Source organism: Hemitrygon akajei, chromosome 24 (assembly GCF_048418815.1).
Source record: "Hemitrygon akajei chromosome 24, sHemAka1.3, whole genome shotgun sequence".
Lineage (NCBI taxonomy): Eukaryota > Metazoa > Chordata > Chondrichthyes > Myliobatiformes > Dasyatidae > Hemitrygon > Hemitrygon akajei.
The window spans coordinates 19,609,210-19,753,388 of record NC_133147.1 but is presented as its reverse complement, the minus strand read 5'-3'; the positions used below and the strand labels follow the sequence as shown (position 1 = coordinate 19,753,388).

The window sequence follows — 144,179 nt, the reverse complement described above, 5'->3', positions numbered from 1 at the left end:
GATTTCCTTCTCCTGCTTCTGGTCCCTTTGCTCTATTTCCCCACGTTCAACTTTGCCCTGGCGTCTGAAAATCTCTGCCCAGACTGCTTATCTTCAGTTTCCTCCGGTTTTTCGCTCTGTAATATCTGCTGCCCGCCCTGTGATCTCCCGGCGTGACTCAGAGTGCCTGTGCTGAGCACTCCTCCTGATGGTGTTCGACTGTATTACCAGCTCTGCACAAGGGAGCGTGCTTTTGCTGGAACTGAGTGTTGGTAGTTGGTTCAAAGTGGTGTCTTTGAACCTCTTTGTGGTTTTGATGTGTTGAGTTTGCAGCTTTAGGAGAGGTTTGAGGGTGTAGAGCTCTAACATCTGAAGTTTAAAGACTGCTGAAGTGCAGATGGCTGGAATTGGTAGAGCAGAGAGATTTCATAGAGTTACAAGCTTGGAGAATGTTACAGGTTCGGGATGTGATGTGAAGACTAAGTGAGTAATTCCATTGGTGTTGGGCGAATAGGACTTGGTGGGAAGGTCATTTCAAGTCCTTCTCCCACTTAAACATGAATTGACTTGACTTAACTTTATTTCTTACATCCTTCACACACAAGAAGAGTAAAATTCTTTATACTTTAGGTCTCCATCTAAAAGTGCAATGAGCAAATGATAATAACTTGTAATAAATAGTATGTACAGTAAGATATACAACAGGACAGTCAATATAGCTTAGAAATACAGTTGTGTCAGCATGAATTAATCAGTCTGATGGCCTGGTTGAAGAAGCTGTCCCGGAGCCTGTTGGTCCTGGCTTTTATGCTGCGGTACCGTTTCCTGGATGGTGGTGGCTGGAACAGTTTGTGGTTGGGGTGACTCGGATCCTTCGGGCCCTTTTTACGCACCTGTCACTATAAATGTCCTGAATAGTGGGAATTTTACGTCTACAGATGTGCTGGGCTGTCCACACCACTCTCTGCAGAATCCTGCGATTGAGGGAAGTACAGTTCCCATACCAGGCAGTGATGCAGCCAGTCAGGATGCTCTCAATTGTGCCCCTGTAGAAAGTCCTTAGGATGTGGGGACTCGTGCCAAACTTCTTCAATCGTCTGATGTGGAAGAGGCGCTGTTGTGCTTTTTCCGCCACACAGCTGGTATGTAAAGACCACGTGAAGAACTAGGCTGGCAGTCCAGTGTAATAGTGAGAGAGTGCAGAAGCGATGGACGTATAGTCACCTGGATGAGATATTAAGCTTACTTTAGCCACCTCCTGGAGGCAGTAGTTGACCGCATAGCAGGCCATTTTGAAGTCAGATAGTGGGCGTGACCCATTATTCTGGTCAATATTTATCCTTAAGCGGATATCACCAATTCAATTCAAGTTTAATTGTCATTCAACCATACGTGAATACCAATGAATACAGCCAAACGAGACAGCGTTTCCCCGGGGTCAGGGTACAAAACACAGTACCCATAGTCACACACAGCACAAAGCACATATAGCATTGACAAGATAGCAAGCACATAAAGGTATCAGTAAGACACAGCCCACACAATAAAAAAAAAGGCCACACACACACACACACACACACACACACACACACACACGTATGTGCATGTATACATATGTGTGTGTATGTGTGTATGTGTGTGTATATATATATATACATACACACACACGTATAGCCAAAATTATTAAAATTGAATTGATTACCTGATTATGATCAGATTTTGCACAGCAAGATCCCACAGGTTGCATTGTGATAATTGTGGTATCCACATTACAGGAGCAGCAATACTTTCCTAAAGTGCTGCCCTCTGGATATTCTGAAATGGACGTGAACGCCCATGTGTAAATGCAAGCCTTTCGCGTCCCAATGATCAGGCGTGTTTTACAATTCCGTCTAATCTCCCCTCAAATGCTACTGTTTTTAGTTTGTGTCTTCCGGAGAGAGTTTCCTTTTAGGAATGTGCAGGCCATCATTTGTGCCCTCGGCTCCTCCTACACCTCAGTTCAGTCACAAGCTAGAAAATCTGCAGATGCCAGAAGTGAAAGCAACACTCACTAAATGCCGGAGGAACTCAGCAGGCCAGCCAGTATCTGTGGAAAAGAGTAAACAGTCGACTCTTCTCCATTCATGCTGCCTGTCCTGCTGAGCTCCTCCATCGTTTTGTGCGTACTACCTCAGTTCAGTGCCTGTTTGAAATTTGTTGGTCAATGTGGAAATGCAAATGAGCTTAATTGTGTCGTTTAGACCACTGTTGTTAGAAGTATTTGCATCAATAGAGAGAGATTCGGAGCAGATTACAGTTAGTCCTCCTTATCCGCGGGGGATTGGTTCCCGGACCCCCCCACCGATACCAAAATTCGCGGATGCTCAGGTCCCTTATTTAACCTGGCTCAGTGCGGTGTTCTTTAGGACCCAGTGGAACCCTGGACTTTATTTAACAGGTCTCCGTCTGAAGGACATTAGGACCTGGCAGTGCAGCTCTGAATCCACAGTCTTTCTGTTCACGAAAATAATCATGATTGCGATTGAAAATAAGGTGGAAGTAATGAAACGATCGGAAAGAGGTGAAACGTCATCTGTCATTGGAAAAGCGTTAGGCTACAGTCGGTCAACGATCAGAACAGTTTTAATGGAGAATGTGAAAGGCCCTGCCCCGATGAAAGCTACAATTATTACTAAGCAACGCAGAGGTTTAATTATTGAAATACATATGTTTCTTAAGTGTTTTATATGCATAGAAAGATAAAATATGTACTATATACTAAGAAAAACATTTGACTAACTGACGCTAAATAATACCGGATGTACTTGTTCCGACTTCAAATCCGACTTAAAGACGGACTCAGGATTTTCCGGGTTTTCCCGATCCGCAGTTGGTTGAATTCGCGCATGCGGAATCTGCAGATAAGGAGGGCCGACTGTATATCCAGGGAGCAGAGAAAGGATTGGAACAATAGGGCTGCTTTCATTAAAAAAATCTATGATAACAGGGTGTGTGGCTCAGAGATTTGAAGGATAGCGCAGAAGAGATAAACAGAGATTACAGACGCAGATGAGATTCTGCAGATGCTGGAAATCTTGAGCAACCCACACAAAACGCTGAGGAACTCAGCAGGTCAGGCATTTGTCATGATGAAGGGTCTCAGCCTGAAATGTCAGCTGTTTATTTAATTATATATACCAGACCCTGGTCAGACCCCACTTGGGTACTCTCCTCAGTTCTGGTCGCCTCACTACAGGAAGGATGTGGAAACCATAGAAAGGGTGCAGAGGAGATTAACAAGGATGTTGCCTGGATTGGGGAGCATGCCTTATGAGAATAGGTTGAATTAACTCGGCCTTTTCTCCTTGGAGCGACGGAGGATGAGAGGTGACCTGATAGAGGTGTATAAGATGATGAGAGGCATTGATCATGTGGATAGTGAGAGGCTTTTTCCCAGGGCTGAAATGACTTAACACATGGGGGTACAGTGTTAAGGTGCTTGGAAGTAGGTACAGAGGGGATGTCAGGGGTAAGTTTTTCACACAGAGAGTGGGTGTGTGGAGTGCACGTCCAGCGATGGTGGTGGAGGCGGATACGATAGGGTCTTTAAGAGGCTCTTAGATAGGTACATGGAGCTTAGAAAAATAGAGGGATATGCGGGAGGGAGATTCTAGGTAGTTTCTGGAGTAGGTTACGTAGTCAGTACAACATTGTGGGCCGAAGGGCCTGTAATGTGCTGTAGATTTCTGTGTTTCTATATTTAGAGATACAGTGTAGAACAGGCCCTTCCAGCCCAACGAGCCACACTCCCCAGCATCACACCTATTTAACCCTACACTAATCACTGCACCAACTAATTTTCTAATCTCCTGTGGGTGGAAACCGGAGCACCCAGGGGAAAACCCACACACGGTCCGCAGGAGAACGTGCAAACTCCGCGCAGACAGCGCCGGAACTGAACTCCGAACTCCGACACACTCCGAGCTGTAATAGCGTTGCGCTAACCGCTGTGCTTCCATGGCGCCTCGCAGCCTTTCGGCTCACGTCAAGCATCGTCTGTTCCTCTCCATAGACGCTGCCTGACTTGCCGTGTGCGTGTGCGTGCGTGCGTGTGCGCGTGTGTGAGAGTGTACACTAGAGTGATGAGAGTGTACAAGTGGCTGAGGAAACGTGGATATTGGATTAAGTAGCTGAATCTTAAAATGAACATGGTTTTACGTTGTAGGTCACCTACCCGCAGGAAAGATGTCAATAACGTTGAAAGAGTACAGAGAAAATCTGCAAGGAAGTTGCCGGTTCTGGAAGACCTGAGTGATAAGGAAAGATTGAATACGTTTGGACTTTATTCCTCAGAATGTAGAAGATCGAGAGGAGATTTGATAGAGGTATGAGGGGTGTAGATAGGGTGGTACCTTACAGTTGTTATAGCCGGGGTTAGTATTGGGGACAAGCTCCTGCTGCCTATTAAATGCACCTCAAATAGCCCCTGACAACTAAGTCCAGAGGCCAAGAGCATTCTGTCCTTCACGTGTGGCTTAGCTACTAAGCCCGGCAGAATCGTTTCTACTGACAGGAGAAGGGGCAGAGGTGGGTTGCTGGCACCTTAAAACCAGTGGCTTTGGGCAGATGGGGCTTGTCAGCCGTGGTTGGCAGCTCATCTAGGAGAAGGAAAACTTGATCCCAAACCTCCGCTGCCTTGCGGCCATACCCGCTCATGGGGAAGGCTTCGGGAGTAAATCCCGAGGGAAAAATCCGGAGCTGGAGTCCCTGAGGCAGTCCGACGTTGAGTTCAATGCTGACTGGCGATTCCTGTGATACTTCTGGTACCAAGCTGTATCGGTCTCTGCTGATCAGTTGTGTGGAGAGGTGGAACTTGCTACCTGGGCAACAGCTTGCTCTCCATATCGTACTGCCCAGGCTTGTGTATCTAGACAGCTGGGACACAATATCCATAGTCGACTCTGACCGACAAAGGCCCTGAGCTCACCTCACCTCATAGGTAGGGTAAGTACAAGCAGGTTGGGTGGGACTACACCCAGAGGTCATGGGTTAAGGGTGAAAGGTGAAAAGGGCAAGCTTCTTTACTCAGTGGGTGGTGAGAGTATGGAACGAGCTGCCAGCGTAAGTGGTGTATGCGAGCTCACTGTCAGCATTTAAGAGAAGTTTGGCGCATGGCCAAGTGGTTAAGGTGTCAGTCTAGTGATCTGAAGGTTGCTAGTTCGAGCCTCAGCTGAGGCAGCGTGTTACATCCCTGAGCAAGGCACTTAACCACACATTGCTCTGCGACGACACCGGTGCCAAGCTGCTTGGGTCCTAGTGCCCTTCCCTTGGACAACATCGGTGGTGTGGAGAGGGGAGACTTGCAGCTTGGGCAACTGCCGGTCTCCCATACAACCCTGCCCAGGCCTGCGCCCTGGAAACTTTCCAAGGCACAAATCCATGGTCTCACGAGACTAACGGATGCCTATAGGTGGGGGTATGGAGGGCTATGGTTGATGGGAGTAGGCAGTTTTGGCATGGACCGATGGGCTGAAGGGCCTGATTCTGTGCCGTACTTTTCTATGACTCTACTCTAAATGCACCAATTATTGACCGAAGCAAAGTCTGTGACAGACATCGAGACCAGATTAAAGGAGAATAAAGAGATAAAGGAGAAGAGGAGACCAATGAGATTAGGACTTTCGTCACTTTGAGGATTAACACAAATGTGTGCTGGCCCTAGGACATCAGTTGTCCATTTATTCTCGTGGCAGCGGTTGTAAGACTATTCTTGTGCCCAGTGATACTGTGCTTTGTAACTTGACTCTGTGTAGACTGACCTTGCCCCGTACCTTTAGTTAGCAAAATGCTGCTGAGCTCAGATTTAAAGTCACAGATTTCCAATTTGCAAAAGGAGTCCTAATCTTTGACTTCACTCTGTGTGTAGATACAGCACCAAAGTTCACACTGAATGGATAGTTCCTGACCTCTGGGCTGAGGTTGCTATTCCCACTTTCTGCAGCAGCCAGATGTGTGTTGCTAATGTTTCCAAAACTTCCCCTCATCACTCTTTGACCTTGTGAGCTTCAGGGATTACAGCCTAAAGTTTATAAAATCTGGCCTTGTGATTTGAGTTTTGGAGTTTTGGTTATCATACTGGTAAATTTGCTGCTCTTTAAAGCAAGTTGACCCAAAACTGCCACTGTGGCATCAGGTGAAGCTGAACTAGGCTTTTATAACAGCAGCATATTGCAGCCCTGTGAAGTTCTGTAATTCTCTGGCTTACTTGATCTACTTCCAAAGCTCTCCACATCATGTTGCCTCCCGCTCTGGGTCACCACTGCATTTTAAACGAGCTTATGCAGAAATTATAAGATAGAAGTGATCAGGTACAGGAATCGTTGTTGTTATATGACGTGGCCAATCATGGTCTTTCCATGACCATGATTGTTCTTGGCAAGTTTTTCTACAGAAGTGGTGTGCCATTGCCTTCTTCTGGGCAGTGCCTTTACAAGATGGGTGACCCCGGCTGTTATCAATACTCTTCAGAGGTTTGACGGGCGTCAGTGGTCACGTAACCGGGACTTGTGATGTGCACCGGCTGCTCATACGACCATCCGCCACCTGCTCCCATGGCTTCGCGTGACCCTGATTGCGGTGGGATGGGGGGGCTAAGCAGGTCCCACCCCTTGCCCAAGGGTGACCTGCAGACTAGCAGAGGTAAGGAGTGCCTTACACCTCCTTTGGTAGAGACGTATCTCCGCCCACCACCCAACAGGATTAATACCAGATTAATGGTTTTTGGTCTTTTTTAAATTGGGTTATTCAAGTTTCTTGCTTTGTGGCTGCCTGTAAGCAGACAAAATTCCAGGTGTATAATTTATACGTTCTCAGATAATAAGTGTGCTTTGAATCTTTGAATATATTCTACCTTTACATTATTTTTGTTTTTGCACGATTTAAATCTATTCAATAAATATATTGTGTAATTTGATTCACTTATTTATTATTATTATTATTTCTTCTTCTAGATTATCTATTGCATTGAACTGCTGCTAAGTTAACAAATTTCACGACGCACGCCGGTGATAATAAACCTGATTCGGATTCTGGCTTTTCCCTGCTGCTGAGGTAAGGATTGTGGAATCTGGTATTTCAAAAGCCTGAGGACACCAGGGAGAAAATGGTTATGTTTAGGAATGAGAGATGAAATCTATGTGTGGAGCCTGGGGATGTGGGAGAGGTCTTAATGAATATTTCCCATCTGTGCAGACAAGGAAGATGCTGAGATGAGAAAGGATGGGCTGATGATCTGTAGCACGTCGGTGTTACGAAGGATAAGGTGTTAGATGCATTCTGAACATTCTGAATTCGATTCATTTATTTATCACACGTACCCTGGGACGTACAGCGAAGTGCATTGATTGTGATGACAACCTGCGGCTGTGCTCGAGGCAGCGCACAAGACACAGCACACGTTCTGGCGCCAACATAGCATGACCACCTTGTTCAGTAGAATAACACAAGCAACAACAGTAACAAAACACCATCGAAACAAGCTCTCGCTTTCTCCATCCCCTCCTCCATCTCCCCTCCATACCCCCTCTCCCCCTCCCCCTCCTCCACCCCCTCTCTCCCCCTCCCTCCCCCTCTCCCCCCTCCCCCTCCTCCACCCCTCTCCTCCACCCCTCTCCCCTCTCCCCCATCCTTCTCCCCTCTCCCCCACCCCTCTCCTTCACCCCTTCTCCACTCTCCCTCTTCCACCCCACCGCCCTCTCTCCCTCTCTCCCCCTCCCTCCCCCTCTCCCCCTCTCTCTTCCCCCTTCTCTCTCCCCCTCCCTCACCCCCATCTTTCACTCTTATCCCCTCAAAGTTAATCAGTAAGCTTCAAGACCTTGTCCTCAGTACCTCCGTGTGCAATCGGATCCTCGGTTTCCTGACCTGCAGAGCCCCAGTCAGTTTGGATTGGCAACAACATCTGCACAGTCTGCGTCAGCACAGGTGCATCAAGGCTGTGAGCTTCTCACCTGCTCTACTCACTTTGTATTTATGACCGTCAGGCTCAGCACAGCTCCAAAGCCACGTTCAAGTTTGCTGATGACACCATTGCCATAGGCTGAATCAAACATGGTGACGATTTAGCATAGATAGATAGATAGATAGATACTTTATTCATCCCCATGGGGAAATTCAACATTTTTTCCAATGTCCCATACACTTGTTGTAGCAAAAACTCATTACATACAATACTTAACTCAGTAATAATATGATATGCATCTAAATCACTAACTCAAAAAGCATTAATAATAGCTTTAAAAAAAGTTCTTAAGTCCTGGCAGTTGAATTGTAAAGCCTAATGGCATTGGGGAGTATTGACCTCTTCATCCTGTCTGTGGAGCATTGCATCGACAGTAACCTGTCGCTGAAACTGCTTCTCTGTCTCTGGATGGTGCTATGTAGAGGATGTTCAGGGTTTTCCATAATTGACCGTAGCCTACTCAGCGCCCTTCGCTCAGCTACCGATGTTAAACTCTCCAGTACTTTGCCCACGACAGAGCCCGCCTTCCTTATCAGCTTATTAAGACGTGAGGCATCCTTCTTCTTAATGCTTCCTCCCCAACACGCCACCACAAAGAAGAGGGCGCTCTCAACAACTGACCTATAGAACATCTTCAGCATCTCACTGCAGACATTGAATGACGCCAACCTTCTAAGGAAGTACAGTCGACTGTATGCAGGCAGGAGATTGAAAATCTGGCTGAGTGGTGCCACAACAACAACCTCTCACTCAGAACCAAGGAGCTGATTGTCGACTTCAGGAGAAGGAATCCATAGGTCTGTGAGCCATTCCTCATTGGGGGATCAGAGGTAGAGAGGGTCATAAACTTTAAATTCCTCAGTGTTATCATTTCACAGGACCTGGCCTGGACCCAGCATGTAAGCACAGTTACGAAGAAAGCACAACAGTGCCTCGACTTCCTTAGGAATTTCTGAAGATTTGGCATGACATCTAACACTTTGACAAACTTCTATAGATGTGCAGTGGAGGGTATATTGACTGGCTGCATCACAAACTGGTATGGAAGCACCAATGTCCTTGGACAGAAGGTCCTACAAAGAGTAGTGGATACAGCCCAGTCCATCGTGAGTAAAGACCTTCCCACCAATGAGCACATCTGCACAAAATGTTATTGCAGGAAAGCAGCATCCATCATCAGGGATCCTTGTCACCCAGGCCACGCTCTCTTCTCGCTGCTGTCATCAGGAAGAAGATACAGGAGCCTCAGGTCTCACACCACCACGTTCAGGAAGAGTTATTACCCCTCAACCAAAGGGGATAACTTCACTCAATATCACTTGCCTCATCGTTGACGTGTTCCCACAATGGCGTCAAATGAAAGAACCATCCACATACTAGCTGTAACAGTGAACCAGAACTCTGCACGATGCTCCAAATGTGGCCAAACCAAAGTTTTATATCGCTGCAGTGTGGCTTCTCAACACCATAACCAATGAAGGCAAATAATCCAAGTGCCTTCAATCACACCCTATTTATACGTGTTGCCACTCTGCAGGAACTATGGACTTGGATCTCAAAGTCCCTCTGTACACCCATGGTCTTCCTCTTGCAACCTGGCCTTGGAAAAATGCAACACCTTACACTTCCCTGAATTAAACTGCATCTGCCACTTTTTGGCCCATATCGGCAGTTCATCTATATCCTGCCACACTCCTGAGGGTGGAGGCCTGTGTGTTTGTGTGTGGGAGGGCACCTAGGTGCATGAGACTGAGGAAAGAAAAGGGGCTTGTTTTGCTTTTATGATGGTGTTTGTGTTTTTGTTGTGTTGTTGCTTGTGTCGTATTGTTGCTGTTTGTGTTGTGTTGCTGTTGCTTTTGCTGTGTTCCTGTTTGTGTTGTTAAGTTGTGGGTGCTTGTGTTGTGCTGTTGTTATGATGTTTTTGTTGCTTGTGTTGTTCTGACCATTGTGGGTATGCTCTGCTGATGCCAGAATGTGTGGCGACACTCAGCACATCCTCAACTTGTGTTGGTTGTAACACAAACGACACGATTCACTGTATGCTTCGATGTACATGTGCTAAATAAATGAATCTGAATCTGAATTATGTAGTATTTAGCCGGGACATACTGATTCAGTGAAATCAGAAATGTACTGACAAGGTGAGAACAACTGCTGACTGAAAATCTATAGATGTCATACATCTGAAATAAAAAAGACACAGAAACACTAGGCAGGGCAGGCAGCATCAGTGGAAAGAGAAACTGAGTTAACAGTTAAAATTTCAGCTTAAAGTCCTTATTAAAACCCAGAACTAAACTGGGCTGGCTGTGATCTGGCATGCTGGCCTTCACTATTGGTTGAGGCACGGCATTCCAGAGAATCAGAATCAGATTTAATTTCACTGGTATTTATCATGAAATTTGTTATTTTGTGGTGGCAGTACATTGCAATCGTACATGGTTTCCATGCCATTGGAATCGGTTGGTTGCTTTGTGAAGTATCGTGTGCTTCTTGGAGTGCAACAGCAAGTACACGTTAAACAAATACACGCGCAGGCGTCTCCGCTCTGTGGAAACGGAATGAAGACCATCATCCTCGACCTCGAGGGATAGCCACGACGATGACGACGACGTTGCAATTGTTGAGGCCCTCTATCGGTCGGGGTTGACCGTGGAGAGTGCGGCCTGGCTGTCTGCACAGTACGCAAGCCAGGGCAGTACGATACCGAGAGCGGGCTGTTACCCGTGCAGCAGACTCCCCTCTCCACGCAGCTGATGAATCCATAGCAACGGCAGAGACCGATACAGTTCGGCACCAGCGGCATCGCAGGAGCTGTCAGTCAACGTTGAGCTAAACGTAGGACTGCATTAGGGACTCCAGCTCTGGATTCTTCCCTTGGGCTTCACTCCCCAAGCCTTCCCCATGAGTGGGTATAGCCACAGGGCAGCGGAGTTTTGAGATCATCTCCTAGATGATCTGCCAACCATGGCTGACCAGTTTAGAGGCACCAATACCTGCCTTTGCCCCTTTTATAGTAGAAGCAGATCCAGCAGGCTTCGTAATTAAGCCACATGTGACATCAGAGCTGGACTTGGTTGTCGGAGGCTATTTGAGATGCACAATATTGGGAGTATATATATACATATACACGCACACGCGCACGCACACACACACACACACACACACACACACACACACACACACACACACACACACACACACACACACACACACACACACACACTTCAATGAAAATAAGTAAGTAGAGCAAAGAGAGAGCACTGAAAGGAAACAAGCAGTGAGGTAACAGAACACAAAATGCTGATGGAACGCAGCGGGCCAGGCAGCTTCTATAGGAAGAAGTACAGTCGACGTTTCGGGCCGAGATCACTTCCTGACGAAGCGTCTCGGCCTGAAGCATCGACTGTACTTCTCCCTATAGATGCTGCCTGGCCTGCTGCGTTCCACCGGCATTTTGTGTGTGTTGCTTGAATTTCCAGCATCTGCAGATTTCCTCATGTTTGCAAACAGTGAGGTGGTGGGTATAGGATTTGAACCATCATTGCTCCTAGCTGACGTTGGCAAGATCCCGATTCACCGTTCTAGCATGTAAGACAAGAGTAGAAATGGCATCCTGCCAATGGCGGTCAGGCTTTTCAAATCATCATTTAAAAGTTGAAAGTGAAGTGGACTGAAAGCTACCAGTGGTCGTTATTGGGATAGGTCATCCTGGCCCTTCAAGCCGTGCTAGCCAACGGTCCCCTATTTAACCCTAGCAATTTACCATGACCAATTAACCTAATAACCGGTACGTCTTTGGACTGTAGGAGGAATCTGGGCATCTGGTCAAAACCACAGGGAAGAGTGGCAGACTCCTTCCAGATGACATCGGAATTGACCTCTGAACTCTCACACTCTGACCTGTAACTGTGGCACTAACAGCTAGGCCTCAGGTCCCACACCACTAGATTCAGGAACAGTTATCACCCTACAACCATCAGGCTCCAGCGCATTGGTTGTTTGCACTCCTCACGTAGTGGTTAGCACAACGGTTTACAGTAGCGGTGACTAGGGTTCGATTCCCGCTGCTGCCTGTTCTCCCCATTTTTGTGTGGGTTCCCTCCCACAGTCCAAAGACATAAGACATTCCAGTTGGTAGGTTAATTGGTCACTGTAAATTGTCCCGTGATTAGGCTAGGATTAAATCGGGGGTTGCTGGGTGGCCCGACTTAAAGGGCCAGAAGGGTCTTTTCCACACTGTATCGCAATAAAATAAAAGAAAATGCTGGAGGAGCTCAGCAGGTCAGGCAGCATCTATGGAAATGAATAAACAGTCAACGTTTCGAGCTGAGACCCTTCTTCTGGCTGGAATAAGAAAGTAGGGGGAGTGGAAGGAATACAAGCTGGAAGGTGACAGGTGAAGCCAAGTGGGTGGTACATTGTTGATATATTTTTTTTCATAAATTCTTTACTTTCCTGTGAACGCCTGCAGGAAAATGGATCTTAAGGTGGTTCTTTGATAATAAATTGACTTTGCCATTGAGTGATGTGCCATTTCTGATGTGTTGCCTAGTTGTTTCAGCTTTTGACTGATAGATCATTGCTGGTATATCAGCGGAGCCACCCCCTCCAATCTGACTCTGGGCTCTCTTCGTCGACTGACTCATCCCTTGTGCTTGGCACCACAACATGCTGATCAGGCGTGGTTTTTCCCTAGCGGAGTAGGTGCGAAGGCTGAAAAGTGTATCTGTGTTCCTATAGGGGCAGAGGTAGTCAGGAATATAAGAAAATAGGAAACAGGAGCAGGAGTCGACCATCTGGCCCATCGAGCCTACTCCGCCATTCAGTAAGATCATGGCTGATCTGGCCATGGACTCATCTCCACCTGCCTGCCTTTTCCCCATAACCCTTAATTCCCTGACTATGCAATAATCTACCCAACACTGTTTTAAATATATTTACTGAGGTAGCCTCCACAGCTTCATTGGGTAGAGAATTCCACAGATCCACCACCCTCTGAGAAAAGCAGTTCCTCCTCATCTCCGTCCTAAATCTACTCCCCCGAATTCTGAGGCTATTTTTTTTTATTATGCAGTCAGGTTGAAAGAGGAATCTTTGAATGTGCTTAGGATTGTAGCCTCAGAATCAGGTCAAATCAAGTTCAATATCAGTGACCTAAGTACTTCTTGAAATCTGTTGTTTTGTGGCAGAACAGTGGCTAGTAAAGCCATTGTCTCAAAGCTCCAGAGGTCTAGATTCAATCCTGACCTCAGGTTCCTGTCTGGTGTGATGTTTCCACATTCTCTCTATGACTACTTCACTCCCCACTGGGACCCCTGGTTTCCTCCCGCACCTCGCAATACGGTGGCGTAGCGGTTAGCACAACGGTTTACAGTGCAGATGACCCCCGGTTCAATTCCCGCTGCTGCCTGTAAGGAGTTTGTATGTTCTCCCCGTGACTATGCAGGTTTCCTCCGGGTGCTCTGGTTTCCTCCCACAGTCCAAAGACATACCAGTTGATAGGTTAATTGGTCATTGTAAATTATCCTGTGATTAGGCTGGGATTAAATCGGAGGATTGCTGAGCGGAGTAATGTATGTCAACAAATGAATAAACCTGCAGGTAGATAGGTCAATTGGCCTCTGTAATTTGTCCCTAGGGTGTAGATAGGGAGAGAATGTTGGGAGAATTAATATAGATTGTGGAAGAACTAGTTGCCCTCCACCATCAGATTTCTAAATGGCCCATGAAGGTACAGGAGCCTCAGGACTCGCATCACCAGGTTCAGGAATAGTTACTACCCTTGGCTCTTAAACCAAAGGGGATAACCACTCAACTTCACTTGTCACATCATTGAAGTGTTCCCACAATCAAAACTAATCAGTAAACTCCAAGACCTGGGCCTCAATACCCCCTTGTTCAATTGGATCCTGGATTTCCTCACTTCAGAATCCGAATTGGGTTTATTATCACCGGCAGGTGTCGTGAAATTTGTCAACTTAGCAGCAGTTTAATACAATACCTAATACAGAAGAAAAATAAATAAATTACAGTATATGTATATAGATTAGATTAAAAATCAGGCGAAAACAGAAATAAAATATGTTTAAAAAGTGAGGTAGTGTTCACAGGTTCAACATCCATTTAGGAATCGGATGGCAGAGGGGAAGAAGCTGTTCCTGAATCGTTGAGGCTTCTGTACCTCCTACCTGACGGTAACAGTGAGAAAAGGACAAGCCCTAGGGATCCTTAATAATGGATGCTGCCTTTCTGAGACACCACTCCTTGAAGATGTCTTGGGTACTTTGTAGGCTGGTACCCAAGATGGAGCCAACTAAATTTATAACCCTCTGCAGCTTCTTTCGGTCCTGTGTAGTACCCTCCCCACACCAGATGCCAGACAGTGATGCAGCCTGTCAGAATGCTCTCCAAGGTATATTTGCATAAGTTCGAGTGTTTTTGTTTACATACCAAATCCTTTCAAACTCCTAATGTAGTCACTGCTTTCTGATGACTCTGCCATAGTTGGATGCATCAGCAAGGGAGTTGAGTCTGAGTACAGGGCTACGGTGGGAAACTTTGTCACATGGTGCGAGCAGAATCATTTGCAGCTTAATGTGAAAAAGACTAAGGAGCTGGTGGTGGACCTGAGGAGGGCCAAGGCACCGGTGACCCCTGTTTCCATCCAAAGGGTCAGTGTGGACATGGCGGAGGATTACAAATACCTGGGGATACGAATGGACAATAAACTGGACTGGTCAAAGAACACTGAGGCTGTCTACAAGAAGGGTCAGAGCCGTCTCTATTTCCTGAGGAGACTGAGGTCCTTTAACATCTGCCGGACGATGCTGAGGATGTTCTACGAGTCTGTGGTGGCCAGTACTATCATGTTTGCTGTTGTGTGCTGGGGCAGCAGGCTGAGGGTAGCAGACACCAACAGAATCAACAAACTCATTCGTAAGGCCAGTGATGTTGTGGGGGTGGAACTGGACTCTCCGACAGTGGTGTCTGAAAAGAGGATGCTGACCAAGTTGCATGCCATCTTGGACAATGTCTCCCATCCACTCCATAATGTACTGGTTAGGCACAGGAGTACGTTCAGCCAGAGACTCATTCCACCGAGATGTAACACTGAGCGTCATAGGAAGTCATTCCTACCTGTGGCCATCAAACTTTACAACTCCTCCCTCGGAGTGTCAGACACCCTGAGCCAATAGGCTGGTCCTGGACTTATTTCCACTTGGCATGATTAACTTATTATTATTTAGTTATTTATGGTTTTATATTGCTATATTTCTTCACTATTCTTGGTTGGTGCGGCTGTAACGAAACCCAATTTCCCTCAGGATCAATAAAGTATGTCTGTCTGTCTGTTTTGCCTTCTTTATAGCTGCATTGATATGTGGGTCCAGGATAGATCCTCAGAGATCTTGACACCCAGGAACTTGAAGCTGCGCACTCTTTCCACTTCTGATCCCTCTGTGAGGATTGGTGTGTGTTCCTTTGTCTTGCCCTTCCGAAATTCCACAATCAACTCCCAATCGGTTCAGATTGGCAAAAATATCTCCTCCACAATCTCTTATCAGCGCAGGAGCAACGCAGGAATGCGTACTCAGCCCCCTGCTCTACTCGCTTTACACCTGTGACTGTGTGGCTAAGTGCAGCTCCAACGCCACATTCAAGTTTGCTGCTGACAGTGCTGTTGTGGGCCGTATCAAATGGGGGTGATGAATCACCATACAGGAGGGAGATTGAAAATTTGGCTGAGTGTTGTCATAACAACAACCTCTCACTCAATGTCAATAAGACCGAGGAAAATAATTGTACACCTCAGGAGAGGGAAACTTCAGGTCCTTGAGCCAGCAACCATCGGAAAGTCAGAGGTGGAGAGGGTCGGTAATCTTAAATTCCTGGGTGTCCTGGATCCCTCGTAGAAATGTTATAAAGCACGATAGCACCTTTACTTCCTCAGGAGTCTGCAAAGATTTGGCGTGTCATCAAAAACCTTGGCAAATTCAGACATGTGGTGGAAAGTGAGCTAACTGGCTGCATTACAGCCTGGTATGGGAACACCAATGCCCTTGAGTTGAAAATCCTACAAAAGGTCGTGGATTCGGCCCAGTACATCACGGATAAAACCCTCCCAACCACTGAGCACTTCTACATGAAACATTACTGCAGAAAATCAACATCCGTCATCAAACTTCCTCACCACCCAAGCTGCCGGTGCCATCGGGTAGGAGGTCCAAGAGCCTCAGGACTCGCACCACCAGGTTCAAGAACAGCAACTACCCCTCAACCATCAGGCTCTTCAACAAAGGGGATACCTACACTCATTTAAGGACAATTTTATCCTGTTATTTCATACTTGTTACTATTGCTGTTTATTTATTATCTGCCTTTGTACAGTTTGTTTACAGTTTACAGCTCCTGATGTTTACAAATCCTGTTTACAATTACTGTTCTACAGATTTGCCCACAGAAAAGGAATCTGAGGGTTGTACGTGGTGACATTATGTACTCTGATAATGAATTTTACTTTGGACTCTAGCTCACTTTCAAGGATTCTTCATCTCATATTTTTGTTATTTCTTGCTTAATTATTTATTATTATTATTTCTTTTTATATTTGCACAGTTTGTGGTCTTTTGCATGCTGGTTGAACACCCAAGTTGAATTGAATTGACGTGTCTTTCATTGATCCTATTATGGTTATTATTCTATTATGGAGTTACTGAGCATGCCCACAAGAAAATGAATTTCTGGGTTGTATGTGTATTTTGATAGTAAAATCTACTTTGAACTTTGAATCAATGAAAAACTACACACAAAGACTGAACAACCAACCAATGTGCAAAGAAGACAAATTGTACAAATACCAAAAAACTCCAAGTAATAACAGATAAGTAAATAAATAACACTGAGAACATGAGTTGTAGAGTCCTTGAAATAAACTTTGCTTCCAGATTAGGAAACTGGGAATTTAATAGGTGTTGATGTTCAGTGTGGACTCAGTGGGGTCGAAGGGCGTGTTCCCATGCCATTTGTCTCTATGACGACGACCCTTAATAGAAAAGCAAATACCCAGAAATCTAGAATCAAAAACAGAAAATGCTGGAAACGCTCAGCGGGTCAGGCAACGTGTGGAAAGCGAACCAGAGTTAAAGTTTCAAACTGAAGGAAAATGAAGGGTCCTTGCATTGAAATATTGGTTGTTCCTCTGTCCATAGATAATTCTTGCGCTTTCTGCTTCATTTTTAGAGTTTCCTTGATGTCCTGGCCAAAATCAACACCACTAAAAAAAAAAACGATTTTATCTTTACTCAAGCCTGTTTTTAAGACTTGCCTGTACTAAAATAGGCTCTGATATTTCTGTATGATATTAATGACATTTCAACAGTTGTCATTTGGTTTTAAAACTCCTAAACGTGCCAAGTTAGTGAAATGTAAGATGTAAGTGTATATTCATTCAATTCAATTTTTTTTGCAACAAGCAGTTTGTGGGGATAGATTGTTTGAGCTTGTCTCTTGAAATAATTCGGTGTTTGCAAGAGGGATGAACACATGTTGTTGAAGCTCCCGTTGAGGGGGAGAAAAAGGGGAAAAGATTTGAGTTATAAAGGACTTTTAGCTATCTCAGCATGTTTTATTCAACTAGGGAAGTACTTTTTGAGGTTTAGTTAATAATGAGGCAACAAATTTTGTGCATGGGAGGTGAAATTTAGATGCAGGGAATTTTTGTTGGTGAGGCCATGTCTGAGGACTGGGCACTGGTTTGATCCCACTACCCAAAACAGGATATAGTAACTTCAGATTTAGAGTCAGTCTGAAAGTGTTTCATTGAGTTAGTTCCTTGGACGATAGGAATGCCCCATCAAGATGGTTCAGTCTGTATTCTTTGGGGGTGAGGAGGATCTTAATGAAACATCTAAGATGTTAAGGGGGAAAGGCAAGGGAGGTATCAAGTTGTTCTCCGTAGTTGGAGAGTCTTGACGAGGTATACGAAATTATGAGGTGTTATAGATAGGGGTGAATGCAAGTTTTCCACTGAGGTTGGGTGAAAGTACAACTGGAGGTCATGGGTTAAGGGTGAAAGGTGAAGTGTTTAAGGGGAACATGAGGGGAAACCTCCTCACTTGGAGTGTGGAATGAGATGCCAGTGCAATGTGGTCTGTGTGCAGGGTGATGGGACTAGGCAGTTCAAATGGTCCGGCATGGACTAGATGGGCCAAAGAGCCTGTTTCTGTGTTATCACATAGCTTCAAGTTAAGTAACCAGCCTTTGAAACTGAAGTATATAGAAATTTCTTAGGGGTTTATGGATCTCCAGAATTCATTATTCCAAAGAACTGTGGAGGCTAGCTCTTGTGAAGGGTTTTGTCCTGAAACATCAACTGTACTTTATTTTCCATAGATGCTGCCTGACCTGCTGAGTTCCTCCAGCATTTTTGTGCGTTGCTCAGATTTCCAGCATCTGCAGATTTTCTCTTTTTTGAGGCTAGCTCTTGGCGGCTAGTCAAACAGGAGTTAGATACATTTTTTTCTCAATATTGGGAGATTAAAGTCTCTGTGTGACTGACATGGAGAGTGAGTTGAGGCCTGTACTGAATGACAGGGCAGGCTTCAGGAGTTAGGGAGCCAACATTTGGCTCTTGTTTCTGGTGTGTTTATAGAAAACTCCCACCCAGCATTGTGATTCTAAGACAATACCCTGTACCCTTATCATCGATGTTGATTGTCCAAGTCAGTTTTCACATAGTCTTCAAAACAGGAACTTTTCCATGGAGAATCACTAGTTTCTTTTTCATCCAAAATATGCATTATGGGAATTATAACATTCCTGCATTCCGGTACCAGATTTTTATGTGCTTTGGTCACCAAAGTGGAATTTAAACTCCCAATTTCCTAATCTGGAAGCAAAGGTTACTTCAAGGACTTTACAATTCCTGTTCTTGGCATCATTTATTTACTTATCTGTTATTACTTTTTTTGGTATTTGTAGTTTGTCTTTGCACATTGGTTGTTTGTTCAGTCTCTGTGTATAGTTTTTCATTGATTCAAAGTGCAAAGTAATTTTTTTAAAAACGAAGTACATATATGTCACCATATACAACCCCGAGTGTCATTTTCTTCTGTGCATACTCAATAAATCCATAATAGAATAATAACCATAATAGAATCAATTAAAGATTGCACCAACTTGGGGATTCTACCAGTGTGTAAAAGACAAACTGTGCAAATACAAAAAAAATAATAAAATTGAATAAATAGGCAATAAAATATCGAGAACTTGAGATGAAGAGTCCTTGAAAGTGAGCCCTTTGGTTGAGGGAACAATTCAGTGATGGGGCAAATGAAGTTGAGTGAAGTTATCCCCTTTGGTTCAAGTAATAACTGCTCCTGAACATGGTGGTGTGAGTTCTGACGTTCCTGTACAACCTTCCTGATGGCAGCAGCCAGAAGAGAGCATGCCTAGGTGATAGGGTACCTGATGTTGGTTGCTGCCTTTCTGAGACAAAGCACCGTGTAGATGTGCTCTATGGCGGGGAGGGCTTTAGCTGTGCTGGACTGGGCCGTATCCACTATTTTCTAAGGGATTTTCCATTCAAAGCATTGTTTTTCCATACCAGACTGTGATGCAGCCAGTCAATATACATCTATAGAAGTTTGTCAAAGTTTTAGGTGTCATACTGAGTATAGGAGCAAAGAGGTCCTTCTGCAGTTGTACAGGGCCCTGGTGAGACCACACCTGGAGTACTGTGTTCAGTTTTGGTCACCAATTTTGAGGAAGGACATTCTTGCTATTGAGGGAGTGCAACGTAGGTTCACGAGGTTGATTCCCAGGATGGCGGGACTGTCCTATGTTGAAAGATTGGAGCAACTGGGCTTGTATACACTGGAATTTAGAAGGATGAGAGGGGATCTGATTGAAACATATAAGATTATTAAGGGATTGGACAAGCTAGAGGCAGGGAACATGTTCCTGATGTTGGGGGAGTCCAGAACCAGAGGCCACAGTTTAAGAATAAGGAGTAGGCCATTTAGAATGGAGTTGAGGAAAAAGTTTTTCACCCAGAGAGTTGTGGATCTATGGAATGCTCTGCCTCAGAAGGCAGTGGAGGCCAATTCTCTGGATGCTTTCAAGAAAGAGTTAGATAGAGCTCTTAAAGATAGCTGAGTCAAGGGATTTGGGGAGAAGGCAGGAACGGGGTACTGATTGTGGATGATCAGCTATGATCACATTGAATTGTGGTGCTGGCTTGAAGGGCTGAATGGCCTATCCTGCACCTATTGTCTATCTTTGCAGACTCCTAAGGAAGTAGAGGCACTGCCCTGCTTTCTTCGTAATTGCACTTACGGGCTGGGCCCGGTACATGTCCTCCGAAATGGTAACACCAAGGAATTTAAAGTTGCTGACCCTCTCCACCTCTGATCCTCTGATGAAGGCTGTCTCGTAGACCTCTGGTTTCCTCTTCCTAAAGTCAATAATCAGCTCCTTGGTCTTGCTGACGTTGAGTGAGAGGTTGTCGTTGTGGCACCACTCAGCCAGATTTTCAATCTCCCTCCTATATGCTGATTCGCCACCTACGATATGGCCTACGACAGTAGCATCATTAGTAGACTTGGATTTGGCATTGGAGCTGTGCTTCGCCACACAGTCACAGGCGTAAAGTGAGCAGAGCAGGGGGCAAAGCACACAGCCCTGTGGCGCTCCTGTGTTGATGGAGATCGTGGAGGGGAAGTTGGTGCCAGTCTGAACTGACTGGGGCCTGCAAATGAGGAAATCAAGGATTCAGTTGTGAGGGCCAAGGTCGTGAAACTTACTGACTGGTTTTGAGGAGTTGACGGTACTGAATGCTGAGCCATAATTGATGAAGAGCATCCGGATGTATGGATCTTCACTGTCCAGACGTTCCAGGGGTTGAGTGAAGAGCCAATGAGGTGGCACGTACGGCAGACCTGTTGCACTGGTAGACAAACTTGAGCAGATCTACGTCGCTTCTCAGGCAGGAATTGAGACGTTTCATCATCAAACTCTCAAAGCACTTCATCAGTGTGGATGTAAGTGTTACTGGACTATAGTCACTGAGCACAGTTACCACCTTCTTCTGGGGCACCGGTATGTGAAATCTGCTTGAAGCCGTTGGGTACCTCAGACCGCTGAAGTGAAACATTGAAGATCTCAGTGAACACTCCAGGCATTTGATCAGCACAGGTCTTTATCACTTGACCGTGCATCCCTTTCGGGCTGGACACTTTACATGTGTTCACCCTCCTGAAGGCTGCTCGCACGTCATCCTCTGAAACTGAAATCACAGAATTCTATTGCATTCCTTTGTTCTACTGTGAATACCTGTAAGAAAATGAATCTCAGGGTAGTATATGGTGATGTATACGTACTTTGATAATGAACTTACTTTGCGGTTTGAAAGATTTTATTGTGTGAGCTAGGCCTCTTCTTTTTTTAGTTGTTTCCTCCCTATTTTCGCTTGCCTCCTCTCTAAGCTTTTTTTTCTTACCAATGAGGCATACCCGCTGTGAGCAAGTACCTGCCACATGCTGGGCATCTCAGTTTCCTTCTGGCTCCGAGTTATCCATTCCACCCCCCCCACCCCCCACCGTTTGGGTACCATCCTTCCAACCGTTTCAAATATGCTCTTGCCTCACCACCTCGAACGCATTTTTTCCTCTATTGTAATGGCTGCTGCCCCGTCTCGTATATTTCTGTTTCCTGGGTGACGGTTTCTCGCTCACATTGGAACAAGTTGAGCTTCTGAGTCTCTGAAGGGAATCTAGGCCACCCTGTGATCCAAAACTGCCGCAACCATGTATTCTGTGCCACGCGATTATATGTGTATTGTGGTAACTAGTCACATGAGTGGCGGGTGTGGTAAAGGCGAAGGGAATAAGCTTCATATTCCTGCTTATTTTGTGGCAGCTTGGGACCAGCAGAGGTCATAGCCAAAGGGTGGTGAATTTGTGGAATTTTTTGCCACATGCAGCTGTGGAGGCCAGGTCGTTGGGCAGAGATTGATAGGTTCTTGATTGGACCTGACATCAAAGGTTACGCGGAGAAAGCCAGGAACTGGGGTTGAGGAGGAGACAGAGAAAAAGGATCAGCCATGATTGAATGGCGGTGCAAACTCGATGGGCCAGGTGGCCTAGTTCTGCTCCTATATCTTATAGTCTTGTATCTGACTGCTTAATATCACTCAATACCGTTTAATGTCGCCTCAAGATTCCATGTTTGCTAATTGCTAATAAAGGATTGAACTCTGGAACAATAATTTCATTGGAGCTGAGGGTGAGTCACGCAAGCATAGCCGCTACAAAAACCTCAAATTTGACTTTCCCATATTCCTTTGCACTATTGATTAACAAAATCTATTAATCTCCAATTTATAATTAACATTCAATCATGCACCAGCTGTCATTTGTCCAGGTTTGTTTTTTTCATTTTGCAATGCTTCTTAATTTCTGAATGGCCTGGCTATAGTTTGTACTTTGGTTCCCCGTCCCACAAAAATAATTTCACTCCATCGATTACACTGAACGTCGACAGAACTTTGATCTAATTAACACCCCCCACCCCATCTTTCTAAATTACAAGGACGACAACTCCTGTTTTGTATAATCTCTCTTTCTAATTTAATGCTTGGAATCCAGGTGGCATTTGGCATTCTGCTCTCCCTCCAAAGCCAATCTATCTCACCTAAGGTGTAGTGCCCAGAACACCTTTCATTATTTCAGGTGTGGTCTAACCATGCCTATGACATAAGATCTCCTAACTTTGCACAAAGGCCAGCATTCCGTTATGAACGTGTGGTTGTCAGTCTCTTCACACAGATGTTACCTGACCTGCCGAGTATATTTTCCAGTTTTATTTTAACATTTATGATTATTTTTGATACCTGAACATTTTACTGGTGTGTTGAGTCTATTTCCAGCTATCTGTCGTTTACAGTTTATATTTTTAAAAACCCCATTTTTTTAAATCTCAGGCATGGCTGGCTTGGTGGCATCCATCAACAGGTCAGCCGGTTGCAGGTTTAAGACAAGCTCTGGAATGTAAAGTCAAACGGATTCAGGGCAGTGCTGAGGGAGTACTGTGCTATTAAAGGCGCTCTTCTCCCCACCCCCACCCCCATTCTTCATTGTTGAGGATAAAAAGAAAAACACAGACCTTGAAATGTTCAGCTGAATGAAAAGCATACCACAGCATGACATTGATAAAGAGCAGGGGAGATATCCCTGATATCTGTGTACATGAGCAAGTCTGCAGATGCTGGAAATCCAGAACACACACTCGCACTCTATAGAAATGAGTCGGTGCTTCGGGCCGAGACCCTTCGTCAGGGCTGAGAAGGAGGGGAGGGAGAGGGGAAGGAGGCCAGCTGGAAGGTGATAGGTGAAGCCAGGTGGATGGAAAGGTCAAGGGCTGGAGATGAAAGAATCTCATAGGAGAGGAGAGTGGAACACAGGAGAAAAGGAAGGAGGAGGGGATCCAGGGCAGGTGAGAAGAGGTGAAAGGACAGAGCGGGGAATAAAGGAAGGTGGGGTGGAATTGTTCACCGGAAGGAGAAATTGATATTCGTGTCCTTCCCCTTCACCTATGGTCCATTCTCCTCTTCTATCAAATTCTTTCATCTCCAGCTCTCGACCTTTCATTCCCTCCTGGTTTCACCTATCACCCTCTGGCTACCCTCCTTCCCTCCCCCCCCCCCCCCAACTCTTTATTCTGGCATCTTCCCCCTTCCTTCTCAGTCCTGAAGACGGGTCTGGGCCCGAAATGTCGACTGTTTACTCTTTCTCCATAGATGCTGCCTGACCCGCTGAGTTCCTCCAGCATTGTGTGTGGTACTTGGGTAATGTCATGATAACAGACGTAGGACTAACTTGTCCATAATTCCTTTGCCCTTCTCGTTCAGCTTTCTTAACTAGTGGAAAGCTAGATGCAATTTTCCAGCTGAGAGGAATACTTCTCTAAGCTACAACATGCTCACTTACTCTAACTGGTATATAAACCATATGTTCCAGGGGATTCGTATCATTTTTTTCTTTATTGCACTTAGAGAGCTGTGCAGAAGTCCTAGATTTTTTAGATGGTTTCAGACGATATAGCCTCCACAGAGCCCTGATCTCAACATCGTCGAGGCTGTCTAGGATTACCTGGAGAGACAGAAGCAAACGAGACAGCCGAAGTCTGCAAAAGAACTGTGATGAGTTCTCCAAGATGCTTGGAACAACCTACCAGTCAATTTTCTTATAAAACTGCACGACAGGGTACCTAAGAGAATTAATGCAGTTTTAAAGGCCAAGGGTGGTCACACCAAATATTGAGTTGATTTAGTTCCTTTGACTGTTTACTGCTCTTTTATAGTATCTTATTTTAATAGTTAGAAACTTTTCATTTCATTATTTTTGAAAGCATTTTCGCTTTACAGTATCTTTTTTTTTTACCTGTGCCTAAGACTTTTGCACAGTGCTATATGTTGCTGGAGTGTATTTTGGAGATCAGGATGTCGAGGATATTCTACTGTAAGTACTATTGGTCGGGATTGACCATGGATGTTGCATCCCAGCTGTCTACAGGATACACAAACCAGGGCGGTACGATATGGAGAGCAAGCTTTGTCCGTGTAGCAGCCTCCCCTTCTCCATGCAGCTGAAGAACCCAAAGGAACGACTGAGACCGATGCAGTTTGGCACCGGTGGCATCTCAGGAATTGCCAGTCAACACTGAATTCGACCTAGGACTGCCTAAGGGACTCCAGATCCGGAATTTTCCTCGGGTTTTACTCCCAAAGTCTTCATCGTGAGTGGGTGTAGCCGCAAGGCAGCGGAGGTTTGAGATCAGAGTTTTCCTTCTCCTAGATGAGCTGCCAACCACAGCTGACGAGCCCCATCTGCCCCAAGCGACGGGTTTTCAGGCACCAGCAACCCGCCTTTGCCCCTTCTCCTGTCAGTAGAAACGGTTCCACATGGCTTGGTAGCTAAGCCACACATGAAGGCTAGGAGCTGGGCTTGGCTGTCAGGGGCTATTTCAATGGATTCAAAGTACATATAAGTTATACAACCAAGGTTATTCTGCCTACAGACAGCCACAAAGTAAGAATGCGCAGAGAAAGAGAGAGGGGGGAAAAACACAAATCATGCAACTAACAGAAGCAAGCAACAGCATTCAGACCCAGAATCGTTTATTATCATGTGTCATGAAATGTGTTAACTTACAACGCAATACATAATAAATTAATTGTAGTACGTATATATGCATATTAGATAGATTAAAAATAGTGCAAAAGAAGAAATTATATTATTAAAGAAGTGAGGTAGTGTTCATGGGCTCAATGTCCATTTGAGGAATCTGGTTCTGAACCAAACTGAGTCTGTAGGCCTGAGTCCTGGAGCAGCTGGAGTAGGCCCAAAGCCTCAGTCTCAGTACACCATATAGCAGGGCAAATCACCGGGAAGATCGCAGACGCGAAGCGTGTACTAGCCAGAGCAGCTGGCTTAGGAGACGCATACAATGAGGAGCATTTAAAAGATAGTGGGAGCTTATCCCCACTGCCACTTCTGACTATAACAAGAAGTTCCTGTAAGGAACCTGTAAGTACTGTACAGAGCAAATGTAAATACAGATCTTAAGTAATTATTCAGAATGTTCACCACTTCCATATTTTAAGATGGACTTCAACTCTGCAAAATGAAGATTACCCATTAATACCTCCAGACCAGCTTTTGCCTGCGTGGCCTCCTTCGTGCCACCATTGATGTCCTTGTCTTCAACTGTTTGTGAACTCCGAAATCCTCCAGCCTCCTTTGTGTGTCAAGTCTATTGTAATTATTTGCTTGTGAAAGCACAATGTCATTTTTAACTCCGTGTTATTGCTGTGGCAGCGAACAGTTGACGTTTCAGGCTGAGACCTAGTTGACGTTTCGGGCTGAGAGCCTTCATGGTCTCGGCCTGAAATGTCGACTGTTTACTCTTTTCCACAGATGCTGCCTGGCCTGCTGAGTTCCTCCGGCATTTTGTGTGTGTTGCTTGGACTTCCAGCATCTGCAGAATTTTCTCTTGTTCATGACTTGGCTAAATATTTTCAACATAGGCCAAGAGTCAAGGGTACACCTCATTCTGAGGCAATCTCCTGGCTTCTATTTATAAAGTTTTTTTTTTCCCTTCCCTGTTGGTATTCCAAATTCCGGAATTGACCCTTAGGTTTTCAATCTTCCCTCTTTTATATAGTTCCGCTTAGAGAGCTGTTGTAGCAATTGGTATAACTTGTGTGCTGTCAAACTAGGCCGCACAGTAGCCTAGTGGGTAGCACAACAATTCACAGGTTGCAACCCGGGTTCAATTCCTGCTGCTGCCTGTAAGGTGTCTCCCTGTGATCATGTGGGTTTCCTCCGGGCGCTAAAGTTTCTTCCCACAGTCCAAACCGTACTGGTTGGTCAGTTAATTAGTCATTGTATAAATTGCCCCATGATTAGTCTAGGGTTATATTGGGAGATCTGGGCCTCAAAGGGCCGGAAGGGCCTGTATCGGTGGGTCCATGGTAGCGCAGTGGTTAGCACAACACTTTACAGTACAGATGACCCGGGTTCAATTCCTGCCACTGTTTTGGGCGGTGTGGCTTGAAGGGCCCATTCCACGCTGTATCTCAATAAAACAATAATAATAAATAAAAATCAAAATTGCTAATTGGACAGTATTCTCCTCTGTGGTCATGTTATACTAAAACCGTAGCTGTGGTATGATTTAATATTTTGAGGGATGGCACGAGTCAGGCTGCTATCTGGGTCCAGGTCTTATCTCTGGAGCTGACATTGTCCTTGTAACTGGGCCACAAGATATTCTGAAGATGCTGGAAATCTCGAGCAAATCACGCAAAATGCTGAGTGACACACGAGACCTGAGGAAGGAGGTCAGACTGGTTTCTTTTCCTCCTCCAGAGATGCTGCTGAGTTCCTTCACTATTTCTTTTTATTGAGGCACGAGGCCTTTCTGGCCCTTTGAGCCACGTCACCCAGCAGCCTGCGCTTTAACCCGAGCCAAATCACAGGGCAATTTACAAAGACCAATTAACCAGCCAGTACATCTTTGGACTGTGGGAGGGAAACCCACACGGTCACGGGATGAACGTACAAAATTGTGTATTTTGTGTGTGTTGCTTGCTCCCAGTGACTGTGTAGGTCTCCTCCAGGTGCTCCAGTTTTCTCTCACATCCCAAAGACGTAAGTAGGTTAATTCACCACTGTAGATTGCCCCTAGAGCGTGGAAGAGAGATAGAAACTGGGGGTGCAGGAGTTGAGGGGTGTAAATGTACGCTTCAAAGTTCTAAGTTCGTTTATTATCAAAGTCTGTATAATTTATACAACTTTGACATTTGTCCCCTTATAGGCCGCCACAAAACAAAGAAACCCAAAGAAAAACCATAAAAAAGACCAACACACAACCAATGAGCGGGGGGGGGGGGGGGGGAGAACACATCACGCAAACAATAAACGCAAGAAGGAGCATTCTGAACTGAAGTCCACGAGGAGTTTGTCCACAGTTTGTCTCTAGTTTAGGGCAGAGCCGAGTAAACATCGCATAGCAGCCAGCTGAACTGGCCCATCTCTCGCTTCAGGGCCCTAACACCCTGACCTGTTCAATCTGGCCTGGCACCTAAATCGTCGGACAAGCATTGGTTTCAGCCGTTCTGGTATGTTCTAGGGCCTGGACCCCCCTGCCTTAATTTGGCTTGTACCCGATCTTTCCGAATCGGCCTGACACTTAAATCAATCGGACCTCGGGCCTTCCTTGTTCTCGGCGATGGGCCCACTCCCTTGGTTCTGCCACATCGAATTGCCTCCGAGTCCAAAGGGATTTGATAGTCAGCAGGGACTCGATGGGCCAAAAATCCCGTTCCTAAACTGCATGGCTTGCTAATTGAAAGGCAAGGCTGTCTGTAACCAAAAACAAATACTTGGCTGTGCAGTAATTTATCAAAACCGCCTATGAAAACAGTAGTGGTTAGCACAACGCTTTGCAGTACCAGCGACCCGGGGTTCAATTCCCGCCGCTACCCGTAAGGAGTTTGTACGTTCTCCCCAGGACCATGTGGGTGTCCTCTGGTGCCCCAGTTCCCTCCCACAGTCCAAAGACGTACTGTTTGATTGGTTAATTGGTTGTTGTAAATTGCCCTGTGATTAGGCTAGGGTTAAATTGGGGGACCTATTCCACATTGTACCTTTAAAATGATTAAAACTGTACAATTTCAAAAACCAGCTGCAGTTTCATAGACTTTAACCTTTTGCTTACAAAGTCTGCCTACAGATCGAATCTGTGGTTTCAGGGATTATATTAACATATTTTAAAGGGAGGTCCCAAACACGATAAAGATCTGCAGATGCTGGAAATCCAGATCAATTCACACTGGAAATGCTGGAGGAACTCAGCAGGCCAGGCAGCATTTGTCTCAAAAGGAGGGAGCTTCCCCACTGCACGCGTTGCTTTTGTTGGGCAGGAGGAACTTTGGAGTTTCTTTGCACAACGTTCAGGGGGTCTGGAAGTACAGCAGTGAGGGCATTGCGAGGTTTGGGGAGGGATGCTGTCACCTGTTTGCGAGATAGCTGTAAGTTGGGCGCTGCGAGTGAAACAAAGGCGGAGTGGAGTGGGGGGGGGGGGGAGGGAGGCTGCCCTCACCCAGGATGCTTTGCGCTCGAGTGTCCCAGTGTAGCGCCATGTTGTAGAGAGAGAGGGCTGAGAGGGGCCGCAATCCGCTGCAATCCGCCCGCTCTGCCGGTGAGTATCCCGACCTGACCCCGCCAGTCGACAGCTCGGACCCCCGCGCACCCGGCCAGCCCGGTATTGCGGGGCGGCGCGGCGCCGGCGAGGCAGAATTTGCGCGGCGACTTTTCCTCCAGCTCCCTTCTCTGCCCAGTATTTTGGGCTCGGGGGCCATTGTTGTAGTGTGTGTGTGTGTGTATGTAAGTGTGTGTGTGTGTGTACATGTATGTGTGCGGGTGCGTGTGTTGTAGGAGAGGGCTGGAGGGCAAGGGCTTAGCAGCACCGAAAAGAAGGGAGGGCATATTTATGTTGGGGTGGGTGGGGGAACAGAGGGTAAATTTTAAGGCCCCCGTCCACCTCTTGCACAAAGCCAGATGGTTAAACTTTGATGGAAAAATTGCTTCTTTCAGTTATTTCAGGAAACGAATGGGGAAGGAGGGCTGGTTTCAGTGCACGAAATGCTCGAATTGTTCTCTTCAGTACAAAATATTTACTTTTTAAAAAGGCTTGAAATGCAGATTTGATTTTTTTAAAAAAAGGGTTGTGAAATGTGTGCTGTGTTTTCAATGTGGAGGTATTGCAGTTACGCAAAAACAACAAAAGTATTCCCCTGGAAAAATAATTAATGTTGCCACCTCGTGCATTCTTCGGAGAAATAATATTTTTTCTTTTTTTGGATAGGGTATTCAGTTGCTGGGAAATTTTTGTAGAAAGTCTGCTAATAAAGAGAGGGAAGATTGTTACAAATCCGATTTTTATTTCAAACTGGGCTGAAATATTAATGATTAAAAAGAAACTGTGCCCAGAATCAGCAGGATTCTGTATTTCAACATGAAAATTGGGTCTGGGTTTGCTTTAAGTTTAGATATTGTGATTCCCCCCCCCCCCCCCCCCCAACTCGTGCTGTGTACTGGTGTAGGCCTTAATAAGGAAAGTTGTATGCCTTATGCATATACCCCCAACTGTAGCTGTTTCAGAAGCTTGTTTTTTGCTTTGGAAGTCAATGTAATTTTTTTACTCTTGCATGGTTTTATAATATGTACATTTTGCATCAATTAAATTTTTTTTGCTTCAAACCATGTTGAATCTTGTTTCTTCCAAGTGCTTTAGATTCAGCTGAAGGTAATGCTCGTTCTTCACAAACACATTGTTTGAACAAAAAAAATGTCTACTGAGCAACCTAGCTTCATTGTAGTTGTACAGAACAAATATTTAATTGGAACAAGTAAGATGCTAAAAGATCACTGAAATGCATGTGCGCACAGCCTGTTAAAATTTATTTATTGTTGTTGGATGCATTTTCTCCTCTTAACGTGTAAAAACAGCACAGTGGATTGGGCTTTGAATTAAGAGTCAGGGAAGCTTGCATTGAACGGCAAGACAATTTTAGAAAGTGTTTTGATAATGTGCAAAACAAGGATGTTAGGCAGAAGTTGCTAGCTCAGTGTTCAGTTATTTAATACATAAATTTTGCATTCAGTGGATATAGTAACATAAGGAAGGCTTGGAATTCCTCATAAGACCAGAATATCCCCACCCAGTGCCTTTAATACACACTCTGCATGTTTTCAAAGCTTGGGCCCACTTCTTTGTTGATGCAGCACCAAAGCACACATGGGGGGGGGGGGGGTGGGGGTGTTAAATGCTCCTTGCTTGTCAAGTAATATTGCTGTATTTTGAAATAGTGCAAACTAAAGCAAGGATATATAAAAATTACCAGTGTAGCACATCAAGGGTGAAATAACATGTTCCTTGCAATTGGAATAGATTAAATATATACCTTTTTTTTTCCTGGCCTGTGCCCCTGAGTTTGTCCATTGTTGATTGATTTTCTGCATTGAGAAACACATGGTGTGTTGGGGATTCACGTGCTCTTCAAACCACGCTTCAGTAGACTTTTCCCCTTCGGTGCTGACTTACACTTGTTTAAATCAGGTAATGGGCACTGAGCTGTTACGTTGAAGTATTGTCTTCTGGGAAGGGGGTGGGGCAAACAGTAAAGGCCTTTCGGCCCACAGTGTTGCGCCAAACCAGCTGAAAAGTAAATTGTTTAAAGAAACTCAAACACTACCCCTGCTGTCTACACAGTGTCTGTATCCTTCCATCTTCATATCCGTGTGCCAATGTAAATGTCTTGGAAAAGCCTCTCCTGTATTTGCCTCTACCACCAACCACAGAAAAAAAGTACAGCACAAACAGGCCCTTTGGCCTATCTAGCCTGTACTGCGCAGGCTTTTCATTTCAGAACATAGTACAGGCCCTTCGGCCCACAATGCTGAGCCAGTTAATTTTTAAAAAATTCAAAAAAGAGCCTTCCTACCCGCTAAATGTCCCTATTCCTCCAACTTCCTTACGTCCATGTGCTTATCCAAACGTCTCTTAAAAGCCTCTATGTATTTGCCTCTACCACCATATCATAGAAAAGTACAGCACAGAAACTAGCCCTTCGGCCCATCTAACCTGTGCTGAGCCAGCTTAACAGTTTCAGCAGCAGGTCAAAGGCAGCACATGGGGAGCCATCAAACCACTTTTTTAGTGAGAGCAAAGACTGAGTTCTTTAATTTTTCACTGAAAGCAGAATGTTGCACTGGAGATGTTTGTGTAAAGTTGTGTTTTATCCTTTTCTCTCTTTTTTTCAGGACTAGGTGGGATGGTTGTTCCCTGTGTTTTTAAGGTATGAATGAAGTGCTCTGGCAGGACACCCTCCCCCAGCAGCAGTACCAGCCGCCACCGCCGTCGCCTCAGGACAGTCTCGGTAACAGCGTCGTTCACAACATGCCCGTGGTGCTAACTGGACCCTCCTCCGCCGGCCCCCAGCAGCAGCAGCAGCAGCAGCACGCCGCCTCACAGGCGCTCGCCGCCGCCTCAGTCTCCGCGCAAGGCCCCGGCTCGATGGGGCCCCCCGTGCCGGTGGTGGTGCCGGCCCTGGCGCTGGCCGCGGGCCGCTCGCAGGACGATGCCATGGTGGATTACTTCTTCCAGCGGCAGCCCGGGGAGCACCTGGGAGGAGGCGGAGGCAGTGGAGTCGCAGGGGGCGGTGGTAGTGGCGGGGGCGGAGGAGGTGGCGGCGGTGGCTACAACGGCAAGCACCGCTGGCCGACAGGCGACAGCATCCATGTTGAACATCACCAGGTCAGTGACATTTTCCATAGATCATCTTTAGTAGTACTCTGCTTGAGCTTTAAGCCTCGATCTCTTTACAGTCCCAAGTCCTCTATAGAGTCTGGCTCAATTATTGAATGAAGCTAAAGCAGTAAGTTTCAATCATAATCCAGATCTGCATTATTTTCAGTGTAAATACAGACCAGTCCTGATGAGGGGTCTTGGCCCTGAACACTTCTCTGTAGCTGCAGCCTGGCCTACTAAGTTCCTCCAGCACTTGTGTGTTGCCTGGATTTCCAGCATCTGCTGATTTTTTTCTCCAAGTTTAAGTTGGTTCCCTTTGCTCCTTATCAAACTGTCAGTATATCCTATGCTCTTCTGTTGGACATCTTTGCTTGGAGTGCACACTAGCTGCTCCGTGCAGTGAGTTCCAAATCCTTTGGGGGTGTGAAGGATCTCTTAAATAATCCTGCTAAATATAATGGTAGCTGCCCTACATCTCCTTCCTTTGAGGAAATGAAAAGAGTTTCTCCATTTCCTATTGTAAATGTAAACTTGTTACTCACACCACTCAGCTTTGTTTTGAGCCTGGCTTGCCTTTCTACTGCATGCAGTTCTGATGAAATCTCTGATATCCCGAACCATCTCCAATGCCTCATTTTCTTTTTAATAATACGGTGACCAGACCCATGGGCAGTGTCCACATGAGAGGTCTCAAGCAACAGCAGAGAGAGAGAGAAAAAAAAGTTTATAATTTCTAACAACAGAAACAAAAGTTTATATTATACTTAATGTATTGAATCAAGATATTTTGATACAGTACTAAGTAAATGCATCTTTCTTCATGACAATTTTTCAGGAAGGTGTTAATTGAGGATTCGTTTGGAAATTTAAAACCAACTGAAATTTTGGGAAGTTCAGTGTCCATGCCAAAATTTGCCCTTAATTGCTATGAAAGCAGATTATCTGGTCATCTGTCTTTTTTTTTTGATTTGATCTTGTCTGTGAATTGCAGTTGTCTACCTAATGATGCAGAAACTAGGAAAAACAGTTCATTGTAAACGCTTTCAAAGGTTCCAAGTCATAGATCACACTCAGTAAAGACACAGCAACAGTTTTTAGTGTGTGTGTCACTGAAATGTTCCTGTCTTTACAAATTCTCTCGGCAAGTTTTGCACCTGGATTCGCTGGATATAATGCAGAATTAAAATAATTGCTTTTTTAAAACTTTTTAAAAAATGTCTTCTCTCATTGCCTCAAGACTCCAGGCACAAAGGCTGAAGTAGCATAGGCCAACCGCTACCTTTTCATCAATATTAATAATTGGCAATACATACTTGGCATTGCCCTCTAGTCAAGAGCAATTAAAAAAAAAATCAAGTCTGAGCACACCGGGGTTAATTTGGACTGTCCCTCAAGTACCAACCTAATTAAATGTAGATCTGTTGGTTACTCGTGGTCGGTGGCATTTTGGTTTGCATGTCTTTAACCTAGCTGGCAGCAGGGGACACTTTTTTCCCCCCTCCAGTATATAGAAATGCAAAAATTGCATTTCACTTTGGGTAAGGTCAATAGTACTGTTAAGATTGCATAAAACTAACTTGTAATTCTCAAACAGTAATGCACAGCTTTTGATCTTTGTGCACCTATTTAATTTTCGAATACAGTTCTCTGTATCTTCCCTGCATGTGGTCCTGTTCATCAGAAACATTGAGTCCAGAACAGACCACTTAATTTGCACGTCTGTTTTAATACGAATTTCATAGTCTGTAATTGAGCAGGAAACTTTCAGTGGATGGGAAGCAAATCTGCTCTACGTCCTGCAAAAAGGCCACTTTCAGGATTCATTTCAACTGTGGAAGCACAACTAATTTTATTGGAGTGAGTAGCCTCTTACCAGCGGCTTTGAAGATGGTTGCAGGAAGGAATAAAATAATAACATCGCATGAAGGCTAACTCGATTTTTTGTTTTAAGCACCTTGTGCTGGGACATTTGGAAGGGATATTTGTTCAAAGCCTGTGTGGTTAAAACAATGCAATGTAGAAACATGCCCTTTTGGCACCCTGAATCTGCACAGTGTGGGGCAGATAGGATGGCTTGTGGGGAGAGAAATGGAGTTAAGTGTTTCAGATATACTTGGTTTATTAACAGCAGTCCTGAATTACAATGAGTAATGATGTTGGACAATCGTTAAGACACAGCAACACACACAGAATTTTGGAGGAACTCAGTAGGTCAGGCAGCATCTATGGAGAGGAATCAACAGTTGACATTTCAGGCCAAGACCCTTCTTCAGGACTGATGAAGGATCTTGGCCCGAAACGTCGGCTCTTTATTTGTCTCCATAGATGCAGCCTGACATGCCGAGTTTCTCTAGCATTTCGTGTGCGTTGCTCTAGATTTTCAGCATCTGCGGACTTTCTTTTGTAAACGAATGCAACAGTTTTGTTCCACCCAGATGCACGTTCCTGTAATCTATGGGCTACTTTATGATGATGAACTTCCTCAGGTTTATGCCTTGGTGACCATTATGAAATGGTTAGAGCGAAGAGACAAGGAATCTGATCCAAATTTGATAGTTGTGGATATAGTCTCAGCAATTAATGAGGGATTGTACTCAGAGTATTTTTAAAGAACATTCATGCTTAGCTCTGATCTTATCAAGCACAGGTCAGAAATTAAACTGAATCCTTCTGTATTTTGGAACTATAAAGTTGCTGCCTTTGCCAATTATTTTGGGGAGTTTGTAATTTTTACTTGTATATTCCTTGAACAAAAACAACCCCAGCATGGGGAGCTGAAGAAATCTAGAAGCTGGGCTTTGCCTATCTCAGTAAATCAGGCTGTATGTGTAATCAATGAGAAAGATCTGCATTTGCTTTGATTTGTGGTGATAGCATGGGGTGGGGGAAAGAGAAAGCAGCTTGGAATTCTAGAGGAAGGGTAGGGCTTCACTGTCTCTTATCTGACAACACTCTAAATTTATCCATATCCTCTTGTCTGCCTGGGGAAGGTATTGTGAGGCTGCTGGTCCTCTTGGGACCAGAAAGAGCAGGTGCTGATGCTTTCATAAGGAGGGAGGGGTTGAGCAAAAATGTAATTACTGACACACATACTGTCTTTTTGTAAATTTTGTCTGTAGATTCTTTTGGTATAAACTTTGCTTAATTATTTTCAACTTGTTGGTAAGTTAGTGATTATGGATCCTGATTTGTAGAGTTGATGCAGCCAAGATAAGCAATTTAGTACAGAATATTCCGGAACACTTCCAAGAAATTGGCAACAGCAAGTAGGCATTGCAATGTTGTACAATTAACCATGGTAAACACGAATTGGAAAGAATACTAAATACTTTTGGTAAATCAACATGTTTAAGGTTGCATTTAGAATGAAAGTACACGAGAGTGGTTCACCTTTAAGTCCTGATGCAACAAATGGTTTTTGGAAGTAGCTATCTGTTAATGATCGCTTTTGGGGTAAATTAATTTTTCTTGATGGGCTTGAAAATATTATCCAGCATGCTGTGTAGTTTGAGGGTGTGGAGAGCAGGATTATATTCAGTGGCTGTTTAACTATAAGTCTTCAATTTGGCTGACTTAAAGTAGCAGCCACTGATGGCAATTTCTCTTCACCTCTCATATTCCTGGCCGAGCAAGGGCATCCATTCACCAGTATCATCTTAGCAATTTTAAGTCAAATATTAAAATGTGTAAATTACATGTATTACTATTAATATTAAAAATGCCATTTAATCTCCATGTTCTATAATAAAGAAATGGTAATGGTTTGGGAGCAGGCAGGATAATGGGAACTTTCTGCAGCTTCCCAGCTTGATTGTTCCAACATTGCTCTGAGTGTCGTTCTGCCTGTCTCATTTGTAAGCTAGCATTTCTGAAATTCTCTTTCCTTTGTTCAGTCACTAATACTTTTTGTTCTTCTGCCCTTGCGAATCTCTGTTGCCTTTCGCTCTTTGGTGCTTCTAATGTAAAATTCTCACTGTTGTCTGAAATGATCCAATCTGATAATCATTCTTAAGCCCGTCACCCCTGCTGGGGAGTAGGCTGCAAACAGCAGCTCACTAGAGTCATCTGTCGTGGGCCAAACAAAGTTGGTCCCATGGCTTCTGTTTCCACCATTTTATTTCATAAGCCTTCTAGGTGAGGATCTATCTTCTCCCAGGGATGAGATCTTTGGAGCTTCCGTTGGCATTTCTGTAGCTGTGGAATTTTACGAGATGCGGTTGCTAGCCCCATGCCCAACCCTCCTCCATTTGCAGTGGGGCTTGGGTGATGGAGTTCTTATAACCATGGCATTGTGTTTCATGTTCTGATGATGTAACTCCCTCTCCCACCATTTTACCTGTGACCCCACATAAGGAAGCTAGGGAAGTTTAATCAAAGTAGCATGAAAGAGGAATAGGAAATGGCTGGATTGATGGAAGGAACATCACTGAACTTTCCTGGTTTAATAATATCCTGGGTAAGAAATCTGTCACTTTGCCTCTGTACCTCACCAATAACATCTACAGACCTATGAACAAAATTAGGGGTATGCATCCTCCTATTGTTCTTTCGCATCATTCCTGCAATTGTTTGGCATGCTCTTCTGCCATTTCCCTTCTAAATCCTACAATTTTCTGCATTTCCAAAGAAAGCCTTTCTTGCTGCTCAAGCTATCAGTCAACACACTTAACACCTCTTTAGGTTCCGTGCCATTTTTTGTTTGAATTATGCCCAAATAAAACTGCTTGATTTGTTTCTTCCAAAGTCAAAATCACTTTGACTAAAGCAAGTTATTTTTTACTGGTACAATACCATATAAGAGAGCTTTAGTGCTCTACAATGGAATGGAAGCTAAAACTGATTGAAATTAAAATGGTTTCCCTGTTGAAAAGCGTACCAGTCAACGACTCATGAATTGGTGATTGTCACAAAGTTTATTGCTTAGGATTCTGAAACTAATTTTTTTCCCCAAAGAGTTCAAACCTTGCTTGAAATGAAATTGCGACAGTAGATTGGGTATCTTATTTGTTGCTTCCAGTAGAAATGAGCATGATTGTAATGTGAATGCTTAAAAACCTTCCAGTAGTTCATATTGCATTAAAGAAGAAGACAGTATAGTCCCACAGTTCAAATGTATTGTGACTGATTCTTGAACTCGGTGTCCTAGCCTCATAACTTGATTATTATTTTAAAAAGACAGTGATTTCAGACGTAGCCATATTTGGTGACCATTTATTGTCTGTTAAGTGTCCTCTGGGTCAGGAAATATCCCTATTCTGAATAACTGACCCCTTATTTCAAGCATTCTGATTACTGGAAATGTTGACTGTAACCATCCTGTAAATTTGCAGAATTCTTGCTAGGAGGTTTCTTACCCTAGTCTGGTCCTTTAATGTTTTTAAGTCTTGGTGAGAAGTAAAGCAATTGCTATAAAGGACTACCCTCACTATCACTGTAGGAAGAATACCACCACTTGTAGAGCAGGGGTGGCCTGGGAGTGCTCCCAGCCATCACCTTTGAGAAATGAGCCATTGGCAAAATCAATAGGGAGAAAAAAACATTGGGAGATTTTGAAATGCAGTCTTTTTAACCAGAATTAAGGAATGAGATCATAATGTTAATTTTAATGTTAAAAAATTACTTGTAAGATTAAACATGTATTGCTTGATGGATAATCACTTCTGGGAGCTAGAAGGTTTTATTGTGGATCTCTTGAGAGCCTACTTGACCCGTTGTACCAGTTCCTTTTTGGAGTGTTAGCTTAACCAATCCAACTGCCTTGTTTTACTGTGGACATCTCTTTTCCTTGCTTTTAACATCTTCCTAGAAAGATAAATGGCATGTGCCTTATTTTTTGCAGCAAAAGTAGTCCACTCTACAGCAATAAATTTCCGTATCTCACCTCAGTTTAATAAAAAACAACTAGAGTAAAGTAAAAAAAATTCCTCTTAGTTTGACAATGTTTTGTGATCTTCCTCAACCACCTACAGATCTACAGGTAGAAGGGAGTAAAGTTGATAAATATGGTTATTATGGGAAGGTAGTATTGCATTTGGGTCATTTAACGAGTTGTTGACCAGCTGATCTGCAAATCTTGCAGAAGTTGTAAAAGAGAGAACTAGAATGAACTACCCATGACCAAATTTGGTTTGGAGCTGCAACTCCTGTTTTTTTTTGGTTCAACCCCATGCAAAGTAGACATTTAACTTATAGTATGTCTTATGTGGTACCGATTCTGAGTAAAGTTCATGTTTTTAAATTTCCCTCAGTGCAGCCGCTCTGCATCTCTCAATGCATGTGCAGTAAAAGCTTAAAGTGCTGGAAATACTCAGGCAAGCAAGCTGCATCTGTGAAAAGATCTAATGTTTTCAGGATTAAGGTATCTGTGCAGTTCAATTGGAACTGCTGGAAATACTGTTTCTCTTTCCACGTGCTGCCTGGCACGCTGAGTTTTTCTAGCATTTTCTGGTTTTATTTCGGATTTCCAAGGACAGTTGCTTAGCTCAAGTGAATAGGTAGGTTTTGAATCTAATCTTCTCCCTGCAATGTAGGTTGCCTTGCCTCTGTGGAAAATCTTTCTAATTTAGTCCTGGCCTTTGCTTTGGCTGCTTGTAAAGAGTTTTTAAATGTTAGATTAAGCTATTTCTTGCCAATGTCCCTTGCAAAGAAATGCTGGGATTCTTAATATAATACCAGAGAACATACTCAATTGGATTTGCCTCTGAAAGCTTACCTTGCTGGTTTTCATATAGGGTGAAGGCCCATCCTAAACCTTGGTTTCTGTTTTGACTTTAGTCTGTAAACACAAACTAGTTATGTGAATTTGGTTATTCGTATCTGGATAGGTCAGCTGATTTGAAAGGAAAGCATTGGGGCTTTTCAAAACATTGAAATGTTTTGTAGCCAATTAAATCCAGTTGAAGTGCTGTCGTAGTTACAGTTGTGGAGCATGGTGGCCAATTTGTATAAGATGATCTCTCATACAGGAGTGTGATGGCAGTCAAGATAATTTGGTACTTGTGACCAAGTTACTGGTTGTGTACCAACTTGCATGTTGATTGGTTTTGATTTACTTTTATACACTAAGTCCTCAATTATCCACTGACTTACAGTCTGCAGATCTCCACACTGGTAGGTTGGGAGTGTTGTGATTAGGTGTGCGACCAGGGTCGTGAACGTGGGTCAAGCTGCAATTTGGGCTCTTTGAGTGGAGCTGGGTCTGGAATGCTTGTCTCAGTGAATCAGCAAGCTGTGACTTAAAAAGTATAATTTCTGTAGGAGGAGTTAATTGCTGCATGTCATTACATTCTTGGTGACAATTGTCAACACCCTTCAGTGGTATCTGCAGGTCCTTTTGTAATCTCCCCTTCGCTACTAAGGAGAATTTCAGTCACTTGAAATTTCATCAACAGTTGGCCTTTTAAGTTTTTAAGGAAAAAGGTGTTCTTTTCAGTTTAAGTTTCTTTCTCCACCTTCATGTTGCCATTCCAGGGAACCAGAACCCTGATTTTAGACTCGTGCCATACAGGAATATCTGAACAGTTCACTTGATTAGTTCAGCACAAGGAAAGCAGCTGCAGTTCCCGATGTGCAGATTGATTTTGCTTCTCTGTAAACTCCAGATTCTGGAAAAGGAAAGCAGATTGGTTCCTGTACTTAACTGTTAACCACCTATCATTGGAATCACCATTTTTGGGCGGTCTGAAGTTTAATCAATTGTGAATTCATACTTCATTCTCATTTCAAACAGTTACTTAACTGAGGTGCAGGAGATGCACATTTAGCACAAATCAGCACCTTCAGGAGGATAGAAAGGAGGTTATTAAGATGAACTTGAAATCAAGCTTCAGGTTAAAGTTGGAAAAGTTTTATTCTCTTGCAAAAATGTGTTTTTTTTTTGTGATTCTGTTTCCTAGAGATTGTCATTATATCCTATATATTCATTTTGGTTAGAAACTATTCATTGAATAAAGGACCAATTTTTAAAATACAGATTTTAGAAACTGGTGTCCTCAAAGTGGTAATTTTTCTGTGGGCTCTTTGAAATAAGTTTAAACTGGTATTTATTTAACTATACAATGCAGAACAGGCTCTTCTGCACCATCCAGTAACACACCTATTTAACACTAGCCTCATGACAGGACTGTTTACTGTGACCAATTATCTGGAGCACCAAGGAAACCCACAGTCACTGGGAGAACATACAAACTCATTACAGACAGTGTGGGGCGTTGAACTCTGACGCCCCCAAGCACTAACCACCATGATGCCCAGCTGAGTATCTGAACCACAGAGAGAAAATCTATTTTGTCTATAATTTATATACAACACATTCACTGTATAAATCTTGCAAATATAAGCGTTTTTATGTTTTTCTGGAGTAATAAAAAAAACGCTTCTGAATTTTTTTTTGACCAGTGAGTGCAAGGAGGAGAAGGAATAGTTCCTTGATTTCCATTTGCTTTATCTCAGCACACACCTGATCTTTTTCTTTGTATTTGGATGAGTGTGGATTTGTGCTGACTAGGCAAGTTATGGTAGTAAGTTTCACGAATAATTTTCATTCCTGGAATACAGTTGTTAGAGAAGCCTGCATTTATTTCCCATTTCTGGTGACCTTCATTACTGGACCATTTCAAAGAGCTGTTACCATTGTGAACTTTATACCACACTAGCTAAGGGTGGTATAGCAAAACTCATTGAACTGGATAAATGTTTACAACACTACAATCATTTAGTAAGCTCCGATCTAGATCTAAAATGTTCAGTGGCTCAGGTAGAATTTAAGCTTAATTGGTCATTAGTCTAGGCCTCCTGAAAGACTAGTCCAGTAACATAACCACAAGCTTACTGTGCCCCATTAAAATACTGGTGTGAATTTCTGCAGTCCCAAGTCATGAATTGTGCCTGCATAGTTCCTGTGTTTATTGGTTACTGAACTAATAACCATAAAGCTGTGGGTGTTAGAGTTATTAGTGTACTTGTCTCGCATGAGTCAGGTTGCCAATCCAAAATACTGAGAATAGCTTATATTAAATAAGTTTCAGGCTTCCTCAGATCCTTACAGCTGCCATTTTGACCGTACTCCTGCCCTCTTGATGAGTTCAGCAGTGTTGCATTGGGAATCTGCCTAATCGACCTGCGGCAGGTTAGATATGGTGTAGTTTCAGGATTTTCCCCTTTCAATGGAGAGGACTGGCTGTGAGGGGGAGAAAAGCAAGTTCACCAAATTTATATACAAATAATTGAGTTGAATGTCTTAGCTTCAGTTTTTTCCTTTTTTTAAAAAAAAATCCTTAGTATTTCCATATTTCTAATTTTCTCTGAATTTCAGCCGCACAGACTTGGTCTCAATAATTTTGACCATCAGTAAGCTTGAGAGTGCTGCTTTTCATTTATGGGCTTATAATGGGACAGGCTTCAGGTCTCTGCCATAGAAAGTAGCAAGTGGCAAATGCATTTGGTGCATCAAGGGTATATTGGACAAATAATGACCGATTGTTTATGTATTAACAGTTTTGAGGGTAATAATCCTTCACACTGAATTGATGAAGGCCTTTGAGCAGGCCCGATAATTCCACGTTCACTATACTGATCTGAACGAGATTACAAACACGAGAAAATCTGCAGGTGCTGGAAATCCAAACCATCACACACAAAATGCTGGAGGATCTCAGCAGGCCAGGCAGCATCTGTGGGGAGAAAAAGAAGTAAATATTTGATGTTTCAGTCCGAGACCCTTCATCAGTCCTGAAAAAGGGTCACAACCTGAAACGTTGATCTGTTTGTTTATTTCCATAGATGCTGCTTGGACTGAAGAGTTCCTCCAGCTATTTGTGTGCGTAGATGTGAAGCAGATTAGATCAGTTTTAAGAGGAAGCTACTCATATAAGTTTGGACAGAATTTAACCATTATTTGGATGTTGGTTTTTGGTCGTATGCTTCTCTCCTCCATGGTGCAGGGTTGAGTGTGTGTTGTGCAGTTTTTTGGGATACACTTAGTATTTAGGATGAGCACATGTCTGGTTCTGTACCCCAGTGGGCTTTATAGTGATTTGAGTAACTACAGGTAGTCTGCTTAGAGGAGGAGAACAGGTTTGTGGAGAAATGTGATGTTGTGTGCTGCCGAAATTGCATTAATGGAAAATTTCAGTAGAGATGATATCATTGTGAACGTTTTGTAAATGTCCTCCATCACTCGCCTCCCTATTTTTTTTTAAAAAAAGGTCTTTGCAGAGACTACTTGTGTTGACTGTAGCTGCGGTCAACTTGGGTCGCAGGGCCCAGGCTGAAAAATAGAATTGAATTTATGTGCTGTATTGCTCTGTCAATTAGCCTTAAGCCATCAGGGAAGCCCTTACAAATTCTAAAGCTCTACATTAACAAATGTTATGATTCTCTTATTAAGGAAATAATTCAATAGCTGTTGGATTGCTGAATGTCCCAGTGCAGTGCCAAATAACTGTACCTCGTAGAGAACTGAAGTGATGACTATTTACTAATTTCCTTGTGACCTGTTGTATTTTTTTTAATGTTGCTTTATATTTCTTAGACAAAAGCAAGTAATTCTGATCAGGGTTGTCATAATCCATTGTTTCAATTGCATTTGAAAGAATAGAGGGGGGAATTTGCCCGGCTGCTGCTTTGGTAACATTACACACATTTTTAGAAAAGAAGTCTAGTGAAGACTAATTAAATTGCCATGCTATTGCTGTTTGAACTACTTGTTGATAGAATGTAGATTGAATGTGAGCACGGGATAGTACTTTGAGGCAGTCCCTGGGTTACGTACGAGTTCCGTTCCTGAGTCTGTAAGTCGGAACAAGTATATCCGGTATTATTTAGCGTCAGTTAGTCAAACGTTTGTCTTAGTATATAGTATATATTTTACCTTTCTATGCATATAAAACAAAAAAATGTATGTATTCCAATAATTAAACCACTGCTTTGCTTAGTAATAATTGTAGCTTTCATTGGGAAAGGGCCTTTCACATGCTCCATTATTCTAACTTTATCCTTTAAAGTTGTTCCAGTCGTTGACCAACTGTAGCCTAACGCTTTTCCAATGACCGATGGCATTTCACTTCTTTCCAAACGCTTTATTATTTCCACTTTATTTTCAATCGTGATCGCTTCCCATCAATGGAACAGAAACATTGCGGGCGGCAGGTCCCAAGCTCTGCCGGCTCCCGAAATCCACTGGGTCCTAAGGACCACCGCTCTGCGACAGGCTAAATGGGACAAGTAGGGGCTGTGCTGGGTTTGGGTATTTGATCCTCCACAATATTCCGCGTGGGAATTTAAACTGGAGGTGGCAGTGTTTTTTTTACGTAGTGGAGTTGTGCGCTCGACATCAACTTGGGAGAGGTCTGTCACTGGATCGAACTCGGGAACCTCCATTCTCCAGCCCGGTGCTGATCTCACTGTGCCACCAGCAGACCAGAACGGTGGGGGGGGGGGGGGGGGGGGGGGGTCATCAGGGTGAATGTTACTAAGAAAAATTTAAGCCGAATACAAAGTTAAACACTCAACACAGTGTCAACAACAGTGACTTAAAATGGAGGACGGCATCGTGATCCGACTTAAAATGGTGGACGGCGTTCTCCTTCCTCAGTTCATAAGTACGAGTTGTCTGTAAATCTGACATTCGTAACTCGGGGACTATCTGTAGCCAACTTTTAGAGCACTACAGCACAGAAACAGGCCCTTTGGCCCATCTAGTTTGCAGCCTGCTCTTCTGCCTAGACCTATCAACCTTCATAGTCCTCCATACCTCTCTCCATGTACCTATCCAAATTTCTCTTTGACGTTACAGTTGAACTCACATCTGCCATTTCTAGCAGCTCCTTCTAAGCTCATGCCTCCCTCTGAGTGAAGAAGTTCCCCTTCAGATTCACCACATATCAGCCATAATGAATTGATAGAACTGGCTCGATGGGCCAAATGGCCTAATTCTGCTCATATGGTCTTACAGTGTAAACACTTCAGGTTTCACTGTAAACTTCTAGTTCTAGTCTTGCCCAACCTGAGGGGTAAAAGTCAGCAAACATTCAATATATCTATCCCCAATGTGTTCCGACCCTATCATTTGAAGGACTTTGATGGCAGAAGCAGCAATGCTGTTGAAGGCTGCCCAGCTTTATGGAGCAGTTTATTTTAAACCAACCAAATACTGCAGGGTGAGCCGTAGTGTAGCGGTTAGCACAATACTTTAAAGTTCAGTTCCTGCAACTGCCTGTCAGGAGTTTGTATGTTCTCCCTGTGACCGCATGTGTTTCCTCTGGGTGCTCTGGTTTCCTCCCACAGTCCAAAGATGTACTGGTTGGTAGGTGAATTGGTAGTTGTAAGTTGTCCTCTGGTTAGGCTAGAGTTAAATCGGGGGATTGCTGGGCAGTGTGGCTAGAAGGGCCAATTCTGAACTGTATCTCAATAAATTTCAAAGTAAATTTATTATCAAAGTACGTACATCACCATATATAACACTGAAATTCATTTTCTTGTGGGCATACTCAATAAATCCAAACTAGAATAATAACCATAATGGAATTAATGAAAGACTGAACCAACTTGGGTGTTCAACCAGTGTTCAAAGGATAATTATGCAAATACAAAAAGAAAGAAATAATAAAGTAGTAAGCAATAAATATAGAGAACATGAGATGAAAAGTCCTTATAAGTGAGCCCATAGTTAGTGAGAACATTTCAACTGAAGTTGAGTGAAGTTTCACCCGTTAAGTAATGAAAAGGAGTTTACAGTGAGTTACATAAAGCATCGCATGTTCTCTGTTCTTATTCTTGCTGTTGCCTGTAAGGAGTTAGCATGTTCTCCCCATGACCATGTGTGTTTCCTCTAGGTGCTCCAGTTCTCCCTCCCCCCAGTCCAGAGACAAATTGGTTGGTAGATTACTGGTCGTTGTAAATTACTGTGCGATTAGGCTTGGATTAAATTGGGGGATTGCTGGGCGGTGTGGCTAGAAGGGGTGGAAGGCTGCATCTCAATAAATACATCGATCCACCAGAGCTTCAGTAAATTGTTTTGATACGCACCGAACCTTTGTCCTGTACTAACTCTCAATTGGAAACTGAGTTTAAAAATTGACTTGTCTTCTGCAGAGACCACTTAGAATAAACTATGGTGGTTACAACGGAACTTTGGGATAAAGCTAGTTTTAAGATATGTTGTGAGTACTTCAGTGAAACGGTCTTGATTTTAACTATGTTTATGATAAATCTGCGTACAAACAGCATGGGATAAGAACTAGTCTACAAAATTGGTGGGGGGAGTTGCTGGGTTCCATATTAGAAGTTACATACAATCTTAACGTGATTTTAGAAACCATTGCTCCCTTTTCCCCCCAAGTTCATTTCGTACTTTCAGTGAAGAGATCTTGTGATGCTAAAAGACCTGAACGGATTAGATATGGAAAGTTATTTTCCATGGTAGGGGATTTCAGGACAAGAGGGCACAACTTCAAGATTGAAGGGCGTCCATTTAGAATTGAGATATGAAGAAATTACTTTAGTCAGAGGGGGGGCGAATATGTGGAATTTGTTGCCATGAGTGGCTGTGAAGGCCAAGTCATTGGGTGTATTTAATACCATAAATAGACATTTTCCTGAATAAAAATGGCATTAGGGGATACGGTGAGCGAGCAGGTAAGTGGACATGAGGCTAGGTTTAGATCAGTCATGTGATCTAGACCAGTTTTCGATAACCTGGATGGGTCGGAGAGGAATTTTCCAGATTTTTTTCCCCGGGTTTTTTCCCCCCGGGTGATCACATGGGTTTGGGCGGGATGAATAATAAAATAAAATGGGCGGCATGGTGCCCTGTTGGTTGGCACTGTTGCCTTGTGGGATTCGGTGAAAACTAGAGTTAAGATTGGATCAGCCATGATCTTGTTGAATGGCGGAGCAGGCTTGAGGGGCCGATTGGCCTACTCCTGCTCCTATCTCTTATGTTCTTATAAGATATAGAAGCAGAAGTAAGCAATTTGGCCCATTGAGACTGCTCCGCCATTCAATCATGGGCTGATTCAATTCTTCTAGTCACCCCCCACTCCCCTGCCTTCCCCACCCTTTGATGTCCTGGCTAATCAAGAACCGATCTATCTCTGCCTTGAATGCACCCAATGACTTGTCTTTCAATCCTGAAGTTGTACCCTCTTGTCCTGGACTCCCCTACCATGGGAAATAACTTTGCCATATCTAATCTGTTAAGGCCTTTTAACATTCAGAATGTTTCTGTGAGATTCTCTCTCTCCCCCCCCCCCCCCCCCCCCCACCCTATTCTGAACTCCAGGGAATACAACCCAAGAGCTGCCAGCCGTTCCTCATATGGTAACCCTTTCATTCCTGGAATCATTCTCGTGAATCTTCTTTGAACCCTCTCCAATGTCGGTATATCCTTTCTAAAATAAGGAGCCCAGAACTGTGCACAATACTCCCAAGTGTGGTCTCACGAGTGCCTTATAGACCCTTAACATCACATCCCTGCTCTTATATTCTGTACCTCTAGAAATGAATGCCAACGTTGCATTTGCCTTCTTCACCACCGACTCAATCTGGAGGTTAATCTTTAGGGTATCCTGCACAAGGACTCCCAAGTTCCTTTGCATCTCTGCATTTTGAATTCTCTCCCCATCTAAATAATAGCCTGCTTGTTTATTTCTTCCACCAAAGTGCATGACCATACACTTTCCAACATTGTACTTCATTTGCCACTTTGCCCATTCCCCTAAACTATCTAAGTCTCTCTGCAAGTTCTCTGTTTCCTCAACACCACCCACTCCTTCACCTATCCTTGTATCATCAGCAAATTTAGCCACAAATCCATTAAACCCATAGTCCAAATCATAGACATTCTAAAAAGCAGTGGTCCCAACACTGACCCCTGTGGAACTCCTTTGATAACCGGCAGCCAACCAGAATAGGATCCCTTTATTCCCACACTCTGTTCTACCAGGTGCAACTCACAAACTTAAGCTTTAAGGCAGAGATAGATAGGTTCTTGATTAGTCAGGGTATCAAAGAGTATGGGTATGGGATTAAGGTAGAGGAGTGGGGTGACTGGAAGAATTGAATCAGCCCATGATTGGTGGAGCAGATTCAATGGGCCAAATGGCCCACTTCTGCTCCTATATCTTACGATATAATTGTCTCCTTCTCTGTAGCTGAATCCTGAGAATATTCCAGATAATTTTCCCTCTGCTGGGGACCTAATTACAGGAGTTACTTTATAAACATTTTGAGCCACGCGGTAGGCAGGAGTAAAATGAACTATGATCGTGTCAATAACTTGATGCTTCAGCTTTGCATGGTGCCTTTTCTGATGTATTATACTTGCACATAGAATATGGTGTAGGACCCAAGTTTGTCTTTCACGGTAGTGCCACGGTTCAGAATAGTAAAACGGTTAAAAAAAGAAAATAAATGACCTTTAGATGAATTAAAGTCTGAAGATTATAAAGATAAAACTAAATAAACTTAAGGAAGGTTGATAGTGTGAACTTTATTTTGTGAGAATGCAGCCAGAAAAGAATTAATGATAAAAGGGAAGTATCACTTGGAATTGTAGATCATTAGTTCAAAGTCACATATAGTTCCTGCTATGTGAACTTGCGGTGTATTAGGTGCCAGTTTACCCTTAACCTTCAATTCTGTTGGGATGTTCCCTGCCTCTCAACCCCCTTGCCTGTTTGGAAGCACCACCTGCTGGTGAAAATATTTTTTAGTGGACAGAAGATGGTTCTTGTGAACTGTGCATATTCTCTAGCTTCACATACGACCCATCTCCAAAGGTTCATGCAGACTTCTCTCAGCAGGGTGAAGTGAGCTGAAAAGTATCTAATTCACAATGCAGAGCAACACACAAAATGCTGGAGGAACTCTTCAGGTCAGGCAGCATCTGTGAAAATGAATAGATTGTCGACGTTTCGGGCCGAGACCTTTCTTCAGGATGGGAGAAGGGTCTCGGCTTGAAACGCAGACTACCTATTCATTTCCATAGACGCTGTTTTACCTGCTGAGTTTCTCCAGCACTTTGTGTGAGTTTCCTTAGCACCTGCAGACTTTTTATAATTCACAATACACTTAACCTGTATGACTTTCCTGAATTTTTATGCACAGTTTTTCAAAATGCATATCTTCGCTTCATTCATTCTGCTGTAACACTTTCTGTTTGAAAAGGAAGGTATTTACCGCTAATGTTATAGTCGTACCTGTTGCTTTAGGTAGGGTTTGTTATGTAGGCAGTTCTTGACTTTCTTGCTGTTTCATTAAATACATGCTTCAGTGTGAAAGTTAAATTGTACTTTTATGTTTTGCATTGACTTAAATAAAAGCTGTCCAGATTTTTGTCATTCCCCAACTATGATGGAGTTGGGAGCTGTGTGATGCTGAACGATGCATTGAAATTAATACAGCTTTGAATGAAATGTGACAATGGTGATGCTTTAGTCATGCTGTTGCGGAGTATTATTTATGATCTTTATAAAGAGAAGGTGGGGGCAAAAGAGGCTAGATGGGCAAAGCAACAGACTTGTATACATAGGAGTGTTGGTAAAGCTTGGCCTTGTTTTTACAACAGAATTCTGTGATCACTGTTTACTTTCTGGCAATTGACATTTGACACTTTAGACAGCTGGGAATCAGATGCAAATTTACAGTAAAAACACTTCTCATTTTTGGGGAGGAAAGGTGCTTGAATATCGTTTGCAGTGGGAAAAGTGCAAAAAAAAACCCGGCTGTGCTGGCAATCTGAAATTTAAAAAAACAAGTACTAGGTATACTTGTGGGCCTGGAAGCTTATGTAAAGTAACAAATAAGAGTTAATGTTTCGGGCAGTTGAAGTGAAAATTCATCAAGCCTTGCAGACCTGAATTTTGTTTCTCTCTCCATGGAATGCTGCCTGAGCTGAGTATTTCCAGTGTTTCTGTTATTTAATCTTTAAAGATATCAACTGTTGTATGCCTGAAGCATGAAATTGTTCCTCTTCCACTTGCTGATCAATTCACTCCATTTTCTTGATTTTTATTTGAGAATTGTTTATGAGCTTTCTCCTGTTAGTTCAGTGCAACAAAATAAGACTACAGCCAGTATAACAAGATTTTTCTGTGATATTTTACTTGTCACTGAAGATTTTGAGGGTTTCCAACTATTTCTATGATATATACCAGAATGTATTGAAAGAAAATTTTTTTGGTGTTGCAAATATATTTGCAGTTATACCATTAGATCTTGGAGGATTAGAGAAGTGAAAGAGCTTCTCATGATACCTGGTGGAAAAAGAGTTTGGAAGAACTTTCCTGATTTTTCTCACTAAAGCTTCAGTGAATGCAATGAAGATGTTTTGAAGAGTACCGTAGATTCCGGATTTTAAGCCGCTACTTTTTTCCCAAATTTTGAACAGCTTTGAACTTTGCGGCCTTTAATACGGAGCGGCTAATGCATTATTTTTTTTCATGCCGCCTCGTAAACATTTTGCCTCGTAACAGTAGACCAATAAAATTGATGAGTAGTTCACAGAGGTCCAATGAAATTGTACGATAAATCAAGCGCACTTTCACAATTAAATTATTGTAAATCAGTCATTTGTACTCACCCTCATCAACATGGAAAACACTCGAAGCATTGTGCTGCCTTATGGCAGTTATTTAGTTTATAATATTTTCGCTTAGTAATTCATTTTCTAGTTAAAGTTAGAAGAGTTTTAACTATATTTGTTTTCTGTACTACATCGCGGGATGCTATGACGTCACACCCGGTTTCGCCGCGTCTTGTGGGAAAAATGCCGTTTGCGATAAACGGAAAGGAGGGGGTGGAGCGGCGGAGCGAAAACGCTGCTTTTAAGTTAAAGGCGATCAATAACTTTTCCTGGTAGGCTGCAGTATATATATTTTTTACCAGTCGTTAGGAGATACTGGAATGTTGTTCAGTAAAGAAGTATACGCAACGTATATTTAAAAGTAGCCGCGTTACGGGCACGGTTCGAAAAAAAGCATTTGCAATATGTATTTGTTTTTGTTACCATATGGATTTAATTAAAAGTTAAAAAATCCTCACGTGTAATATCTTTCTGTGTAAATATCTCATATTACAACGTGGGACACCTGCGGCCTAAAATTCGGTGCGGCCTTTACAAGTAAAAAATTGATTTTATTTCTAAAATTAGAGCCAGCGGCTTTTAATCAGGTGCGCTCTGTAGTCCGGAATCTACGGTAATTGGTAGTATGATTGCTGTAAATGCTGGTGGATCTGTTAAAAAGCCTCATTAATTGACCATGGAGAAATGATGTTTAGTTGCCAAACTTCAGGATAAAGGGGATTTTTTTTAAAGGATGCTAGTAATCCAGAAAATAAGCTTAGAAGACATTTGTTTTCAATTAACAAATGCACGAATTGAGACAGAAGATCTCAGTCTCAATTGCTTATAAAATCAATGATAAAAGTGTTTTTGAAAATTCAAGTTTTATTTTGCAGTGACTGAAACCTTGCATGTTTGAATTTGGTGCTCATTAAACCACAACTTTTTATAATAAAAAAACAGAACCTCCACTCCATAAAGCCTCCATTAACTCCCATATCACTTCAGATGCCATTTTGTACCTCTGGCCCTCGGTTGATGCCAGACGGTATCTGTGCTCAGTGTTTGAGCTGATAATATCAGTTAAAATATTGCACGTTCGAGTGATTTCTTATAGTTGCATGTTGATGAAATGTGTTTAGACTAAATGTGAAGGTACATAGTGTCTTGAAGTTAACCATTCTAATTTCTGATTTATTTTATTGAATGCTTAATGTACCTCCTGATATCATTAATGACTTCATGTAACCAGTATGAAATGCATCCCTTTTAGACTATACTGGAGTTTAACTATGGATAGTTGTCATTTTCATTGAACCTCGCCTATTGTGTGACCAGGCTGCCCTCGTTCCCCACAAACTGCTGTCTGTGGGTCCATGCATCTGCCACAGGTGGGGAGTGTTGGTAAGGATAGTACATTTGTGCATAACCCCCTTCTGTGGGTCTGAATAACCCTGTTCACTTTGAGACTGATTTCAGTTTGCATTGTGATAGCAGGTAGTAAAATATCAATCCGTGCACAGTTATGTTAGGAAAACTGGGAGCTTGAAGTGTTCTTTAAAATGTTCAAGCGGAGTAGGGGCCCAAATTCTGGTTCTGAATTACAACTGGAGCTATGCTGGGGAGTACAGGTAGGAGGGTGCTCAGGGTGGCAAGGTCGTGGATAAGTTTGTGGCTGGTACTGGAGTTCCGAGTGGATTTTGTTTAGTTCTGGAAAAAGATGGGACTGGTTTGCAAGTTAAAAGTCCTAAATTTGAGCAAGGCTGATTTTGCTGGCGTTAGACAAGAGCTTGTAAAGATTGATTGGGAGAAGCTGTATGTATAGGGGCATTTGGCATTTCAGAGGCTTTAAAAGTAAGATAGGGAAAGTTCAGCATGTTCCTGTTTGGGTAAAGAGCAAGGCTGGTAGGTTGAATAGCACTATTGAGGCTCTTAGGAGGAAAATTGGGTTGCATGTTGGCATACTCAGCTGGGATCAAGCAAATGCCTTGATTGTGTGGGCTGCAGGTGTATACATAAGAAAAAGATCAGGAAGGCTCAAAGGGGACACAAGATAAAGGAGAATCCAAAGAGATTCTATGAGTGTTGAGCAAAAGTCTAACTAGGAAGTGAATTGGACCATTTAGAAATTTAAAGCCAAGAGAAGAAGGTAAGGCCTGAAGAAAAAATAGCATTTAGCACCTTGGGAACTAGGGAAGTCAAGGAAGGGATTGGCAATGTCTTGAACCATTGATACTGTGAAAGATACTGGCACTCTTGAGGTGCATGAAAGTGGATAAATCCCAAAGTCCTGATTAAGTCTATCTTAGGACATTGCGGGAAGCAAGTGAAGAAATTACTGAGGCCTTGGCAGAGGTTTTTGTATTTTCGTTAGTCGAGGGTGATCCACTGGAAGATGAGGACAGTCATCCTTCAGTGAAGAAAGACAAGCCAGTGAGCCTAACCTTAGTGGTGGGAAAGTTACCGAGAAACAGGATCTATGTATTTGGAGAGTTCAGGGACAGGTTGGGGATAGTCAACGTGGCTTGCTGCAAAGGGAATTGTCTCATGAATTGGAGTAGTTTTTGAAGATGTGACCAAGAAGATAATGAGAGCAGGGCAGTAAATGTGGACTTTAGCGAGGCTTTAGACAAGGTCCCAAATGGTTGACTGGTCTGGTGAGTGAATGAGCTGATTGGATATAAAAGTGGCTTGGTAGAAAGAACTGAAGGGATTTTCAGTTTGGAGGCCTGCAACCAGTGGTTTGCCTTAGCGATTAGTGCTGTTGTTCATCACATCTATTAATGAATTGGTATGATTATCAAGTTTGCAAATGAGACCAAAGTTGATACTGTGAAGATGATTGTCTATAGTTATAACAGGATCTAACTGGGGAAAATAGGCCAAGATTAGCAGATGAAATTTAACTTAATGTGTGTGTAGTGATGCTTTTTGGGAAGTTAAACTAGGACGGAACCTGCACAGTAGATCACATTTCTTCAGGGAATGTTGTAAAACAGAGAGACCTGGGGTACAAGTACATAGCTCATTGAAAGCGGTGACATGCTGATTGCCTTCATTGGATGGGGCATGAGTATAAAAATAGGGATGTCACATTACAGGTGTACAAGGTGCGGTAATATACAATGGCACCAGCAACCTGGGTTCCATTCCTGCAGCTGTCTATAAGGAGTTTGTACATTCTCCCCGTGACCAAGTGGGTTTCCTCTGGGTGCTTAGATTTCCTACCACAATCCAAATGCCTATTCATTGGTAATCCCGCTATTCGGCTAGGATTAAATTGGGGATTGCTGGGCGGCACACCTGAAAGGGGTAATTTCATGCTGTATCCCAATAAATAAATGAAGGTTCATGAGACCTTAACCTGGAATATTGTGTGCATTTGTGCCCACCATACTACAGGTATGATTAATGAGAGAATGCAGGAACGACCCTGCTTTGTTCCTGGGACCACAGGGCTGAGGCATCAGAAGAAACTGGATATGCCAGGACTGCTTTTCCATAGTTGAGCTGTGACCTTGGAGTGATTTCTTCCCCCCCCCCCAAGGGTAAGGTAGGCTGAAGTCAGAGGGCATGGGATTCAGGTGAGTGGAGAAAGGTTTAAAGTGGGCTTATTATCTCCAGAGTGTGCTGCCAGAGGAAGTGGTGGAGGCAAGTACAATTATGTTTGGACACGTTCTTGATTTGGAAACAGTTACAGAGATACAAGTCCATTGAAGGCAAATGGGATGAGCTTTGGAATGCACCTTGGTCTGCATGGATGACTTTGGCCAAATTTCCATGTTCCTTGAATGCTAGTATCTTTCAAGTTGTAGATTTGTTCTTGTATCTACAAGTCAGGCGAGGGTCATGCCAATTCCACACGCTCTTCTACAGTGTTCACTCCTCTCTCAGTATGCTGTATCCCAAACTGGTACAAGTGATTTTGTTTGACTGTCCATTTCTCTCTGTAGATGCTGTCTGGCTCACCGAGTGCTCCCAGTTCCTTTTGTGTGTAAGAGTTTGTCATAGGTCCCGTTTTTCAATTGATATACTGAAGGCTCTTATAGAATAGTTAAGTTTGCCATTGAATCTAAGTTTTTGTTTTGCTTATCCTTAAGTGTGCATTTGAGTTTGTTCAGTGTTTGAATTAATGGGGCAGTCAGTTCACCAAGGGGTTAGTGGAAGAATATATATTCATTCATAACTTTGGAAAATAGTTTGGCATGTTGTATTGCATAATATCATGAGGTAACTGTTCTATTGTATGCTTTCTTGTGTAAAGAGCTGTTGTTTAGCATGGCTTGAATGCAGAGCATATTGATTTGTCTTCCTAAGGCTTCCTTTTATTCGGGTTTTCCTGTGTGTCTTGCGATCTGCCATTATATGGAAGGTATCTGAGATTTCTTAAGTGTTTTGCCTGGTGGCATCAACAAGAGTAAGTGTTTTCTGGCTTTCAAAGCAGTTACTACCATTTCTCTTGACAACTAACCTCCAATTTGTTAGTGTTTGTGTGTCTCTTAATTAGTGGTTTTCTCATTCAATCTAATGAACGTAGATGTCATTGGGAATACTAACCATACGTGGATCTTGAGTTGCATTTGAGATTAAAAGGAGCTAGTAGCCTTAAGGACTCCACAACTCTTAAGGCATTGGGGCTAAAGGGTATCTGATCACTCCTTCCCCACCTATATTTAGTTGTTTGTTTTTTTTCTCTCTCTCTGCCCATCACTCTGCCTGTTCTCCATCTCCCTCTGGTGCTCCCCTCCCCCTTTCTCCCTAGGCCTCCTGTCCCATGATCCTTTCCCTTCTCCAGCTCTGTATCCCTTTTACCAATCATCTTTCCAGCTCTCAGCTTCATCCCACCCCCTCCTGTCTTCTCCTATCATTTCACATTTCCCCCTCCCCCTCCTACTTTCAAATCTCTTAGTATCTTTCCTTTCAGTTAGTCCTGATGAAGGGTCTCAGCCTGAAATGTCGACAGTGCTTTTCCCTATGGATGCTGCCTTGTCTGGTGTGTTCCAGCAGCATTTTGTGTGTGTTGTTCGAATTTCCAGCATCTGCAGATTTCCTCGTGTTCCCCACCTATACTTTCCCATTTGTACTGCTTCGGACTTACTTTCCAAAGCTGACGAGAATAGGACATGGAACCCAGCTGCCATTTGTACTCCAAAATTCTAGTGTCTTGTGCTGGAACACGTTATGAGTTTTTAAAAGATTTGTCTACAAATTATTAGGGGCATAGTCGACCAACAGATAATTCTGAACTGTGAGTCAGTAAAATAAACGTTTATGATGTCATGAGGAAGCTGCTGTGACAGTTCAGTGCGTACTCTGAAGTCATAAACATTTAGGTTTTTTGCTTCAGAATAAGAACTGTGTAAGTTAGGCAATTCGCCAGGATGTGTTTGACTTTTCAGCTTCTCGCCTGAAAACTGAGAAATGGGACTTGGTTTTAAAAAAAGAGATCTGTATTCCCTCTGCATGTGCACTTCTTCAAGCTGGCATGCCTGAGATAGCATAATATTGATGTTCGGTCAACTGAAAGGTAATTAAACAGAGCACAGTTTAAAGTACCTTAATATCAGAAATTTTCCCAATATTTCACAATAATTTGTGTTTACCTTTCTAGTTACAGTTTTATACAATTCTCAGCAGGCAGTATTTATCCATGGTCATTATATAAGTGTGCAACTAATTAGGAGCGAGGGAATGTGTGACCTTGCACCAGCTAAGTGTTGCTTTTTGCATAGGTCTGTTCTGTCAGACTTGGTTCCAATATTATACTTGCAGTAGTTTTCTTGATAATTTGTTAGGAATTCTTGTTGCCCATATTCCCTCTTGCTTTAATTGTTCAGCTAATGCTCCCTGGTGTTGCTGATTTTACTGTACAAATGCATTATTGAATCATCCATGTTGTGGGGAAAATCTTGTGGGTGGCGGTATCTTTGTATTTATACTTTTTTAGTTACACTTCATTACTAGCTTGTATTGTCCATGGAGCAGCATGCCACGGTCAGCTTCTCATCTACATCTTGAACTGTACAGGTTACTTGTCTTCGGATATTGTGAATCTGAAGTATTGCCAATGTGGTTTTGTTTCATTCATTGACAAACCTGAATCAGGGCATCAAGACTTGGTAGGTTTGTTCTTGAATCTACAAGCCAGGTGAGGGTTGGGCCAATTTCGCATGCTCTCCCGCGATATTCCTCTCTCCGCGGCGCTGAAGCTGTGAGGCTGCTGTGGCTGGTACTCGCTTCGTGTCTGCGAGTTTCGCCGTGGTTTTCCCTGCCATATGATGAACTGAGGCTTTGGGCCTACTCTCACTGCTCACGTCTATGCTCTTACTTCTATTGTTTGCATAATTATTTGTGTTTTTTTCCTCTTTCTCTGTGTATTGGGTGTTGGTCTTTTTTTATTGGGTTCTTTAGAATTTCTAGCTTTGAGGCTGCCTGTTAGCAGACAAATCTCAATATTGTATAATTTATACATACTTTGATAATAAATCAACCTTGAATCCTTTGAAATATTGGACATGCTGAGGCTTTACACTTTACCATAATCTGTGCCAGGTGGTGTCGTGTAGTTTGGTGTGTAAATGAACTTTGGGAAATGTTATGTTGTAGGTGACCCAGGGAACTGTGGAGGAGAGCTCAGGAAGAAACCCAAGGCAGTGTCCTTGAGGCAGACCGGATGGTGCTTTAGGAAAATATTGACCGTGGGAACTTTAATGTGCTGCTCAGAAACTGTTCTAACTATATTTGTTGTACCAGGTTCATCTGTTGACATTCAACAGAATAAAAATTATTGCCAAACATGACCGATGTTCAGCCGATGTTGATTGGCCTCTGTCCTGTTACAAGTTGATATCTTGCCAAAGTTGTGTTGGCTCATGTCGATTCCAAACCAGCGCTTGTCTCATGGCAGTTGCTGAAGGAGCCACTTCAGGCTTCAGCAATTGGTGTTGAGATGTGCGAGCTTTTTCCAGTTCAATATCTTGACAGTGCATTGTAATAACCGATGGCTGACAGTGAACTGTTAATTCCTGCCACTGCCTGGAAGGAGTTTGTACATTCTCCCAGTGACCACGTGACCTCCCACAGTTAAACGACGTACCGGTTAGTTGGTCATTATAAGTTTTCCCTTGATTAGGCTAGGGTTAATTTGGGTTGTTGGGCGGCGTAACTTGAGGGCCCTATTTCACGCTATATCTCAATCAATCAATCAATCAATAAAAAATAAATAAAATTGATCAGTAGAACACCAATGTGAGAATCTGAAAGCAAAACAAACTGCGTAGACTGGAAATCTGGGATAAAATGACTGAAATTGTTCGGAACATTGCAATGTATGGAGAGAGAGTGTTTTGGGTTAATAACTTCCAGTGAGAGCAAATAGATTATTGCTCTAAAACATTCCGTTTCTAAGTCTTTCCTCGCTTGATCTGCTGAGTATTTCTTAATGTTTTCTGTTTATCTTGATGTGATTGAATTCTGAGAACAAATTTTTAGCCATTAGCAATGGCAAAGTACTGTGATTCACTGCTGTAATATCCTGGCAGAAATTTATGCAGAGAACTTCGTAATTGCTGGGCGTGATCACAGTGATGTAGGTGAGAATGTAATGCAGCTGGTGATGGAGAGGCTAAATCAATGGCTTCCATGATACTGGTGTTATTTCCTTGAAGAATTTACAGTTCATGGATCTTTTTTCCCTCTATTTATCCTTCAAGCAAGATTTGGTTAGAGACGTACGGTGGATAGATGTTGATATTAGATATTGGGTAGAGTTGTTGGAGGAGCTGAAAATGTGGGCGAGCTGAAGTGTTCTTGTTTTTTAATTAGTCCAGTATATTCCCAGTGCATTTTATTTTGAATATCAAGCTACAGTTTACAAAGTGCTAAGAATGTTATTCTAGAACAGAAAGGATTTGAGTTTTTGAAGAGTAGTGGTTTCAGTTCTTTATTCAGTTGTCTCTTAGTTTTCAGCGTTTGGACGTTGCTGGTGGGGCCAGTATTTACTGCCCAGCTCTAATTGGCCTTCAGAAGGTAGTTGTGAGCCACCGCTTTTAACTGCTACTGTTACTCTGGTGAAGTTTACTGTCTGAGTTTAGTACAGCTGCAGTGTGCTCTTCTGTCTATTTTTGTAGTCAGTGGTCTGACTAATGAGCACAAGTACACCTTTGTAACTGCCCTATTTACCTTAGTTGCCACTTTCAGGGGGTTTTGATCCCTCTACACAAAGTGAAAGGTGTTGCAAACTGCTGTACTGAGACTTTTCTCTGATAATCAATTCCATCCCACACCCAAAGCATATTGTCTTATCTGGACTAAACTTCAGCTGCTTTCCTGCGATTCATATTTCGAAGTGATTTATATTCTGCTATATCCTCTGACAGCCTTTCTCACTGTTCATATCCCTGTCAATTTTTCTGCTGTCTGTAAACTTGGAAATCAGCCCATCTACGTTTTTATCCAAATCGCTTGCATGCACCACAAACGGGATCACAGTATTGATTCATTGGTTCAGACCTCCACTCGAGCTTCTATAGAGTTCTGTTTTTTATCTTTTATCTCAGCCACTCAGCAGGTTATGCACATTCTTATTGATAATGTTGAACATAAAACCAGTCTGCATTCTCCTCCTAACAATACTTCTTTTGAGACAAACAACTTTTAGAGGAGTATAACACTGGAAAAAAACCCTGCAGTCATAGGAATCTAAAACATAAAATAAAATGCTTGGGATGCAAAATTGTTGGGTGCAACTGTGGAGAAACGGGGTGTAATATATCCGAACTCTGATTTTAAAAGTTCTCACCTTAGTGCAGGGGTTCCCAACCTTTATAATGCTGTGGGTCCTTACCATCAACCTGGACTCCAGGTTGGGGCCCTCTGCCATAGAACAGGAATAAACTCTTTCTTTAGCAGTGATGCCTGACCAGCTCTGTGTTTTCAGCAGTTTCTAATTCCAAGGATAGTACTGATGGAATAGGCTATTTGTCTTCATTCACTGTTCCTACTGCAACATCTTTGCATGTATGTAGCCATAATGTGTTTCTCTGCCAATGACCTAGTTATATAAATATACCTGAGTATATTTAGCCAACAAGGATAAACTGGAGTCTTCTTACATAAACGAACAGACTGAGGCTCCTGATCAATAAGTGGTTAATTTTGTTCTGGCAGTGGCCGTCTTGAGTTTAGACGTGTGGTGTGGGGTAGTTACTTTTGGGAATATATAATATCAAAGAGAAATTATGGTGAATGAAAGATTAAATGTTTTTCTGTGTTTTTTTTTAAGTGTACACTTGGTACAGGAGAATCAAGATAGTGAAAAACTTAAGGTAACCAATATGAATAAAGATCAGGTAGTATAGAAATTAAAGAGACAAAAACAGCCAATTTGGAGCCTGCTCCTCAGGGCTTTGGTTGGATATGTTGCTGATCTTCCACATTTCTCTGGTGTCTGGTACTGTCTCAGCAGATTGGAATTTATCAGTACATACTAAGCAGAAAAATCTAGAATCTACACCAGCAAGCCTGACCCAAATGCTCGAATCTCCTGTTGCGCGTGGGTACAGCACGTAATTAGGAAGAGAAGTAGTGAGGTGGAAGGTGGTGGGCTGCAAAGCTTACTGAGATTGTTCATGGCTCTTAAGCTCATTTGGTATATATTGATTCACAAGCTTTCATCCCTGGGGGTTAGGGGATTGCATTGTGAAGAAAGATTAAGATAATCTTGTGTCTAATGAAATTTAGAAGAATGAGACTAATAAGTTTTCAATTTATCAGGGCTTCCGTCTCCTTTAGCTGGATACATGACACCAAATAGATACACACCAGGTGCCCCCCACCCATTCCCCTCTCTCACCTATCTCCTTGTCTGCCCATCACCTCCCTCTGCTGCTGCCTCCCCTTTTTCTTTCTTCCATGGCCTTCTGCCCTCTCCTATTAGATTCCCCTTCTCTGCCCCTGTATCTCTTTCACTAATTAACTTACCAACTCTTTATTTCACCTGTCACCTTGTGTTTCTCCCTCCCCTCCCCTCCCACCCTCTTACTCTGACTCCTTGTCTTACTTTCTCCAGTCCTGTTGCAGGGTCTTGCCCTGAAACATCGACTGTGCTCATTTCCTAGATGCTGCCTGGCCTGCTGAGTTCCTCCAGCATTTTATGTGTGTTACTTGGATTTCCAGCATCTGCAGATTTTCTGGTTAGTTGTTGAGACACCAAGTAGAAGCAGGACTGGGCCACATTGCTGCCAATCATTAACAGACTTGATCTTGGCTTCATCTCGATTCTACTTCCCTGCTTAGTCCTCTAAAGAGGGCAGACCTTCCCATCTCATCCGTCAGTGTTTTTTGCTTCAGAAAGGCAGAGAATTCCAGAGATTTGTGATACCTGGAAGAAATTCATCTCTTCACTTTTGAAGCGGGCACCTGTTCTGAAACTTTATTCCCTGGTTCTAGAATTCCCCGTGAGGAAAAATTGTATCACCATTGCCCTTCTCAAGCCAATTGAAGAGTTCCTCCAGCGCTTTGTGTGTGTTACCTGGATCTCCGGCCTCCGCAGAATTTCTCGCTTGTGATTGAGACATCAGGTAGAAGCAGGACTGGGCCACATCACTGCCATTCATTAGCAAAGTTGAGCTCTGCTTTCCTGCCTCTACTAATTTTTCTAAACTCCCAATGAGTACACATAGGCTCAAACTTATAAAAGAGCCCACCCACCCCAGGTGTAGACATGGAGCATAGGCACATAATGATACGCTGCCATTTAAGGCAAGAAATTTGAGGTTTGAATTCTTCGTTAAATGTTTAAGACAGGGGTTTCCACCCATTTTCATGCCATAGACCAATACAAGGAGTCCATGGACCCCAGGCTGGGGGCCCCTGATTTAGAGGTATAGGATGGAAAGTGGATAATATATGTGTGGCAAGAGCTGTATAGACAACTTTCTCCGATAATGTCGCTGTAGTTAAACTGAGAATAGGCCATTGACAACACAATGAAAGAGTACAGAAAGAGAACTTGTACAGTACTGTCCAAAAGCCTTGTGGGGGGTGGGGGGGGGGGGGTTGTGCATGTATATATTCAGGTGCCCAAGACTTTTGCTCAGTATTATTTATTGGTTAAAATAGGAAGGTGGTTGGGAAACAGAAATAAAAGTACTTAGCTTTGAAATTGTGTATTGCTTCTCTTTCAACAAAATACACTGCAAGCAATTTAAGTATTTCTGAAATTACCGTCATAGAGAGGTGGGACTGCCAGTGTGATGCAGCAAGGTTCTTTGAAAATAGAGATTTGAGATAATTGTGATACGATACAACCGAGATTTGTGTGACATTGTTAATATCGAAAGAATTCAAAGAAGCTTTAAGCATCAAAGAAGGTAAAGGTAATGATTGTGGTAGGTGAACTGTTATTCAAATTTAAAATAAATATTGGGTCAACTTTTTTTTAGACTTCAACTCTTAAGTACTTTTCCAGACATGGACGTAAACCAGTACAGTGCCTGGCCTCTCATTATTTATACAGCGGATTCCGGTTAATTGGGACATATTGGGACCAGTATGTTTTGACCCAGTTAAGCGGCTGTCCCAGTTATCCAGAGTTTCATGGAAATAGTTTAAAAAAAATACAAACTATGGTTTAACAGTAACAAATTATGTATTTAAATGAAATACAGAACAAATTAGAACACTTGCAGTATTACTGCTTTACTATACAATTGTGTATAAGGTTGTAATGGTTACTGACAGAGAGATAATTGTTAAATAATTAATTCGCCAAGTGTACTTTGGCACAGTAGTCAATTGGTAAACTATTATTCTTTGCCCCTTAAGGCATTGAGATTTAATGCTTTTCCCAATAATCAACAATTTCCTTTTATCAGTTCCCGACATATTTGAATAACACAACACAGTTATAAGGCATTGTAGATTTCATCTGCACAAAGTTTTTGAAGCGAGCCAGGGAGTTTTGTGGATTTTCCTGTTTCTGCATTTACAGCATCAGCACTACCTTCCTCACCTTGTGCTTTCTTGAATTCAGTGGGACACAACCAACTACCTGTTGCTTTAAAATCTTCATGATCCAGCTTCTTAGCTAGCTCCCACCTCATTCAGTTTCAGGGGAACACTGTTGATTGAGGGCCTCGTTAACATCTGGATCCTTGCCTTCATGATCTTGTTTATGCGATGATGTTCCTCGGGTAGGCCCATTCTTGCAGTTTACCTTGCTGATGTATCAAGTGTGTAATTGTAGATTTTGGCACCCCAGTTATCTCTGCCAGCTGATGACAAGTGGTGTTATGCACATGCCTTTTAATTTGGTCTAGTTGGGTAATTTTTTTTCAGCTAACATCAAATCTTTTCATGGCAAGGGTCTCACAAGTTTCTGAAATCAAAATGAAAAGAAAACAAAATTATTAGAAACACTGCTTTTTGAATGGATAACATAACACGAGCGTAGGCAACTGACAGAACTGTTTGCTCCGAGCCTAGTGTACTGTTTAATGACCACGATGTGACTGTTTCCTGCCCCAATTAAACAGCGTAGTGTCCCAAATAAACAAAAGGTATCCTGGCTCTTTTCTCGAATTGATTTTGTTCTTTAAGAGTTGTCCCAAATAGGTGACTGCCCTGATTAACCGATAATCCACTGTACTTGTATCAGGTCTCTGCTTAGCTTCTGGTGCTCCATAGAAAACAGTGCAACAGTTCAGACTACAGTCCAATACACTCTAATCCAAGCAACATCCATGTAAACCTTTTTTGCACCCTCTCCAAACTGTCCACATCTTGAAACATGACAACTGGAACTCCACGTAACACTTCTTTGTGGTGTGACTGAAGTTTAATGCAGCTGCAGCAGCCTTTGGGACTTTTATACTCAGTGCCAAGCATGCTATACAACTTCAGTGAGCCATGAACTTGCAACCCAAGAACCCCATTTACTGTATACTTGACCTTTGCATTTGACTTCCCAAGATTCAACACATTAAACTCTACTGTCATTTCTCAGTCCATATTTAGAACTCGTCTATAACCTGCTGTATCATTTGGCAATCTTCCTTGATTATCCGTTACTTCAATTTATGTCATCTGCAAACTTAGTACGGTAATCACCCCTGTATGGTCCTTGAGGAAAGTCTCTGGTCCTGGACTGAGTTGGGGAAGCACCTTGTCATCCATGACCAAGCTGGTTTTGGAGTTGGTTTACCTGCTCACCATGGATCCCATGTGACTTAATCTTATACAATCTTGGGTCCACTGTCCCTTGCTTAATGGTATTGGTCCATTGCATAAAAAGGTTGGGATCCCCTGTTGTAGACCAACCCTTGTAAAATGGATCTTGATTAAAGTCTGTTCATTGCTCTGCCTTGTGTTTTAAATGTGTTCTCAGACTGGACATTCGAAACGATTTTATAAGCAAAAAATAATAAAGTCTCCCCCCCCCCCCCCCCCCATCATTTTTAAGGGTATTCTTTGCCTGTTCTTTTTATATCAAGCTTGTGGCTTATTGTGGGTATTCCATAAGATATGGGAGCAGAACTAGGCCATTCAATCTATCGAGTCTGCTCTGCCATTTCATCTTGGCTGATCCAACTTTCCTCTCGGCCCCAATCTCCTCCCTTCTCTTTTTATCCCTTGACCAATCAAGAATCTATCAAACTCTGCCTTAAATGTACATAAAGACTTGACCTCCACAGCTGCCTGTGGCAAAGATTTCCACAGATTCACCACTCTCTGACTAAAGAAATTCCTCCTCATCTCTGTTCTAAAAGGTCGCCCCCTCTATTCTGAGGCTGCGTCCTCTGGTCTTAAACTCTTCCACCATAGCAAACATCCACATCCACTCTATATCAAGGCCTTTCACCATTGGATAGGTTTCAATGAGAGGTCACCTCTCATTCTTCTGAACTCTAGTGAATACAAGCCCAGAGCTATGAGATGCTCTTCAAATGATAAGCCATTCAATCCTGGAATCATTTTCGGGAACCTCCTTTGAACCCTCTCCTGTGTCAGCACATCCTTTCTAAGATAAAGGGCCTTAATCTGCTCAGAATACTCCCGAGTGAGGCCTCACCAGTGCTTTATAAAGTTTCAACATTACATGCTTGCTTTTATATTCTAGTTCTGTTGAAATGAATGCTACCATTGCATTTACCTCCTCAACTTACAAATAACCTTCAGAGAATCCTGCACAAATACTCCCGTCCCTTTGCACCAGTGGTTTCTTTGTATTTTCTCCCCATTTAGAAAATAGTCAACCCTTTCATTTCTTCTACCAAAGTGCATGACATTATTCCATCGGCCATTTGTTTGCCCATTCTCCTTAACTGTCTTAATTCCTTCAGTAGTCTCTCTACTTCCTCAAAACTACGTGCTCTTCCACCTATCTTCATATCAACTGCAAATTTTGCAACAAGGCCATTCTATCCAAATCATTGACGTATAATGTAAAAAGAATCGGTCCTAACACAGACCCTTGTGGAACACCACTAGTCACTGGTAGCCAGTCAGAAAAGGGTCCCTTTATTCCCACTCTTTGCCTCCTGCCAATCAGCCACTGCGCTATCCATGCTAGAATCTTTCCTGTAATGCCATGGGCTTGTTGCTTATTAAGCAGCCTCTTGTGTGGCACCTTGTTAAAGACCTTAAAATACAAAGTACACAACATCAACTGATTCTCTATTGTCTATCCTGCTAGTTATTTCTTCAAGGAATTCCAATGGATTTGTTAGACAGTATTTTCCCTTGAGGAAATCATACTAACTATGGCCTCCAAGTACCCTGGATCGTTATCCTTAATAATTGACTCCAGCATCTTCCCGACCACTGAGGCCAGACTAACTGGCTTACAGTTTCCTTTCTTCTGCCTCTTTCTCATCTTGAAGAGTGGAGTGAAATTTGCAATTTTCCAGTCTTCCGGAACCATTCCAGAATCGAGTGATTCTCGAAGGATCATTACTAATGCCTCCATGATCTCTTCAGCCACCTTCTTCAGAACTCTGGGGTGTGCACCATCTGGTCCAGTTTCCCAAGAGTCTGCTTTCTGGGTATGGTAACTTCACACACTTCATGCCCCCGACACCTGGAATTTCCACCATGCTGCTAGTCTCCTCCACAGTGAATGCAATGTAGCTCTCCGAAAGAAATCCGTTTATATGCCCTTACTATTGAATACAGAGTTGCACATACCATTATTTTAGAACCATTTTAAAAAAAATATTGCTGTATTTTGCTTATTCTATATTATGCATGTGTTTTCTATCATTGCCTATCATGTTTAACACGTGAGTGTAAATAATCGCTGGAGCGTAGACTGAAAGTTACGACTATCAGAGGATATGAAGAGGCTTTGCAACTCTCCTGACTAGATAGATGAGCAGATTATCATTTGCTGTGTCATTCCTATCGCAGTTAAATACAGTGTTCTACGGTGCCATGTTATGCCAGATAAGTACAGTGCCATGTTTTAAACTGTCTCCACTTAGCTGAGCAATATTGGGTATACAATGTTTGTCCTAGCCAGTATGGGACTATTTCTTGCAAAGCAATTCATTGACTGCAAGGATGTCTGGAGAATAAATAAGCCAAAATCAGCATTCTCTTCTCACTGACCAACTGAATCCTGTTCATCATAACTTGGTGTTTTGAATGTTCTTGGCATTTACCATAAAAGTTTGGGTTTCCAAATGGCTCTTGATAAAAGAGGGTTTAAATGGACATTTGAACACCCACTGTTAAGTGAAACCAGCAACTTTACTGCTTTGATGCATTAGGTGTGGCTTTATGCTCAAATTAGCATTTCCAACACTAGCAATGCATGCTTGATGTCTTACTGACTTTCATTTCTTGAATGGTGTACACGCAGAGGTTAAATATCTCCCAGCGAATGAGCAGGCACAATGCAGAGGACCTGCGTGGATAATTATGGGGAGGAAGGTTCTAACCCTTCAGTCCAAATGTGACTTTAGATTGAGAAAAAATGTTTCCTGGCTGGTGAAAACAATTTTTTTCTCTCAGTGGGGATGTACTTGTCTAAATAATTTATTATAAATAAGGAAATAACAATCTTGCCCAGTTTTGAGCCGTTTATTGTATAGCAGTTGTGCTACTCTTTTACTGAAGTTACCATTGTATTTGGGTGGCCAATTATATTGTCTCGTTCAAGAAGTCGTATGTTTTGTGTCTCATTCTTCCCAATTGGTGTTTTATTTCTTCAGGTACGGTCCATGGATGAACTGAACCATGACTTTCAAGCGTTGGCATTAGAAGGGAGGAGCATGGGAGAGGTGAGTTTTATATTCAGAATGGACAATGGAAAAATCATGAAGTATTGATATATATCATTTGACTTTTTTTGTTCTTCTCTGTTCCGTCTTGAACTTATGAATGATTTCTTCCTTCCGTAACTTGGTATTGCAGTCAGAAATGCCTCATGGTCTAAGTTGTTTCTGGTGACTTGGATTAGTTGGTTAATTTGTGACTTTATGCTTTATTTTCCGTTACTTTGGCTGTGTTGTTCATGAATTCATTTACAAATTACTTTTTTCTTGATGATGGCTGTGAATGTCTTGTAACAAAAAACTGATCATGGGGTTTGATAGTCACTGAAAGTTTAGAAAGTATTGGTACTTGTAGTTCACTGGAATTGTCTGGTGTGATGCTGAAGTGTACGCGAGGGTTCTGATCCGTGTGCCAAGTTAGCTCATCGTGTTGGTATGGAAGGTCTTCATATTCACTGGGTGGCGAGCTTGGGCTGGTGGGAGACTCTGCTGTTGTGATCTGCACTGGAAAATCCATTTTTGCATCTGCGTCCTCACCAGTCTTCAGGAGGCTGCAGACAGCTGGGACTAGCGTATCCATATTCACATTTTTTTTTTAACAGATGTACAGTAGAGAGCATCCTAACTAGCTGCATCACTGCTTGATACAGAAACTGCTGTGTGGCGGACAGGAAGGCTCTACAATAGGTAGTCAAATCTGCCCAATGCATCACCAGCACCTGCCATCAAGGGCATGTATACAGAAAGGTGCTGGAAAAGGGCCAGTAGCATCATGAAGGATCCCACATACCATGCTCATGGACTGTTTGTCCCACCCCCATCAGGGAGGTAGCATCCCTAGCCAGACTACCAGACTCAAAAACAGTTACTTTCCACAAGCAGTAAGACTAATCAACACTTCCACCCAACTGTTCAATGGCCAATGACTCTACTTGTCCGCTATCTGAAGCTGTGCAACAGTATTTGCAATTGAAATTATTCCCTTCAATTTCAAGCTGAGATTGTCCCATATTTTGTTCATGGCCATCTGTATGCATCTGTGTAGTGTTTTGTTTCCTGCCTTAGCACAGTCGTGCGCTTTCTCCTTACGGGGACACCCTGTAAACCTGGTGCCATTCAAAACTCTTTCTGAATGGAATCAGTGGCTCATTACCCCTGATTTGCCGTGGTTTGTCCTCCTGTTCTTTGTAAACGCTCAAATTAATGCTCTACTTCTGTCTGCACGTGTATCCTTAATTTTGCTCAGCACAAAGTTCAAAGGTGACTGTGCCTTTATTTGTTAGCTCCCAAACTCTTCCTCAAATCTTCCTAGTTATCCAGTTATTTTTTTAAAAGATTTCCTTTATATGTTTGTAGAATGTATATCTTTCTAATTGCAACCAAATGCCTTCATCCCCAATGTAATCTATTTCTTCCTGCCTTTAGCTGTTTATGATCACAGGTTTCTAATACAGTCGACCCTCCTTATCCACGGATTCCGTGTGTGCGGATTCAACCAACCGTGGATCAGGAAAACCCTGAAGTTCTCTCTCCAGCACTCGTTGTTTGAGCATGTACAGACTATTTTTTCTTGTCATTATTCACTAAACAATACAGTATAACAACTATTTACATAGCATTTACATTGTATTAGGTATTATAAGTAATCTAGAAATGATTTAACAGTACAGGCAGTCCCCAGGTTATTGTCGAGTTCCATTCCCGAGTCCATCTTTAAGTCAGATTTGAAGTCTGAACAGGTACATCCGGTATTATCAGTTAGTCAAACGTTTTTCTTAGTATATAATACATATTTTACCTTTCTATGCATATAAAACACTTAAGAATCATAATGTATTTCAATAATGAAACCGCTGTGTTGCTTAGTAATAATTGTAGCTTTCATTGGGGCAGGGCCTTTCACATTCTTCATTAAAATTGTTCTGATCGTTGACTGACTGTAGCCTAATGCTTTTCTAATGACCAATGGCGTTTCACCTCTTTTCGATCACTTTATTACTTCAACCTTATTTTCAATCGCGATCGTGATTATTTTCGTGAACAATAACACTGCAGATTCAGAGCTGCACCGCCGGGTCCTAATGTCCACGGCAGTGAGACAGGTTAAATAAAGGCCGGGGTTCTGCTGGGTCCTAAAGACCACCTCACTGAGTCAGGTTAAATAAGGGACTTGAGCATCCGCATTTTTTGGTATCCGCGGGGGATCTCAGAACCGATCCCCCGCGGATAAGGAGGGCTGACTGTACTTGCATTTTCTTATTGATTTCAATTTCTTTATTCCAGCATTTGTCTTAAAACTCATTTGCATGCTATATCAGATTCAGAAATGGTTTACTATCACCAGCGCAACACACACCAAATGCTGGAGGAACGCGGCAGGCCAGGCAGCATCTATGGAAAGAAGTACAGTCGACGTTTCAGGCCGAGACCCTTTGGCAGGACTGGAGAAGTATCTCGGCCCAAAACGTCAACTGTACTTCTTTCCATAGATGCTGCCTGGCCTGCTGAGCTTCTCCAGCATTTTGTGTGTGTTGCTTATGTGTGACAATGCTTCTTTGGCCACTTCGTTTAAAGGAATTTGTTTAAATGGGGCTGCTGTGTTAGATCCCTCTGTTACTTGGCATGTACATTCATTCTGCTGGCTGCACAGATCAATAAAGTTTGTTTTGGAATGTACTTGTAATACTCTATAATTAGTTTCTAGGCAGTTGAGTATGAAAAGCCGACTTTCGCTGTGTGATTTTGGTGATCGATGAGATGTGGTAGAGGATTCCTTAACATGGGGATAATTGGAAATGATAAGACTCGGGTCCCTTGCCTTTTCAACTGTTCCAATAATAATGCAGTTTTGTTTGCGTGGGAGAGCATTTTGAGCACGTTTACTCTTTGCCGCTATTTTGAATAAGATTACTCATTTTCAATACTGCCATACGCTTCGCGAGTTGTTCATGTGATTCTTTTGTATGTAACAATGCTCATGGGACAAGCATGCTAATGGAGGTCAACAGTTTTTTCTTTAAAAGTTTTTGCACGTGATCAGTCATTTTTCATTTTCTGGGGCAGATGTATCCACTGACACCTAATGCAGTCCTGGTTTAAGACTAGTCTAGTTTTTTTAAGCATCTGATAGACTTCTTTGTGATTCTGACCCTGTCATTTGCCAAAACTTGACAACAGATTCCCATAGCTTACAGAAGAATGATTAATTAATTAATAGAATTATAGATGTTCTTTCATCAGCTCTTGAAATTCAAATTAATATGCTTGTTGTCCAAGTAGGATTCCGGCCTCGCTTCAGAATTTCAGCACACAGGCTTGTTCTTCAGACAAGATAGCATTCCTTAAGTGGCATCTTTCAAAACAAGTGGTGCTTAATGTTATCTGATGGGGATGGTGGTGAGGGGGCTTCATTTATTGTCTTGACTAACATTTATCCTTTGGCGATGTTAGAATGCATGGACTTGTGCCTTTCAGATTAATTTTTGTGCTACCACATTCTGAGACCTTTAGCAACACAAGTGAGTTGCTCTTAAAAACAAAGAAGTCCTTCAGTGGTATTTTGGTCTATCCAAGGACCAAATGCTGGAGATACAACGGTTCAAGGTAGCCCCAAAATTTCAGCTCCTTGTCCATGGATTTGCATACAAGTTGATTCGAGTGCATAAAGGATCTGGCACATCTTAGTAGCTGATTCCGAGACAATGGGTTTGCACTGTGATACAGTGAGCCTTGTTAAATTGCTCTTGAGTAACTTGGGCTATTAAAGTGTCTCCTAAAATTGTAGGACAGTAACGTCTCTGTTATGTGGATTTACTGAACGTTTTGTGCATTTATTTTATAAATGTATAATACTTACTATTATTTTATTACAGATGTGCTTTTTAACTTACAAGATGCCTTTTTGTGTGTGTGCTCTGGGATCCATATTTTAAAATATTCACAGCATACTGAGTTAAGCGTTACCTCCTTTATCAGCCCTCCTGAGATTATGATCCCAATTTTTCCGCTAGGAGCAACTCTTTAGTATCCATCCTGTTGGGCTCTCGGAGCTCCCAAAGTTTCAGGGAATAGTGATACTTGCGTTTTCATTGAGGTCTAATAATTCAGGTTAATGATTGTCTTGTGTACTTAACAAGTTGGAGACATGTAGCCTGCCTGTACAGATGGCTGCATTGATAAAAGCCGCTGTAAATGTCAAAAAGAATGAAATGCTCTTGCTGGTTTGGTGTTGGAGTGCACAGTATGAGATGGAAAGATTGTCCTGACCCGAACTTGAGCGGAATATCAGCAAAGACCTTGCTTCTGATGAGCTTGGAAAGATAGAAGTTCCTGTCGCTGCACTACCATGTCATGTTTGGATGGTCATGTCTGTAATAGTTACTTGTCAGAGGTTGGAAATGCTCCATGGAGGCTTAGGCAACTCAACGTTTATTCATATCTGGTGAGATTTTCATTAGGTGTGTATTTGGAACTTTGAAGGAGGCATGTTAAATAGTTACAAGGCAGCCTCTCACCAAAACATGCACGCACAAAGTTCGCAGAAACAGTCCCAAAACATCTGCATGTCCTGTTCTTCTAGACCTAGTCTTGGAATTTCTATTAGTGGCTTTTGAAGGATGATTTGAATACTGGAATACTGTCGCTGCTGAATGTTTTTCCTCTCCAGTCAGCTGAACTTTCCTTGTGCTCATAAACTGAGCTTGGCATGTTTGGATATTGGCTTCCATTTTTGATACAACTACAGAGATGAGGGGGCAATATTGTACTTGTGCACATTAATAAGGTGTAAAGTATCGACTATATTATTGTGGAGCTGAAAAGTTGAGGTGATTACTGTTTGTTTCATGTATTGTGCGGTAAAAAAGAGACAGATGATTTGTTTTTGGACAGGAAAACCAACACAAGATGAAGTGCAGGGGCTGTAAAAGACTTGCGCTTTTGTTTCACTCATCTGGAGTCTCTCACATTTTGCAGTGCTGGCTCCTCAAATATCTCATTTAACCAATTGCGACAACAGAAAGTTTACTTGTGCATAAATTTACTCGGGAATTTGAAGCTTTACAGCAAGCTTGCCCTTTGATATTTTGTAATAAACAGTGTAGGTGAATGTATTTTTCTTTTATTTTTAAACAAAATATAGCCCAAAGAGATTCAGGACGTAAGGGAATTTTAGGTAGATTTGCAATTCATTTTAGAATTCTGCAGACCTTGATGGTGTAATTTTAAGCCATTGTAGATAATTCTGTTAATCACTATCTAATTATTTAGATGTGTAGGGAATTTCAGATCATAAGTGGTGTATGTAGTATAATTTGTTAATTTTGTTAACTTGTGTTGGTCCTTAATGGACTGTGCTGGAGCTGCAACTGCAGAAACCCGATGTTCATGTTGTTTTTATGTCGATGACGGTCATGAACTTAAAGCATGCCATGTGAAGCAGTACGTTAGTCATTTGTGTCTGTATGGTGGTGTATTGGTCATCAGTCATTAATAAACTTTGGCTGGATGCGATCCTCTAATTATCCAGAGGTGTCATTATTAATTATTTTCATATTTTACAGTGCATTTAGAGGTTTTGCTTGGTAAACAAAAGATTAAAATATGACCCAGTACTATTTATCTTAAATATTTCTATCACCAGCAATTGAGTAAAGTATTCCTGACAGTCTGAAGTATTTACTTTGAACCATCAAAGTGCTATGCCTTTGGAAGGCCATTTGGAAAGATTTCACTAAGGTGTCTTGTTTAGAACATGGAGCGTTACAGCGTAGTACAGAGCCTTTGGCCCACGATGTTGTGCTAACCTTCTACCCTACCTAAACCCTACCCCTCCGGCATGGCCCTCTATTTTTCTATCATCTAAGAGTTTCTTTAATGCCCATAATGTATTTATTTACCTCTGCCACCTCCCGTTTGATCTAGTATTTGTGTGGGGCTTTTCTGGAAAACATTGCCTGGCGGTACTGCTCCTTTAAACGAAGAGATTTTGCATTTGCTGGAAATTATTCAAAACTGGCAAAACTATTTGCTTTCCTTTCCACATTCATGTTTTGTTTCTGCTGTCTGCTCTGCACTCAGGAAAGGTCACTGCTGTTGTAGCTTAGTCACCTTGGGAATGTTGCAACTCAGTATAAATTCCTTTAAAGGACCTTGTTTCTCTCCCAATCATTGAGGTAAAAAATCTTGTTCTAATGAATCTGGCTTGCTTTGAAAGAATGAGGAAGGTTAACCTTCTGTGTTTTGTTTATAACTTTCTCTTGTGTACAGTCGGCCCCCCTTATCCACAAGGGATTGGTTCTGAGACCCCTCGCGGATACCAAAAAACGCGGATGCTCAAGTCCCTTATTCAACCTGTCTCAGTGCGGTGGACATTAGGACCCAGCAGAACCCCAGACCTTATCTAACCTGTCTCAGTGCGGTGGACATTAGGAGCCAGCAGAACCCCAGACCTTATCTAACTTGTCTCAGTGCGGTGGACATTACGACCCGGCGGCGGAGCTCTGACGCTACATCCACACTAGACCGGATAAATCTGTAACCAAAGCTTTTTCTCTTTGTTTTTACCCTCTGTCCACACTAAAACGGTGTTTTCATCCCCTGAAAATGGAGATTTTCAGAAATGCTCTCCAGAGTGTGTAACTTTGAAAATGTCGCTTGAGCAGAGCAGTGTGGTAACAGGAGAAATCTAAAAACACTGTCATGATGTGCCGGAACAGATGGTGGCAGCAGCGCGGAGTTTCATTGTTTTCATGCACGCAATAGAACAATGCGCAGCGGAAATGGAAATAATAAACCACTTCCTCTTCGGTTGATTTCTGTAGATGAGTCCTGCGCATGCCCAGGAGGAGGGGATTCGCCCAAATAGCCATTTTAATGTGGACAGAGGTATTTTTAAAAACGCCTAGTGTGAACGACTATCGTTTTTACACGAAACCGGCGTTTTCAAAATTATCCGTTCTAGTGTGGACGTAGCCTGAATCCGCAGTGTTTCTGTTCACGAAAATAATCATGATCATGATTGAAGATAAAGTGGAAATGATAAAGCGATCGGAAAAAGGTGAAACGCCATCGGTCATTGGAAAAGCGTTAGGCTATGTCGGTCAACGATTGGAACAATTTTAAAGGATAAAATGAGAAAGGCTCTGCCCCAGTGAAAGCTACAATAAGCAACACAGTGGTTTAATGATTGGGTTTTGGGTTTTTGATCCTCCACATCAACCCGGCAGGGATGGAGAGCGCACTCAGGAGTGATCTTTCACTGGATCGAACTTGGGAACTTCCGTTTCCGAGCCCGGCGCTGAAACATACATTCTTAAGCGTTTTATATGCATAGAAAGGTAAAATATATACTATATACTAAGACAAACATTTGAATAACTGATGCTAAATAATACCGGATGTACCTGTTCCGACTTACTTATTAAGAGAACTTCCGATTTTTTTCGATCCCGATCCACAATAACCCACGCATATCCTCCCGTATACTTTAAATCATCTCTAGATCACTTATAATACCTAATACAATGTAAATGCTATGTAAAATAGTTGTTATACTGAATTGTTTAGGGTACTTGCTTGAGCAACAAGTGCTGGAAGAGCACTTCCGGGTTTTCTCGATTCGCGGTGGGTTGAATTCGCGGATGTGGAACTCGCGGATAAGGAGGGCCGACTGTACATGTTCAGTAATTGCTTTCGTTTCATCAAATGCCCACTTGACACAAGTAAGCTTGTAGAATGATGCATCGTACCATCTTGGACATAATTGGAGATTCCTGCTGAAATACTAATGTCAGGAATAGCTCCCGTCAAAACGGCAGCATCACAGTTAGAGTGACAGTATTACGGCTCGGCCCATCAGAGTTTAATTCCCATGCTGTCTAAGTCTTTCCTGTGAGTATGTGGGGTTTCCTCCCACAGCCCAAAAACATAACTTTAGAAGGTTAATTAGTCATTGCAAATTGTCCTGTGGTTAAGCTCAGGTTAAATTGGTGGGTTGCTGGGCAGTATGGCTTGTTGGGCTGGAAGGGCATATTCTGCACTGATTATCTAAATAAAATAAGTAAATAGTTTACTAATTGAATATGAAACCTTTTCATCTGCATGGTTTGGTCACTAACCTGGCTTGTAATGACTGCCATTGGAGTATTGTGTACAGTTCTGGTCACCGAATTATAGGAAAGACGTCAACAAAATAGAGTTCAGAGGAGATTTACCAGAATGTTACCTGAGTTTCAGCACCTAAGTTACAGAGAAAGGTTGAACAAGTTAGGTCTTTATTTTTTTGGAGCGTGCAAAGTTGAGGGGGGACTTAATAGAGGTATTTAAAATTATGAGGGGGATAGATAGAGTTGACGTGGATAGGCTTTTTCCTTGAGAGTAGGGGAGATTCAAATGAGGACATGAGTTGAGAGTTAAGGGGCAAAAGTTTAGGGGTAACACGGGGTGGGGGGGGGATGATCTTTACTCAGTGGTAGCTTTATGGAACAAGCTTCCAGTAGAAGTGGTAGAGGCAGGTTTGATTTTGTCATTAAAAAAAAATTGGATTGATATATGGACAGGAAAGGAACGGAGGGTTATGGGCCGAGTGCAGGTAGGTGGGACTAGGTGAGAGTAAGCTTTCGGCACAGACTGGAAGGGCCGAGATGGCCTGTTTCCGTGCTGTAATTGTTACATGGTTATATTCTTGAAAGATTTTTGGCAAATGGGCTCTGTAGGAGATTAGAGTGTTCTGTTTGCACTTCTGTACACTGGTCAGTTTATAGAATGGAATTTGTTGGCAGCTCTTTTGAGTTCCGATTTCTACATTATGATTGGAACCCGACTTCATTGTATTGGATTTCCTTGAACTTGTTGCATCTTAGTGTGTAACATGCTGTCAGCAGTTGGGGTAGAGTCTGGGTTGAATAATCTGGAAGATCAATGTGTGTGTCTGAATCAAAGAAAAGAATTGTTTGTGGTTTGTAGTTGATTTTAGGATTAATGTGTATTGGTCACAATCTTTCTGTTGCCCTTGTGATTTGATATGCACTGAATCATGCTTGCACTGTGTACTGTCTCAGAAATGCTTTTTGACAAAAACTGTTATTTTCCTCTTGCTTACACAGCAGCTTCTGCCTGGCAAGAAATTCTGGGAGTCTGACGATACAAACAAGGATGGGCCGAAAGGGATATTTCTTGGGGATCAATGGAGAGACAGTGCATGGGGACCTTCAGGTGAGAAGCGTGAGCAAATCGCATTTTTTAAAATATAAAGTATGAATGCTAAGTTATACCTCCAAGCCACTGAGGATTGATGCATACAATTTGGAAGAGACGTGGCTCAGGTGCTTGAGTTGTTCTCCGATCTGGGCAACTTACTTGCAAACATTTCTTCACCACGTGAGCAGATGCCATCAGTGCACTGTTGATTGTGGTGTGTCCTCCGAACGCTTGGCCTTTATATACTTTTCAAACACATTACTGGTTATAAAGTGGCATGAGTGACTCTCCCTAGTCTCTACTCATGAAGATCGACGAGCGCAGATTCGACTGAGCATCGGTGAAAGTCATGGCATAAGCAAACATTTGACATGCAGGAGAATTCCTAGAAGTGTGGTTTTCTGCGAACAATTCTGTAAAGAAACACGTAGGCCTCAAACCTATTTATGAACCAATGTGGGCAAAATGCCTGTCCGCAACATATGAAGTTAGCTAACCAGTGACGAGATTCCCTCCCCACGTCACTTGAGTTTCCAAAATGACGTCTGTTCAGCTGATTTAAAAAGTATATGAAGGCCAAGCATTTGGAGGACACACCATAATCAACGGTGCACTGACGATGTCTCCTTGAACCACAATGAGACATTAAGTAAATTGCCACGATCAGAGAATAACTCTACCCAACAGTGGATACAAACTGTCTTTCCTGGATTGTCTTACTTTCGTTGACATTGAAGTGGTCCAGGACATTTGGAACAGTTGCATAATCTGGACTGTCCAGTTGGAAATCTCTTAAATTTTTATTAGTAATGGCGCCCTCTCTGCTAAATTGAGACAGCACATTTACATCAGATATGATGACGTGCCTTTCCTGATCCTTGGTAAACAAATTATGTTCTTTGCTTTAGTTCTACATTGAGTCATGGAATTATACCGTGCAGAAATCAGTCCTTCTCACCCAACTTGTTAGTGCCTGTGACCTAGTCCCATTAACCTACATTTGGCCCACCTCTAAACCTTTCCTATCCAAATATTGTTCAAGTGTCTTTTAAACATCTACCACTTCCTCAAGCAGTTTATACCATCTGTGTTGTACCCTCTGTATGGGGTGGGGGGGTGGGGGAAGCTCCCTTTCAGGTTGCAGTGAGGTGAAAATCAACCTACTGGCAATGACGTGGATCCAGATATTTCATCTGTTTGTCTTACTTGCAGGGAAACTGAGCTTCAGATGATCCTGTCTCATTTTGATTATTATTTCTATCTGTGCTATTTTCAGGGGTGTGCAGTTCTTGCCTGGAAGTAGCACCGGTGGCTCTCCTAATGTGTGCAGTCAGTGCACTCAGACTCTGCTTAATGCTGATGATGTGTTATTCGGAGGTGGAGTGCTATGTAAATCAGTGCCTTGCGGAGTTGTTATTACGTAAATGGTCATGTGTACCTGGTTTAAAAAAAATCAAACGAGATATATGACACATTATTTTATGTTTAACAGTAATCGGTGGAGTAACAAACACACAAATAGGCCTAACCTGTACGTCAGTGGAGCAGCCACACATCGCGGCAGCCGCAGAGGGAAGCGGGTGTTGGGTTACATCTTAGAGGAGGGACCAGGCTGAGCATCCTCCTCTCACTTCTTCAAGTAGCATCGAAATTTGACTGCCTTTTCTCAAGTTTCCTCTCATGAAGCAGTTCTCGGTGGCAGGAAATCACGTCGAGAACCCCTCTCTTTGCCTTATTGCTTCACTCCCAGTCAGGGTCATTAGCAATGAGCTCCATGATTTGTGTGCTCGTGGTGATGCTAGTGCTGAGGAATTTTGTGGTGAGGTGGGTGTTTCCTCTTCCCCAGCTGGGTCCTCAGATTCAGGCCATTTTGCGGACATTATGGGTGGGGGAAAATGGAATAATTTGGCGAGGGAGCAAGAACGTTTACACACGCGAGGGAGGCAGAGCGTGAGCTAATACATGATTGGCTGTGAGTGGCTCAGAGCGCATGTAAAGCGCTCTCATTGGCTGAGTGAAAGTTTACTGTAATGGCAGTAAAGTTTTAAGTGTTTAGAATGGATTTTGTTCTTAAAAATTTCAATAATGCATTGAATAACCATCTTATAATGAATCAGCACTGTGCAGGGTCTGAGCGTATGAGTAATTGTTGTATTTGCTGTAAGGATTCTCAGATCTGGTATTCGTCTAGAGAAGATTGAATATGTCTGGACTAGAGTTGATCTTAAAAGGAGAGTATTTTTGAACTACTTTACAATGGCTTTTTGGGTTCCTGTGTGGATGGTGCCACGTTCGGAATTTCCATTTGAAGGGAGATCCCAGGATTTAATGTTGCAGTTTGCTATTTAAAGATGAACATTTACATTTTGATGCATGCGATTTCACTTGGGGAAACCATCTGTGCATCTAATTTCTAGTAAACTGTAATGTGGCTATGTGGAGCTCTAAAAAATCTCTTCAGTTCTGAATTGGTTGTTATAATGGGGACTTGTTCCACTTCTTGCTCAGATCACTCTGTGTCACAACCAATCATGGTGCAGAGACGTCCTGGTCAAGGATTCCACGGCAGCAACGAAGTCAACTCTGTCTTGTCACCACGTTCTGAGAGTGGTGGGCTTGGTGTCAGCATGGTGGAGTATGTACTGAGCTCATCTCCTGGGGAAAAACTGGAATCCTGCCTCAGAAAAGGGCCATTTGTAAGTATTGGAAATGTTTGATTTTCAATTATACAGATAAAGGAACAATAGGAGATAGTTAAATACATTATTATCAAAATTTGAACAGTGAATGTTTTCTGTTATATATGTTCTTTGTCTCGAGCTTGCCTTGATGGTATCATCTCCCCAGCAGCCTATTGTCAGACAACCTCAAATGTTATCTGTGGTGCCAGCTCAAATCACCATCAATTATTAGCAAGCTGTTTATTGCAAAGTATTCATGCAATAATCTAACATTGATAATTTTCCAGCGGAGGGGTAGATGGTGATCTATCAGGTATTTACTGTGTGGTTGATCTTAATTTCCCAAGTTGGTATTTTTCTGTTGTCCTATCTGGTTTAGATCAGCTTTATAAACCTTTTAGGCTTAACTAAGTTAGTATTTTATTAAAACATTTCAATTTGTTTCCATAAGGATCTATTGTGCAATTGGTTGCCCTATTCACAAAGTAATTCACTGCAGAGAATTTCTTCTGTGATTGGGCATTACCAGTAAAATTGGTCAAAGCTGTGACTTATTACCTCAGCTATTTAATTTTTGGTTTCACCAGTACATCATCCTGTGTGCAGTGCTGGTGATATCAGAAAGTAAATTGTGCTTCCTTGGAACATCGTGTATGTGCACTTGAGCTCTCCAGGAATCAGGGTAACAGCAGTGATGCTTTCCAATCAGTGCTGAAATCTGTAAAATGCCAGCATGTTAGAATACTTGGTAAGATATCCTTTGCCACATCTTTTTCTCTGCCTTTGTTTAGGGTTCTGGAGATACCGAGGCTCACAGTGAAAAGGGAGACAAGAAAGGAAAATCTTCATTTGATGGGGATAAGATGGGGGACCTGAAAGAAGTAGAAGATGATGGAATTGACAAAACAAATGGCTTGGTGGTGCAAAATGGCATAGATTCTGATAAAGACTTCAGGTATTTGGTAAAATCTGCATGGCTCTTGGTCACAATTACTTTTTCTATAACCACAGATTATGACGTGTTTTCATTTTGAGGGAGTTTCAACAATCAACACGTTTAAACGCCCGTCATGACACATTTAAGAAAAATCCTACACTTTCTATCTTGACTTTGTGAGCAGAGCGATTATTAATCTTTTTAATTCTAAACTCACTCAATAACAGAATTATTTCTACTTGCACAATGTAGTCTTCCTGTTAGTGACTTTGTTATGGTTTATAACTGTTAAACATGGCTGCTGTCTGTGAGGTGGAATTCATTTAGAGCAGGGGCTTCCAACCGTGAACCAATACCACTAAGCAAAGAGTCCACGGATCTCAAGTTGGGAATCCCTGACTTAGTGGATCTAAATGTTTCAAGGTTTTGTTTTGGTCTAAGGCAGTACTTGATACTAGTTACGAACTTTTGCTTTAAAAATCTTAGTGAATTCAAATCTCAGTCAACATTAAGTTTGCATGTTCACTTTGAATTTCCTGTGGCCAGCTTATAGCTGTGTAATTGCTGCTAAACGTGTATGTCCTTCTTCAGTACGAGATGTTAGAGCGTTCCTGTGAAACCGTTTGTAAACCGAAATATCGTAAAGGGAAGAAGCAATTACCATTAATTTATATGGGAAAAATTTTTGAATGTTCCCAGACCCCAAAAATAACCTACCAAATCATACCAAATAACACATAAACCTAAAATAACACTAACATATGGTAAAAGCAGGAATGATATGATAAATATACACCTTATATAAAATAGAAATATTGTAGGTGCAGTGTAGTTTCATTTATCAAAATCGGGAAGACAGTGAGCCAAAATCGATTTGGAGAAAAATCGGCACGTACATGCATGTGCACGTACACATCTACACACATGCACGTACACGCATGTGCAAACAACTTGCCCCCACAAGGCTTCACGGTCATTGTAGTCTTTCTCGGGGTGAATGCACACGTATAAAGCAGGTGTCTTTTTTTCATAAAAGCGAAAATCCTCTTTGGTTAGCGAAAACAGGTACTAATGTACGTCTTTCGTAACAGTGAGCTGTCATAAAGAGAACGTTTGAAAAATGGGGGGCACCTGTACTTGTGCATAATATTCACAAGGAACTTCTGTTTGTGCAGCCGTACCCCTGGCAGCTGTCAGACCTCCCCAAGTGAAGTGGTGGATCTACTTGGACCTAACCAGAACAATTCAGAAAGCCTGACCAACAGCAACAATGTAAAGCCTACAGAAGATTTCAATAACGTTGAGTCACAGAATGTGCCCTTGGATTCTATGGAGCCTGTTGGACTGGATTCGCTTCAGTTTGATTATTCCAGTAGCCAGGTGCAAATGGACTCTGGAACAGCAGCTGTGAGTCTATTCGATTACAGCTCACAACAACAGGTCAGTTTGTCTTCTGCGCAACCCAGCTTGTGTTGGAGGATTGCAGAACTTGTCAGATCGTTTCACTTTCCTGAACGGAGAGATTAACGTGTTACTTTCCTAATACAAACTGAGGCATCTCAGTCCCTCTTACCCCTATGCCTTTTTATCCTCTGTCAAATTGTGCAATTTTATTTGAATGGCCAAAGTTACCATTTAAATAGTTTAAAAATACTGAATGTGTTTTCAAATCTCTAGTGGATTGAAACTGAGTTATTCTGGTGTCTTGAGGCCCAGAGCAATGGCGAGATTTTGAAGAAATATGTTATCTTGGAAACCACAGCCATGAAGTATAGATTAAGGCGCTGTTTTGGAGAGAGAGCAATAAGATAAGAAGGGCATATTGGACGACTGGTGTAGGGGATGTAAACCGGTCTGAAGACCATGTTTCCTTGTTACAATTTCTTCATAATTGTATATCCCATTCTTTCCCCTTGAAGCTGATGTTCTTTTTGCATAGAATATAACAGTCATTTTGCTGCGGTTTACATTTTAGCAATGCCCGATACTGTCTTTCCACAATGTTGGCATTCATGTATTCCTGGAGCGTAGCAACAGAGAGTGTGAATACCAGCTGTTTTTCTTTGCCATATTTCGCCTGACCTTTAGTCAGAGTCACACAGTGCGGAAGTGAGTCCTTCAGCATAAAACTAATTGAAGAAAAAACACTGAGCTGGGAGATGTGTCCTCATTTCGTTTTTACTTTTAAGCGAGGCACCCACATGTGACATGGTGGCGTAATGATGTAAGCCATTCGCCTACTGTAATGTATAACCTGTAATGAATTATGTCAACAGCAAAGAATGCTTAATCAAACAATATATTTACAATATTACTCAAATATTAAATGCACAACACAGATCACTACCCAAATTTTGCAATGCAGAGTAGAATTTGTAAAGTGGTGCATGCAGTGACTTTGGTGCCAAGACCTTTTGTGTTTCGAATATATTTTAATAACCAATGTTACGGTTACCATGGAAATTTGTGGTGTTAGGGTAGTGAGGAAGATGGTTGAAGGCTACAAGAGGATATATTTCAGATGGAAAGTTTTGCAGAGCATTGGCAGAATTCTGAGAAATGTGAGGTGTAATTTCAGTAAGTGGTAGGACACCAGTGAATATTGATGACCAGATAGAGAATGCAAGTTTCAAGTCCACAGTTCATTGAAAGTGGCAAGACAGGTAGGTAGATTCTTGCCATCAATAAGTTGGAGCTTTGAATATTAGAAGCAACAACTTAGGCACATTTGGAGCATTGTGCTTCATGGTAAGAAATGTGATTGTGCTTAAGAGGATGTTGCCTGAATTCGAAGATTTCAGTTACGGAGTGAGACATGGGCTGTGCATCTTTCTCCTGGACTGAAAGTCTATGGCTGTTGCGATAAGGGATTATAAGAGGCAAAGTGTAGTTTGGCAGAATCTCTTTCATGGTCGTCATCATTATGTGTTCTGTTGTATGACGTGGGCAGTCTTGGTCTTTCCATGACCATGATTGTTCTTGACCACTTTTTGTACAGAAGTGGTTTGCCATTGCCTTCTGGGCAGTGTCTTTACAAGATGGGTGACCCCAGCCATTATCAGTACTCTAAAATCGGGTGTCAGTGGTTGCATAACCAGTACTTAGAAAATGCACCAGCTGCTCATACGACTATCCACCACCTGCTCCTGTGGTTTCTCGTGACCTTGATCAGGGGTTGGCCAAACAGGTGCTACACCTTGCCCAAGGGTGAACTGCAGGCCAGTGTAGGGAAGCAGCACCTTACTCCTCCTGTGGTAGAGATAGTATCTCCACTCTGCCACCCGGTGTTTTTTTTCCCCAGGGTAGTGGTGTCAAAAAACAGGAAACTTAAGAAGAGGGGGAGGAATTTTAAAGGAGATCTGAGTTTTTCAGTGTTCGATATCTGCAGTGTTCTGCCAGAGGAGGTGGGTACACTCACTGTTTAAGCACTGAAAAGGTAAGGGATGGAAGGATGCCAACCTAATAACAGGAAACAGGATTCGTACAGGTGAGCAAAATGGTCAGTATTGATTGGTAAGACGAATGGCCTGCTGATTGTTTTAAACTTGTAGATCTGGAAGTAATTCAGGCAAGTGCAAATTAACCAAAGATGACGGCTTCAATTAAACAAAATTTCAGGTTGGATAATATATGGCAGCCAGAAACGGTTTGGAGAATAATCTTAGTTTACTCTCCGTGGATTTGGATGATCCTGACTGAGCAATGTGTTGTTCCTAGCATAAGAGAGATTTTCCCATTCAGCATTTTTTTGAAGGCAGGCAGCCCCAAACTGACTTACCTGCCTCTCTAACCCAATTATGCTGCTGTCAGTTTCTTATCGAGAAAGGGTAGTCTTAAAATAAATCGTAATGGGTGGGCAAAGCAGCGGCTGAGTTGGTCTGGTATTGACGTAAATATGTTGCATCGGAGTAAAAAAATTCTTTCATTCTGTTTAGCTTTTCCAGAGACAGAATGCATTGACGGTTCAGCAGCTGACAGCTGCACAACAGCAGCAGTATGCACTTGCAGCTGCCCAGCAACCTCACATAGGTAAGAGAAACTTTATATTAAACCTCTTTCAATATCTATACTGCACCCAGCTAAAAAAATTAACATTTTTAAAATTATCATTAAGTAGCTATGATAATTAACATTAATGCGTGTTAAATGTGGGACAGTTGACCTGAATCTTTGATGTCAAATTTATTGAGATACAGCGTGGAAAAGGCCTTCCAGCCTTCGAGCTGTGCTGCCTAGCAAACCCTGGGTTTAATCCCAGCCTAATCATAGGGCAGTTTACCTACCAACTGGACTGTGGGAGGACACCCACGCAGCCACAGGGAGAACGTACAAACTCCTTGCAGTCAGTGGCGGGAATTGAACCCTGGTCGCCTGCATACTGTTAAGTGGTGTGCTAACCACTACACCACCGTGCCAAACCTAAATTTAAAGGAAACCTGAAGAGAAAACTTAACCTTGGAGATAATTGGTTACTTAATGTGGAGGGTGGGGAAGAGTAAACAGTATTTAATGACAAAGGTGACGCCCTATTGTTACTTGGAAGGTAATCCAATATAATTAGGTCCTACGTTAATTTATAGTTTCATTGTTTTCAGGAGCCACTGAGTATCCAAGGAGATGAGTCAAATTTGAGCAAAAGTGCTCAAGGGCTCTGTTGAAGTAAATGTATTAGGTTGGCTCATTATGTAAATTGTTAAGGGATTTCAAAATCAACCTATAACCTTTTACTGGGTACGTGTTGAAACAGGTGCACTTGGTTCATCCCAACTGTGTTTAATTACTGTCTGGTAAATAGAAGGAGATGACTTCTGAGACATTGCTGCTTCACTATTAAGACTGCAGCTTTTCCATTTGAGGAAATTTTCTGAATTGAATTATGTTGCCACTTCCTATTAGTTAGGCTACAATCCCTTAAATCATAATTAATCGCAGTGCAGTAGTACTGGGAACACAGAAGGAGCAATGAAATTAGTACTACGATGCTTGATTAAATAATGTGTTTTTATGCAACTTAATGGATGACCAGCAGGAGAATCCTTGACTTCCTCGACTATTATTTTATGTGTTTTGTTCATAAGAAGTAATAACGTGCATGTCGTGGCTTTGGGAACCTCCTTCAAAAATAGACCAGTGTGATACCACTTAACCTTGATAATATTATAAAGTCTTTTGTTGCCACTCAAGCGTTTGGAAGCATCTGGAAGTGATAACATGCTGGAAAGAGTTCTGCATTGAGGGCATTTTGTGTCGTAATGAGATCTCGAATTGTGACTGGTTGGAGTGGGGTTGTTGTGAATTTATCGATGTTTGCAGATTCACTCCACAGGATGGCTCTGCAGTCTGTTTTGGAAATGCATTATCCCATACTGTGAGATAGAGGAGCAGACTTGCTGAATTTAACAACCAAAGCAGCGGAAATGTCATTCTTTCTCTATTTTAGTTACGAGGGGTGATTGATAAGTTCATGGCCTAAGGTAGAAGGAATCAATTTTAGAAAACTTAGCACATTTATTTTTCAATATAGTCCCCTGCTACATTTATGCGCTTAGTCCAGCAGTCGTGGAGCATGCAGATCCCTTCTTTGTAGAAGTTGGCGTCTTAGACCTCTAGAAGTGGTCCACAGCAGGGGTGATTGATGTTCATAGCCTAATGTAGAAGGAGATGAGTTATACAGCTCTCGTTACATCCACATGCAGTTCAACTCTTTGACTGCAGAAAGTTTGAAGTTAAAGAAGTGATCTCCTTCTACCTTAGGCCACGAATTTAACAATCACCCTTGCTGTGGACACTTTCTGGAGGTCCAAGTTCCGTATGCTCCACGACCGCTGGACTAAGTGTGTAAATGTAGGAGGGGACAATGTTGAAAAATGTGCTAGGTTTTCTAAAATTGACCCCTTCTACCTTAGGCCACGAACTTAACAATCACCCCTGGTATTCTTGGTTGTAGTACACTTAAAAGAATCATTCAGTCACTGGTTCAACATTCATGCCACAACAATTGTTGTGAAGCAAATTAGATACAATGCAATAACCTCCGTTTGGATCCACTGAGGATCCCAGATACTTAGATTTGATTGACTGCTTCTCCCTCCAAATTGTACATGCTAGGCAAAGTTACCTGCAAGCCCTGTCTCAGCTAAAGCTCTGGGCCCCTGTCTCCACCATTGGCCATGGACCTCTCTTGACACTTCATCCTTGGCTGGATCCATGCCTTCAAACCATCAGATCTTCACCTTCCTTGTGTCCAGGAAGGATCGGAAGATTACCTGACTCCGAACTGTGGGTCCCACATTCTCCCACACCGGTTCTGATGGCCCTTCCCCCCACCTTTTTATTTTGGAGTTTTCTCCTTTCCTTTTTAGTTCTGAATGTCAACTATTTATTTATTTCCATAGATGCTGCCTGACCTGCTGAGTTCCTCTAATGTCTTGTGTGTGTTGCTCTGTATTTCCAGAATCAGTGTTTACTATTTAATAACCATTCGACTACTACTTACGCTTGAATAACTCCTGTAGAGTGCTCGTGGGTTTCATTTTGCTACATTTTGTGTACCTGTTCCTGAGTTTTTAATTTTTGTTTTTAATGCTTGTAGAAACAGCTTCCTATAATTTTCTAAATGTTTGGTAGTGTGGTTGCATTTGGAATTAATCAGCTTCAGTTTACATTGTTCAAAGTTCATGTAACACGCTGAATAATCAGAACCAGAAACAAAGGTAATTGAATAACCCCAGTGATTGTTTAAAACAAGATTTGCAGGTGATTCTACATGATTTTACATGTTTTATTCTCTTATCACACAGGTATGTTTTCAGCCGGCCTTGCTCCAGCGACATTTGTTCCTAATCCTTACATCATTAGTGCTGCCCCTCCAGGTACAGACCCTTACACTGCTGGGCTTGCTGCGGCTGCAACTCTGGCAGGTAAAACTTTCACAACCGTTTCAGTGATCTGAATGAAGATAATAGCACTACTTGTTTAGTTAACCCATTCCCCGCAACACCATAGAAGGCAAGGGTAAGGAATGGTGTGTAAAGGGGAAAAAAATCAGTTTGTAATAATTTTTCTGGATGGAAAAGGAGATGGAGTGCTGTGAATGGTTTTATCTCATTATGGATACTTTTTCTCAATTGCAATATTATATTGCTAGTCTGGATTTTTCTTGCATATGCATTTAAATTGATGATGGTCAACCCATTCAGTGAAGCGTGTTTTGGGGGACGGAGGGTAAATTTGTCAATCAGTTTGAAGAGCAGAAACGTCAGTGATTGAGAGGTGAATCACCAGAAGAGGCTGTAAAGGCAAATGATGGGAGGAGGTAACATTCATTTAATGACATTTTGATTAAAATAGAAGTAACTTGAGACCTATCATACAAAGTATTCCTGTGGAGGAATAGATTATTTTGGATTTATGTTGTGGATTTTTTTTGTCCTTTTTCAGTAGAGTTTATTCATGATCGCCCATCAATTCCATCATCTGTCATCATGTACCAGGATGGTTGAGGCAGAATTAGTTGGCCATGCCTTTTCGCAAGTAATTCCTTTGATCGTGCTTAAAACAGATGCTGAATGGAAAGGCATACAATCCCATTACCCAGATGCAGTCTTTGAGAAACCTGGCATCATATATTTTGTATGATCTTGAAAATGATCTGGGAGGGTAACCCAATAATTGAGAAATTATTATATTTGATAGCTCCCGAGGTAATTAAAAAACACCTCAAATTACAAGTGTATTTGTGAAGAATACATGTTGTATTTTTAAGTAACTTTTTCTTTGTGAATGGAGAGGTTCAGAAAATTGCTACTTAATCTTGTCTGCAATGTTCTTCAAAGTTAATACTAGTATTTATTGTTATGGTAATAAGATAGCTGCAAGTTAAATTTGTTTTCAGCTTCTTTTTGAACAGGGGCATCAAAGACAATTCGCACTGAAGTCTCACATTGAATGCTTCTGTTATTGTTTATGTTTTGTGGGAAAAGAACTTTGTTTAGGATGGTGGTGAATATTGGCTGCTCAGGTTGAGGCGCTTGATGTTACGATGTTTGCTGAGTTTGGCAGTTAGCTTGCAGACGTTTCAGCAGCAGTTGAGGTGACGTCTTCAGTGCATAGTTGTTGGTGTTTCCCTCTGAGAATGCTCATATTTCTATGGGCTCCCATTCGCTTGCCTCAGCCCTGAAGGGGTGGACAATCAGGACCGTGGCAAGCGAATGGGACCTTCCAGCGAGAACACCAATAACTATCCAGTTAGGGTATCACCTCGACTGGTGATGAAACGTCCTCAAACTTGGTGAACACTGCCATATCAAATTTCTCTTTGTCTTCAGCTCAGGAAAGATGCAGTGAATTATAGGGTTGATTTGACTTTTGTGCAGTAATATTGGTCATATTTTTAAATATGACCAATTCATTTTTTTGAATTTGTTTTTACTTACAGCCCATTTTACTGCACATGGCTTTTAGTTCAGAAAAACGGGAAGGATGACTCCCAAAACCGATGAGACTTCAAGCCTAATGTACAATCTTGAAAATTATTTTCAACACATTCTTCAGAACCTGTTCTATCATAATTGTGGTTGTTGGTTGTGGTCATGGCAAACCTATTCAGTGTGCAGTAGCTAATATCCGTTTCATTAGGTTTACAGATAAGAATTTGCACTTCGTCAGTGCCAAGTTTCCAGTGTTGCAAAACCGGATTCACTGGCATAAAGTAGTTGCTGCAGAAAGGAAGCAGGCCATTTTATTTTAAAAAAGTGTTAAGAGGGTTAGTCTGGCAATGATGACACACTTGCCCTCACTGAGAAGAATATTCAATAATGAAAACTTAATTCTGTACTCAAATCTGAGCCGGACTAACCATTTAGCTGATGAAGCTCTAAATCAATGTTGTTACTTCTGTTAATAGTTTATTCGTATGGATCTCTTGCTAAAGGTGAAGTAGGAATGGAGTTGTATTTGAGGGAAGATTAGAATTTCAGAAATTTGAGGAAAAATGCTTTTATGTGGGGATGAGAAACTTTTTTTCAATTGATTTGATTTAATTTTGTGCAGCTGGACAATACTCCAACCTTCAGTGTTCCAGGTTTCGTTTGTGCCTTTGAACCTTCCAAATTGTCAATGGTTACTATATATGCTACCTTAGCATAACAGGATTTATAGATATTGATGATTTTGCCAGTTAGAAAGAAACAACATGGTTGTTAGCACAAGGTTGGTTTCTTCCCACTGCCTTCCCAAGTTACACAGCTGAGATCAGATCATCTTCAAGAGAATTTCATTTAAATTGTCTACGTACTATGTGTAAAAATTAGAAAGATTAGGTGGGACTCCAACCAGAGGTCATGGGTTAAGGGTAAAGGTGAAAAGTTTAGGGAGAACATGTGGGGAAACTTTTTCACTTAAAAGGCTGTGAGAGGGTGGAACAAACTTCCAGCACAAGTGGTACATGCAAGCTCGATTTCAGTGTTTAAGAGAAGCTTGGATAGGTACGTGAATGTTAGGGGTATGGAGGGCTACGGTCCCAGTGCAGGTCAACGGGAATAGCAGTTTAAATGGTTTAGCATGGACTAGATGGGCTGAAGGGCCTATTTCTGTGCTGTACTTTTGCCACATTTACTGAACTTTCGGAAGCTATCCTAACGTACTAAATTCAGTGAATCAATACCTGAATTCATTAAAAAGGCCCAACTCTTATACTTTAAGTAAAAGTTTTGGTATCGGGAACTTTTGCAAGAAAGGAATAAGATCTATGGAAATGAAGTTATACAATTTCTGACTTATTGATTGGACAAGTGGATTGGTTGAAATATCTTTAATGAAAGCTCATTTGTGATGTACCTGGGATTTGTGCAATAATGTTAAAGTTGAACATTTTGTTTCCGATGCCATTGTTCGCTGTATTAGGTCCTGCGGTGGTCCCACATCAGTACTATGGTGTTCCGTGGGGTGTTTATCCAGCAAATCTCTTCCAACAACAAGCTGCAGCAGCTGCAGCTAACAACTCAGCAAACCAGCAGGCTGCATCACAAGCACAGCAGGGCCAGCAACAGGCAAGTCACGTGCATATTTACCAGCTCGTTGTAAGAGAGCATGACAGTGAGTAAGGAAAACTGGGGGTGGTAATAGCTGATTTATGATTATGCTGTAGTCCTCTGATATCACTTTTAAGGCATTTCGAGGATTACTAGTCTGTATTTCAATGATGTGGATCAAATGTATGGTTAAAAGCAGTAACAAGTTGTTTATGCAGCCCAACGATTGTGACAAATCTGCCGTCATTATTTGAAGACCTCAGCCCAACTAGAGTACAGTGGTGCCTGAGAAAACCTAATATGGAGGGTGATCCTGGAATTAATTTGGAAATCTTGGTGATCTTCCTTCATCCAGCAAATAGCTGAAGCATACAAACAAAGTCACCAATTTGGTCGTATTGCTTAAGTGAAGTGCTGTGTTTCAACTTGCAAACATTTAATTAGGAAATTCAACAGCAGCCAAATCTTGTCCTAATTCTAGTACATCACCCTCTGCCAGGCATGTCAGAATTCAAGAAATAAAAGTAAAGTCAGCAGTTTAAACTGTTCCACTTTTCACTAATTTTGTGGCTACTCTTTTGCCTATAATGATACTCCTTAATCAGTGTCAAGAGTGTTAATTCTCTAAAAACTAAATGTTTATCTTAAATTATGCTCCATAGCCCTCTTGGGTAATGATTTATGAACTACTAGGTAGAGATATTTCTTTTCAATCTCTCCTGATTGGCTGACCTGTTACTTTGAGGCTCCGATTAAAGGTTCAAGGCATGCCAGCCTCATTTGGACATTTACCCTGTTAAACCTCTCGGGGTGTAGAAGGTAAATCATTCGTCATTGTGTATCCAGATTCTGACTTGTTCCCGTAGCTGCCTTGTTCATCTGTTTTCTCTATTTGGGTTTCTGATCAATGGTGACCACAGAATGTCGATTAGAAGGCTTGGCAATAAGAATGCCATTGCATGTGGTTGGACCTTTGGTAATGGTAGCTTCCTGAGATCTTCTGTGGTGCAAATACTACTTGTTACCTCTAGCCAGTGCTTCGTCTATAGGGAAGGAATGCTTCATTGAGTTGTAAATTTTGCTATCGTCGAAGACTGTCCCCAATTTGCCTTTGTGCAACTTTGTACCCAGTTATTTTCTGATGCTCTTTTAAAATCTTGTTCAACTCGTTGCTTCATTGGGTGAAGATTTGAAGACCCTTTCTTTGTCTTTTATACCAGGTTCTGCGGGCTGGAGCCAATCAGCGGCCTTTGACCCCAAATCAAAGCCAACAAGGCCAACAAGCAGATAGCCTGGTAGCAGCTGCTGCTGTCAACTCAGCTTTAGCTTTTAGCCAAGGACTGGCTACTGGAATGCCAGGTAAGATGCCATTTTACTCTGTCCAGTTATTTGGTGGTTGGTGGTTTGCAAAAAAGATGGCTTTGTAAAGAGGTTAATTATTAGCATTGTCAGAGCATGGTTGTATAGGGCAAATTGTTCATTTCCCTTAAATACTTTTATGACAATTTTCAATAAATAATGCAAAGCAAAGTTCTGTTGCATGATTAAATTGTGACTAGTTTGAAGTTTGTTTTAAGCAATGGAAATCTCTATGCATATCCTCCTCGATGCTGCAGTTTCTGAGTATCTCACACAGACCATTTGGGATAGAGTTCGTTGTACAGTGTTACTGTTTGATGGCTATGTTATCGTAGTGGCAGAACAATCAAAAAGAAGTGTAGTTCAAATTTGCACTTTTCAGTGTTAACTCATTTTGGTATCAGCTGGTATCGAGTCCAGCTATAATGATCAATGCCCATAACATTGTTTGCTAACTTTAAAGATGCGGTTTTCATACCAATTGTAGTGTTAACGATATTTTTGGAAATGCGTTCTTTTAATTTGTCTGGCAATGATGACACACTTGCCCTCACTGAGAATATTGTTCAACCGTGAGGACGTCACTTATTCGCGACCTGAGCCAGCCAGGGCCTGTGTTATAGGCCAAAGCAGTAACTTGCTTAAAAAACTTTTTAAATGTTATAATAGTTCTCCATATTGAGTCTGTGTACCTATGCTAATGCATACTTTAAATTGATTTCCAGTGGTTTAAAACACACATCCCCTGCGCTTGTTATTACTAAATATGGCAAACGGTTTGTTCTTTAGGCTGTGTGAAAGATTGTTGAAGAGAGTGGCCATTCGTTATATAACAGGGCACTTCAGAAAAGGAATTCAAATGGCAAAGGAAAGAGTGGTGGGGATAGAGTACAGGATTGCGCCACAGTATAGAATAAATCAGATGCAATAATAGGTTTTGAAATGAAATACTCCGCTGTGTTTTGTGAATAAGATGAGGACAATGTCAAGAGGGGAATCAAAAAGAAGTGTAGTTCAAATTTGCATAACATTGGTCTTAAGCACTAAGCTTAAGCTTAGCACTAAACTAAGCACTGAGACCAAGGATTTACAAACACGAGATTCTGCGGATGTTGGAAGTCCAGGGAAACACACCATGCTGGAGGACCTTGGCAGGTCGGGTAGAGGATGAAAGAGCTGACGTTTCTGGCCTTCACTCAAGCAAGGGCGAAGGAGGAGGGAGAAGAGTGTACAATCTGGCAGGTGATGGACGAATTCAGGAGATGAGAAAGATAGGTGGGTGGGGAGGTGGAAGGTGATGTAGGAAGCTGTAAGGTGATAGGTGGATGATGTAATCTGATAGGAGAGGGGATTGGACCTGGGAAGGAAAGTAGGTGATTGCAGAATTATATTACAAAGAATTGATGCCAGTGAGAGCTGGCTGGTGTGTGTGTACGTGTATGTGTGCTGTCAGTGGGCCTTAAACAAGGGCAACAGAGTTGGATGGTGGAAGTGTTGATAGGACAATGTGGAATTGACAGGGATTGAGGGTTTTAAACCAGATGATTCTCAGCTTGGGTACAGGTAAGGAATTTTAAGCAGTGGCCAGAGGAAGTTCACTTGGAGTTGGAGAGGTTAAGGTGACCCTCCTTCAGCCTTTGTCCCTAGGTCGGTTTCCGTTTGACACTATTGATTAGCAAGCAGTGCTAAGTTATGACCATAATCATGCCTTATTTCAGGTTATCAAGTCCTTGCTCCAGCCGCTTACTATGATCAGACAGGTGCTCTTGTGGTGAACGCCGGGGCTCGGAATGGCTTGGGGGCTCCTGTGCGCCTCGTTGCTCCAGCACCTGTCATTATAAGTCCATCCGCAGCCCAAGCAGGTAAGGTTGGATTTTTGGGAAGACTGAAAATAGATTTATATCCTTCAATTCTATTTGTTTATAAACCTACGATGTTCACTGCATCTTAAAACCAAATCCTGATAGATCATTTCAGACGTGTAGTGTTTTAAAACAGAACCCTGGTAGGTCATTTCACGTGTGTTTTAATTGAACGATGAACCTGTGAATCCTGCGGTATGACTTGCCGGTAATTCGTGTGCTAGTTCAGTTTTTGATGTTGAATTTTAATTTTTCTCTGGGGTCATAACAGATGAAACTATTGATTCAGCAGAAAAGTTGCACAGCTTCTTAAACACTACCATTTCCTTTCCATTCTCTCACATCCCACCCAAGTGCCTGCAGGTTTTCTAGTTCTACAGTTCACTTGAAAATATTGATTGTTGCATTAATTTGGGTGATCTTGAGATCAGACCTGTTCAGATAACATTCCAAATTTGGGTGTATTTGGTAATTATCCAAGGCACCAGGTGCATTGCGGAAGAAACCTGTCACGCTGGCTGACCTGTAAAGAGTTCTAGACTGCCATGGTAGTAGGTTGTTTGGGAAACTAGCTTCCTCAGCATATCACACGCCTTAAAAACTAACTTATAAAATTCTGTGAATTTAATAATAACATCATAAAACAATACAATGTAATTGTTCAGATTTATGTATAATGTAATTACTTTGTTTGAGGTGCTAGTGTATGAATAGTGTAGGTATAAAAGTTTTCTTTGTGTAATGTACTGATTCCTCAAATGTTCAATTACAAGTTAATGTTCTGTAACCTATTACTGGGCCTTTGCAAAATTGTAAAAAATGTAACATGAGGCATGTTGTAAAACATCAGATTGTAGTGCAGAGCAGATTTTACAATGTTTGTTCCTCCTCAAACCTTGTGGGATTGGTCATGAGCAGAGGCATAATGTCAAGAGCACAAATTGTTTCTTGGGAGGTTGAACCTGACCTGGTTTGCCATCCACATTGCTACAAAGGACGTTCATAATCTGACAAAAGTTGGTAATCGTGCCCTGTTTGGTTGAAATCCCATTGTCTACATGGCACTTGAATATATGTTTTGTATTCCAGCAGTTGCAGCAGCAGCAGCCTCAGCGAATGGAACAGCAAGTGGCTTAGCAGGGACATCAAATGGCTCCTTTCGCCCGATGAGCAATCAGCAGCCTCAACAGCAGCCACAGCAACAGCCCACCAACAGTTTGGCCTCAAACTCATTCTATGGTAACAATTCCCTGTCTAGCACTTCACAGAGCAACTCGCTGTTCTCTCAGGGGTCTGGCCAGCCTGGTGGCACCTCCCTGGGCTTTGGAAGCACTAGTTCTCTTGGGGCAACACTCGGATCTGCACTTGGAGGATTTGGATCAGCAGGTATATTTAAACTGTAATAGTACAATGCTAAGTGCACAACTTCATTGTACACGCTCAGTCGTCCTGTTTCCCGTCAGGCATGAATTTGAGTATTTGAGATAGTGGTCCATGTTGTACCTACTTGAAGAGCAGAAAGCTAATCTTGTTTCTCCAACAAGAGGTTCCACACTATAATATTAAGTTCTTAAGTAACTTATTTGACATAAAAGGTAATGGTACATGCCAAACAGGTAATAATCTGGTACTTCATTCTTGCATTGCGGTATCTTCAGCTTAATTTCAGTTCACTTTCACATTTTAACCAGTTCATTGCAATCCCCGTGGGCAACACAACTGCAATAGTCGTTATTTTCCACCCTAACAGTTTTTTAAAAATTATCGTTCCAGTCTTGTTTGCAAGGATACGATTTGTATCTACACTGCTGGGTGGTTTATACTGTCATAAGTGAATTTAGCATGGGATTTTACCCACTGCTAAGAGTTGTAGAAATTATAGTCAAAGTATTTTTTAAGGGGATCCTGCACAAGAACTCTCTGGGTCTTTTGATCATATCTGGTATAAAGCATTTTTGGCTTTATTTGCTGAGTTGCCATCAAGAGATTTGTAATTAACAAGTTGTGTTTATGTACCCAGATAAGATGCTTTTGCTGAACTGAAGTACATTAAAAAATGCCTTTAAAAGGCTTATTTGTGTGGCCTTGATAATGTGCACATATGTTGCTATTGTAAAGAATTAAAAATAAACCACTTTAATTCTCTTAAGTTGGCAGTTCAAACACCAGCAGCGGCTCAAGGAGAGACTCGCTGACTGGGAGCTCGGACCTATACAAGCGAACAACCAGCAGTCTCGCTCCTATAGGCCACAACTTTTACAACGGATTGGGCTTCTCATCTTCCCCTGGCCCAGTAGGAATGCCTCTTCCAAACCAAGGACCCAGCCACTCACTAACACCACCGCCATCATTATCGTCACACGGATCGTCCTCGAGCCTTAATCTGGGTAAGAGGGGTGGGTAACTCTCAGTTAATTTTCTCTTGTTCTCATTATACCAGGATTTTTTTTTAAGTAACTTGTTATGGATATTTAGCATGATGTTAGCTGACTATTGTGTAATCTTTTGTTTTTCTACAGATTGTTAGAATTTCAATAAAAAGCAAAACTTAGTGCAAATAAATAATATAATGGTATTTGGAATTACATGGACAGGGCTGGGAAAAACAAATTGTTAATATATCTTGAATCCACTGGCTTTGGTATACTCCCAGAGCTGTTCCATTCTGTCCTTTTATGGACTTCTGTTTATTCATAGTTATTGATTTCATCATAGAAATTAGTGTAAATAAAGTGTTTTAAGTATTACTGATTTTATATGAGCTAAAATATATTTTCAAAGGAAACTATATATAATAGGAATAGAATGAGGTGAAAGATAAATGCGTGGCTGAGGGAATGGAGCAGGGGCAGGAATTCAGATTTCTGGATCATTGGGACCTCTTTTGGGGCGGGTGTGACCTGTACAAAAAGAAAGGGTTGTACTTGAATCCCAGGGGGACCAATATCCTGGCGGGCAGGTTTGATAGAGCTGTTGGGGAGGGTTTAAACTAGTTTGGCAGGGGGGTGGGAATCAGAATGTGAATGCAGGGATTAAGGTAGAAAGACAACGGCATGATGCTAAGAGTTCTGAGTTGTTGAGGAAGGACAGGCAGGGGACGAAACATTACTGTAGCCAGTTAAAGGGGTTAAAATGTGTCTATTTCAATGCTAGGAGAATTAGGAACAAGGGGGATGAACTTGGAGCATGGATTAGTACGTGGAACTACGATGTTGTGGCCATTACTGAAACTTGGTTGGAGGAAAGGCAGGATTCTTAAGGATAGGATCTACGAGCATTTGGAGAAATACAGTCTACTCAGGGATAGTCAACATGGCTTTGTGAAGGGAAGATTGTGCCTCACGAGCCTGATTGAGTTTTTTGAAGAGGTAACAAAAGAACGATGAGGGTAGGGCAGTGGATGTGGTCTACATGGACTTTAACAAGGCATTTGATAAGGTCCCTCACGAGAGACTCAACCAGAAAGTCATGAGGCATGGGATGTGGAACCTTGGCTGTTTGGATAAAAAATTGGCTTAAAGGAAGAAAGCAGAGGATAGTTGTGGAGGGAAAGTATTCTGCCCGGAGGTCGATGACTAGTGGAGTGCTGCAGGGATCTGTCCTGGGACCCCTGCTATTTGTGATTTTTATAAATGGCCTGGATGTAGAGGCAGAAGGATGGGTGAGTAAGTTTGTGGATGACATGAAGATTGGAGGAGTTATGGATGGAGCTGTAGGTTGTCAAAGGTTGCAAGAGGATATAGACAGGCTGCAGGGTTGGGCAGAAAAATGGGAGATGGAGTTCAATCCGGTTAAGTGTGAGGTGATGCATTTTGGAAGGACAAACCAGAAGATTGAGTACAGGATTAATGGTTAGTTACTTAAGAGTGTGGATGAACAAAGGGACCTTGGGGTTCAAATCCATACATCCCTCAAGGTCACTGCGCAAGTTGATAGGGTAGTTAAGAAGGCCTATGGGATGCTAGGCTTCATTAACGGGGATTGAGTTCAAGAGTAGAGAGGTCATGTTGCAACTCTACAAATCTCTGTTGAGACTGCATTCGTGTTCAATTTTGGACACCTCATTATAGGAAGGATGTGGAAGCTATGGAGAGTGTGCAGAGGAGATTTACCAGGATGTTGCCTGGTTTGGAGAACAAGTCATATGAAGCAAGGTTAGCAGAGCTGGGACTTTTCTCTTTGGTGCGTAGAAGAATGACGGGACTTGATAGAGGTCTTCAAGATTATGAGAGGCATAGATAGGGTGGATAGTCAGTACCTGTTTCCCAGGGCACTAATAGCAAACACCAGAAGGCATACGTACAAAATTAAGGGAGGGAAGTTTAGAGGAGACATCAGGGGTAAGTTTTTTTTTACACAGAGGGTTGTGAGTGTCAGGAATGACTTGCCAGGGATGGTGGTGGAGGCTAAAACATTAGGGGTATTTAAGAGCCTCTTGTACAGGCACATGGATGAAAGAAAAATAGAGTGTTATGGGGTAGTGTGGGTTTAGTACTTTTTTTAAGGATTATATGGGTTGGCACAACATGGAGGGCTGAAGGGCCTGTACTGTGCTATAATGTTCTATGGTAAAGCCTGCCCTTTCATACTATTGTGTTGTGGAAATGACAATTTTGCTGGAAGTGTTACCTCACTGAAGACGGTGGATGGTCCTTCTCATTGAAAGCTGTTGCTATAATAAGCCTTCAGCATCTCAAAAGCTGTTTCTACCTAAATGTTGCTTTCTTAACAAATACTAATATTTTGTGCTGGTTGCCTCACTGGACATTGGATACATTAAAATCTTGATGCATTTGTGTGACAGGTGGACTTACAAATGGCAGCGGAAGATTTATTTCAGCCGCCCCAGGAGCTGAGGCCAAGTACCGCAGTGTTAACAGTGCCTCCAGTCTGTTCAGCTCCAGCAGTCAATTATTTCCACCATCACGTCTGCGGTACAGCATGTCAGACGTGATGCCGTCGGGCCGCAGCAGACTACTGGAGGACTTCCGTAATAATCGTTATCCAAACCTTCAGCTCCGTGAAATAGCTGGCCACATTATGGAATTCTCTCAGGATCAGCATGGTTCAAGGTGGGGAAAGTTGGTGTATCTTGCAGCGTCCAGCATTTAAACAATGCTTCTGAGCAAAGTCAGAAGGTTTAACCTCATTTAGTGAAGTGCTACCATTATTTTTCTGGCTAATTAATTTTTTAATATGCTGCTCTGTTGCACTTGATCAAAGTATGGATAAATAAGCAGCCGTACAATATCAAATGCAAGTTGGTTAGAAGGAAAGTTGCAGAATATTGTGCAAATAAAACCATCAAAGTAACCCTAGCTCTGATGACTTGAATGGGTAAGATTGTTATGGAATCATTTTGACAATTTTGTGGGAAGCCACACAACCATGTAACAGTTGGCCACTTCACAGCTTGTATTACAGAAGAAAAGCAAATGCATCATTCGTAAACAAGTGTAACTTTCAAGTTGATAAGCACGCTCGGGCTGAGTAAAATTTGTAAGCAAGTGTAACTTTCAAGTTGATAAGCACGCTCTGGCTGAGTAAAATTTGTACTGATGTTTGGAGCTGGAGATAATATTCTGAAGGATGCAGAAGGCATAGATAATGAAGACCGTAATCAGACAGAAGATATTACTTGGTAAAGAGTATAGAATGGGTTCACTGAAATTTCGCAACTTAAAAATATAGAGATTACTTCATTTGTCACACGCACATTGAAACACGGAGTGAAATGCATCATCAAATCAGTTAGAATTGTACAAGCGTCGCAGTGCTTCGTGTCAAGATAGTATGTCCACAACTTAACCCTAACCATGCGTCTTTGGAATACGGGCGGAGAACATATGAACTCCTTCCAGGCAGTGGCAGTGGCAGAAATCGAACTTCATTGTTACAGCTGGCGCTGTAAAGCATGGCGCAAACCACTTAACTACTGCGCCACCCTGTTTTGTAGAATTTTGCAGTTGATGATTACTGAATATGGTCCATAAATCACTTGGTGTGTACCTCCGAGAGCTGATGTGCCTACTAGCACCATGATGATTTGCTGCTCTGGGCTGGTATATCAGATCATCTTGAAGTGCCTTTTAACGAGGTCACTGCTTGAACCTCGTAACAGAGTCATAAGAATTTTTGAGGGAGTTATAGGGATGAGTAACATTTGGTCATTACTAGGAGAGGGGGATGTTTAGAATTTCTTTCATGAAAGCTGATCTGTGCCATTTTCAAAAATAATTCAAAGCATGCAAAGCAGTTGGTATAAACTACAAGACCTTTCTGAACCTTTCTGACTCCTTGAAATATCTTCTGGCCCACAGGTTCATTCAGCTTAAATTGGAACGAGCTACCCCTGCAGAGAGACAGCTGGTCTTCAATGAGATTCTGCAGGCAGCCTATCAGTTGATGGTGGATGTTTTTGGAAATTACGTAATTCAGAAGTTTTTTGAGGTAAGCAGACAAGAGAAAATGGAGATAATAGTTTAAATTTTGTTCTACATTGCTCGTGCTCACAGTGAAAGTTAAGGCCCATGAAATAAAGAAATCAAAATCAGATGTGAAAAATATATTGATTCATTCTGCCTTTAGTAAACAAGCTTATGATTTTTGCAGTCCCTCTTGGGCATATCTCTGATCTTCAGAATGGGAAGTAAAGCATTCCTGCTGACTTAACCCACCTCCTGTATATTTTTGTTTGTTAGATCACCTTGTGGAATACCCAAATTTCCTTATTCCTTGGCCTTGCTAAACATAAATATTTTCCCATTAAGGGTGCCAAGTGCTCAAGAGAATGAATGTTGTCTTTCCCGACTTGGATGAGGGACAAAGGTTGTGCTATGGCACGTAGGGCTCAATGTGTCGATAGGATATCTACTTTCCTGATTTATAACAGGCACCAGCTTTCAGTGGGATTTTGTAGATCATGTTTCTTTAATAAAACATATTGTTGCTGCTGCTTTTGATAAAAAGATTGTTTGGATTTGTTTAATCTTCTGAGTATATATTCAGTCATTGGGGCAAAGTATCTTTACCCTGTGAGTGGTGGAGATGTTACCACTCAGTTTATTTACAGCTGGTGGATTGAAGAAGAAGCGTACAGGGTTGGGTGAGGGAGGGAGATCTGATTAAAGCAAGAAAGGCCTGTATCTGTGTTGTTGTGCTTTCCAGTAAAACGTCTGTGCTCCTTGTCTCTAGTTTGGAAGCTTGGATCAGAAGCTGGCTCTGGCCCAGCGTATCCGTGGGCATGTTCTCTCGTTAGCGCTGCAGATGTATGGCTGTCGTGTGATACAGAAGGCCCTGGAATCCATTCCCCCAGACCAACAGATCATTGTAAGTTTGATTTTATGTTTGGCCCAGCTATTTATTTCAGCCATTTTACACAAGGGAACTTCAAGTTTATTGTCATTCATTCGTATATACATATACCACCATGTACCAAAATGTGTACAATACAGTGCATATAACTCACACACAACACACGAACTTGTACTGCCACCAATAAATTAACAAATAATAAGGTATATTTATAACAAGTTAAAAACAGCACAATATATCGCTATTGGTGCCTTATACGTGATGAGACCTGGCTGGTGGCAGGGAGATGAGTAGTCTTGTGGCCTGGGGGAAGAAGCTGTTTCCCATCCTAACAGCTCTTGTTCCTCCTGTCTGATGGTAAGAGGTCAGAGAGTTTGTTGGACAGGTGGGAGGGGTTGACAATGCTAAGGGCTGTGCGTGCGCAGTGTTCCTGATAAATGTCTCTAAAGGGTGAAAGAGAGACCGTGCTGATCCTCTCAGCAGTCCTCACAGTCATTTGTAGTGGACTTGCAGTTCCCGTATCGAAAGCTGATGCAGCTGATGAGGACGCTCTGGATGGTGCTCCTGTGAAAATTGGTTGGGGGTGGTGGTATCAGGGAGCCTCACTTGCCTCAGTCTCCTCAGGAAATGGAGATGCTGCTGTGCTTTCTTGACCAAAGAGGTCAAGTTGAGCACACATTGAAAACATGTTTTTCTCTCCATTAAATTAGAATTGGCAGAACATGATTAATGGTGAGTGGGTGTACTTTCACAGTAATGGTAAAATAGAAATCTGTCCTTTATTCACTTTGCATGCTGACCTTGGATTTTTCTTTGTCTTTATAGTACACTCTGTAAAGCTGTTTAGGAAATCACAGTTCATATATAATTAATACCAATGTATCCATGAGTGCTACATCGGTAATCTTTATTTGCACTATTTATCTTTGTTTTGTAGATTGTTGTGCCTTTGCACTGCTTTTCTGCTGCAGAGCAGCAAATTTCATGTCCTGTGACAGTGAAATAAAACTGATTCTGAAATTACTTCTCAGTTTGGAAAATTGACCATTTCAAACTTGGTCAAACTGCAGAGTTAAGCTTAGACAGGGTCCTGCTTTCCAGGAATATAATCATTCTAGAATCTAGAGTACCATAAGACCGTAAGACGTGGGAGCAGAATTAGGCCATTCAGCCCGTTGAGTCAATGCCATTACATCATGGCTGATATCTCTTTCCACTCCATTCTCCTACCTTCTCCCTGTAACCTTTGACGCTCTGATTTATCAAGAATCTATCAGCTTCTGCCTTAAAAATACCCAATGGCTTGGCCTGCACAGCTGTCTGGCAGTGAATTCCATGGATTCACCACCTTCTGGCCTCAATTTTGTTCTAAATGGACGTCCCTCTATTCTGAGGCTGTGCCCTTTGGTCCTAGATTCCCCCACTATAGGAAACATCCTCTCCATGTCTGTCTAGGCCTTTCAGTATCAATATTCGATAGGTTTCAATCCAGCAATCCTTCCAAACTGCAGTGAATACAGGCCCAGCTCCATCAATTGCTCCTCATACGTTCACTCTTCATTCCTGGGAAAATTATAGTGAACCTCCTCTGAACCCTCCCCAGTGCCAGTACATCTTTTCTTAGATAAGGGGACCAAAACTGCTCTCAATACCCCGAGTGGTCTGACCAATGACTAGTAAAATCCCAGTATTACATCGCAAACACGAGGAAAACTGCAGATGCTGGAAATTCAAGCAACGCACACAAAATGCTGGTGCTCCCCTCCCCCTTTCTTTCTTCCTAGGTCTCCCGTCCCATGATCCTCGTATCCCTTTTGCCCATCACTTTTCCAGCTCTTAGCTTCACCCCACCCTGTCCTGTCTTCTATCATTTTGGATTTCCCCCTCCCCCTCCTACTTTCAAATCTCTTACTATCTTTTTCAGTTAGTCCTGACGAAAGGTCTCGGCCCGAAACATCGACAGTGCTTCTTCCTATAGATGCTGCCTGGCCTGCTGCGTTCCACCAGCATTTTGTGTGTGTTCCCAGTATTATATCCTTGCTTTTGTGTTCTTCACTGACTCAAACTACAAATTAGCCTGTAGGAAATCCTGCTTGAGGACTCCCTAGTCCTTCTGCACCTCTGATTTTTGAGTTTTCTCTCCATTTAGAAAAAGGTCAACCCTTTATTTCTTCTGCCAAAGTGCATGACCATCACTTCCTGACATGGTATTCCATTTGCCGCTTCTTTGCCCATTCCCCTAATCTGCAGACACCTTGCTTCCTCCACCTATCTTGGTATCATCTTCAAACGTAGACAGAAAGCCATCAATTCCTTCATCCAAATCATTGGTGTATAATGTGAAAAGCTGTTTCAACACTGCTACTTGCTGGTAGCCAACCAGAAAAGGTTCTTTTTATCCCCATTGTTTGCCTCCTGCCAGTCAGCCAATCTTCTATCCATGCTGGTATATTTTCTATAGTAGCATGGAGTCTTGTTACGCAGCCTCTTGTATGGCACCTGGCCAAAGGCTTTCTGAAAACCCAAAGAAACAACATTCACTGATTCTGCTTTGTCTCTCCTGCCTCAAAGAATTCCACAGATCTGTCAGGCAAGATTTCCCCTTTAGAAAACCATGCTGGCTTTGGCATGGTTTATCATGTGCCACCAAGCAACCTGTATAATAGATTACAAAATCTTTCCACTTACTGAGGTCGGGTTAATTGGCCTATAATTTTCTTTCTTCTGCTTCCTTCTCTTGTTAAAAAGAGGAGTGACTTTTGCTGTTTAACAGTCCTCTGGAACCTAGTGATTCTTGAAAAGTCATTACTAATGCATCCACTATCTTGTCAGCGACTTATTTCAGAACCCTGTCTCACTATACACTGCATCCAGTTGTATACCAATTGCCACCCTGACTCCTATCACTCTGGTCCCCAAACCCTGCTAAATTTGTTTAAATCCACAGCAGTAGCTCCAGCAAACCTAGCTGCAAGGATATTGCCCCCCCCCCCCCCCCCCCCTCAGGTTCAGGTGTAATCCATCCCTTCTGTATAGGCCATACCTTCCCCCAGTCAATGATCTAGAACCCTACCCCCTGCAGCAAGTCTACAGCCAAGCATTCACCTGCCAAATCATCCTATTCCTCCCTCACTGGTGCATGGCACAGGCAGCAGTTCAGAGGTGTCTACCCCGGAGGCCCTGCTTTTTAGTTTTCTGTCTAACTCCTTCCCTCATTTGGACTGTCCCAGCACCGCATCCATACAACCAATTTGATCTTACTCCATTTTGTTCCTAATAACTTCATGTTTGATTATGGATTTGTGTGGCATAAAGTCAACCACGTGACCATCAACCCTGCAACAAAGCTGTCTTGTTGTGTTCTCGTTTACCTTCTATGAGAATTCTTTCTAAGCATCGTGCAAACTCCATGCTATCAGCAGCAAGTTTACGATTCAGCTGTCTCTGGCACTGTGGCTCTCCTAGCTGGGCCACTCTGCCACACTGGGAGATGTATCGTATCTGGTGTTTGTCAAGTGCTAGTGGTGTGCTGCGATACAATTCTTGATTTCTTTCTCAAGCAGAAAACTAGGCGATGATAGTGGGAGACCATTTTTTGTATTAGTGATTATAATTCAGTTACATTTACATAGTATCAAAAGGAAAGATAGTATTGTGGTTAAGTCAATGAGAAGTGATTTTGTGTAAGTATATTGGAAACAGCTTCAGTATAACAAGTTGGGACAATGATGGGCTTTCAAGCAAATTCTGTGGATTCAGGGTAAGTGTTCTCACAAATTTAATGTGACTTTCAGACATGGGATCTCTGAGAAGTTTATCAGACACTGAGTACTTAATATACCAGGAAGTCTTGGAGAGTAAAGATAGTGTGGGAGTGAAAACAAGAGGGAAACTAAGAGAATGACAAAAGAGTATGAAAAATAAAGGCAAGGAAATTGCAAAGTTGTATTAATATTAGGGAGCTGAAGAAAAATTAGTGGTTAAATACCCCTGTATGTTGTGGTGAACATCGGGCAGTGAGGTTCTCGGACATTTCGCAGTCCAGGGAAGAGTGACAAAATTGGCTGGCCAGCTGGGAGCACTGGGGGCTGTGAGGTTCACAAAACTTAATACTTTTGATGTATTATTAATTTAGTCCTAAATTGCGAAAGCACGGGCAGAGTTTTCGGATAGTACAGAAGTTAACAGTGCGGTTTACAGTGGGAAAGTTTTTTTTTGACTTGCAGAAGAATCAGATGGCCAGGAGAATGGCAAATGGAATTTATTTAGGGAAGTGGAAGATTATGTTAGGGTGGTGGAATGTGTAAACGTGAGGATATTGAGATGCATGGAAGAAAACGGACTTTGCAGACCAATGACTGAACGTATCAGGACATGTCAATAAGAAGATTAAAAAGGCAGATGATACTAACTTTTATGCATTTCATTATAATACTGCATTGTACACACTATCGTTTATAATTACATTATCATTTTACGTGTTACCAGCTTGGCCACAATTTGAGTACTGCATGCAGTTATTATCACTATTTCAGGGAATATGTGATTGCACAAGAAGAGATGGGTAGTGGGTAGAGATTCGTCTCTACCAAAGGAGGTGTAAAATGCTCCTTCCGTCCACTAGCCTGCAGGTTACCCTTGGGCAAAGAGTAGCACCAGCTTAGCCCCCCGATCAGGATCGCGGGAAGCCACGGGAGCAGGTGGTGGATGGTTGTATGAGCTCATGCTTATATATGCTTGTATGAGCTGGTGCTTATCACGTCCTGGTTATGCAACCATCCACTGACTTATGAAGATTATTAATTGTGGCTGTGGCCATCTGTCTTGTAAAGACACTGCCCAGAAGAAGGCAACGGCAAACCACTTGTGTAGAAAATTTTTTCCAAGAACAGTTATGGTCATGAACATTATGGATAGAGCATAATTATGTATGTCATACAACATGGTACATGATGGTGATGACTGCAGAGATCTTCTCAGGGCTGGAAAGTTTTACCTGTGAAATGATTGGATAAGCTGAGTTGCCTTTTTTGGAGGAGAGGAAGCTGCGAGGTGATTTAATTGAGAAGATTTAGGGTGCTTAGAGTAAATGGAGGATCTACCTGCAGCTCAGGGGCTAGTAACCAAAGAGATTTAAATATAATTAGACGATTGGAGGAATTATGGCAAAAAGAGGTGTGAAATTCCCTGCCTGAAGGATAGTGTTGTGAGAAATATACCTAAAAGTGTACTTACCTCTGAGGTAAAGTCAAAGTTTAAATATGGGTGATTTAGGCTGTATGGCTTTTTTTCCCTTTATCACGTGCACATGTTGAGACAAGTGGCCTCCTGTGTCAGATTTTCTGTAACTATATGACTAAAGGTTTCTCGCATAACTGTAGTCCTTCATCCCTGATTCGGTTGAGCACAGTATTCCAGATGGAGCCAAGCTATCTTTTTTAAATATTGGCATAGCAAAACTTCCTGGCTTTTGTTCTGAACCGCTCAGCTATTTGTCCTTTTACCTTCAAAAAATTTATGCCTGACACCTCAAGTTAAAACCCATTGGGATGCTATCTCCTGTGTCATTACTCACCTCATTAAGTCCGGAAAAACTCCAATCCATCGCCACCAAACTCACTCTGCACTGCTCATTTCTATCTCTTACCCAAGATCCACAAACCTGACTGGGTAGGCCTCTTGTCTTGCCTGTTCCTGTCCCACTGAACTCAAGTCCTCAAACCTCATTTTGAACCTCCTTGGTTCAGTCCCTTCCCACTTCACGTGCATTCAATCTCAACAACTTCAAAGTCCCTGGCCCTGACTGCCTTATTTTTCACCATGTCCCTATACATTTCTAACCTCCCATCAAAAAGGCCTTAAAGCTCTCCACTTCTTTCTTGGCAAAAGACCCAACCAGTTCCCCTGCACCTCTGCCCTCAGTCTGGCAAAACTGATCCTCATCTTCAGCAGTTGCTCCTTGGCTCCTATTTTCTCCCAACTCAAGGGATAGCCATGGGAATCTGCATGGGATCCAACTACGCCTGCCTTTTCATTGGCTGTGTGGAACAGTCCATGTTCCAAGTCTTCCCTGTTAATGCTCCTCAACTCTTCATTTGTTACATTTGCAACAACATTGCTGCTGCTAAGCTCATCAGTTTATCCACCCTGCCTTTAAATTCACTTGGCCCATTTCTGACACCCCTCTCTCCTTTCTCAATCTTTCTGCCTCTATCTCTGGAGACAAACTGTCTACCAACATCTTTTATAAACCTACAGATTCCCACGACTATCTTGACTATACGTCTTCCTACCCTGTCTCCTGACATTCCTTTTTTTCCCAGTTTTCTTGTCTCCACCGCATCTTTTCCCAGCTTGAGGCTTTGCTTTCCTTTCCTCCACCATTGATACTCCCCTCGGCTCCATTTCCCATACATCTGTGCTCACCCTATCTTACTGCCGCCTTAACAGCAATAAAGGTCTTCTTGTCCTCACCTACTATCCCATGAGCCTCTGCATCCAACATATCATTCTCCACAACTTCCGCCATCTTCATCATTCCTGCAAGTGACAGAAATGCTACACCTGCCCGTTCACCACCCCCCTCACCTCCAGGCAGTCCTTCCAGGTGAGGCAAGGTTAAGCATGTGAATCTGGTGGGGCTCATCTATTATAGTTCGCTGAAGTTCGCTGATGACACGGCCATAGTGGGGTGTGTCAGGAATGGACAGGAGGAGGAGTATAGGAAACTGATACAGGACTTTGTGATATGGTGCAACTCAAACTACCTGCGTCTCAATGTCACCAAGACCAAGGAGATGGTGGTGGACTTTAGGAGATCTAGGCCTCATATGGAGCCAGTGATCATTAATGGAGAATGTGTGGAGCAGGTTAAGACCTACAAGTATCTGGGAGTACAGTTGGACGAGAAGCTAGACTGGACTGCCAACACAGATGCCTTGTGCAGGAAGGCACAGAGTCGACTGTACTTCCTTAGAAGGTTAGCGTCATTCAATGTCTGCAGTGAGATGCTGAAGATGTTCTATAGGTCAGTTGTTGAGAGCGCCCTCTTCTTTGTGGTGGCGTGTTGGGGAGGAAGCATTAAGAAGAAGGACGCCTCACGTCTTAATAAGCTGATAAGGAAGGCGGGCTCTGTCGTGGGCAAAGTACTGGAGAGTTTAACATCGGTAGCTGAGCGAAGGGCGCTGAGTAGGCTACGGTCAATTATAGAAAACCCTGAACATCCTCTACATAGCACCATCCAGAGACAGAGAAGCAGTTTCAGCGACAGGTTACTGTCGATGCAATGCTCCTCAGACAGGATGAAGAGGTCAATACTCCCCAATGCCATTAGGCTTTACAATTCAACTGCCAGGACTTAAGAACTTTTTTTTTAAAGCTATTATTAATGCTTTTTGAGTTAGTGATTTAGATGCATATCATATTATTACTGAGTTAAGTATTGTATGTAATGAGTTTTTGCTACAACAAGTGTATGGGACATTGGAAAAAAATGTTGAATTTCCCCATGGGGATGAATAAAGTATCTATCTATCTATCTATCTATCTATCTATCCGGTGCCCCTGATGCAGCCGCCTCTACGTTGGTGCAACCCAACATGAATTGGGGGACTGTTTTGACATGCAACTCCTCTCCATCTGCCAAAAGCAGTATTTCGCTATTTTAGTTCCTATCCCCTTTCCCATTCTGGTATGTAGGTCCATGGCTGCCTCTTTTTGCTAAGATAGGCCAGTTTCAGAGTGGAGGAGCTGCGCTTCATTGCGTTGAGGTAGCTTTCAACTTGATGGCATTAACGTTGATTTCTCCTTCTGGTAATTTTTCCCCTTCCCCTTCCCTCTAATACTTCTCACCTGCCTTATCACCTCTCCCGGCGCCCCTCCTTCCCTTTCTCCTATGGTCCACTCTCCTCTCATTTCTTCCTCTCTAGCACTTGACCTTTCTCATCCACCTGGCTTCACCTATCACCTTCTAGCTGACCTCCCCTCCCCTTCCCCCCCCCCCCCCCCCCACCGCCCTCCCAACTTTTTATTCTGGCGTCTTCCCCTTCCTTTTCAGTCCTGAGGAAGGGTCTCAGCCTGAACCGTTATTCATTTCCATGGATGCTGTCTCACCTGAGTTCCTCCAGCATTTTGTGTGTGTTATTCTGGATTTCCAGCATCTGCAGAATCTCTTATGTTTGACATTTGTTAGTAATCTGTTCTTTTCCCTTCTTCCCATTGAAATGATATTCTTGTACTTCTGCATTGCTCTATCTCTGTCCCTTGCATTGCACGTTCCCAGCCCATCTGCTTTTCTGTCTTCTTGTGACCCATTTACAAGTTTCATGTCATCTGCATGTCTCAGGGTTCCAAACTCCTTCCAAACTAAATTGTTAATATTCAGATTTCAAAAATTGATACCTTCTTCCTTGGTTTTGTGCATTGCTGTTTAAACTGTTGGTTGATGCAGCAAATTACTGTGTGAAGTTCATTTCTCACATTCTCAAGAACATTCCTACTTCCTCGATCTCACGATAGGTGCACAGTGAGCAAATGTGTAATTTCCCCCACCAGTAAGCAGGATTTAATTTGTTGGCAATGGCTGAGCCATTGAGATAGTTTTAAAAAAAGAAACCGAATATTAAAAAAATTCTGCAGAAACTTGCTGAAGAAAATCTGCATGTAATTTATATGTGAAAGGGAATGATTTGGATAGTTTGCATTGTTTCCGGCTTAAAGTGTAACTCAATCAGTGCTCATTCCTGCATTTCCCTTCTGGTTTTCAGAATGAGATGGTTAAAGAACTTGATGGGCATGTCCTGAAATGTGTCAAAGATCAGAATGGAAACCACGTTGTGCAGAAGTGCATTGAATGTGTTCAGCCACAGTCGCTGCAGTTCATCATTGATGCTTTCCAAGGGCAGGTAGGACCTGATTCCCTCTATCACCACTGAACACGGCGGCTTCCGCGGGGCTGCACCTCGGCCAAGTAAAATTGTTCTTTGCATTTTATCTCAAGTAGTTCAGATGTTAGTATCGGTCATTATGGTTGTCCACACTAGCAGCAAGGAAGGGAAACCCCATAGTTGGTTGTAGAAGTAGGAACAGTTTTCTCGGCTGACTTGAAATCGAGTCTCAAGATCAAAACTGGTTCCTTAACATGGAGCTTTGCTGTCCTTCAACATGGAACATTACAATTCCTATAGGAAAATTAATGAAGTTTTAAAACAGAATGAATTATTTACTGATGTGGTTATTGGTAAAGGTGAGTTATTTGAACATTCTGTTTGTGGATTCATCCGGCAATACAGTGTGGTTACAGACCCTTTGGCCCATCCCTGATGTGGTGTTGGATATGAGCGGGAGTGCAGAGCACACAGCAGCTCGCAGGCTATCCTTTATTGGTAACACTGCTGCTGCAAAACATCAGTTCTTCCCACGTGGGAGTAACTGAGCAGCACAGGATTAACACATTAACTACCACAACAGATGGCGCCTCACAGCTGGCCCCAGTTTCTGTGTTTGCCCCATACCCCTCGTTGACCCTAAATGTACCTATCCAAGTACTACTTGTACTCAGCTGAACAACTTCCAGCCGTTCACTCTCAAGTCCCTTTTAAATATTTCCCCTCATCCTAAATCTATGCCTCCTAGTTCTGGTCAGTCCTACACTGTTGTAAAGACTGTTCCTGTCCACCTTAGCTATGTTCCTGACATTTAAACATTTCTATAAGCTCACCCCTCATTCTGCTATGTTCTAAGCAGTAAAGATCTAGCCTGGCTGTTCTATATTTGGGGAGTGCAGTACCATAGCACACCAGGGTTCATTTCCTGCCGCTGTCCGTAAGGGGTTTATACATTCTCCCCGTGACCACGTGGGTTTCCTCCCACAGACCAAAGACATACTGATTGGTAGGTTAATTGGTCATTGTAAATCGTCCTGTGATTAGGTGAGGGATAAATGGGGGGGTTGCTGGGCAGCACGGCTCAAAGAGCTGAAAGGGCCTGTTCCACGAAGTATCTCAGTAAATGAATAATGCAGGCATCTAGTCCTGAAAACATCCTCAAACCTTTTTCTATACTCCAACTTTATACCATCTTGCCCATAACAAGGTGACAAAAACTATCCAAATTTATAATAACCCATCTCTATACTCAGCTCCCTGACTGATAAAGGCCAGTGTGCTTAACACCCTTTTCACTGCCTGGTCTACCTATGATGCCCCTTTCAATGAACTATGCATGTGTATTTCTAGTCACTCTGTTCTGTTACACTCTTATTACTATTATAATACCAGTTCTACACTGGTTTGACTTTACAAAATGAAAGATACCCGAGAGATGATCAACCTGTATATAAACCAGGAGTGGAGAAAATGACAGGAAAGCTAGAACGTGCAAGTTATTTGAATGGCAAATTTGTGTTGTACCAGATTGCAAAACATTCCCAGTTTAACACATTTTTTACTACTTATAAAATGTAAAATTGACCTGTTGGTTAAGCTGTTCTATTTTTGCTAAAGGTTTTTGCTCTATCGACTCATCCATATGGGTGTCGTGTTATCCAGCGGATTTTGGAGCACTGCATGCCTGAGCAGACCCTGCCTATCTTAGAGGAACTACATCAACACACAGAACAGTTGGTTCAGGTATGTGTCTTTATATACTCATGCAACTGTCTTTGTGTTACTATCATTCTATGATTTGGAGACGTGGAATACGAAGCAAGCCTCACTACTGGCTCTTATGTGTAGTGCCTCTAAACCCTGAGATTCTGCCTTTTTATTCTAACCCAAGGGTTCCCAACCTCAGGTCCATGGACCCCTTGATTAATAGTAGGCGTTCATGGTTTAAAGAAGGTTGGGGATCCCTGTTCTAGACAGTGCAATGAGGACTTCTTAAAGGGGGCTGGGTAGAGATTTCCAGTCTCTTAAGAATTTTCTTTTAAAATAATATTCCCAATCTTAAGTTTCAGGAAGGTATATTTAATCTGTTTTACTCAACGAAAATCTTGCTGACAATGAAATCAGCTTGATGCAGCACCATGTTGCCTTTACATAAAGAGATTAAAGCTTTTGCACACAATGGTGTGTTATAGCAATCGTGTAACAGCTTAAGACATCACTCGTACAATCCTTTTTTAAAATTAAGATCAACATACCTTCTAAATTACTTGCTGCGTACTTTGCCACATTTATACAACAGTGCGGGTTCTGTGTGCCCACAATTCCCAATCTCGTGAGTTTGATAACATATTTTGTGCTTTCCCAACAAGGTGGGTGCGTGAAATGCACTGCCAGCAAAGATGGTAGAGGGGGATGCAATAGGATCTTTTAAGAAACTCTTAAGATAGGTACATGGAGCTTAGAAAAATAGAGGGCTATGCGGTAGGGAAATTCTAGTAAGTTTCTAGAGTAGGTTACGTGGTCGGCACATCGTGGGCTGAAGGCCTATAATGTGCGGTAGATTTCTATGTTTCTAAGGCGGATAATTTGATACTTTACATTATATGAGATAAAATTTGGCTCATTTACTTGCGTGCCCACTCTACTGCCCAGGTCTGATAATCTGGCATGTTTGGGTTTGGGGCCGAATGAATAGATGGTCTGGACAATTAGATGCTATTTATTCTGATAGTTAATGATTAAACCCAGCACATTTGTTGTACATCTTTTAATATGTTCTACAATATTACATAATGTTCTACAATTCCCTCATGCACCCAATAATGACTACAATTACATTCATTAATTTTTGTACAACTGAGATTTCTGGAATCTTAAAGGGAACATGTGAAAATCGAGCTTGAGTTTGAAAAACAAACACAAGGATTAGGCTGATGACTCAAAGGCGAGCCTGGTAAACATATGGTGAGCCAGGTATCAAAACATTTGCTCTCTGAATGGTTGCATATTATGGACTGCTGTAGTTTTTATTTAGCTCCATATTCCTGTAGAGCAGGAATCCAGTTACTTTTTGAATGCCTTGCGCCCTTACTATTATCCAAGGGGTCCATAAACCCCAGCTTGGGGACCCCTCCTCTAGAGCCTTTTTCAATTCCCTTGTAGCTTTCAAGGTTTCAAAGGTACATTTAATGTCAGAGAAATATATACAATATACATCCTGAAATGCTTTTTCTTCGCAACCATCCATGAAAACTGAGGAGTGCCCCCAAAGAATGAATGACAGTTAAATGTTAGAACTCCACAGCTCCCCCCTCCCACGTGTAAGTGCAACAAAGCAACGATTCCTCCCTCCCCACCGGCAAAAAAAAGCATCAGCACCCACCACCGAGCACTCAAGCGTACAGCAAAGACAGTCCTTACTTGTTCACCCGATATTTGACATGCCACAGGCTCACTCTCTCCCTAATAAGGGAGAAAGAGATGTCTCCTTTGTACAGTGAGAGGGGAGACATGACATAAACAACTCACTGATTTATGATGTTAAAAGTCTGTTGTGTCGCTTTTTCCCAGCTCTGTGCCCAACAATCTTGGGTCTCTGAGCACACAGCCAGAGAGCTCCCGTCTCCCACAACACACCGATTTTCTGCCGGGACACCGGCCTTGAGTCTGCCCGTCTCCAGAACCTCGGGATCCCGGAACTCCATAGGCGAGCTAATCTCTTAGGCCGCATCCTTGGATATCGGATAACGGCCAGTTGTGAAACCCGGAGAGCCAATCCCATTCCCGCAAAGAACCGAAGTCAACGTGTAACTCCAGGTCAGGGTCTTCATTAGAAACCTGAAAGGAAAAAATAGGGATAGTAAAGATGAAAGTAGAGCTGTTTCCGAAGATGCAAGCAAAGGTGTTGCTGCTAGGCGCCATTGTCCTTCCTAAGCTGCTGCACCCTTTGTATGAAATAATCAAGAATATAAATATGTTACACTTGTAATACTCAACTAAAGTATTGATTTAGATTTTAACCTAGTTGAGGCCCAAGTCTTTGGGGACATTTTACTGAAGCTTTTTTTTATCCAGGTTTTACTAAAGAGCGGACCAGTCTACCAGTTTTTCCTCTGACATTTTATACAGATAACCACTCTGTTTAATCGTGGTTCATCTGGAAAAGCAGTTGGTGCAATTGATCAATGGAAAACTTCTCTAGATATAAATCATGTTTGCTTAAAAATATTACGCAAGCTTACTGAAATTGAACGTGGATGTGGAAAGCAGTGGACTTCAATTAATCTTTTTGAAACCTTCTGCAAGATTATGGAACTCCTAGTTGGATTTCTAACAAATACTTTAATATAGTTGTTGTTCTAATCTGACAGTTGTTGTGATTTTGCAAGGTCCCACCATTAGCATTGGTGACTACACATCTTAAAAGGATTCTGAATGATGCTCTTCCCGTTTGAACTACGCCATGGCAGCTTTTGAATCTTTCTGAATGGGAGGTGACTCCCAGGCTTTGGGTTTCTGCTCAGAGGCGATGCCTTGTGATTGTGGCCCGAGTCTCTTGATAATGTACTAAATTGCCATTCTGGAGGTAGCTTTTTTGTAGAAAATATCTTGACTAATCTGCATAATTCTTAACACACGTTTTGTTTTCTAGGGACAAATGGATCTTGCATTTTTATTCTACTCTTTTTGTTTGTGGTTGTAATTCTACCTCTGCACAGTATTTGAACCTGTGATCACTGATTGGTAGTGCCATGGGCCAAGCAACTGTGCTATAGCAAATCCTTGTGATAACTGGAACTTCTCAGCATCGGACACTGAGCTGTTTTTTTAAACGCAAGGGACATGTGTACGATGTGTGGCTCAGAATCACTTGGTGTTGCAGTTGCAAATAAATTACTGGCGTTATATGGGACATGCTACTGTGGAGGAAAAGGCATCACCATGTGATCTTTGATCAACAACTTGTCAATTATTCTTCCACAATTGAGGCTGTGCGCTCAATTCCGATATATTGCAATAATTGCTTCCTGATTTTAATTCAGATCCGCAAAGCAGAATGATGCATTTCTCTTGCAAGGGATACTGAAAATCTAGAGCTATCCACACAAGGTGGCGGAGGAGCTCAGCAGGCCAGGTAGCATCTCTGGGCGGGATTAAACAGTCAGAGTTTATGGCTGAGGCCCTTCATCAGGATGTTGGTGCAGGGTCTCGGCCCGAAACATTGACTGTTTATTTCCGCCCACAGATGCTGTATGGCCTGCTGAGCTCCTCCAGCACATTGTGATGTGTTTTGCTATTTTTGTTTCACATTTTCTTTGCTTAAAAAGCAAAGAAGCAGCAGAAAGTAATGCCAGCTCCTTCAGCGGAAAGTACTGTCAAAGCAGTTATCTTTTTTAAAAGCAGCAGAAGGAAGGCTGTAATTTAATTGTAATAATAAGAGAGAGCATATTAATCATGCTCTTCAATAACAACAAATGTGTTTCATAATTAAAATTTACATAGACTTTTATAGATGCAGAATTAAGACATATACTTAATTTAGGTTGTTTATACCCAAGGATGCCTTGTAGTCAGAAAGTGCAAATGTTGGCTTTTGAATGATCCTAATATCCACCATGTATGCCCCAATTTCGTTAACCTGCTGAATTCAAAATGAATTCCATATTCTGTTGTGTGTAACACATGAAGCAAAAATTCTCTAAAACGTAATGTAAAATACAGAGCAAAACTTTTTGGAATGTTATAGGCTTTGTCAAGTATTCTTAAACTATTAAACAATTTGAGTTAATTAGGATTTGTTGGGCGATATTCGACAAACTGCCCTCCTCACCAGAATGAATACACTGTCTCGCCAGCAGCGGAAGCTGAGGAGAATGTTCCTGGCATGAGTGGTGCTCACTTGCGCAGTACTGTGGCAAATGTCACATCTCACTGGCTTTGGGATATGGGTGCTTGTTGCCGATTGTGACGATTATACCATTGGAACCGAGAAAAGTCAGCTGGAAACTGGATGCGTAGCTGAGGTGAGGTGAAGGAAATTGGAGTTGTGCAAGAATAGGTAGATTGCACTGTGATCTGAGTGTTGTTCTGGATGAACATCAGACCACATTTTGTGAGTAATTAATGCAGAAAATGACAATTTCAAAGGGTTCACACTTTTTCTTGCAATTGTACATGTATGTTTTCATATGCTCCCCTGAGAGATTCGCTCTCCTACGGGCATGCTCAGCAAATCTGTAGAATAGTACTTATAACAGGATCAATGAAAGATCAACCAGAGTGCAGAAGACAGCAGACTGTGGAAATAGAAATACAGTCGGCCCTCCTTATCTGCAGGGGATTGGTTCCGGGGCCCCCGGCGATACCAAAAAACGCGGATGCTCGTCCCTTATTTAACCTATCTCAGTGCGATGGACTTTAGGGCCCAGCGGAGCTCTGTCAGTGTTTCTGCTCACGAAAATGATCATGATTGAAAATAAAGTGGAAATAATAAAGTGATTGGTAAGAGGTGAAACGCCATCGGTCATTGGAAAAGCGTTAGGCTACAGTCAATCAACATTCAGAACAATTTTAAAGGAATTGAGAAAGGCCCTGCCCTGATGAAAGCTACAATTATTACTGAGCAACGCAGTGGTTTAATTATTGAAGTACATACGTTTCTTGTGTTTTATATGCATAGAAAAGTAAAATATATACTATATACTAGGAAAAACATTTGAATAACTGATGCTAAATAATTATGGATGTATCTGTTTCGACTTACTTAATAAGAGAACTTACGGTTTTTTTTTCAATCCCGACCCACAATAAGCTACGCACATCCTCCCGTATACTTTAAATCATCTCTTCATTACTTATAATATCTAATACAATGTAAATGCTATGTAAATAGTTGTTATACTGCATTGTTTAGGGAGTAATGATAAGAAAAAAAGTCTATACATGCTCGAACAACAAGTGCTGGAAGAACACTTCCAGGTTTTCTCGATCTGCGGTTGGTTGAATTTGCGCATGTGGAACTAGCGGGTAAGGAGGGCCAACTGTGTAAATAAATAGCAGTAAATAACGAGGACACAAGATAGAGAGTCCTTAAAGTGAGATCATTGGTGGTGGGAACATTTCAATGTAGTTAACTCCCTTTGTTCAAGTGCCGGATGGTTGAGGGGTAGTAATTGTTCTTGCACCTGGTGGTGCAAGGCCTGAGGCTCCTGTACCTTCTGCCTAATGGCAGCAGTGAGAAGAGAGCATGGCCCGGGCAGTAAGGATCTCTGATGATGGATGCTGCTTTCCACCTACAGCATTTCGTGTGGATGTGCTCAGTTATTGGAAGGGCTTTACCTGTGAAGTACTGGTCCAAATCCACTATCTATTGTAAGACTTTCCGTTCAAAGGCATTGGTGCTTCTATACCAGGCCATGATGCAGCTAGTCAATACTCTCTCTAATGAACAACTATAGAAGTTGGTGTATATGAAAAATAAAACTTTCAAAGCTCTGAGTAGGTACTTTGATGATATGTAATATTCTTCAAACCAGCAATCAAAACAACACTTAATGATACTTTGGGTATTTAGTGGGATCCAACTTGAATTTGTGAATATCTGGTTGCATCTTGGTTAAAGTTAGTTGAAGATCCCCTCTTTTGACTACATCAAGATGGTTAGGACCTTTTGATAGACCTTAAATAAAACCAAATCCAATTAAAAATAACTGCTTTCTTCCAGAGCTGTGGGAACTTATTTTGAATATCACCAGTTAATCAGAAATTTTGCTTGTCATGCTTGAATTTTGCTGGAACTGTTATGTCACTCTGGTAGGCTTCACACATTCTTGCCCCTCTGCAGTTTAGCCGTTTCTGGCAGATGACCCCTCTGCAGGATAACTTCAGCCTTCATGTCACGTTTAATAGTAGTATAACACACACGGGTCAGTGGAAGGCAAACAGAACCAGCCTCTTGCTGCTGATAGCCTCCACCCATTCTGCAGGGGATGGGTGTGGATTGGGGCTCAGCGGGCTGGATGTGAATGGTAATTCGTGTGAATTGTTAAGCAGGAGCAGAGATAATGCTGCACCCCACACAAATCTGTTCTGCTGCCTCATTTACGTCATCAAATATATTTTTCCATTAATTTCATTCAGAATTCCAATTACATAGATTTATTTATTTTTGTTTATTTATGTTAGTAATACCATTCAGGAACTCCTATGGCTGCCAGTCTTTTTTTTTCTCGTGGCCCCTGCAACTCCAACGTGGCCCATGGGGGAAGGGTTCAGATGGAGTCGTGGGGGAGTGGGAGCAAAGGGTGGACGTAGCTGGTAACCTCTCGCATCTCCAATTCCATCCTCGCTCAGACAAATGGAGGCGTGTCAAAGTTTGTTCCTTTCGCAGTGTTTGTTTTTACCCCCACGTCAATTCTATGAGAGTGAATTTCATTCCTGATTTCAAGTATATTGGTAATGATATATGAATTCCACTTATGTGACTTTATAACTGGCACAGCTGTGATGAGGGGCTTGCTGGTACAGAGAAAAGAAAGTCCTTGTAGATTTTTGCTCATGAGAATGAGAATTCTTAATTGCCATTAGGGATTTTAAGGCAGAGTTTTTCCATTGAACTGATAATTGACATTCATGTTTATAATCATAATTAGCTCAGTGAATTTTTCTACTTTTTCTCGTTTTCTAACTGCTTAACTGGTGTTGGGGGAAATCATTGGTTTTCGTGAGTGTATGAGAAACTTCTCTCTTTGTATCGTCAGTACATTGGGAGTGAGAACCTTGATTCTCCCCCAACCCCCCACCCCCACTGGTGATTTTGTGTGGCCTTGACTGCAAGTGCTATTGCTAGCCGGTGCTGCAAATAATTCTGCACCTGAGCAGCCATTCCAGGCCAGGCTCGTAGTGTTAATGTTGGCTGGCATTCAGTGTAACTGCTTGTGCACAGAGGGAACTCCCCATCTGTTCCTATTGTTCTTTTAGCTGATACCCGCAATCTTGAGATTTCTTTTCTGCTTTATCATTGTAAGTTTGCAGTAAACATTGGAAACTATTCTATTTGAGGAAAAAATGTACTGGCTTTGGAGAGGGACCAGAGGACGCTCACAAGAATGATTCAGGGAATGAACTGGTTAATTTAAGAGGAGCGTTTGATTGCTCTGGGCCTGTACTCACTGGAATTTAAAAGGATGGGGACACGTGGGATCTCAATGAAACCCTATCGCAAGACACAGATAGAGTGGAAATGGAGAAGATGTTTCTTACCGTGGTGGAGTCTAGTAAAGAGGGGCACAGCCTCAGACTAGAGGATCATTCCTTTAGAACAGAGATGAGCAAGAATTTCTTTAGCCAGAGGATGGTGAATCTGTTGAATTCATTGGCACAGGCAGCTCTGGAGGCCAAGTCATTGGGTATGTTTAAAGTGGTGGTTGATGAGGTGAGAATGGTACACCTGATGCCATGAACAACGATTTCTCGAATTTCCAGTATCTACCCCCCCCCCCCCCAATCATTGCCATACACTTGTCCCTCTTAACTTATCTCCTTACCTGCCTATCACCTCCTTCTGGTGCTCCTCCCCTTTTTTTTTCTTCCTTGGCATTCAGTCCTCTCACAGCAGATTCCCCCTTCTCCAGCCCTGTATCTCTTTCACCAATCAACTTCCCAGCTCTTTACTTCACCCCTTCTCCACCCTTCCTGTTCCAAATCCCATCACCTTCTGTTTCTTCATCCTCTGTCCCCACTTTCATGCTCTGACTCCTTTTTCCAGTCCAGATGAAGGGTCTCTGCCAGAAACGTTGACTGTCTATTCATTTCCACAGATCCTGCCTGGCCAGCTGAGTTCCTCCAGCATTTTGTGTGTGATATGTTTAGTTTACCTTATTGGTTCATACTGCAGAGCTTGTACTTATGATGGCTGTTTTATTTCAGTGTGCAACACCCTGGAATATAACGATTTATGAGGCAGCACTGTATTTTGAATGTACAGAGGTGAGGAATAGGGTTGTTGAGGAAGAATAGATTTTCTCAAAGAGGGCCATCACCCAAAGCATTTTCTGCTTTCTGTTCTAATTCCAGAGCTACTCATTAAATGGAAAATGATGTCAGTGTTTTCTTAAATAATCTTCTGATCAACAGTATGTTAAGTGTTGATGACTGATTGTGTAATTAGCATGGGGTGATGTTTACTTAATCACTATTATGCATTTTGTACCTCCCAGTTGAATAAGTGCCTTTGCATCTTTGTACAAATCTGAGTCCTTAAAATGTTGAAGTACTTGGTATGTTAATGATTTTGGTTCTATTGTTACTTTAATTTTACAGGATCAGTATGGGAATTATGTCATTCAGCACGTTCTGGAGCATGGCCGGCCCGAGGACAAGAGTAAGATCGTGTCCGAAATCCGAGGAAATGTCCTGGCTTTGAGCCAGCATAAGTTTGCCAGGTATGGCTAGCGACACTCAGTTGAATTAGCGGAACTGGAATCTATCTTTATGTTGGCGGTGTGATCTTTTGTACATTGGAGCTCCTATTTTATGTCCTCAGGCCCATATTGCAGTGTATTGCGGGGGTGCACAGCCGAGCAGCCGGACGATGCTGAGGATGTTCTACGCGGCTGTGGTGGCCAGTGCTATCATGTTTGCTGTTGTGTGCTGGGGCAGCAGACTGAGGGTAGCAGACACCAACAGAGTCAACAAACTCATTCGTAAGGCCAGTGATGTGGGGGTGGAACTGGACTCTGACGGTGGTGTCTGAAAGGAGGATGCTGTCCAAGTTGCATGCCATCTTGGACAATGTCTCCCATCCACTCCATAATGTACTGGTTAGGCACAGGGGTACATTCAGCCAGAGACTCATTCCACCGAGATGTAACACTGAGCGTCATAGGAAGTCATTCTTACCTGTGGCCATCAAACTTTACAACTCCTCCCTCGGAGTGTCAGACACCCTGAGCCAATAGGCTGGTCCTGGACTTATTTCCACTTGGCGTGATTAACTTACTATTATTTAATTATTTATGGTTTTATATTGCTGTATTTCTACACTATTCTTGATTGGTGAGTCTGTAACGAAACCCAATTTCCCTCGGGATCAATGAAGTGTGTTTGTCAGTAGCTGAAATGCTCCTGCGCACATAGCCTTCGTTGCCACACAGCTGGAATTTTCTTTTATATGAAGTTTTATTAAAGTGCCACACAGTTTTCAGTCTGTGTATAAAATATATAAATAAATACTTCCTGGTCAGAGCAATGGTTGTTCTGCACAGCTGTAAAAACAAATTTGAAGGAACATCGTTGCAGTGAAAGGACATTCTGATTTACAATTTGAGAATTCAGGATTTTTTTTATTAAGAGATTGGAAACTTTTGGGGGAAAGTTTTTTTAAAAAAAAGTATTTTTCATTCAAGCCAGCTAAATTGCTATTTGTGTTCCAAGTTTTTTTAACCCCTTTCAGTCAACTTGAGGCCTGGATCATCTATGAGCTTTGGATACAGCTTTCTACTCTCAAATCTTGATCGTTCATAAAGAATGTGAAGAATCGAAATAAATTCCAAGGGTTTGAATTTAAATATTGATTTAAGTGCTGATCTCAATTGAAGCATTATTGAACTTCACAGACAGCATCATCCTGTTCAGTATAGTGCGCCTGGGACATCTGGTTGCTACTCAGTAGAGTGCTGTACCTTTAGTTGAATTGTGAGTTTGTGAACAGTTTGGTGTTTTTATGCTTAAAAGGGCTAAGTGAGTCTCCCTTTTACAGAATCTTAAAGTACAGATAGAAGCCATTCAGTCTGTTCTGTTCCTATCGTCTTTTTTGAGCTGAGCAATTAAGTCCCATAATCCAGCAAAAAGGTTTCTCTTCTGTGAAATACCTCATGATTGTTTCTATGGGACCTGATTCTACTGTCCTTTCCGGTAGAGTTATAACAATATGGTTAACGATTGGGTTGAAAGATCGCTGAGAAAATTTATAAGGATTTTGCTGTGACTAAGTTATAGGGGAAAGTTCAATAGGTTAGAACTTTCCACCCTCATTTTCCCATGCTCCAGGGAATATAGGAGAAACCTGTAAGGAGTTCCTACGTTCTCGTGACTGCGTGGTTTCCTCCCTCAGGTTAATTTGGTCATTCTAAGTTGTCCCGTGATTAGGCGAGGATTAAGTTGGGATTGTTGGGCGGCACGCCTCGAAGGGCATATTTCGTGCTGCATCTCTATAAATAAATAGAATTTGTGAGGATGGAGGGGTAGATATGTGCAGCCCCCGAGATTGGGTGAGACCAAAACTGGAGGTTATAAGTTTAAGGTGAAAGGTCAAATATTTTAGGGGAACCTGGGGGGAGGTGAAATTTCTTCACTCAGGGTAGTGTGATTGTGGAACAAGCTGCCAGTGGAAGTGGTGGCCATGGTCCAGGTTCTGGTAGATGGGCCACAGGGCCTGATTCCGTGCTGCAGTGCTCTATGGCTCTGAAATAAACGTTCTCTTTTTCCTCCTGCATTGGTGTTCACCGTATTTGAAGGGTGGTCCCATTTGGTTCAAGAAGAGAGCTCCTCATCTGGTGCCCTGTTAAATGTCTGTTCTTTTGATTCCCAAACAGCACCCAGTGGCCACAGCAGCTGGAGTGCAAAGTCTGATTTTTCTTTTCCCATTGATACTTCAGCTTCAATAATGTTGAGCTAATTTCATGTCTCACAGCCCCCCATGTAAGGCCTTGTCACACCCAGTCTTGATAGCGATTGCTGCAAGATCTTTGATTTTACATCTGACTCCTGGTTGGCTGTCAGCTTAGGATTCTCCATTTTGCTATATTAAAACGTAACTTAATTCGGAGTAGTTATTTTTAGTCATTGAACTTGTCAGCTGTCACAAGCGTGGATGCTTTTGTTTTCCAGCAATGTTGTCGAGAAATGTGTGACCCATGCCTCTCGTGCTGAGCGAGCTCTGCTGATTGATGAAGTGTGCAGTATTAACGACGGTCCTCACAGTGCCTTATACACTATGATGAAGGATCAGTATGCAAACTATGTGGTGCAGAAGATGATTGATGTGGCAGAGCCAGCCCAGCGCAAGATTGTGATGCATAAGGTAGGTTGGATACGACGCTAGTGTATTTTCAGTTTGATAAAGGGAAAAGCTTTATTTGTCACGTTACATCGAAGCCTACGGTGAAATCCGTTGGTGGCGCCGAATCAAATCAGCGAGGAGTTTTGCTGCGCAGCGCACAGGTGTCAGCATGCTTCTAGTTCCCACTTAGCACGTTGCCAACGACTTGCAAGTGCCGACTGTAATCTTCAGAATGTGGGAGGAAACTGGAGCACTTGAATGAAATCCACACGCTCAGGGGGTGAACGTGCAATCTCCTTACAGGCAGGGTCAGGAGGTAAAGCCCGATCTATGTAGAGTGGCTGGCGCTGTGAACAGTAACGCTAACAGCCATGCTACCGTTCTGCCCCCAGGTGACCCGTTTGTCAAAATCTCCAGGTTGCCAGAGGTCAAACGCACTTAAATCTTAATTTTTTAAAAATGTAATATCTTTTACTTCTGCATCTAACACAGAGTATATAATAGTTTCTTAATGAAAACTCAGTCTCCAAAGTTCTTGTAAAAAATATCCTGGACCAAATCTACAGGGGTGTCCACACCCAGCTTAACAGGCAAGATACTTTGTGCGTTGCGATTCTGAAGTGATAAATTCCAGTCTGTAAGCTTTGATTGTGAAACTGGTGCAATGGTGCTTGTACTCATGCTGCCTTTCCCCTGTGACACACTGGTTCCATTACTGCAGCCTGATCACGCTTTGCATCAGCTGGAGGTTTCTTTATTGAATGATGTATGGGGTGACGACAGTGAAGCAGTGACTCCTGACAGACAAAGAAATGTTCAGTGCATTGAGTTATAAATGAAAGTTTGTAATATCTGCCCTCGGGGAGTTCCAAGGGCACAATCTTGCACTCTCAAATCTTGAGAATGTTATTTACCTGGTACTGCAGTTTTTCTCCTCCCTCCTCTCCACATCGAAGTTCTGATGTTTCTTTCGGCTCTTTCCCCGAACTGATGCTTGCTTTCTAGATTCAATCCAACTTTCTTGCACCCTTGACCCATCTCCTACACCTCAGGCCTTTGGCCACCTACTGCTTGTGTATGCTGCTGCTGCCCCTGCCCCACAGCTGGCAAAATCGTCCAACAAGGGCTCATAAATTCCCAGCAATTGTTAGTTACCATCTCCTTTTCCTTTCTAAAGTCCCTGAGCATCACGTTTATTTGTGTTTAGAGATACACCATGGTAATGTGCCGTTCCAGCCCAACAACCCTGCACCGCCCAATTATGCACGAGTGTCCAATTAACCTACCAACCTGTGCGTCTTTGGAATGTGAGAGGAAATCCACAGAGTCATGGGGAGATCATACAAGCACTGTGCGCACAGCAGCAGTTTTGAACCCACGTCGCTAATGCTGTAATAGCATTACCCTAACTGCTACGCTATCATGCCGCCCAGTATTGCTTCGGATTCCAGCGTTTGCAGTCACTCGTGCCTCATTTGTTGGAAACAAAGAATCAGTCATGTTATCCGGGCATCTTGTGATCTGATCCATCTTCCCTGCAGTTCGTGGCTTTAATCCCTCATCGTACTTTGTGCCCAAGCTGCACTACCCTTACAAATGTTACCTGTTTCTATCATCTTTTATATCCTCTGTACCTTCTACAGGACTTGAAGGCTCCTGAATTACTTAAGAAGTGTTGACAGCCAATCTGCCCTTAAGGTTTCAACTAAAACCTGATGATCTCTGTGGAGGGAAACATTCCTTAGTACTCTCAAGATAGTTACTGAGATAGACTGAGTAATGGGCAGCACTTTACTCCTACTAATGACTGGAAAGTCTTGCGGGTTTGTGATTACGATCATAATCATCTCTGGTAGCTGTTCGAAGGTGAACCGGACCATTCACAACCACGTTGTTGTGTTTTGACTTCCAATAGATGCTGACTGCGAAATTTACTGCCCATTTTTATTGCGAATGGCATACTCAATTCCTTTCCTGCCTTATTTTCTTCAGAAATATTCATTCTTCCCTTTTCCCTTAGAGGGTGGGGGGAAGACAGGAGAAAGGGTTGATTGGGAAAGTGAATCGACTATATGATCAAATGGTAGGGCAGATTCGATGGGCTGAATGGCCTAATTCTGCTCCCATGTCTGTGGTCTTTTGGACCTTGATGACCTGACTTATATAAGTATTGCCCTGACCAGTTTGTATCTCCTCCCCAAACTTCCTTCTGTATAAACCCATGCAATTAAAACTGCCCATCTGTTCAAAGTCCTGGCCATCCGATCATTCTGGTACAGTCAGTGCAGTCTTCCAGATTTGGTTTCAAATCTTCATCCCTGTTTTCAAATACATATATAACCTCAGCTTATTTGTGTCTGGGACAGCCTTTACTGCTGAATATGTTTGAGATCTCTGGTCTGTTCCAAATCTGATCTGTTACACAAATGAATTAGAATTTTTCATTTGCTTTATAAGCTGATAAGATATTGAAGCTATTCGACCCACTATTCTCGTGGCTGATTTATTATTCCTCCCAACACTATTCTTTTGCCTTCTCCCTGTAACACTTGATGCCCCATCAACCTTTTTAAGAATACCCAATCCCTTGGCTTCCACAGCTGCCTGTGGCAAAGAAGTCCACAGATTTACCACTCTCTGGCTAAAGAAATTCCTCCTCATCTCTTCTAAAAGAGAGTCCTTGTATTCTGAGGTGGTTCTCCCACCCCTAGACTTCCCATACCATTGGAAATGGAAACATCTGGTCCATGTCCACACTATCTAGGACTTTCAGTACTCGATAGGTTTCACTGAGATCCTGTGCTTTGAGCTGCCTTGACCCAAAAATCGTCCCACCTACCAGTCTGTCCAAGCCTGTGGCATTTCATCTCGCTCTGACTCATTCCAAACGTATTTAATTGGAAGTAGCTAAAATTACATTGAACTATGTCAACACAAGTCGCTGAATCATGGGTCACTGGTATGAGCAATATTAAAAGGGTATATGCAGGTAACAGTTGGATGGGATTACAACCAGAGGTCGTGGGTTGTGTATAAGGGGAACATGAGGGGAAATTTCACTCAGAGGGTAAAGAGAGTGTCGAACGAGCTGCCTGCAGAAGTGCATACGAGTTTGATTTCAATATTTAAGAGAAGTTTGGATAGGTGCATGGATAGTTAGGGGTATGGTCCCTACTATAGTTTGATGGGAGTGGGCAGTTTAAATGGCTCAGCATGGATTGGATGGGCTGAAGGGCCTGTTTCTGTACTGTACTTCTCAGTGACACTTAGGCTGTATTGTGAGTGAAATAAACAACTTTTCTTGCCACAGCAGATGTTTACCAGTGGGAGGGGTAGGGGGGCTATCACCCAAGTGATAGGTTTGGGCAGAATAATAGTTTTGCACAGACTAGATGGGCTGAAGGGTCTGGTTCTGTGCTGCAGTGTGGCTGCGACAATCCTCCATCTTAAGGATGGCTTGTATCAGACTGTCATATCACCTGTGTGTTATCTTCCTTTCTGCCGGTTTCTGAATGGACAATGAGCCCATGAATACTACCTCAATACTTTTTATTTCCATTTTTGCTCTACTTAATTTAACTATTTTACACATATGCTGTGTAATTTATGTTTTTTTCTATTATGTATTATACTGCTGCTGCAAAGTCAACAAATTTCACGACATGTGCTGGTGATATTAAACCTGATTGTGTTTCTGCTTCAGTAGGGGAGGATAGTTTGTGAAAAAGCATGTGAAGGCTTGGTCTGTATTAATGAATTGGAAGGTATGTTGTTAGGGACTAGTCTTATGTAGGGGCTGGCACATAACGCATGGCTGTGGACAAAAAAATCAGGCAGCACGATTGCAGCACTGGCTGATTTGTTCTGCCTTAAGCATGTTTCCTGGTCTTGTTATTAGCAGTAGCACACTGAGAGATCCACTCTTAATCTTGTTCAACATTTCTTTACAGATCAGGCCTCACATTGCAACCCTTCGCAAGTACACCTACGGAAAACACATCTTGGCCAAACTTGAAAAATATTACATGAAGAATGGAGTGGACCTAGGCCCCATTGGTGGACCGCCGAATGGAATGCTGTAAATGTGAAATTTTTAAAGCGGAATTACTCCTCCCAACATCCCTTTCCTGGGGGGACTGAAACGTGATTGACTGACGTGATAACCAGCAGCCTAATTCTCCACCTCTGCAGGCTCATAGCAAACAAAACACCTTGATTTTAGGTTGCCATACCATGCTAGCAAAAAGCAAACCAATTTAGTTTCTTCAGTGAAAGCATTTATAAATTTTATTTTGTCTGTTATGTATATATTATATATGATGCTTAGCAATTCTCAAAGTCCTATTTTTTCCAGGAGATGTTCACACTTTTTTTGGTTAATTTTTTAGAAATGATCACTGCCCTGCTTTTCTACCTTGTCTCAGTGATGTATAGGAATAGTGTACATAAGGTTTAAGATAAAGAAAATACATCAAAATTGTGATATTTTAGCCATCCCATTATATGTACAAAAAGTAGAAAAGTTCAGGGTGCTTTTTAGTGAAATTGGGCTTGTGTTAAATGCAAATTTGGCTCAATATACTCCTGCTGTGACAGTAAGATATCCAAGAAGTTGAAATCTACTTGTAATTATCTTTTTTTCTCATTATGGACATGAGCTTTTCAGCAATCATTTGATAAATTTATATTTAAATCAGTTACACAGGTTTTCAAAATGTATGACAACTTTAAAATGAAAGTTATTATGTAAAAAAAAATTGAAACAGGCCCCACGGGTGTTTTTTTTTCATAATTTTCCCTAACCTGTGGGTGTTTTTAATACCTGCTGTTTTTATGATTTGCATTGACTGCTCAGCCCCAGCTTTCTGGCCTACTCAAATTCCAGGTCTGCTGTTTGGTTCCATCAACCATGGAACACAGTTTCTGTTTGTGTGTGTGTGTGTGCTCCCTCTGCGAGCGTGCCACTTGCCTCCTATTCCTTCACAGGTAGGTGTGTACAATAAAATGTAGAACCTAGAGGACTGATGTTTAATGAATTTCAGTCTGAGGAAGATGAAATTAAATCCAACCAAATGTTTGGTCTTGCTTATAAATATGTAGTGTATAATTGTTGTAGACTTTGCATATATATTTGTAGGGTTTTTTCCTTTTTGGCAATTTGATGTCTATCTGTATCTAAAATGTACCCTAGTAGTGGAGCATAATTTGACTGTACAATTGTACATTTGTAAACCTCTATAATGTAAATGTGGAAAGTTTGAACCAACTTTAACCCTTTGAAAACAAAAATGAGACTGTGCATTTCAGTGTATATTCACATTTTTTTCCTTTTGTCGTTAGCATATAGTATTGTACAATGTAAATTCTCAATCAGAAGTAAATTTTTGAAGGAAAATGTTCTATCTTTATACAGCTTAGGGAATGTAAAACACTTACTTTCTTTTTAATCTGTCACTTGATGGAACAGTAGTCTTTATAAATGTTGTGGAAAATTAATAATCTTCACATAGAACTTTTACAAATATTGTAATGTTTTTTTTGTTGTGACAGTAAAAGAAATTGTGCATAGCAACAGAACCCCTAGTTACCATGGAAACAAAACTTCCTGTTCATCTTGTAAAGTGTGGACCTTACCCCCCTTTTGTACAGAAGATACCTGTATTTTGCATTTTTTGTCTACTTGTAAGTGAATGTATGATACTGTCAATTTTCTTGGTTTGAATATAGAAATGTAACACTACATTCATGATGTACATTTACAGAAAGCCTTGTGTATATTTCCAGAAGAACTTTTGCAAGTACACCTGTAACCATATGTGTATAATTAACAAACCTGTGTATGCTTGGCCTCTGCAAATATTTTTTGTAACTTTTTTCTTGTGTAGATTGTCTCTAAAAACAATGCGTGCTCTTTATTTTGAAAAGAAAAGTACTTTAAAATCTGTACTTGTGTTTTAAAAAAACTCTGGGTGGTTTGGTTAGACATTTTTGGAAAACGTCATTAAAAGAGCTAGTAATTCAATCATTCTATGGTAGCTATTTTATATCTAGTTGTACTTTCCGCATTTTAGTAGCTTGGGATTTTCTGCCTCTTTTTATACCGTAAAGGGGTTTTTCTGTCTTGAACTGATGACACATACCCTGGTACACAGCTCCATCTGTTCCTTTGCCTCCCTTTTTCTGCGAGAGCTTGACTGTTAGTGACAGACTCGATCGTGGGTGTAGCCTGCATTCCGTACCTGGCCCCGGTCACTCAGTGTCATCCCCCGTTGACGCCTCTTGTACAGGGATACAGTTGCTGAGCTTAGTGAACTGCCGAGATCCAGCGTGGGCTGTGGCCAGATTCTGCCCGGCTCAGTTGTAGGTGGGTGGGAGGGGGAACACTGTTCCTATCCTTAATCTGTAGAAATCCTCATAATCTTACCAAGTTCTACATCTGTGAAATATGTATCAAAATCTTGAATGTAAAAGTGTTGTATATCTTCTACATTTGTAGTCAGCGTTGAAATTATTTAATGTTTTGCAATCAAGTCGTGTTTTTAAATTTTGTGAAAAGATATCTATTAAATCTATCCTTTTCAAAAAAGATTGGATAAAGAATAGAACTTTCTGAAATGAGCATTTTTTTTTACCAGGAGGGTTGTATTTGCTGAACTGTTAGCATCAGGCTTCCCAGTAAAAGTAAGGTTTGTTGATAACTGGCGCGCATTTTTAAACTACTGATTAAGCAAAGCCACTGTTATTCGTTTGTGTGAATTTACCCGCCTGGCCTTTAAAAATCTGGTGTACTTGTTAATCGGCATCAGAATCTCTCGCCCCTCGTGTTCTTGGCCAAAATCATAGCTTGGTTTGCAATGATGAAAGATGCTGGACGAGTGCCGCAGAGCGGGCTCGTTAGGTCGAATTAGTTAATGCCCGTTACACCGCCGGCGTTTGGGGCAGTGGTGTTCATCGTGTCAGTAGCTTCCTGTCAATTAGGAACAATAGGGGGTGGGAAACGGCTCTGCCAACTGAAGCAAGTCGGCAGGTTCTAGGGTTTTTTCCTGAAATTCAACAACCTGCAGATGCTGGATCTCTTTATTTACTGGAAGTACATTTTCAGCCATCTCTCTGTCTAGGGCAATGTAAGGGCTGGCTGTGTCTGATATGTGCAGCTGGACAGTGGGTCCTGGAAAGCAAAACGTGTGTCGAGTGCTTTCAGTGAGCAAAGAAACGCCAGGCATGAGAGCTAATTTCAATTGTGATCTCCATAATGGCTCTCTCAAATTCTCTCCCTGCCTTGGAAACCATTGCCGCACAACGTACGTCGAACGTGGGAGCCCTTGACCAGAGCCCTGAGCGTCCTGTGTCATACCAGCTCTTTCCGGGAGTCTCTCCAAGACGGCATAAACTTCAGGAGCCTCCTGAAGTTTTTCCAGAAAAAGTGATTGGAAGAAAGCAATTTGATTACTTCCAGCCCCCCAGCAGGAGTTCATTTGGTGCTGCGGACATGAATAAGGTACTGCGGTCCAACGCTTCCTCCAGATTTGAGAAGCAGGTATGCGGCAACCTTAGTTAATGCCTAACTTCCCATGGCCAGAGTCAAATAACATGGATAAATACCAGGAACAGATCCCTCCCGCCAGAGAATTGCAGGTTGTACTGGAAGTACACACGTTTTAAAAAGATGGTCGATGCACAGTCCGCCACCCCTCTTATATTGACGTCCTGGGTAGGTTAATTGGTAATTGAAAATTGTCTTGTGATGAGTTTAGTGTTAATTTGGGTTGCTGGGGCAACCGCAAAGAGCCAGAATGGCCTACCCTGTACTGTATCGTTAAATAAATACTTTTGCTCCTGGGGATGGACATAATACACCTGAGTTTATACCATGGTGATTGAGACAGGAAGGGAATGAAAAGTACTTCATGAAGGAGGTGATTTCCAACCAGGGTGCTAGTTTTTTTCTGAATGGTTTGGACACACAGTCGGCCCTAGTTTGTTCCTGGACCCCACACCGTTCTAGTATAAGGTGCCTACCGCTGGGTTGGAGCATTTGAAGATGAAAATCTATCCCATGTTCCACCATTGTCAATCTTGTGTGGTTCATTCCTGTGCTTTCTGATATTTATTGGTAGTCTCCGAAACAAGCCTGAAGCAGAGTGCAGTGTATCTGCTTTAAGTGAATGAAGATTTAGAAAGAAAAACACTAGCCGGTGGAGATCTGAAATTTCGAAAGAAAAAGTTGGAAAAGAGGCGGTTGACATTCATCAGGACTGAGGGAATCCAGTGGTGGAAGAGAACAATATGTGAAAGAGATCCCGCCCGTGCTGGAATCTAGAGCAGTAATCTGCCCAAGGAACTCGGGGCTGAGCGGTGTCTGCGAGGGTGAAAGGCGTTGCCAAAGTTTTCCACCCAAAACATGGCTGATGGGGTGAAGTAATTGCCGACGAGCGGCCATTTAACGTTAAGATTCATCTACATTAACGCCCTCGCGTTCAGCGTTCACGGTGTGATCCCTCAAGGCTGGAGCAGCTGAGTGCAGATAGGGGGACTGTGCAGTGTGACCCCTGCCGCGTTCATCCATCATCCCATTCCGGCCTGCAACGGAACAAACCTGAAAGATAGCATCTAATCTCATCTGTGCGCAGGATTCACACGACTTCAGATAACTCGGTCGCTCAGTTTGTACTGGACCAGACTCCACGACATTACACGAACAAAACGGGAAGCAAAAAAGCTCCCCCCATTATTTCACCCGTGCGAGAAATTCCCTTTGTCCGCCCACTTCATTCCTCCTCCAGTTTGTCTTTTGGATATGAATATCGATTCAGGAACAAGAGGAAATCCAGCAACACGCACACACAATGCTGGAGGAACTCAGCAGGCCATCGAGGAAAGGAGTACAGTCGACGTCTCGGGCCGAAACCCTTCAAAAGGATTTTATCCTTTCAGTTAAATAATCTCCCCCCCCCCCACCCCCGTTCTATTCTTCATTCTGGTCTCTTACCTCTTCACTTGCCAGTCACCTCCCCCCCCCCCTCCCCTTTTTCCTATAGGCCACTCTTTCCGATTAGGTTTCTTCCTCTCCAGCCCTTTCTTTACCTGTCACATTCTCGATGTCCTCCTTCCCCTCCTTCCACCTTTTTATTTTGCCCTCCCCACCCCCTTTCCCGTCCTGAAGAAGGATTTCGTCCTGAAACGACCTCTGTTTATTCATTTCCATAGATGCTGCCTGATCTGCTGAGTTCCTCAAGTATTTTGTGTGTGTTTTAAACTGGAATTCTAGCAACCTGCGAAATTTGTCTGTCTGTCTCTCTCTCTCTCTCTCTCTCTCTCTCTCTCTCTCTCTCTCTCTCTCTCTCTCTCTCTCTCGCTCTTTCTCTCACTCTCTTGCTCTCCCTCTCGCTCTCTCCCTTCTCTCTCTCTCTCCCTCCCCCTCTCTCTCCCTCTCTCTCTCTGTCTCCCTCTCTCCCTCCCCCTCTCTCTCGCTCTCTGTCTCTCTCCCTCTCTCTCTCACTCCCTCCCTCCCCCTCTCCCTCCCCCTCTCCCTCCTCTCTCTCCCCCTCTCCCTCCTCTCTCTCTCCCTCCCCCTCTCTCACCCCTCTCTCCTCCCTCTCCCTCTCTCTCCCTCACCCCCTCTCCCTCCCCTCTCTCTTTCCCTCTCTCTCTCTCTCCCCCCTCTCTCTCTCCCTCTCTCTCCCCCTCTCTCTCCTCTCCCTCCTCCTTTCTCTCCTCTCCCTCCTCCCTTTCTCCCTCCCCCCCTCTCTCTCGTGAAGGCGCTCAGGCCCGCACTGTTAACCCTCTCTCCACAGAGGCTGCTTGACCTGCTGCGGTTTTCCAGCATGTTCTGTCCATTATTTTTCCTTGACGGAGCGCAGATTCCCCTCTCTGGCAGCTCACCACTGCCCCCTGCTGTGTCCAGCAGGTATTTCCACCATTGTCCAGTGTGGAGTCCTGGTTAGGAAGCTTCAGGTCAGAAGTGAAAAATTGCAGATGTCCATCATCATTAGTCACTGGTGTAAAGGGGTCATAGAACACTGCAACACAGAAACAGACCCTTCAGCCCATCTAATTATGCTGGACTATTATTCTGCCTAGTCCTATCAACCTGCACCTGGACCATTCGTGTGCTTATCCAGGCCATTCTTAAGTGTTGAAATCAACCATTTCCACCAGCAGCTCGTTCCACTCTCTGAATCTCCCTGCCATTAAACAGTTTACATTTCACCTGTAACCTATGACCTCTATTTTTAGTCTCACCCAATTTCAGTGGGGGGAAAACCACTCCCTCCCTCCCTGTGCCCCTCATAATTCTGTATACCTCTATCAAATCTCCCCTCATTTAATAGGTATCAACTATGGACAACTATTAAACACAACTGTTGCTTCACATGGCACTGAGGGGAACCTGAAGACTAAGTCAGCGTTTTGTCATTGGTTAGATACCTCCACGTAAAATCATCTCAACTTTCCAAAGTAGATTCCTCAACCATCTGTCCAGGAAGATGGAAGAGAGTTAGCTCAAGACCCTAAGACACTGGAACAGAAATAATCCTCTTAAGGCCTAAGACGTAACAAGAGCTGTCTGTGACTAACACTGTCCACAAAGCAGCCAGCTACGCCAAGCTGCTGCACAGGATATTTATTAGACAAGGTCTGACCCCGAGCCACAGACAGAGTGAACACCATTGAGATGCAGGAGCAGAATTAGACCATTGAATTCCAGCAGCACACACCCACGATGCTGGAGGGACTCAGCAGGCAGCATCTGTGGGAAAAAGTACAATACAGCCGACGTTTCGGGACGAGACCCTTCATCAGGACCGCCGACTGTACTCTTTTCCAGAGATGCTGCCTGGCCTGCTGAGTTCCTCCACCATTTTGTGTGTGTTGCTCGGATTTCCGGCATCTGCAGATTTCCTCTTGTTTGTCATTCTAATTCTAGTCCGCTCTGCCAACCCATGATGTTTTTTAACCCTCTCAGCGCCATCCTCTTAGCTTCTCCCCATAACCTTTGACACCCTTACTAATCAAAAACCCATCATGCTCCACTCTGAAGCCATTCAGTTGGTTATTTAATTTAAAAGACCCGTTTAACTGGGTTTTCAATGTGAAACAATGGGTGTGTTTAATAGGTGCACTGAAAGAATTCCACAGCTGAGGAAATTCCTCCTCATCTCTGTTGTAAAGGGACGCCCTTCTGTTCCGAGGCTGTGCCCCGTGGTCCTGGAATCCCACACTATTGAAAGCATCCTCCCCTCATCCCGATCAACATTCCCCCCTCAGCCAGTTATCAAGTGCAACCTCAGGAGCCGCCCGTTGTATCTGCTGCTGCTATGGGTTTCATCATTTACACTTGCTGTGAATCACCGCTGAGTCAGTGGGGATCCCAATCTGAGAGCTGTAACTTAACTGCAGAGAGATTTGCAATATCCTCAGGCCCTGACTATGATTACCGAACAATAACCTGCGCTGGTAACTGTTGTCAAGGCTGAAAGGTCACGTGTATCAGCCCCCTCGTGACCATCTAGCCAGGCTTCTACAAATATGTGTGCCCGTTACCCTTCTCGAGGATAATTTTTATTTGTGTTAACATGAAACATTACAGCCCTCTGGCCCGCAATGTTGTGCCGAACCAGCTAAAAAGCAAAAAAAAAACACCCAAGCACTAATCCCTCCATCCTACACCATGTCCATATCCCTCCATCTTCCTTACATCCATGTGCAACTGCTGGTCTTCCATACCACCTTGCCCAGGCCTCAGTCAACATCGGAAATTGATGGGCAGCCGATGATGAAGATCCGTGTGTCTATCCAAAAGTCTCTTAAAAGCCTCCAATGTATCTGCCTCTACCACTGTCCCAGACATCCACCACTCTATGAGTAAAAAAACTTACCCCTCAGATCCCCTGTGAACCAACTCCCTCTCACATCCATTGCATGCCCTCTATTAGGCATTTCAGCCCTGGGAAACAGATACTCCCCTGTCCACTCTATCTAGGACTCTCAAAACCTTCTATCTAGGACTCTCTATCAGATCTCCCCTCAGTCTCCGCCGCTCCAGAGAAAACAACCCAAGTTTGTCCAGCCTCTCGTGACAGCACGTGCTCCCTAAACCAGGCAGCTTCCAGGTAAACCCCTTCTGCACCCTCTTCAAAGCCTCAACGTCCTTCCTACAGTGGGGCGACCAGAACTGTGTGCAGTACTCCAGATGTGGCCTAACCAGAGTTTTATAAAGTTGCAGCCTAACCTCTTGACCTCTGGACTCAGTGCCTCAACTAATAACAGCAAGCATTTCATAAGCCTTCTTAATCACCCTATCGGCCTGCGTTGCCACCTTCAAGGAGCAATGAACTTTGACCTCTGTTGCTGCCGTGAACTCCTGTAACTCAGCAGCCATACTTTGAGGTTAGTAGGTCAATTGGTCACATGGGTGCGATTAGGCAGCCCTCGTTTACTGGGCAGGAGGGTCTGTGTTGGTCAGCTCGGGCCGATCATTCAGCCAGCAAGCGAACTTGTCTTCCCATTTGTAAAGAGAGACCTCCATCCACCCCTCATTCCTCATCCACCCCTCGTTCCTCAGCCACCCCTCGTTCCTCAGCCACCCCTCGTTCCTCATCCACCCCTCGTTCCTCAGCCACCCCTCGTTCCTCATCCACCCCTCATTCCTCATCCACCCCTCGTTCCTCATCCACCCCTCGTTCCTCATCCACCCCTCGTTCCTCATCCACCCCTCATTCCTCAGCCACCCCTCGTTCCTCATCCACCCCTCGTTCCTCAGCCACCCGTCATTCCTCATCCACCCCTCGTTCCTCATCCACCCCTCGTTCATCATCCACCCCTCGTTCATCATCCACCCCTCGTTCCTCATCCACCCCTCGTTCCTCAGCCACCCCTCGTTCCTCATCCACCCCTCGTTCCTCAGCCACCCCTCGTTCCTCATCCACCCCTCGTCCCTCATCCACCCCTCGTTCCTCATCCACCCCTCGTTCCTCATCCACCCCTCGTTCCTCATCCATCCCTCGTTCCTCATCCACCCCTCGTTCCTCATCCACCCCTCGTTCCTCACCCACCCCTGCCATCATAACGAGGACGCTGCTGGGACTCGGAGGTCTGAGTTACGGAGCGGGGACGAGCAGGTTAGGCATTGATTAATTGGCGCGTAGAAGGGTTGTTATTATAAAGGTGTATAAAATCACATGGGGCATAGGCGGAGTGAACGCACATGGTCTATCCCCAGGGCTGGGGAATCAGGAACTAGAGGGCACGGGTTTAGAGTGAGATTTAATAGGAACCCGATGGGTAGCTTTTCCACCTGGAATATGGTCAGTATGGGGAACAGTTGCCAGATGAAGAGGTTGACGTAGATGCATTAACAATGTTTTAAAGACAACTGGAGAGCTACTCTATCTCTATCTATACTATCTATCTATCTATACTATAGGAAAAGTTTCAATGGAGATGGACCTAACGCAGATAGATGGGATGAGTTTGGACTGGCGTCACAGGTAGATAGGGTCGTAAAGAGAGCTTTTGGTACATTGGCCTTTATAAATCAAAGTATTGAGTATAAGAGTTGGAATGTTATGGTGAGGTTGTATGAGGCATTGGTGAGGCTGAATTTGGAGTATTGTGTGCAGTTTTGGTCACCGAATTACAGAAAGGAGGTTGAAAGAGTGCAGAGAAGGTTTACAAGGATGTTGCCGGGACTTGAGAAACTGAGTTACAGAGAAAGGTTGAATAGGTTAGGACTTTATTCCCTGGAGCGTAGAAGGATGAGGGAGACTTGATAGAGGTATATAAAATTATGATGGGTATAGATAGAGTGAATGCAAGCAGGCTTTTTCCACTGAAGCTAGGGGAGAAAAAACCCAGAGGTCATGGGTTAAGGGTGAAGGGGGAAAAGTTTAAAGGGAACATTGGGGGGGGGGCTTCTTCACACAGAGAGTGGTGGGAGTGTGGAATGAGCTGCCAGATGAAGTGGTAAATGCGGGTTCACTTTTAACATTTAAGAAAAACTTGGACAGGTACGTGGATGAGAGGTGTATGGAGGGATATGGGCCAGGTGCAGGTCAGTGAGACTAGGCAGAAAAATGGTTCGGCACAGCCAAGAAGGGCCAAGAGGCCTGTTTCTGTGCTGTAATGTTCAATGGTTCTATGGAATTTGGGGCGGCGCGATAGCATAGCACCAGCAACTCCGGCTCAATTCTCACCGCTGTCCGTAAGGAGTTTGTACACTCTTGCTGACGTACGGGCTAGTAGGTTCATTACTCCCATGGGCCAGGACGTTCTGTTAGCCCGTTGTATCTCTCAGGGATCTTGGACGCGTTACATGCCCCGTATCGGGTTAAAAGAACCAGCAGGAAGTGGAACACGCCTGGAGTCTGGTTTCGCCACAAACAAAACACTATTCATTAGTATCTATGCAAATCAGCAATAAAACCAGATAAATCAAACAGGTTAGCAGAGTTTGTGCATATATAAGTGTGTAAATGTAAAACCCCAAACCTCTCCCAGCTCAGGTGGTAAAAGCTAGTCTTACGATGGTATGGGAATGAAGTCAGTTCAGTTTGTGATATTGAGTTGAGTAGATTGAGGAGTGAGAGAGAGAGAGAGGTGATTTGTTTCCCAAGTAAGCCGCTGCTGTCGATTCTACCACATCGTCCTCCGAACTCCTGTTGAAGACACCGACTGTGACCCCACAAAATGGACCGTCTTCATGCGGTGAAGCTATCAACCCAGGCAAGGGTTAAGCGCACCGATAGCTTCCCACCGGGCACCCCGTTTCCACGCTGCGAGCAAAACCCACCCTTTTGTAGGCATACAAAGCTCCAGTGTCTATTTTTCTGTGTCTCCTGTGTGTCTTTTCTGGAAAGCCAGCTGACCTTGTATATATCCCAAACATGCTGAACGCCAGCCGTCCATCATGTAGCTCCGCCCTGCCGTAACCGTGGCAACTCATGGGCTGTTCGGTACACTCTCTCTGAATCAGTACACACACACACACTCTCTCTCTCTTTTTAAAGGAACAGTCCATATTGAATAAACCTTAAGATCTTGTCACAGACAGTACTTAGCAGTTGGGCTGAAGGGTCAGTTTTCATGCTGTACAACCGTATGTATGGTGTGGTACCATGAATGGGATAATCCCAGTGTCGAATAAGATATGACGCTGAGTCAGCCACACACAGAACTAAGTCACATGTGCCGAGAACCTTGGCTAAAGTTTCACTGGACGTAGTCACTATGACACGGCCATAGTGGGGTGTGTCAGGAATGGACAGGAGGAAGAGTATAGGAAACTGATACAGGACTTTGTGATATGGTGCAACTCAAACTACCTGCGTCTCAATATCACCAAGACCAAGGAGATGGTGGTGGACTTTAGGAGATCTAGGCCTCATATGGAGCCAGTGATCATTAATGGAGAATGTGTGGAGCAGGTTAAGACCTACAAGTATCTGGGAGTACAGTTAGACGAGAAGCTAGACTGGACTGCCAACACAGATGCCTTGTGCAGGAAGGCACAGAGTCTGTACTTCCTAAGAAGGTTGGCGTCATTCAATGTCTGTAGTGAGATGCTGAAGATGTTCTATAGGTCAGTTGTGGAGAGCGCCCTCTTCTTTGTGGTGGCGTGTTGGGGAGGCAGCATTAAGAAGAGGGACGCCTCACGTCTTAATAAGCTGGTAAGGAAGGCGGGCTCTGTCGTGGGCAAAGTACTGGAGAGTTTAACATCGGTAGCTGAGCGAAGGGCGCTGAGTAGGCTACGGTCAATTATGGATAACTCTGAACATCCTCTACATAGCACCATCCAGAGACAGAGAAGCAGTTTCAGGGACAGGTTGCTATCGATGCAATGCTCCTCAGACAGGATGAAGAGATCAATACTCCCCAATGCCATTAGGCTTTACAATTCAACCGCCAGGAGTAAGATATGTTAAAGTGCCAGGGTTAGGACTCAATGTATTTAAGTAAACTACTTAAGAACTTTTTAAAAGCTATTATTAATGCTTTTTGAGAGGGTGATTTTAGATGCATATCATATTTTTACTGAGTTAAGTATTGTATGTAATTAGTTTTGCTACAACAAGTGTATGGGACATTGGAAAAAAAGTTGAATTTCCCCATGGGGATGAATAAAGTATCTATCTATCTATCTATCTATCAAAGGAGGCAAGCAAGGCAACAGGGGGTAAGGAGCAGATTACAGACCTTCGACGCCACTAGGCTGAAAACTAGACATGAGTAGCCAAAGGCGATGAAAAGCGAAGATGTACAAGAGGTAGGAGCTCCGATTGGGAGAAGGAAGCTTCTTCAATGCTATAGTAACGAAGGACAGGTCAAGTTCAAGTCACAGTGGAGCACAAAGCAGAATAGAAATCACCCACCCCTCCCCACACACATGGCTAGGATTTGACAAAGGCTTCACAGCTGCAGGTCATGGGTTAAGGGTGAAAGGTGAAATGGTTAAGGGGAACGTGAGGGGAAACCGCTTCACTCGGCGGCTGGGGAGACCGTGGAACGAACTGCTGGCACAAGTGGCGGATGCGATTGCGATTTCAACGTTTAAGGGGAGTTTGGATAGGCTGTACTCCCCAAGTCTTCCTCCACTGCATCGACGACTCGATCGTGCTGAGCTCGTCAACTTCACCCGCCCTGCTCTTAAGTTCACTTGGTCCGTCTCTGACACCACCCTCCCCTTTCTCGCTCTCTCTGTCTCCATCTCTGGAGACAAACGGTCAACTGACATCTTTTATGAACCTATTGATTCTCATGGCGACCTTGACCATACCTTCTCCCACCCTGTCTCCTGTGAAAATCAAATCATTTTCTTCAGCTCCACCGCATCGGTTCAACATGCAGATCTCCATTCCAGGACATCCTCTCTCCTCCATCGATGCTGCCCTCACCTGCATGTCCTCCATTTCCTGTGTATCGGCGCTCACCCCATCTTCCCGCCACCGTAAGATCCCTCTTGTCCTTACCTACCACCCCATCAGCCTCCACATCCAACACATTATCCTCTGCGACTTCTGCCATCTCCGAAGGGAGCCTCCCACTAAACTTACCTGTACGTTCCCCCTCCTCTCCACTTTCTCTGACTCCCTTGTCCGTTTGCCCCTCCCCACGGATCTCCCTCCTGGCACCTATCCCTGCAAGCGGCCAAAGTGATACACCTGCTCGCTCACTTCCTCCCTCACCTCCATACAGGGCCTCAAGCAGTCCCTCCAGGTGAGGCAGCACTTCACCTGTGAATCTGCTGGGGCTCCCAGTGCAGCCTCCCCCTCATCGGTGAGACCCATCGCCAAATGGGGGACCGCTTTGCCGGGCACCCCCGCTCCTTCCGCCACAGGTGGGACTTCCCGGTGGCCGAACATTTTAATTCCCGTTCCGATGTGTCAGTCTATGGCCTCTTCTTGTGCCAAAATGAGGTCACCCTCAGGGTGGAGGAGCGACATCTTATATCCCGTCTGGGCAGCCTCCAACGTGATGGCATGATTTCGATTTCTCCCTCCGGTGAACACATTTCCCCCCCACTCGCCCCCCAGTTCCCCCACTCTGACCTTTCACTGCTTCTCACCTGCCTATTACCTCCCTCTGGGTCCCCTCCTCCTTCCCCTTCTCCTGCAGTCCACTCTCAGAGTCCTTCCTCTCCGGCCCTTGACCTTTCCCACCCACCTGGCTTCACCTATCACCCTCCAGCTAACTTTTCCCCCTTCCAACCCTCCCACCTTTTAAGTCTGGAATCCTGCCCCCTCCCTTCTCAGTCCTGAGGAAGGGTCTCGGCCCAAATCGTCGATTTGTCCACCCTTTCCCATCGATGCTGCCTGACCTGCTGAGTTGCTCCAGTGTTTTGTGAGCGTTGGGTTGCATAGGAAGGTGGATGGGAAGGGTATGGAGGGAGGGCTATGGTCTGGGACTAGACAGTTTAGAGGGGCCAAAGGGCCTGTTTCTGTGCTGTAGTTTTCTAATTAAGTGTGACGGAATTTTGTTGGTTGTCAGTATAACAAGATAGATGGAATTAAGGTCAGACAGACATCACAGCTGCTCCTGATTCATCCCGGTCAGTGTACTCTCTGACAGGACTGTAAAACCATCCAGGAACTGTAAATCACCGGCAAATCCTTCGAGTTTAAGCCATTGCCACTGGAGGGATCGTTTCACAGAGCGCATTCCTTCACCTTTAACACTGGTAACTTAATCTGCAGGATTCATTCACCAAATAACTCCAGCATTCATAGAATCCGCCAAAGATTCTTCACTTGATTGCTCTGGCCTTACATGGTTTTGCATAAACTAATAGACAGGCCCTTTTGGGATGGGGGAACGAGTTAATTCCACTCTGATCCCGAGCAGTGGATTATTTCTAACTGGGGTGGCCGATTCACAGCTGATTCCACACCGACTTGACAGAAGCCTTGTCTAGTGGATAATTGGAGACCAGGGCTATCGGCTGCACAGTATTAAAGCCACTGCTCCCCCTAAACTGCATGGGCGTGCGGCCGCACCGTAACCGAAATGCTTTCGCGCACATAGCCTTCGTTGCCGAGCAGGTGGAGATTTCTTTTATAAAATATTAACATAATTTTGAAATTGTGCTGATATAATTTTGGAATCTATGCTAATATAACTGTGAACTGGCCTGGAATTAATAACACGTTATGAATACTATCCATAAATTTTACGAATAGTAAACGTACCCATTCTTTACTTTGAAACGTTTTAGAGCTTCAATGTATTTACGCTGTCAGTGTTTCAAGTTACAACACTGTTACAAATTGTAACAGTAAACACAGAATGGAAGTCGGTAGCTCACAAGCTGCCAGCCTGTTGAATGCCAACGCCATCTAGTCAAAACATTTTACTTTTGCCATTGTATCTGTCAGTTGTGGATGGTCAGCCATGATCACATTGAATGGCGGTGCTGGTTCGAAGGGCCGAATGGCCTACTCCTGCACCTTCTGTCTATTGTTCTGAGTGTTTCTGATGTGAAATTAACCCGGTTAGTGTTTTTAGACAATGGATTTGTACTAAAGACAGACACGAAAAAGTTCATTAAACACGAAAGTTTTTCTTTGTTTTACTGTATATTGTTATATTCTTCAACTAATAAATAAAATCAAAAGTATCCGACTGTTTTCGGTTTTCATTCTAATTATTCATAGTGTACATATTACAAAAAAAAACATTTAAAGTGCCACACAGTTTTCAGGACGTGTAAAAATTTCCTGCTGAGAGCAATAATTGGTCCACACAGCTGTAAAAAACATTAGGGGAAATATTATAAAGCACACTTTTCATCAGTCTTACCACGGCCTCCAGTCGGAAGGCCCAAATTAGAATTGGTCATCTCACTCACCTTCCTCTGTCCTCCCAGACCCTGCAGCCCAGCCCTGAGAGAGGTGCACATTCAGATTAATCCTGAGAAAGATGTTGAGATGTAAAACGTTCACAAGCACTGTTTTCTTCAGATACAGTGTGGATAAAAATACACAAAGTTGCAGAGATTAATGATCTTATGATGTGGCAGGTCCTTGTATACACAGCAGCTTAGAGTACCTTAAAAGCTTTACTCCTCAGTAATGGCCAAAAATTAAACATTTCCATAATGTAAAAAAAAACTAACCAATAAACTTGGGCTGGTAAAAGTGAACGGGTTGAAATCAGTACGGACAAGTTGCGCCGTTTACGCATTATACAACTCTATGCCATTATGACAGCAACCACAAGATGGCAGTATGTCTCCATTTTTACGGTCAGTATCTTCTTTGCATCAACTGTATTAAATTTAAAGGGATATAATCCCTCCATGTATGCATCTATTGATCTGTACATGTTGTTGCTTTGGACGATGATTACTACCTAAACTAAAGGGTTTACGTAAAGGATTTTTTGCATATTCAAGTAGCACTGCTATATATACATAGTGGCCACGCATTTTAGTTCCACGTCCCATTCCCATTCTGATATGTCTATCCATGGCCTCCTCTATTGTCAAAATGAGGCCACACTCAGGTTGGAGTAACAACACCTTATATTCTGTCTGGGTAGCTTCCAACCAGATGGCATAAACATTGATTTGTCTAACTTCCGTTAATGCCCCTCCTCCCCTTCTTACCCCTATCCCTTATTTATTTATTATCCCCCCCTTTTTCCCTCTCCTTTTATTTCTCTCTCTGTCCCTCTCACAATCACTCCTTGCCTGTTCTCCATCTCCCTCTGGTGCTCCCCTCCCCCTTTCTTTCTCCCTAGGCCTCCCGTCCCATGATCCTTTCCTTGCAAAAGGCAGATTATTATCTGAACGGTGTAGAGTTGGGTAAGGGATTAATACAAAGAGATCTGGGAGTCCTTGTTCATCAGTCACTGAAGGTGAATGAGCAAGTGCAGTAGGCAGTGAAGAAGGCTAATGGAATGTTGGCCTTTATTACAAAGGGAATTGAGTACAAGAGCAAGGAAATCCTCTTGCATTTGTACAGAGCCCTGGTGAGACCACACCTGGAGTATTGTGTACAGTTTTGGTCTCCAGGGTTAAGGAAGGACATCCTGGCTGTAGAGGAAGTGTAGCATAGATTCACAAGGTTAATTCCTGGGATGTCTGGACTGTCTTACGCAGAGAGGTTAGAGAGACTGGGCTTGTATACGCTGGAATTAAGGAGATTGAGAGGGGATCTGATTGAAACATATAAGATTATTAAGGGATTGGACAAGATAGAAGCAGGAAATATGTTCCAGATGCTGGGAGAGTCCAGTACCAGAGGGCATGGTTTGAGAATAAGGGGTAGGTCATTTAGGACAGAGTTAAGGAAAAACTTCTTCTCCCAGAGAGTTGTGGGGGTCTGGAATGCACTGCCTCGGAAGGCAGTGGAGGCCAATTCTCTGGATGCTTTCAAGAAGGAGCTAGATAGGTATCTTATGGATAGGGGAATCAAGGGATATGGGGACAAGGCAGGAACTGGGTATTGATAGTAATTGATCAGCCATGATCTCAAAATGGCGGTGCAGGCTCGAAGGGCCGAATGGTCTACTTCTGCACCTATTGTCTATTGTCTCCAGCTCTTAGCTTCATCCCTCTCACTCCCACTTTCAAATCTCTTACTATCTTTCCTTTCAGTTAGTCCTGACGAAGGGTCTCGGCCCGAAACGTCGACAGTGCTTCTCCCTATAGATGCTGCCTGGCCTGCTGCGTTCCACCAGCATTTTGTGTGTGTTGTTTATACATACATAGTATTGGTGTTGGTTTATTATTGTCACGCGTACCAAGATTCTGCGAAAAGCTTGTCTGGCACACGGTTTATACCGATCAAATCATTACACAGCACACTGAGCCAGAATAAAGCAAAGCAGCAACAGTGCAGTTCGGGAAAAGACTGGAGCAAGACCCAGACGAGGTAGATCGTGTGGCCAGGAGTCCATCGGATCGTGCAAGAGGTCAGAATCAGAAACAAGAGAGAGTCTGCGGACGCTGGAAATCCGAGCCACACACGCAAAATGCTGGAGGAACTCAGCAGGCCGGGCAGCATCCGTGGAAAAGAGTGAACCGTCGACGTGGCAGAAGTACAATGCCATAGGTTATAATAGAGAAAAAACTGTGAATTGTGAGTATATATGTTAAATTAAATAACTGGAGCAAAAATAGAAGTGAAAAAGGTAGTGAGGCAGTGGTCATTCAGAAATCGGATCATAAGACATAGGAGGAGAATTAGGCCATTCAGCCCATCGAGTCCACTCTACTATCTCATCATGGCTGATCCCATTCAACCCCCATATACCTCCCCTATCACCATGTCCCTTGATGCCCTGACCAATCGGGAATCTATGAACCTCCGCTTTAAATGTACCCACAGACTCGGCCCCCACCGCAGTCTGTGGCAGAGCGTTCCACCGGTTCCCCACCCTTCGGCTGAAAACATTCCTCCTTTCTTCCGTCTGAGGAGGAAGGAGCTGCTCCCTGGATGGCTGAGCGTGTGCCTTCGGGCTTCCGTCCCTCCTTCCTGACGGTAGCAACGAGAAGAGGGCACGTCCTGGGTGACGGGCGTCCCTAATGATGGACGCTGCCTTTTTGAGCCATCGATCCTCGAAGATGTTCTGGATCCCAAATTCTGGATCTCTGTGCGACAGGCGAACACACATCATAGTACAACAGTGTCTGACTTATCATTTCGTACATTATTAATGTGTATATTATTATTCTGTTCTTAATAATTAGTTAATATTATTATTATTTATTAATATCGCTAAGTGCTTTTTTAAATGTTGCTGCTGTAACCAAAATAATTTCTAACTTGGGATTAATAGAGTACTTATTATTATTAAATATTATTATTATAAATTACTAATTATTATTAATAATTACAGAGGCTGGTGCCCATGATGGAGCTGGCTGAGTTTCCAACTTACTTTGATCCTGTGTATTAACCCCCTCCATACCAGTTGCTGATGCAGCCAGTTAGAATGCTCCCCACGGTCCATCTGTCGGAAGGTTCCAGTGTTTGTGGTGACGCACCGGAAGAGCGATCCCTTCAAGCGTCTGATAACAGCGGGGTGGAAGCGATCTTCGGGACGTGCTTTCAGGCCGTTTTCTCTTCCGCCCGACGGGAGAGGGGAGACGGGGGGAAGATGTCTGAAGTGTCTGGGGTCGGCAACAGGAGGAGTTGGCGCGACGGACAGAGGGGAGGCTGGCTCGTGCGACGTGCCGAGCCACGGTCACGTGCAGAGCGCACGGACGGTGTTTGGCCCTGGAGATCTAGGAGGTCACAGATTCTAACCTCAGCCTGACTTGAGTCACTTACTCTCGCCTGGTGTCTGATATTATTTCACGGAATGCGAGGTCCTCTGCCACTACTCATTGCCCGGTCCTTGACAGTAATCCCACGGTAGCTCACAGCGGGGGAGGTGATCATACCAACAGGGAGTTACCGAACTCCAGAATCACATTTCACCAGGCGGTGTAAGATGGCAGATTTTCTTCCTTGTATTTTTTTCACCTCCTGACCACTGAAGAGTGGTAGAATCGGTTTAAGAATCAAACTGAAGTGTAATAGGTTTGAACCTCGATGAGTTTAAAGAGCACCTTTGTCTTTATATATGTATCGATTTCAACTGCAGCTACATTGTTTAAAGTTCAAACTAAATTTAGTATTAAAGTACATATATGTGACCATATAGACCCTTGAG

At 42.8% G+C, this 144,179-nt stretch overlaps 1 protein-coding gene and 3 non-coding genes across 11 annotated transcripts; all 4 read left to right on the top strand.

The window, feature by feature from the left end:
- Positions 1–28,626: 28,626 nt before the first annotated feature.
- On the top strand, positions 28,627–127,044 carry pum1 (pumilio RNA-binding family member 1). Of its 8 annotated transcripts, none has more exons than XM_073028489.1 (22): positions 28,627–28,744; positions 31,369–31,861; positions 65,633–65,701; positions 74,803–74,908; positions 77,402–77,589; positions 78,366–78,529; positions 79,687–79,951; positions 82,447–82,540; positions 85,312–85,431; positions 88,415–88,560; positions 89,763–89,901; positions 91,620–91,763; positions 92,856–93,149; positions 93,914–94,159; positions 96,568–96,835; positions 98,084–98,213; positions 98,958–99,092; positions 107,843–107,980; positions 109,580–109,705; positions 118,283–118,404; positions 120,851–121,043; positions 124,973–127,044. In XM_073028489.1, exons 2-22 carry the CDS (start codon positions 31,406–31,408, stop codon positions 125,102–125,104), a joined length of 3,675 nt encoding a protein of 1,224 aa, XP_072884590.1. In that variant the 5' UTR covers positions 28,627–28,744; positions 31,369–31,405; the 3' UTR covers positions 125,105–127,044. The 8 variants fall into 8 exon arrangements, with proteins under 8 accessions (XP_072884590.1, XP_072884594.1, XP_072884589.1 ...); XM_073028493.1 differs by having other exon boundaries at positions 92,853–93,149; positions 93,914–94,150; XM_073028488.1 differs by having other exon boundaries at positions 92,853–93,149.
- On the top strand, positions 87,281–87,363 carry LOC140716099 (small nucleolar RNA SNORD103/SNORD85). The gene has a single exon (XR_012096243.1). It is a non-coding gene; the product is annotated as a small nucleolar RNA SNORD103/SNORD85 (small nucleolar RNA).
- On the top strand, positions 90,427–90,507 carry LOC140716100 (small nucleolar RNA SNORD103/SNORD85). The gene has a single exon (XR_012096244.1). It is a non-coding gene; the product is annotated as a small nucleolar RNA SNORD103/SNORD85 (small nucleolar RNA).
- On the top strand, positions 112,673–112,808 carry LOC140716103 (small nucleolar RNA SNORA50). The gene has a single exon (XR_012096247.1). It is a non-coding gene; the product is annotated as a small nucleolar RNA SNORA50 (small nucleolar RNA).
- Positions 127,045–144,179: the final 17,135 nt, after the last annotated feature.

What these genes read in the sequence shown, in the direction of transcription:
- pum1 (XM_073028486.1), top strand. Translation starts at nt 31,406, where the DNA reads ATGAATGAAGTGCTCTGGCAGGACACCCTCCCCCAGCAGCAGTACCAG. An exon ending in CAGTGCATGGGGACCTTCAG is followed by an intron (nt 74,909 to 77,401) that starts GTGAGAAGCGTG and finishes CTTCTTGCTCAG; the next exon opens with ATCACTCTGTGTCACAACCA. An exon ending in TGCCCAGCAACCTCACATAG is followed by an intron (nt 82,541 to 85,311) that starts GTAAGAGAAACT and finishes CTTATCACACAG; the next exon opens with GTATGTTTTCAGCCGGCCTT.